Genomic DNA, 135872 nt, shown 5'->3' with positions numbered 1-135872 from the left:
TATTGTGTTGTCCGTTGAGCAGTTCAGACAGTATGCAAACTGCAGTGGGTCCATGGTGGGAGACAGACGGGTCTTGCCTCATGACAAGTACCTCATGACCTCATGACAATAGGCGTGAGTGCTGATAGTCATTGAGGCATGGCACTGATAACTTCTTTGGCACTGGCACAATGGTGGTTGCCTTGAAGCATGTTGGAATAACTGTGCTGCTCAAAGAGATGTTGAAGATGTCTGTGAGGACATCTGCCAGCTGGGCTGCACATTCTTTGAGCACTCTGCCAGGAATGTTGTCTGGTCCGGCAGCTTCCCGCGGGTTGACCCAGCGTAGCATTTTCCTCACGTCGGCTTTTGTAAAACGAAGCACTTGGTCGTAGGAGGGTGGTATTTTCTTCCTCGGTACTGTGATGTTCTGTGCTTCAAATCGAGTGTAGAAGTTGATCAGTGCATCTGGGAGGGAAGCATCACTGTCACAGGCAGGTGGAGTAATCCTGTAGTTGGTGATGGCCTGGATGCCCTGCCACATGCACTGTGTGTCACCGCTGTTCTGGAAGTGCCTATGAATGCTCTGGCCGTGTGCACGCTTTGCTTCTTGTACTGCCTGGGACAGCTTTATTCTCGCTGTTCCCAGAGCAGTATTGTCACCTGCTTTGAATGTAGAGTCTCTGGCCCTCAGGAGTGCACGCACCTCTGAAGTCCTCCACAGATTCTGGTTGGGTCATGTGGTGATTGTTCTAGTGATGTCATCAATGCGTTTGCCCTGATGTTGTGTACTCCTCTAGGTTGGTGGAATCACCAGCCTCCCTAAACATCTCCCAGTCAGCGCACTCAAAACAGTCCTGAAGAGCAGAGATGGATCCTGCTGGCCAGGTTTTCACCCGTTTCAGTTCCTGTTTGCAGCGTCTAACAAGTGGTCTGTAAGCTGGAATCAGCATTACAAAGATGTGGTCTGAGTAGCCGAAGTGGGGGTGGGGCTCTGCTATGTTAGTGTAAACATTGTCTAATGTTCATACCTTCAAAGTCGTTTTATAAAAAAAAAAAAAAAAAAGTCTAAATGTTCCCAAAGCCAGTATTCTGTTAGCAACTATCTGCCTTCCTCCATCCATCCATTCTCTTCTGTTTATTCTGTTCAAGGTCGTTGGGGGGCTGGAGTCAATCCCATGACCTATTGCCTATAGGTAATTGAGAATAACCAATTAACCTAGCCCCACTAACTGCCGATCTTTGGACTGTGGGAGGAACCTCAAGAACCCGGAGAAAATCCACACAAACACGGGAAGAACATGCAAACTCCACACAGAAAAGCCTGGGCTAAGGTGGATTCAAACCCAGACCTTCCAGCTGTTAATCACCATGCTGCCCCATATCTGATTTATTTGAATCTGAACCATTTGAATATGATCTTAAAAATAAGGATTCTAAAAACTGTATAAACACAACAAGTAATTAATGATTTGTTTTTAAACTTGGAGTGAGGTTAATCATAATGCTACCCTTAACCTTTTTGATGAGTTCCCCCATAGACCATGCCAGTTAATCAAATGCAGGCCTGGAAAGCAGATGAGTGAAATGGCGGGTGAAGGTCCCCACTCTGGTTCCAAGAGCAACCATCAGATTCTGTGAGGTCAGTTTTGAGTTCAAACAAATGTACTACACTGATGTGTTGCTGTAGCTGGGACAGCTGTATGGTGGGCACATTAACTAGGTGTCACTTTTCAGAAAAAGATAATAACTGAGCAGGCCATCTAGTCATATCTGAACATCAGTTTTTGGAGACTGAGCTGATCCTTTTATTTACATTATACATGCTTCCCTTAGGCAGTATTATTAGAAAGCACTGCATCAATTTTCATTGTTATGCAGATGATACTCAGCTTTACCTATCAATGAAGCCAGATGACACACATCAATTAGTTAAACTGCAGGAATGTCTTAAAGATATTAAGGCCTGGATGACCTCTAATTTCCTGCTTCTAAATTCAGATCAAACTGAAATTCTTGTTCTCGGCCCCACAAATCTTAGAAACATGGTGTCTAACCAAATACTTACTCTGGATGGCATTACTTTGGCCTCCAGTAACACTGTGAGAAATCTTGGAGTCATTTTTGACCAGGATATGTCCTTCAATGCACATATTAAACAAATATGTAGGACCGCTTTTTTGCATTTGTGCAATATTTCTAAAATTAGAAACATCCTTTCTCAGAGTGATGCTGAAAAGCTCATTCATGCATTTATTACTTCTAGGCTGGATTATTGTAATTCATTATTATCAGGCTGTCCTAAAAGCTTCCTGAAAAGCCTTCAGCTGATCCAAAATGCCTCAGCTAGAGTACTGACAGGGACTAGAAAGAGAGAGCAGATTTCTCCCATATTGGCTTCTCTTCATTGGCTCCCTGTTAAATCTAGAATAGAATTTAAAATTCTTCTCCTCACCTACAAGGTCTTGAATAATCAGGCCCCATCTTATCTCAAAGACCTCATAGCACCATATCACCCCAACAGAGCACTTCGCTCTCAGACTGCTGGCTTACTTGTGGTTCCTAGGATACTTAAGAGTAGAATGGGAGGCAGAGCCTTCAGCTTTCAGGCGCCTCTTCTGTGGAACCAGCTTCCAGCTTGGATTCGGGAGACAGACACCCTCTCTATTTTTAAGATTAGGCTTAAAACTTTCCTTTATGATAAAGCTTATAGTTAGGGCTGGATCAGGTGACCCTGAACCATCCCTTAGTTATGCTGCTATAGGCCTAGTCTGCTGGGGGGTTCACATAATGCACTGTTTCTCATTCACCTTATTTACTTTGTTTATACTCCACTCTGCATTTAATCATTAATTGATATTAATCTCTGGCTCTCTTCCACAGCATGTCTTTCTCTCCCCTCAGCCCAACCGGTCGCGGCAGATGACCCCCCCTCCCTGAGCCTGGTTCTGCTGGAGGTTTCTTCCTGTTAAAAGGGAGTTTTTTCCTTTCCACTGTCACCAAGTGCTGCTCATAGGGGGTCGTTTTGACTGTTGGGTTTTCTCTGTATTATTGTAGGGTCTTTACCCACAATACAAAGCACCTTGAGGCGACAGTTTGTTGTGATTTGGCGCTATATAAATAAAATTAAATTGAATTGAATTGAATTGAATTGAATTGAATCCTGTCTCAGCATAAATATGTCATAGCATCCTGAGACAGCACACAAGGACATAAATGAATCTCTCTTAAACTGTGTTGATAGTGTGTCACCAGGCACAAATACTCTTGAATACAGCCCTGGACCAACACACAACAAAATCATGCAAACACATAGAAGCTGTTTGGTGATACCTGCTGGCAGTGAAGAGGTGGAAAGCAGTTTGTCTTGATGGTAGAAATGATCGGCGTGAAGTCGAAGGTAACCTTAAGATGTTTCTACTGAAAAACAACTGCAAAAACACTAAACACGAGCTCGCTGGTCTTCAGATTCCACCTCATCTTTGTATTCAGCTTTAGAGTGTTGTATAAGGTAATATGATAACCAGGTGCCAATGAACTTTGAACAGAACAGCTGCTGTGAAACATTAACAGACAGTAAGGTGATTACAGGAGCTTACGATCCTTCTCCTGTCAAGTGATGCTGCTGTGGTGAGCAAGGCAGAGGACCCCAATGGAGGACTTGGAGGCAAGAGTTAAACTTAGACTTGATCTTTATTGATGAGCGTTAAATGTAAAGCCGGGCTGGTCTGGTGCCAGCAGTACACAACACTACACTCAGAACTGTGAACAAAACATGAACTATAAGCTACAGACATGAGATGAAGTATGAACGTGGAACACAAAGGGACAATCAGAGAACAGACAGCTGAACATAATTACACAGAGGAGACGAGGGGAAGCAAAACTAAACACAAGTGCACAGGACAAAGGACAAAAATAAAACAGGAAGTAACCAAACAAGGTCCACGCAGACTTGACACATAGAGGGACCCAAAACAGAAACCTAAACACAACATTCAGGGAAACAAAGCATGAGACAAGGGACAAAGACAAGAGAACAAAACAGACACTGAACAATGATGGAACAGGAGGAACATGGGAATGAAAACATAACACAGACACCTGAACACACTAACACAGTCACCTGAACACACTAACACAGTCACCTGAACACACTAACAGACACCTGAACACACTAACACAGTCACCTGAACACACTAACAGACACCTGAACACACTAACACAGACACCTGAACACACTAACACAGTCACCTGAACACACTAACACAGTCACCTGAACACACTAACAGACACCTGAACACACTAACACAGTCACCTGAACACACTAACAGACACCTGAACACACTAACACAGACACCTGAACACACTAACACAGACACCTGAACACACTAACAGACACCTGAACACACTAACACAGACACCTGAACACACTAACAGACACCTGAACACACTAACACAGTCACCTGAACACACTAACAGATACCTCAACACACTAACACAGTCACCTGAACACACTAACACAGACACCTGAACACACTAACAGACACCTGAACACACTAACACAGACACCTGAACACACTAACACAGTCACCTGAACACACTAACACAGACACCTGAACACACTAACACAGTCACCTGAACACAATAACAGACACCTGAACACACTAACACAGACACCTGAACACACTAACACAGACACCTGAACACACTAACACAGTCACCTGAACACACTAACAGACACCTGAACACACTAACAGACACCTGAACACACAGACACCTGAACACACTAACAGACACCTGAACACACTAACACAGACACCTGAACACACTAACACACTCACCTGAACACACTAACACAGACACCTGAACACACTAACACAGAGAACTAAACACACTAACAGTCACCTGAACACACGAACACAGACACCTGAACACACTAACACACTCACCTGAACACACTAACACAGACACCTGAACACACTAACAGTCACCTGAACACACTAACAGACACCTGAACACACAGACACCTGAACACACTAACAGACACCTGAACACACTAACACAGACACCTGAACACACTAACACACTCACCTGAACACACTAACACAGACACCTGAACACACTAACACAGAGAACTAAACACACTAACAGTCACCTGAACACACTAACACAGACACCTGAACACACTAACACACTCACCTGAACACACTAACACAGACACCTGAACACACTAACAGTCACCTGAACACACTAACACAGACACCTGAACACACTAACACAGAGAACTAAACAGAAAATAATAACAAACTACAATCCTATTTCATAACTTACAAACACAACTCAAAGAAACATAAGGCACACTGGGTGATCGTCCCAGGATCATGGCATCTGCGCCCTTTTTGAGAATTCAATTTTATTTATATAGAACCAAATCACAACAACAGTCACTTCAAGGTGTTTATATTGTAAGGTACAAACCCTACAATAATACAGAGAAAACCAAAACAATCAGACAACCCTGATGAGCAAGCACTTGGCAGCAGAGGGAAGGAAAAACTGCAGGAAGAACCAGCAGAACCAGGCTCAGGGAGGGACAGGGACCAATCAGAGCACACAGTGTGAGGGGAGCCATAGACGAGGACAGGACAAAGAACAATATAAACTCCTTGAACTGCAGTATTCAGAAAGGATATGAAGCATTACTTTCAATTACTTGTTGATTCAACAAATCAAAATGATATCAAAACTTTAAATGTATGTTCCACTTATAACATTTTCCTTTAATATAGATGACTCCTGGCTCACTTGGCTCAGTTGTTAGTTTTCCTGTATGCTGTGTATACTTGTATTTCTGAAAATGAAAAAGAACAACATATACACAAATGAGGAAATCAGGGAGATGAGACACAGGACACAGCTGAAACTAATCACTGAAGACAAGACAAAGGAAGTAAAACTAAATACAAAATACAAGAGACCAGAGACCAGAGACTATCAAAATAAGACAGGAAAAGACTGAGACATTCAAACATGACACAGACTCAGAAGATGAAGGGCTGTGGAAGAGAAGGCTGTTTATCTTTAAACTATGGGTTGATTCACTGATAACAGGCTGATTAATTGTGAGATGAAAACTCAGGAGAGGCTGAGAGACCAAGATCAACATGTCTGGACTCTCTTTATAACGCTATCACAGCAGTTATCAACTTTCTCTGCTCACACAACAGAGGTCACCTCAAACACCAGTCGATGCCTCACGATCAGAGGAGTCAGAGCTGCTGCTTGTTTCTAATGTGACGGCTGCACATCAGAGCTCTGAGACTGTAGCCCCTTAACTGGCAAGGGCCCGGTGACGGGCCCTTTGTAGTCCCTTTTATATGGCAGGCTAGACCCTCCCATTTTTATTGACACGTCATTCGGCCAATCATGTAACTGGCTGCACCAAATCACCTGACAAAGCTACGTGACGCCCTCTGAGTATTATTGGCTCTGGGAAACCCATTTCTTAACATGATTGGCCGAATGAGGTGTCAGTCAAAATGGGCGGGTCTAGCCTGCCATATAAATGCACTTCATTCGGCCCGCGGACCAGACGCAGCCGATTAATAGGCTATGAAATGGGTTGTTCAGAGCCAATAATAACCAGAGGGTGTTATGTAGTTGTTTCAGGTGATTTTATTTGCTGCCAGTTAAGGGGTTAAACTTGATATATTACAATGTTACTGGTTACTCTGTGTCCAGTTCTGACTCAGAGCTCAGTGAAGAACAATTAGAAATCACTTCAGTTTGGGAACAGATCAGTATTAAATGAATAGTATTGCCTGAATACGTATCCTTGGTAATACATAGGAACTGCTCAATGTGAATTGAATTCAGATTGAATCACATGAAACAGATTAGTGTTAGGATGAAGCATAAAAACATTTCTGCTTCACCACGTGAATGTACACCACTGTGATCAGAGTCAACTCTGAGCATGTGAGCAATGAAAAATGCCATCATTAATAATTCAATTCAATTCAATTCAATTCAATTCAATTCAGTTCAATTCAATTCAATTTTATTTATATAGTGCCAAATCACAACAAACTGTCGCCTCAAGGCGCTTTGTATTGTGGGTAAAGACCCTACAATAATACAGAGAAAACCCAACAGTCAAAACGACCCCCTATGAGCAACACTTGGTGACAGTGGGAAGGAAAAACTCCCTTTTAACAGGAAGAAACCTCCAGCAGAACCAGGATCAGGGAGGGGCAGTCATCTGCCGTGACCGGTTGGGCTGAGGGGAGAGAAAGACATGCTGTGGAAGAGAGCCAGAGATTAATATTAATTAATGATTAAATGCAGAGTGGAGTATAAACAAAGTAAATAAGGTGAATGAGAAGAAACAGTGCATTATGTGAACCCCCCAGCAGAATAGGCCTATAGCAGCATAACTAAGGGATGGTTCAGGGTCACCTGATCCAGCCCTAACTATAAGCTTGATCATAAAGGAAAGTTTTAAGCCTAATCTTAAAAACAGAGAGGGTGTCTGTCTCCTGAATCCAAGCTGGGAGCTGGTTCCACAGAAGAGGGGCCTGAAAGCTGAAGGCTCTGCCTCCCATTCTACTCTTAAGTATCCTAGGAACCACAAGTAAGCCAGCAGTCTGAGAGCGAAGTGCTCTGTTGGGGTGATATGGTACTATGAGGTCTTTGAGATAAGATGGTGCCTGATTATTCAAGACCTTGTATGTGAGGAGAAGAATTTTAAATTCTATTCTAGATTTAACAGGGAGCCAATGAAGAGAAGCCAATATGGGAGAAATCTGCTCTCTCTTTCTAGTCCCTGTCAGTACTCTAGCTGCAGCATTTTGGATCAGCTGAAGGCTTTTCAGGAAGCTTTTAGGACAGCCTGATAATAATGAATTACAATAATCCAGCCTAGAAGTAATAAATGCATGAATTAGCTTTTCAGCATCACTCAGAATTAGCTACTTCAGATACCAGGAAACAAGATCAGGACCTCCATTTTATTTCAGTGGACCGAGGAATATGAATCCATGTCAGTGAAGATGTTTATGAGCTTCAGCGTGATCATTATTCCAGAAGATGCTGCACACTGTCAGCCTGTCAGAGGCTCAACCACAACAGAGCTCAACAAATCTTTTTAAGCTTGTGGCCCAAACTCAGCATGAATGTGGTGTTGAAGGTGTGGGACAGAGTTGGGGCTGGGCAATATATCGAGTTTTTAAAAAATATCGACATATTTTCAGTATCAGTCTATCAGTCTATGTTGCATTACAATCATACTTGTAGATACAAGTTTGTCTCTGCACAGCTTCACACTGCCTCTCTCCACTTCACCCATAACTCATGCAGGAAGCAACAGCATTGCAGTGTTACCAACTTAGCGACTTTGTCACTAGATTTAGCAGCTTTTCGAACCCCACTGGCGACATTTTTTCCAAAAAGTGACTAGCGACAAATTTGGCAACTTCTTCCGGTGACGTCAACAACTTTTGGAAACCTGAAATCCTCCTCTGTCACCGTGTTTTGTGTACATACAGCCTTTGTACTGCGTCCGTAATGCAGGTAAGAGGGCGCTGCCATACCACAACTCCATAGAAGAAGTTGGGTTGTGCCATGAGTCATGTGACCTTAATGGCGGAAGTGGATCTTTTTCGTGTGCTTGCACATGCCGCATTGAGTGGGGCCATTGCTGTGATACATCAGCGCATATGTCTATGGATTTACTGAGCTGGCTAGAACCCTGCGGATGGAATTTTGTTCATTCAGTCTGTCACATAGTACTAGCTGCACACACAGGAGGAAGCTCAAGAAGACAAAGATCAGGAAGGCAGCAGGTCTGAATGGAATCCAGACTGCTCACGGACTGTTCAGACCAGCTCTGTCAGGTGGTCCTGCATATCTTCAACCTGAGCTTTTAATCTGGAGAGGTTTCCTGAACTGTGGAAGACTTCCTGCCTAATTCCAGTGCCAAAGATCGCACACCCCAGGGAGCCCAACCACTACAGACCTGTGGCCTGATGTCTTACCTGATGAAGACCATGGAGAGGCTCACCCTGCACCACCTTCGCCCACTGGTGAGCTCAGCACTGGACCCCCTGCAGTTCACCTACCAGCCTGGTATCGGGGTGGACAACGCTGTCATCTACCTCTTGCACAGATCCCTCTTTCACCTAGAACACTGTGAGGGTCATGTTCTTTGACTTCTCCAGTGCTTTCACCATCCAGCCTGCACTGTTCAGAGGGAAGCTGGAGGGAGCCGGAGTGGACAGGCAGCTGACTACATGGACCATCGACTACCTCACCAACAGACCACAGAATGTGAGGTCCCATGACTGTTTGTCTGATGTGGTAGTCTGCAGCATGGGGGCGCCACAGGGCACGGTCCTCTCACCCTTGCTGTTCAGTCTGTACACTTCAGACTTCAGGCACAACTTAGATAGCTGCCAACTACAGAAGTTCTCAGATGAACAACGAGGAATACCAGGGGGGGGTCATCAGTGACTTTGTCGGCTGGTGTGAGACCAACACCCTCCAAATCAATGCCAGCAAGACGAAAGAGATGGTCATAGACTTCAGGAGGAAGTCACCCCCCTACAGCACGGGTGAGCATCCAGGGAAAAGACATCGAGACAGTGGTCTCTTGGAAGTACCTGGGTGTTCACCTCAACAAGCTGGACTGGACTACAAACACAGACGTCCTGTATAAGAAGGGTCAGAGTCAGCTCCACCTGCTGAGGAGACTGAGGTCCTTCAGTGTCTGCAGGACTCTGTTAAAGACTTTTTACGACTCAGTGGGAGTACCTGCCCTTTTCTATGCAGTGGTCTACTGGGGGGGGGGTGGATGCACCCAAAGGGACAGGAGCAGGATCGACAAACTGGTGTGGAGGTCTAGCTCTGTGCTGGGATGTCCTCTTGAGTGTGTGATGGTGGTGGGTGAGAGAAGGAAGCATTATTGCACAAATGTACAGTACAGCATGTGACTGAACAGATACATATATCCCTCGTGCATCTGCCCGTTGATCCATTTTCTTCTGCTTTCCCAATTCAAAGTCACATGTGTGTGTGTGTGTGTGTGTGTGGGGGGGGGGGGGGGGGGGGGGGGTTCCCAGCCATCATGGGATGAAGGCAGGGTAAAACTTAGACACGTAACCTGTCCATCACTTGCTTTACAAACAGTAAACCCAGGTCAGAACCACGGTCAGCACCATGGACAGCAGTTGCATAGTTTCATAGAAACTGGTGGCAGCATTTTGGTACAAATAGCCAAGCATTTAAGTATAAGACATTTTAAATTGCTGCAGTGATTAAACCAGAATAATTACATGTGGTTGAGCGACTAGCATAGGTGTAATTTCCGGCACTCTTAAAAGCAATTAACCACAAATGGGAAAAATCAGAACAGTCGTGAACCTTCCCAGGAGTGGCCAGCCTAAATTAGTCCAAGAATATATGGATAACCTGTCCAGGAGGTCAGAAAACCCAAAAGATCTACCCCAACATTAATAAGTTAGGGCTGGATCAGGTGATCCAGAAACATCCCTTAGTCATGCTGCAACAGGCCTCGGCTGCTGGGGGGCTGCCCATCACTTTTCAATCACTTATTTTCACTCTGTTTGTACACCACTCTGCATCTAATCATTAGTTATTATTAATCTCTGGCTCTCTTCCACAGCATGTCTGTTGCTCCGTCTCCTTCCCCTCACCCCCAACCAGCTGGTTTTGCCGGAAGTTTCTTCCCGTTACAAGGAATCCATCCACCGTCACCACGTGCTTGCTCACAGGGGCCATTTTGACTGTTGGGTTTTCTCTGTAATCATTGTATGATCTTTCTCTTACAGTATAAAACACCTTGAGATGACTGTTGTGATTTGGTGCTATATAAATAAAACTGAGTTGAATAAAACAACTGCAGGCCTCACGTGGAAGGTCAGTGGTCACTATTCAACAATTAAAAAAAAAAGTCTAGACCAAAATTCAGGTCGATTCAACTCACAGTTATTTTTTTATGTCACCGGTTCACATCAAGAAGGCACTTTGTATTGTAAAGTGAAGCTTGTATTAGATAGAAATACAAACAATCCGTTGACCCCCCCCCCCCCCCCCCCCCCCCCCCCCCCCCCCCCATCCCCCATGAGCAAGTACTTGGCAAAAGTAGAAAGGAACAATTTTTACCAGGAAGAAACCTCAAGCCAGGCTGAGGGAGGGACTGACATCCACGGAGAAGAGTTGGGCTGATGGCAAAGAGAGACCGAGGGAGACGGGAAAAAAGACACACTATGGGTGAAAAAGGCAGAGTTAAACAATTCCAAGTTATTAAATAGAGTCTAAGTAAATAAACATGCTGGGAGTGAAAAGAAAGGAGTGAAGGAGAAATGTTGAGTGCATGACGGCAAGCCCCCTCCCCCAGCAGCCTATGCCTATTGCAGCATAACTACACTGTACACCCAAACAAGTTTAGAGTACTCAAAACTTATTTGGAAACCCATTACCTCACAATATTTGAGTCAACTTACTTATTTTTGTTAAGTAAGTTACAATGCAAAAATAATTAGTTATTAATACTTAAAATTATTAAAACGTGTTGTGAAATTTTTAAGTACACTCTACTTAACACTATTTTTAAAATTAATATTATTTATTAGTTTACCATACATAATAATATTGATGCAGAGGTACTTATTTTAAAAGAGCTCTAGCAACTCCAAAAATATAAACATACTTGTAACTTATTTAAGTACAGAACACTCAAAAAACATAAAAGTCCAACAGCAAAATGTAAAAATTTTTATTGTCATGAAATTCTTTAATCAAAAACATTTTTGGTCATTTTTCATATTTCTAAGTGCTCTAGCTATCTGTCTTAGATGACATGAAGAAACAAATGTATTCAGATTTTCATTTTCCAAAAACTTACAGATCAGCCCTGCCTCAGAAATCAGGGGGAAATCATTGACACAAAGGAAAACCTGCACATACACAGCACAAGAAAGCACCTCTGCACTCACAAGCAGGACTCCAGACAAAGTAAAACAACTCTTGATGGCTATGGGTAAATGTGGATGATTGTGTAGGAGTGCACGAGAGGCTGTGTGTGTGTGTGACAGAGAACATGAGGTCTGGTTGTGTCAAATACATTGAGACTGAAAAAACATAAGACTTGATTAAAAAAAAAACTTACCAAAATAAGAAATAAATTAAACACAATATCTCACAAATTGATCTCCCTTCTTTATCCGTTTCTTTTGGAAACTGTGCAAATTTGAGCCAACTACATATTTGGAGAGCAGGAAATATTAATAAACTTATGTATCAAATGTAAACCACAAACATATTTGCAGCTGTACATGCATGCAAACAACAAACAGAACAGTTGCACGAAACATTACTTACTCTGTTAGAAACAGTTCATTATTTAGACTGAGAAGTCACGGTTTCAGTTCTTTGCCATCCAGACCCATCAGGATCTTCTGAATGAAGGTCAAAGTGTGAACAGGTTCCCTCGGGCAGTCCAAATGCAACGTGTCAATCCAAACAACAATGTAAATGCATCGGTCCACATGGGGATTTCACTTTTTACATGATCATTTTCCACCACCGTTGCAGTGCTTGCAGGAGTGATGTTAACTGGACTTGTACAACACACGTTCACCGCTGGGACCTAGATCGAAGGATTAAAACCCTAAGAGAGATCACCAGCAAACTTGAGCTTAGGAAAGCTGAATTTGTCTTGGCACAGCGGATTACAGAGGACACACAGGCTGCAGAAGCGACTGGTGGAAGGGATGGAGCATCATTAACCCCGGCAGCACCTATAGTGAGGATTAAACCAACAGCCTTACCCATCTTTAGTGGAAACAAAAGAGAATATTATAGATGGAGGAAAGACTGGGAGAGTCTGCAAAGACAAGGAGAGCCATCTGGATCAGCTGAAATCCGAAAAATCCAACTCCTCAATAGCCTTGATGACAAAATATTGAAGGACCTCAGATTGTCAACCTACAGCACGGCTGCAGAGATCTTCAGAGTTTTGGAGAACAGGTATGGAAATAAATCAACCATCACAATTGAGATTCTAGAAGAACTAGATAAATTACTTCCTGTGAAGGGCAACCAGCCAAGAAAAGTTATAGATCTGATACAATCTGTAGAGAAAGCACTGGCCGACCTCACAGACCTGGGGAACTCTGGTGCAATTAAGAATCCACTGGTGATCAAAGCAATTGAAAGCAAGTTACCTGACTTTGTAAAGCGAGATTGGTTAATCTTCATGGTGGATCCGGGTAATAATGTCACATCAGATAACCACTTTGATGTCCTGTTGGAGTTCCTGAAAAAACAGGAGGAGATTCTTGAGAGGCTTGAGCAGCTCAAAGTGGGTGAGAAGACAGAAAGACCAGAGCATCATCCGGGTAAGAAATGTGAGAAGAAATATGCCTCTACAAAAACCGCTAAAAAAGTGCTGTATTTGTGGTGATGGAAGACATGCTGATAAGATCTTCTTCTGCAAAAAATTTAAGGAATTGAAGCTAAATGAGAAGAGAGCTGCATTAAAAAAGCTGGGAGCTTGTAGCCGTTGCCTTGGACGTCATGATCATGAGGGGTTTTGCAGAGACACTTTCTTATGCAAAAATAAAGACTGCAAGAAAGATGGCACCTCCAATCATCATTATTTTCTTTGCCCAAAAGGTGGCAGCAGGAGAGAAAGTGAAGAGGAGTTTGGGAGAAGTATCAGAGGAAGACTTCAGCTGACATCCGAACAGGAGGACTTTTTGTCTGAGCTTTCTCCAGAGATGGCAGAGAGATGCAAAAAAGCTTTCACAAACAAAACAGTAAGGATGACAAACACCAGTAAAAACCAAACTGACCTTTTAAGGGAAAACAGATTCTATGAGCTTCCTGTAATTATGATGCTGTTGGAGGTCACTGCTAATGCAGGTCAGAGGATTGGCACTTTGATTGACCTTGCATCTGACACAAACTACATCACACACAAGGCTGCTGATAGACTGAAGCTACGCAGTGAGAAGGTGACCTTAGTTGTGCATGGTGTGGGTGGGATGTCCCTGAAGGTCAGCACTGAAAGATACCTCCTCAAGGTCAGAATAAAGACAGCTGATGGTAAACTTGTGGCTCATGAACGTTTATGCTATGTCTGGATAAAATTGCCAAAGTGCACAGAGTTATTGAACCTGAGAAGCTGCAGAAGTTTTTCCCGGAGGTCCAACTAGAGGAACTGAGGAGGCCAGAAGAGATTGAACTCCTCATCAGCCACAGAGAAGGAAGGCTTGCCCCCCAAAGAAAGAGAGTGATTGGTGACCTCGTTTTATGGGAAAGTCCATTAGGAAAAACAGTGGGAGGAGCACACCCGGAGCTTTTTGAGGATGTGGAGGTGATGGCACATGAGTCGAAGACCCACTTTGCTCGCTCCATGAGAACAGCTGCAGTTAAATATGAAGAAATCACCAGAGACCATAGTAATGTAACCGACGGGAAGTTGACAACTGCAACAAACCACGAGTTTCTTGAATGGTGGAGGTGGGAAAGCATCGGTGCAGCCTGCGAACCGAAGTGTGGTGGGTGTCGGTGTGGAAATTGCCAACCTGGAGGAAAACAAATGACTCTGGCAGAGGAGAAAGAGCTTGAAATTATAAAAAGAGGACTGACCTATGTAAAAGAAGATGCTCACATAAGTTCTCCACACTGGGATGCAAAGTATCCGTGGACAGCAGATCCCTCCTCACTCCCCAACAATAAAAATGCAGTGGAGGCCACATTCTTGAGGACAGAGAAACAGCTGGAGAGGGAACCAGAATGGAAAGTTGCATACACAGCCCAGGTCCATGAGATGGTTGAACGAGGTGCAGCCATGGAATTAACTGAAACCATCAAGAGAAGCTGGGATGGGCCTGTGTGGTATGTGAGCCATCTGGTGGCACCCAACCCACATTCTGTAACAACACCCGTCAGACTGGTGTGGAACAGCAGCCAGAGGTTCAAAGGTCTGAGTATGAATGATCTTCTTCTAAAAGGGCCTGACGTCCTCAATCCCATAAGGGCTGTGCTGCTAAGGTTTAGAAGAGGTGTATATGCGGCCCTGGGAGACATCAAAAAGATGTATAACTCAGTATGGTTGGAAGAACGTGAGATGCATCTTCACAGATTCCTCTGGAGGGATGGACCTGACCAAGAAATTAAAGAATATGTCATCACTCGTGTCAACATGGGCGACAGACCAGCTGGATGCATCGCACAGGTAGCAATGAGGGAGACAGCTAGGCTGACCGATTTTGCTCATCTAGAAGATGAGCGCAGGGTCCTGGAAGAGGACAGTTATGTGGATGACATCCTCACTTCCAATAACAGTCTAGAGAATCTGAATGTTGTCACAGAAGGAGTAGAGGAGATTTTAAAGGCTGGTGGGTTTTTCCTGAAACCTTGGGTCCGATCAGGGCAAAGTGGGAGGCAGAAAAGTGCAAAAACCCTGGGAAGACATGAAGTTGTGCCACAAACCAGAACTGTCATCCTCCCAAACCAAATGAGGGATGAAGATAACAAAGCCCTAGGGGTTGGATACCAAGTGGAAAGTGACAGACTGCATATCATGACCTCAATCAACTTTTCCAAAAGGAAAAAGAAGATGAGAGTTGGCAAAGATCTCCTTAAAGATGAAGTGAGACTTGGAACGCCTGACCCATTGACTAGAAGAGATCTACTCAGTCAAGTAGCTGGACTTTATGACCCAATCGGCCTAGTAACACCTGCCAAGCAGAAGGGGGCAATCCTTGTGAGAAAAGCATTCCAAGAAACAGGTGGTGGAAAGCTGACACGTGGAACCTGGGACCAGCCACTATCAGAAAACCTCAGAACAGAGGCTATCAAACTTTTTGAGGAATATGTGGCATTAGGTGAAATTAAGTTCCATCGGAGTCTCACCCCAGTCGGCTGGATAGGAAAACCCTGGGGAATCACCTTCTCAGATGGGAGTGATAATACTTATGGAGCTGTGATGTACCTGAGATGGTCCACCAGGCAAGGTGTGGAAATCCGATTAGTTGAATCTAAAGCCAAGCTGACTCCACTGGATCAGAAAGGAGACACTGTTAAGGCTGAAATCTGTGGTGCAGTCTTTGCCACCAGACTCAGAAAGTATTTTGAGAAACACGGAAGATTGGAGGTTGAGCAGTGGATTCATCTAGTAGACAGCCAAACAGTGCTAGGAGCAATCCAAAGGGAGAGCTATGGATACCAGACCTTCTTTGCTAACCGGGTTGGTGAAATCCAAAAGACCGGATCAGTGAATGACTGGTGGTGGATTCCTGGGGAATTAAACATTGCTGATATCATCACAAGAGGCGGCTCTCCTGAGGAGTTAAAGGAGGATTCCACATGGCAGAACGGACCAGAATTCCTGAGGTGGCCGGTGGAAAAGTGGCCCAGAAAGTCAGCTGGTGAAGTGGCAGCGTATGCCAAAGAGAAGGTAAACAAATTGCAAAGAAAAGCTTTCTCGTCAGTGGTAACTAGAGCTCAAGTGAAGCAATGGGACAATGACCAGCATCATCGGGCCTCGCAAGTAGAGAAAGCAACTCAAGAAGAGGATGCACCTACTGGCTGGTGCAAGGACCTCATACAGGTGGAAAAATTCAGTAGCCTGTCCAGACTCATTAATGTCACAGCCTGGGTGTGGAAAGCTGCCAGGAAGTGGCTGACTTTAAGGAAAGGTGGGAGAGGTCAAATCAAAAACATCAAAACTGTGCTGTCAGTAAACGAACGTGAAGGCGCCCTCAGGATGCTCTTCCTTTCTGCCCAAGGAGGTGTCACTTTTCCAGAGACAATATTAAACAGGCTGGTGGTATACCGTGATGTGATTTCTGGACTGTTAGTCTGTGGAGGCCGAATCCAGATGTTCAATGAAGATAGAACTGCTGTTCCACTTATACCTTATGATGCCTGGTTGTCCACACTGATAGCACGTGAGGCCCACAATGCTAACCATGAAAGTGTTGCAGGAACACTCCTAAGGATGAGGAAAAGTGCTTGGGTAATAAATGGTCGAAGACTCGCAAGAAAAGTAGTGGACAGCTGTGTGGTTTGCAGAAAAGCAAGAGCCAAGCTCTGTCAGCAAGTGATGAGTGACCTTCCTCCTGAAAGAGCATGCCCAGCCAACCCTTTTGAGTTTGCAACTGTGGACCTGTTTGGACCTTACAAGGTAAAAGATGAAGTGAAAAAGAGAGTCACACTGAAGGTCTGGGGTATTGTGTTCTGCTGCATGGCCTCACGAGCCATACATACTGATGTGGTCAGTGACCAGTCATCTGAAGGGTTTCTCCTGGCCTACCAGAGGTTCACCTCCCTTAGAGGACATCCCAGAAAAATATGGTCTGACACCGGCACAAATTTTGTGGGGGCTAAACCTGCACTGGAGGAGCTTCACAGATTCCTCAGTAAGCTGAATAAGACTGAGCTAGAAGAAAAGGCTTCCAAAAATAAAACAGAGTGGTCCTGGAAATTTCACCCAGCAGACTCTCCCCATAGAAATGGAGCAGCAGAAGCAGCAGTCAAACTGGTAAAGCGAGCCCTGAACAATCTTGGTGGGGATGGTGTCTTTACATGGAATGAATTCCAGACATTTCTCTTCATGGCAGCAAATCTGGTGAATGAAAGGCCCGTAGATGCTAGAGTGCAAAGCCGGGAGGACTGTATAGAAAATCTTAGTCCCAACTCTCTTTTGTTAGGACGAACCAGCCCAAGAGGAGATTTAGGTGACTTTGCATTTGAAGGCTATCCTTATAAGAGACTTCAAACCATCCAAAGGGAAGTGAACAAGTTCTGGAGGAAATGGTGCCAGTTAGTGGGTCCTAACCTCTTCATAAGGACTAAATGGCACACAAAAGGGCGGAATGTAGCTGTGGGGGATATAGTGTGGCTGGCTGACCAAAATGCTTTGAGAAGTCAATACAAGCTGGGCAAAGTAGTCAGTGTCAACACTGACAAGAATGGAATAGTGAGAGATGTGAATGTGAAGACCTATCCCAGCTATCCTGTCCCACTCATCAAGCCAAGAAAGCCATCAGATTCACAGGAGAGGAATCTCACATTCATCCCTGCTACGATCCTCCACAGGGACGTCAGACGTCTAGTGATAATACTTCCTGTTGAAGAGCAGCAAGGAACTTAAAAGACTTCTGTGACCTCCTTGGGTAAAGTAACCAGGAGCTCAAGTGGGAGGTGTTGAGTTGTTTTTAAAAAGGAAAAAAATTCTGCTACTTATCCATATTATATTTATGTTATATTTATGGTTTGAAATTGAATGAATGGCTGGTATGAGCTTGCAGGCCTCAGGCCTAGGCAGATGAGGAAGTGATTTAACCCTCCTGAATCAGGTGTGCAGGTTTCTTTGTCTAGTCATCATGGCAGACTGTAGCAGCAGAGAGGAGAGCTGTGTGTCAGTGTTTTAGGAGACCCAGAGACGCCACTGGTAGGTGTGGATTTGTTTGATTTTCACTGCTGAATTATGGTGAATATGATTTAAAGTGTGGCATGTTTAGTTTCAGTTATACAATTTCCGTCGAATGAATAATTGCTCCACTTGATTTGACTGTGCTGAAAGCTGTTTGGGCCAGTTAAGTAACTGACACACATGCTTGCTTTGACGTGAAACCCATTAGTTTATACGTTTGAATAAATGGATTTAAGTTTGAAATCTTTAAACAGTAAGGATAAAATCATGAACATTCTTCGGTAAAAATGTTTAAATATTAATTACAAGTATGTGTTAAAAAATGATGACATTGGTTTGTTTATCAAGAGGTACTTTAATGTGAATTTGTGTTTCTCTTCTATAGGTTTTCAACCTGCCTCATTACTTTGCTTTAAAATTTGAAATGCACATGGAACAAATAAAGAAAGTATAACTGAGTGAGTTGGCCAGCGTCCTCTGTGGAATCCAAGCCGGTTCGAGTTACGGCTGACACTGAATCTAGGAACTTTGAAAATAACTCGACAGTGCCCGATATCTTTCCCGTGCGTGCTGCCTTTTTTCTGTACCGCTACAAAGCCGACAGTCTAGGTGTGCGTTTGTCATAATCAGCATAACACTGGTTACACAGGCTGACATTTGGGATACCGTGGACTTCAGCACAAACCTAAACAAAGCCAGAGACACACAAGGCAAAAGGACAACAGTGGAACAATCATCTGATTAAGAGGCATTATTGTTCATTAAAAAAAAAAAAAAGCGAGGGAGGCTGGATGAAACCAAAGAGAAACACTACAGACCGCCTAAATACTGATCCTGAACAGTCCATAAGGGCAACTGCATTATTATTGGAAATAAATATATAAATATTAAAAGATCGAGTCAGTAGAGACAAGGGAAATAGGAAACATGGGTAAAGAGGAACAAAAAAAGTTGAGTGTATGTTTCACCTGTGATTGGATCTGAAGGCCCGGCTGCAGGAAGTCTTTCACCAATGGATGTGCCTGAATGATCTGGTGATGGAGGGCAAAGGTCATCTGCATGAAGTTTTCTATTAACTTCAGGTTTCAGTCACTCTTTTGAACTTCATGTTTCATCTGCAGTCTCATTTCTTCCACACTGCTCTGGTTTTATTCTTGGGGAAAGTTGGGAAGAAAGTTCACTTCAGCTCGTCCGGCTCTTTGGATTTTGAAGCGGGGATGTGCTTTGTTAGGGTGCCTCGTGCTTCTTCTGCCTGAATTGCACAGACATTAAAGACAGGAATTTAGTTAGCCTAGATGCCAAATTTGTGTGTGCATATGAAACAATTAAAACAAACTTAAACTACAGACTAATTACTTTCAAACAAAGACTGTGTTCTTACTTGTGGATTGTCCAGTTTGAAACACTGCTTAAATTCCAGTAGAGAAGTCAGTGTTGTCTGCAATGATTTGATCCTGTGGGAACAGATTAAACAAGGAATATTAAACTAGCCAAGTACACAATTAACAGTCAACATTTATTAGGGCTACCTTTCAAGTGCTAATGCGTCTCACCAATAAGACGATGACCCTGGTGCCCTTTAGGTTTACATGTGCTCATAAATCAGACCAAAAAAAACAAAGACAAAAAGAGTTTCATTTAGTCAGTGACAGTAAACTGGCTCATTCTCTCAGACACAGCTGCACCACAGCTGTCTTGCCAACCACAGTAGTCCACAAATAATGACAATAATGTATATCTTTACCAAGACATCTTCTTGGTCAACATTAAACAACGAGGCAAATTAAGCCCATGTTGTTTTATTTAATAATTAAAAAAAAAAATCGCCTTGTTACTTATCTTAGTACAGTGTGTCATTTGTGTTTCTACAAGGTCACGTGTCACTCAAACGTAAGTACACATACGAGTGTACGCACACTTGTAAGGACACTCCCACCATCGGACAGAGAGCGAGGGTCTGCAAATATGTTGTACATAACTGTAATCAAAATATAAGGTTCTGATGTTTGTTTGCCTTTGTAGGTCGCAGGGAAACGGCGTGTTATATTATGAGACTGCAGTACAACTCTCACAATATAACACGCAGCTACGTAGCTACAGAGGCCTTGATAAACCGAGCGTGTGCGTGCACTGTCGGTAAGTGTCACTACCAAATTCAAAGGGCGGCAAACAGCGCGCTGGACCGTTTGAATCTCCCCTCAAACTCTGCTGATGTGGCAGAAAATCACAACTGTTTATCTCTTAGTGCACTGACAACAAATGCTACAAGCCCGTCACCTAACACTTAAACACCAGATAAAACTAGAAAATGAGACGAACGAGACACCGACTGTAAACAGTGGACTACAACATACTGGCAAATGTAAAAACGGTGCAATGACCAAATACTTCTATAATAATGAATTACAATAGTCCACCCTAGAAGTAATAAATGCATGAATTAGCTTTTCAGCATCACTCTGAGAAAGGATGTTTCTAATTTTAGAAATACTGCACAAATGCAAAAAAGCGGTCCTACATATTTGTTTAATATGTGCATTGAAGGACATATCCTGGTCAAAAATGACTCCAAGATTTCTCACAGTGTTACTGGAGGCCAAAGTAATGCCATCCAGAGTAAGTATCTGGTTAGACACCATGTTTCTAAGATTTGTGGGGCCGAGTACAAGAACTTCAGTTTGATCTGAATTTAGAAGCAGGAAATTAGAGGTCATCCAGGCCTTAATGTCTTTAAGACATTCCTGCAGTTTAACTAATTGATGTGTGTCATCTGGCTTCATTGATAGATAAAGCTGAGTATCATCTGCATAACAATGAAAATTGATGCAGCGCTTTCTAATAATACTGCCTAAGGGAAGCATGTATAATGTAAATAAAATTGGTCCTAGCACAGAACCCTGTGGAACTCCATAATTAACCTTAGTGTGTGAAGAAGACTCCCCATTTACATGAACAAATTGGAGTCTATGAGATAAATATGATTCAAACCACTGCAGTGCAGTACCTTTAATACCTATAGTATGCTCTAATCTCTGTCATAACATGTTATGATCAACAGTATCAAAGCTGCACTGAGGTCCAACAGGACAAGAACAGAGATGAGTCCACTGTCAGAGGCTCTAAGAAGATCATTTGTAACCTTCACTAATGCTGTTTCTGTACTGTGATGAATTCTGAAACCTGACTGAAACTCTTCAAATAAACCGTTCCTCTGCAGATGATCAGTTAGCTGTTTTACAACTACTCTTTCAAGAGTCTTTGAGAGAAAAGGAAGGTTGGAGATTGGCCTATAATTAGCTAAGACAGCTGGGTCAGTGATGGCTTTTTAAGTAGAGGTTTAATTACAGCCACCTTGAAGGTCTGTGGTACATAGCCAACTAATAAAGTCTGATTGATCATTTTTAGGATTGAAGCATCAATAATTGGAAAGACTTCTTTGAACAGTCTAGTAGGAATGGGATCTAACAAACATGTTGCTGGTTTGGAGGAAGTAACTATTGAAGTTAACTCTGAAAGATCAACTGGAGCAAAAGAGTCTAAACAAATACCAGCAGTGCTGAAAGCAGCCGAACATGAAGAATAATCTTTGAGATGGTTATGAATCATTTTTTCTCTAATGTCTAAAATTTTATTTGTAAAGAAATCCATGAAGTCACTACTAGTTAACGTGAAAGGAATACTCTGCACTACAGAGCTCTGACTCTTTGTCAGCCTGGCTACAGTGCTGAAAAGAAACCTGGGGTTGTTCTTATTTTCATTAATTAATGATGAATAGTAAGATGTCCTAGCTTTACGGAGGGCTTTTTTATAGAGCAACAAACTCTTTTTCCAGGGTGCGGAGCCGAGTCTCCAATTCAGAAAGCCTGGCCTCCAGAGCTACAAACTACGGTGACCCAGAGGTGTCAGGTCAAATACAAAAGCCACAACACAAATACAAATGCTGCAACGGATATAGAAAACCACAACGGAAGTGACGCAACATAAGTTCTGTTTTTTTGTTTTTTTCAGAACTTTAAATAAAGACAGTAATTGTAATGAACAACTCAAGGAGTCTGTGGAGACGATTTAATAGAATATAGTTGAAGTTATAGCTTTCTGAGCGATCAAGTCTCCGTTTTTTGCACCGTACTGTCGCTAAGCAACGCAAGTTATCTGAAATTGCTTCATTGTGTCGCAGAGAGACTCCCACAGCCACCTTTCATCCCGAAGCCCTGCTGGGACTTCAACCTGTACTTTTCATGAACTTGACAGATTTCCTCAAGTAGCTCATGGCACCTGTGTGATAAAGACCGTCACCAAATTCATAAACTATTTCATCCGAAACTGCCGGTGATTTAAATCTTTGCCACTTAAAAAGTTCACTGTCTGTGTTGCGGTGCTTATGACACGTTCTGTCTGCTGTGTGACGCAGTGATGCACTGTCAGCTCACCTGTGCAGGTCCTCCTCTGCTTCTTCTCCCATATCGAACATAGCAGGCGAGGAAAAGAAGCACACGGTTTACCTCCGATGTTAGCAATCAGGTCCTTTGCATTGCTCCTGTTTCGAAAGATCCATTCTCCTTTTTTTTTTTTGCGGGGGGGGGTCAGGCTAGCTTAAATGTCACTGTAAAATGTGATGATTGTTGTTTTTATCAGCTGATAACTGATCATTGTGTCACTGGCAACGGAAAATGAGTTTGTGCACAGGTCTTGGCCTGCGCGGCAGCTGTTCAGTGCATTGTGGGATATGAAATCATCCTACGGACGTATAAAATTACATTGCGACCCAGATGTGGCCCGCGGACACTGAGCCTGACACATGTGCTCTAGCTGCTGAGTCTCTCGACTATCGTCTCTGTCAGCAAGCAAAGCTTCTCTTCGTGTTGTTTCATTCAACGGGCACTGTTACTTATGTTGCAGGTTCCGTCACTTCCGTTGTGGTTTTCTATATCCGTTGTGGCTTTTGTATTTGTGTTGCGGCTTTTGTATTTGACCTGACACCTCTGGGCCACCGTAACAAACAGACTACATTTATTACAAGCAGTGATGTCAGTAACGCACTACTTAGTAACGCGTTACTCTAATCTGACTACTTTTTCTCGGTAACGAGTAATCTAACGCATTACTATTTACAGTCCAGTAATCAGATTAAAGTTACTTATCCAAGTCACTGTGCGTTACTATTTCTGTCATTTTCGTCTGTACAAAGTTATATTTTTGCTTTCTTCTTGCGTCTCGGGGAGTGACGTCTGGCCGATGCGACAGTTAAGTCCCGTTTTCGGCATGAGGACAATAACAGCACAGCGACACAAATGGAAACAATGGAGGGAGGAGAGAGCTGCGCATTTCTAGCTGAAATACAGGCACTATTGTGAGTCTGTGTCAGCTAAAGATGACAACATCAAGGTTAGTTGTGCACTCTGTGCTGGCAACAAAGTGCTATGTAGCAGTGGCGGTTCTAGCCTGTTTGGCGCCCTGGGCGAGCAAGTCGAAGGATTTTAGCAACAGAACTTTTATTCCTTTTTCCACCGCCACCGAACACACTTTTTCCCTCACGCTCGTCTCCTGCGCTAGCCCGCATACACACACACGGGGCAGAGAAAAGTGGGCGGTGTCTCTCAGCCTAATAAGGCTACATTCTTAAAGGGGAAGGCTCTGCCTGTATCCCGCAATACTGAAGAATCCTTAAAAAAATTCCTGGATCCATATCATGATTCGGATCACCGCCAAAATGTAATCACTTCTTCCTCTTGTCATTTCCAACCACTCCACAAAATTTCAGCGAAATCCGTTCATAACTTTTGGAGTAATCCTGCTGACAAACAGACAGACAGACAGACAAACAAACAAACCAACGCCACCGAAAACATAACCTTCTTGGTGGAGGTAAATATACAGAGCTTTGGGTGAGTTGCTAAAATTTTGGCTGCTTTTCACCATATTTGGTAGGTTTTTAGGAAGTTTTTATTGTAAAATTATATATATCTATATAATATTACAATTATATAGATATATCTATATAATTTTCCAGCCCAGTGTGTTCACAAGCTGCCCAATCTGGCAACACTGCGCCATCCACTAGCGGAACAAATCAGAGCCGGGCCGGGGCAAATGACCGGGCCCTTTATACCCAAATAATAAAGCTCATCATAACATCATTTTATAACATACACATGCCCAGAACAGCGGGAATGTGTATGTTATGAAGTGCCACTCATGTTAGCTTAGTCCATAAAAATGCTCCACCTAAGGCCTTTAAGGCCGTTTCACACTGGAGGCGTTGCGTAAAAACGACATGAAGTTCCGAATCTTTCAGATGCGAACCTGTCGTGTAACCTACACACACACCGGACGCGCTGCGTTTTTGCGACTAAATCCTCCTCATATAACGCACGGTGAAAAAAAATGCAGTCGACATCAAGCGATGATGTAATGAGGCCCTGATGTTTCTAAACAAGAGAAGGAAGAAAGAGAGTTTATGGGTTCATCCAGCTCAGCAGGTTTGATCCCGGAGTTGAAGCTGCATCACGGACATTTATATCAAACATATCTCTCATGAATGATATCAGGTCATTTTGAGTGAGAAACAGCATTTCTATCACAAGGTAGAAGCTGCACTCAGTTTTGGCAAAGTGACTTTTATATATTCTGTTTTTTTTATCAAGGTAAAAACTATCTGACATTAAAAATGTCTTTTTAATGTCAGACAGTTTAGCTGGGGCTATCCCAGCCACAAAAACTGTGGGTTGGAGGCGGGGTAAAACTTAGTCAAGTCACCCGTCTATCACTTGCTTACAAACATCTTTTTAAAGAATAAGTCAGCCTTTTGCTATTTTGCTCTGGATCTTTTCTCTTTACATTTTAATAGCACAGCTGTGAGTCTTTTGTTATGGAGGAAAAAAGCATTAATTTATTTTATTATTATAAAATAAATTAATGTATATGTATAAATATATGTACAAATTAATTTATATTTATTATTTAAATATGTCAATAGTTTATTTTTGAGCAATTTATACTGTACATCTACAGCTGAACATTAATAAAAGTGCCTGTGAGACATTTGGGACATGTAACTTTGACTCAGAAGTGCCTTTTTGTTGATACCTTTTGGGAAGAAAAAATATCGAGATTTACATCGTATATCGCCATTCAGCTAAAAAATATCGAGATATTTCTTTTGGTCCATATTGCCCAGCCCTAGTCCACATATACAGCTACTCTGTCAGAGACTGAGTGCCATCATGTCAGACACAGTAACCATGATGAGAACAGCTCCTTCTTCTTCCCTGTGCCGTCAGGTCGGGAACATCTCAAACCTCCCTGCCTTTCCTGAAATGTAGTTGAGCATTTTCTGGGATCTCTGTAGGATATATTATCTAATTAATGGCTAAAGATCTGGTAAGGTTTAGCACCTACAAACAGTAGTTCAGGGTGGTTGTGGTTCTGGAGGTAGAGGGGGGTCATCTACCAGCTGGAAGGTCGATGGATCAATCTTCAGCTCCTCGAGTAGATTTGATGGGTAAGCTGCAAACAAACTGCCCGTCTTTGGGATTAATCAAGTGATCTGAATCTGAATCAGTCTGCATGTCAAAGAATGATAAGTGTGCATGAATGTTAGAAGTGCTTAAAAGGAAAGAAATAAAGACCTGCATGAATGTGTGCGTGAATGGCTGAATGAGGCTCGCAGGGTTGTATGAGTGCATTTACTAAACAGAAGCATCCTCAGCTTCCTTCTTTCCTTTTCCCTTTAAAAGGTAAGTCAGGTTACAACATACAACTTATAACAGACCATGTCAAATAAAATTATCACAAACAGTCTTGGAGCTTCACCCTGGAGCTGCTAACTTAGTTAAGTTTAATCATGTGCCCTTACATCTACATCTATAAGCACATATAAAACACACCTTTCCAACATGACTTATTTACAATGTCCTCTCACCATGCAACATGTTCTCTACCTGTGGAGCCAGTGTGTCAGTTGATATTACCCACTTGCCAGTATACCAGTATCTGCTTTTATAATGACTGATAAATAACATTTTAAAACGAAAAAATAGAGACGCCCTTCAACCATGCTGTAAGTTGATGATGCACAGTTTGTCCACCAGAGTGCGCTCTGCAGAATTCCTGTTGAAAACATGTTTGTAACGCCACAAACACTTAGCTGAGATTTTATTTCTCAAACACAGGTTTACACATTTGTTTTTTCTTTGCACAGATTAATACTTTACAAACATGTGGAATGTTTCATGTATTTGTTCAGTAGTGATGGAAACACTTCAAAATCACAGCATATTTCAACATGTGTCTGCTAACAGGTGTAATAACACATATTTGCTCCCTTTGTGGAGACAAAGTCCACCTTAGGAAGCTGTACAGGTGGCTCTCTGGGTTATCAGCACAGACACTGTAGTTCACACCCTGCTGAAGCCGTTTTCACTCTTCACTATTTCTTACTTTCTCTTCACTCGCTGGTTAGTTTTAGGCTCTAGATCCACTTGGTTAGGTTTATGAAAAGATGTTCATTTGTGAACTTGCACATTAAAAAGTGACAAGTGGGGTGTGTCACAGTCCTGTCTCACTGATGCTAAAGCAGGTGATGAAGTGCCACCAAAGAACAGGTAGGCACACCAGCAGGTTTGATAAAACAGCATTAACTGAATGAGCTGCATATTAAAATTACAATCAGGAATTCAAATGTAAACCCAATTAAAGTCCTACTAAGAACCCAGAGAAAGTGAAGAACCAGATGACCAGATCCCAAATCCAAACCCAGCATACAGAGGTTCAGTGAATGTGGTGTTGAAGGTGTGGAGGTGGATCAGAGTGTCAGAGGAGACTCTGTAGAAGGACAGAGTGCCGGCAGGACAGTCCACATACACTGCTACTCTGTTAGAGACAGAGGAGGAGGAGATGAATGCTTCTCTGTTATTGTGCCACACAGAGTAGCCAGCATCAGAGCAACTCAGACTCCAGGACTGATCATTCCCTCCAAACCAACAGTTATCACTCTTTTCTTTCCTTCTGATTCCTTTGTAACTCACTGCCAGATAAACCTCTCCTTCCCACTCCACCTCCCAGTAACAGCGACCAGTCAGACCATTTCTGCACAGCAGCTGAGGCCAGCAGTCAAATCTGTCTGCATGATCAGGATACAGCTGCTCGCCTCTCACACGTGTCACCTTCCTGTTGTTGTCAGACAGTTTGAGGTTTCTGTTCACTGTGTTTGTGTCGACTGTGAGTTCACAGCAATCTGGAAAGAAAAAGACACAACACAGCTGCAGTTTATCGTCTGATACATTTGATGCTTTTAAAGTTTAATGATGATACGTTGTGATGGAATAAATACAGCTATAGACAGTAGACTGTATATAAAAGATGGCTGTGGCCACTGTGCGGTTACCCACTGTGAGGTGCTGGTTTTGAAGGCTGGAGGTGAACACTTTGAAATCAGATGCTGTGAGTTAGGGGTGGACCTGACTGTGAAACTGATGCTGCACACTGATTAAAGTGTTTACTGGGCTCAGAGTGAGCAGCAGGCTCACAGCAGCTCCCCCCCCTCCCCTGCTGGCCACTTCAAAGAATGCAGGTTTAAAGCACTTCAGCCATAGCCTTGTTTATTACACCCTGAAGTCCATGTATTAATACACAGTCTATGCTACAAATGTGTAACTTACTGTTTGTGCTGACAGTTTGCCTTTTTTTTTTGTTTGTTTATCATTTCTGAAACTTACACTTCAGTAGTCCAGCTTTTAGCCACTGCTCTGCACAATAGTCCACTCTGGAGGGAGAAAAACACAATAAGTTTGATCTATAAAACTTCGTACATCTATTCAGCATGAAGCAGCTCATTTCTGAGTGATATAGAAGCTGGCTGAAGGCAATAATAGGAGCTAAAAGTATGTTAGCAGGCTGACAGCTAACTGACCAGGAAGACCATGGAGGCCCTTCTGACTATAGCAGTTTCATATTCAAACTCAGGCATAACTAAATGCTTGCAATGCAAATTTTTGCAATATCACGGTAAGTTCACCTAAGCTGTCTATCTGTGCATTTCACAAGATGTCCTTCATTTACTAAGGCTCATATAATGATCAGTTCACAAAGATTTGGATCAAGAAGCTAATGAGTCTGGTGGTCAAATCATGATAGTTATAACAGAAATGCACAAAACAAAGGTAAGGATAATGATGGAGCTGACACTGAAATGTATGATTTAAAACACAGCCATGCCAGAGTCAGGCTACCAAACGGAGAGTGGGGCAAAGAAGACGCGTGCAGAGAGGAAGGGCATCCAATCAGCAACCTTTGAAGTTTCATATACAGAGAATAGGGATCCAAAGCTCAAGCCTCATTCTCTGACAAAAATGCACCTTTACTCAAAAGGACCAATTTTTAACTTCTTATTTTAAAAAAGAATGACTTAATATCTGATTGTATGAATCCTGCTAATGCCCAACAACCAGAAAAGTGTGTAAATATGCAGCAATATGCAAACTTTGTCAGGAAGTCATCATGCAGGGAAATATTTCACTGTTCTAAAGGACAGGGTGTCCCATGATATTTTAGACTGTTACTCTATGGAATATTATTTTTATTATTATTTATTTATTTTTGATAAACACCTAAAGTTATCCTATGGCAACGAGACATCTACCTTGAAGGATCTGAGCAAGTTTGAAGATGGCCACATTGTAATAAATAAATAAATTAACAAGCACCATGTGAACTCAATTCAATTTTATTTATATAGCGCCAAATCACAATAATCACCTCAAGGTGCTTTGTATTGTAGGTAAAGACCCTACAATAATACAGAGAAAACCCAACAGTCAAAATGACCCCCTATGAGCAGCACTTGGTGACAGTGGGAAGGAAAAACTCCCTTTTAACAGGAAGAAACCTCCAGCAGAACCAGGCTCAGGGAGGGACAGTCATCTGTGGTGACTGGTTGGGGCTGACCGGACCGTGACCGGAACTCCTGTTGTTTGGCCATACCTGAGAGAGTCCAGTCTCCATTGAGGATTCTTCAGTCCACTAGAAAGCACCTTCACATTAGAGTCTCCAGGATAATTGTATCTCAAGTCCAGATCTCTCAGATGGGAGGGGTTAGAGCTCACAGCCAAGACCAAAGAAGCACCGCCTTCCTCTGTGATCAGACAACCTGAGAGACTGAAGTTTTGGAAGAAGAAAATGTCCAGGAAGAGCATTACAAAGAACAATGTTGCATCAGTTCATTTATTGTTCTTTTCAATTTAAAGTAACGTAAACTGTCAAGTATCTCTCCCACACACACACACAGACACACACACACACAGAGACACACACACAGACACACACACACACACACACACTGAATCATTACCTGAGAGTTTCTAGTTTACAGTGTGTACTTTTTAGTCCACCAGTCAGCAGCTTCACTCCTGAGTCCTGCAGGTCATTGTTACTCAGGTCCAGCTCTCTCAGACTAGAAGACGGGGAGCTGAGAACCGAGGACAAGCTTCACAGCTTCTCTCTGAGAGGTTACAACAGCTCAGCCTGAGAAAGAATTATCAATGAAGATAACAATGAACAATGTAAAAAGTAAAATTTATTTGTTGGGTCATAAAATCACTTACAGAGCTTTGTTGGAGGCTTTGACCACTGGCAGCAGCCTCAGCAGAGCCTCCTCTGAAGCAGAGTATTTCTTCAGGTCAAACACATCCAGATCTTCTTCTGATGACAGTAAGATGAAGACCAGAGCTGACCACTGAGCAGGAGACAGTTTATCTGTGGAGAGACTTCCTGATCTCAGGGACTGTTGGATCTCCTCCACTAGAGAACGATCATTCAGTTCATTCAGACAGTGGAACAGATTGATGCTCTTCTCTGCAGACTGATTCTCACTGATCTTCTTCTTGATGTACTGAGCTGTTTCCTTATCAACATGTGAGCTACTTCCTGTCTGTGACAGCAGGCCTCGTAGGAGAGTCTGATTGGTCCGCTGTGAAAGACCCAGGAGGAAGCGGAGGAACAAGTCCAGGTGTCCATTTGGACTCTGTAAGGCCTTGTCCACAGCTGTCTGATGGAGATGTTTTAAAGATTTATGTTGTTTTACTGCAGAATCCTGAACTGTTGCATGCTGATCATCCAGCAGATTGACTCCAGAGTTGATAAAGGTCAGATGGACATGAAGAGCAGCCAGAAACTCCTGAACACTCAGATGGATGAAGCAGAACACCTTGTCCTGGTACAGCCCTCTCTCCTCTTTAAAGACCTGTGTGAACACTCCTGAGTACACTGAGGCTGCTCTGATATCGATGCCACACTCTGTCAGGTCTGATTCATAGAAGATCAGGTTTCCTTTCTGCAGCTGATCAAAAGCCAGTTTTCCCAGAGACTCAATCGTCTTCCTGCTCTCTGGACTCCAGTGTGGATCTGTCTCAGCTCCTCCATCATACTTGACCTTCTTCACTTTGGACTGAACCACCAGGAAGTGGATGTACATCTCAGTCAGGGTCTTGGGCAGCTCTCCTCCCTCTCTGGTCTTCAGCACATCCTCCAGAACTGTAGCAGTGATCCAGCAGAAGACTGGGATGTGGCACATGATGTGGAGGCTTCGTGATGTCTTGATGTGCGAGATGATCCTGCTGGCCTGCTCCTCATCTCTGAATCTCTTCCTGAAGTACTCCTCCTTCTGTGGGTCAGTGAATCCTCTGACCTCTGTCACCATGCCAACACACTGAGGAGGGATCTGATTGGCTGCTGCAGGTCGTGTGGTTATCCAGAGGCGAGCAGAGGGAAGCAGTTTCCCCCTGATGAGGTTTATCAGCAGCACATCCACTGAGGTGGGCTCTGTAACATCAGCCAGGATCTCAGTGTTGTGGAAGTCCAGAGGAAGTCGACACTCATCCAGACCATCAAAGATGAACACAACCTGGAAGTCTTCAAAGCTGCAGATTCCTGCTTCTTTGGTTTCAGTGAAGAAGTGATGAACAAGTTCCACCAAGCTGAACTTTTCCTCTTTCAGCACATTCAGCTCTCTGAAAGTGAATGCAAACATGAACTGGATGTCCTGGTTGGCTTTGTCTTCAGCCCAGTCCAGAGTGAACTTCTGTGTTAAGACTGTTTTCCCAATGCCAGCCACTCCCTTTGTCAGCACTGTTCTGATTGGTTCAGCTCTTCCAGGTGAGCCTTTAAAGATGTCTTCTTGTCTGATTGTTGTTTCTGGTCTGTCTGGTTTCCTGGATGCTGTTTCAATCTGTCTGACCTCATGTTCCTCATTGACCTCTGCAGCCGCTCCCTCTGTGATGTAGAGCTCTGTGTAGATCTGATTCAGGAGGGTTGGGTTTCCTGCTTTAGGAATCCCCTCAAACACACACTGGAACTTCTTCTTCAGGTTAGATTTAAGTTTAAATTGGCACTTTGCAGCACGAGTTCCTAAATGAATAAAAAAAAGGTTATAATTGGTTAGAACATCTATTCTGTTGTCTCTTTATTTAAAATCTGTCAGGATTATCTCAGCTCCCTGTAATTCATTTACTCTGTCTGAAACCTACAATACCTATTCCTACTCATTCAGTTTTTGGCTTCACTGTCGTCATTTCACCCTAGTTTTGTGTAGCATGCCTGACCAACTGATATATAAACACCCACCAGTAATATATATATATATATATATATATATATATATATATATATATATATATATATATATATATATATATACACACACACACACACAAGCTCAAAAAAAATATAGGAAACACTTAAACAACACGATATAACTCCAAGTAAATCAAACTTTTGTGAAATCAAACTGTCCACTTAGGAAGCAACACTGATTAACATTCAATTTCACATGCTGTTGTGCAAATGGAATAGACAACAGGTGGAAATTATTGGCAATTAGCAAGACACACTAAATAAAGGAGTGGTTCTGCAGGTGGGTACTGCAGACCACTTCTCAGTACCTATGCTTTCTGGCTGATGTTTTGGTCACTTTTGACTGTTGGTGGTGCTTTCACACTTGTGGTAGCATGAGACGGACTCTACAACCCACACAAGTGGCTCAGGTAGTGCAGCTCATCCAGGATGACACATCAATGCGAGCTGTGGCAAGAAGGTTTGCTGTGTCTTGTCAGCGTAGTGTCCAGAGGCTGGAGGCTACCAGGAGACAGGCCAGTACACCAGGAGACATGGAGGAGGCCGTAGGAGGGCAACAACCCAGCAGCAGGACCGCTACCTCCGCCTTTGTGCAAGGAGGAACAGGAGGAGCACTGCCAGAGCCCTGCAAAATGACCTCCAGCAGGCCACAAATGTGCATGTGTCTGCACAAACGGTTAGAAACCGACTCCATGAGGATGGTATGAGGGCCTGACGTCCACAGATGGGGGTTGTGCTCACAGCCCAACACCGTGCAGGATGCTTGGCATTTGCCAGAGAACACCAGGATTGGCAAATTCGCCACTGGCGCCCTGTGCTCTTCACAGATGAAAGCAGGTTCACACTGAGCACATGTGACAGACGTGACAGAGTCTGGAGATGACGTGGAGAGCGATCTGCTGCCTGCAACATCCTTCAGCATGACCAGTTTGGCAGTGGGTCAGTAATGGTGTTGGGTGGCATTTCTTTGGAGGGCTGCACAGCCCTCCATGTGCTCGCCAGAGGTAGCATGACTGCCATAGGTACCGAGATGAGATCCTCAGACTCCTTGTGAGACCATATGCTGGTGCGGTTGGCCCTGGGTTCCTTCTAATGCAGGACAATGCTAGACCTCATGTGGCTGGAATGTGTCAGCAGTTCCTGCAAGATGAAGGCATTGAAGCTATGGACTGGCCCGCCCGTTCCCCAGACCTGAATCCGATTGAGCACATCTGGGACATCATGTCTCGCTCCATCCACCAATGTTACGTTGCACCACAGACTGTCCAGGAGTTGGTGGATGCTTTAGTCCAGGTCTTGGAGGAGATCCCTCAGGAGACCATCCGCCACCTCATCAGGAGCATGCCCAGGTGTTGTAGGGAGGTCATACAGGCACGTGGAGGCAAAACACAATACTGAGCCTCATTTTGACTTGTTCTAAGGACATTACATCAAAGTTGGATCAGCCTGTAGTGTTTTTCCACTTTAATTTTTTGTGTGACTCTAAATCCAGGCCTCCATTGGTTAATAAATTTGATTTCCATTGATGCTTTTTGTGTGATTTTGTTGTCAGCACATTCAACTTTGTACAGAACAAAGTATTCAATGAGAATATTTCATTCATTCAGATCTAGGATGTGTTATTTGAGTGTTCCCTTTATTTTTTTGAGCAGTATATATATATATATATATATATATATATATATATATATACCACCTGCCCCTACGGGCCATCTTTTTGCCCTCCAAGCTCAGGTCCTCTACCAGAGGCCTGGGAGCTTGAGGTTCCTGATGTTGCCATCACTTGGTATTGCAACATCACTACGACCTTCTTCCTTTGTTTGTCCACCACTACGATGTCCGGTTGGTTAGCCATCACAAGTTTGTCTGTATCTGGAAGTTCCACAGGATCTGAGCTTGGTCATTCTCGACCACCCTTGGGGGCATGTCCCATTTCAACCTTGGGACTTTCAGGTCATACTTGGCACAGATGTTCCTGTATACTAAGTCAGCCACTTGGTTTTGGCGTTCCATGTATGCCCTGCCTGCTAGCATCTTGCACCCTGCTGTTATGTGCTGGATTGTCTCAGGGGCATCTCTGCACAGCCTGCACCTGGGGTCTTGCCTGGTGTACTAGACCCCAGCCTCTGTCGATCTTGTGCTCAGAGCTTTTTCCTGTCCTGACATGATTAGTGCCTCTGTGCTGTCTGTCAGTCAAGCTTTGTCCAGCCATTGGTAGGATTTTTCTGTTAGCCACTTCTTCGATCTGCCGGTGTTACATGCCGTACAGAGGTCTGTCCTTCCATGATGGTTCCTTTTCTTCCTCCTCTTCTTTGTCTGGTTTCTGCTGCCTGAGGTACTCACTAAGTACATGATCCTTTGTGGCCATCTTCCTGATGTATTCATGGTTCTTCGTTGTTTCGTCTAGGATAGTGGTTCTGATAGTGTCCTTGGCCACCTTCCTTTCACTTAGCGTACAGTCTCAGAGTGTTGGATTTGGGGTGAAACCCTCCATGCATGGTAAGGAGCTTTCTTGTCTTGATGTCAGTGGCTTCTAGCTTCTCCTTTGGCCAGCTTATTATCCCAGCAGAGTATCTGACAACTGGCAGGGTGTAGGTGTTGATAGCCCGGATCTTGTTCTTCAAATTCAGCTGACTCCTTATGACTTGCGTTACTCTCTGTAGGTACTTGGAGGTTGCAGTTTTCCTAGCGGCCTCTTCATGGTTCCCATTTGCCTGTGGGATTCCAAGGTACTTGTAGCTGTCCTCAATGTCTGCATTGTTGCCTTCTGGTAGTGCAATCCCCTGAGTTCTGACTGCTTTTCCTCTCTTAATTACCATCCGACTACACTTCTCCAGTCCGAATGACATTCCGAAATCATTGCTGTAGATGCTGGTGGTGTGGATCAGTGAATTAATATTTCATTCACTCGGGGTATACAGCTTGATGTCATCCATGTAGAGGAGGTGGCTGATGTTTGCTCCATTCTGTAGTCGGTATCTGTAGCCAGTCTTATCAATGATCTGGCTGAGCGGATTCAGGCCTATGCAGAACAGCAGTGGGGACAGAGCATCTCCTTGGTAAATCCTGGACTTGATGGTGACTTATGCGATGGGCTTCAAGTTGGTCTCTAGTGCTGTTCTCCACATTCCCATTGAGTTCTTGATGAAGGCTCTGAGGGTCCTGTTGATCTTGTACAGCTCTAGGCATTCCAGGACCCATGTGTGCAGTATCAAGTCATAGGCTTTCTTGTAGTCAATACAGGCGGTGCACAGGTTGGTCAGTCAGGTCTTGCAGGCTCGAGTGACTGCTCTGTCTACCAGTAGCTCGTGTTTTGCTTCCCTGGTATCTCTGCCAATTCCTTTCTGGGCTCCGCTCATGTATTGAGCCATGTGCCTACTCATCTTAGCTACTATGATGCCTGACAGGAGTTTCCATGTTGTACTGAGGCAGGTTATGGGCCGGTAGTTGGATGCGACTGGTCCCTTCTGGGGATCAGGACCGTCCGGCATTCAGTCAGCCATTCTGGGTGTGTCTTAGCCTGTAGCAGCTGGTTCATTTGTGCTGCCAGGTGCTTGTGGTGTGCAGGTAGCTTCTTAAGCCAGTAGGTGTGTATCATGTCAGGGCCTGGTGCTGTCCAGCTCTTCATGTGTGAGACTCTTTCCTGGATGTTCGCCACTGTGATGGTTACTGGATCCTGTTCAGGGAGGTCACTGTGCTCTGCTCTTAGATCCACTAGCCACTGGGCTGAGGTGTTATGTGATGCATCTTTCTCCCATATGCTCTTCCAGTATTGCTCCATCTCCAGCCTTGGTGGGGGTGCTGTTCTCATAATGTTCCTCTGCCACTGAGAGTATACCTTGGATGGTTCGGTGGATAACATCTGGTTTATTCTCCTGGCTTCTATTTCCCTCTTCCCTCTTCAGGCGGTTAGCCAAGGCCTAAGGCCTCAGGCCTCAGATATGGACAGCCTGTTGTACTTCTTAGGCACCGCTTTCTTCATTACACCTTTCTGAAACTCTGAGAGCTGGTTAACTTCTCTCCATGCTGCTTTGATCTTAGCCTCTAGTTGTCTCTTCCATGGATAGTACTGCTCCCTATTGCTGTTCATCTTATAGCCAAGTATCTACCGCGGAATATGAGTGAGAGATAAAGGACTGTATTGACTGACTACAAGAAAGCCTATGACTTGATGCCTAGAGCTATACAAAATCAACAGGATCCTAAGAGCCTTCATTAAGAACTTAGTGGGAATGTGGAGAACAGCACTAGAGGCCAACTTCAAGCCAACTGCACAAGTCACCATCAAGTGCAGGATTTACCAAGGAGATGCTCTTTCCCCTCTGCTGTTTTGCATTGGCCGGTCAGACTGGAGAAGTGTAGTCGGATGGTAACAAAGAGAGGAAAGGTAGTCAGAACTGAGGGGATTACACTACCAGAAGGCAACATTTCAGACATTGAAGACAGCTACAAGTACCTTAGAATCCCATAGGCAAATGGGAACCATGAAGAGGCCGCTAGGAAAGCTGCAACTTTCAAATACCTGCAGAGAGTAAGGCAAGTCCTGAAGAGTCAGCTGAATGGGAAGAACAAGATCTGGACAATCAACACCTACACCCTGCCAGTTGTCAAATACTCTGCTGGGATAATAAGCTGGCCAAAGGAAGAAGCTAGAAGCCACTGACATCAAGACAAGAAAGCTCCTTACCATGCATGAATTAGTGAGTGTCAGAACCACTGTCCTAGATGAAATAATGAAAAACCATGAGTACATCAGGAAGATGGCCACAAAGGATCATATGCCTCAGGCCTCAGGCAGCAAAAATCCGAAAATGAAGAGGAGCTAGAAGGAGCATCTAAGATACTGCACAGGACTCTCAAGCTCCCAGGTCTCTCTCGTAGAGGACCTGAGCTTGGAGGACAAAGACCACCCGTAGGGCAAGTGGGGAATTTCTATTTTTACATCTCTGTTCTGCACCTGGATTTTGTTTTAATCCTGGCACACACGATTTCTATTTCAGTACAGACAGATCCATAGATCTAACAGTGGTTCTTAGACTGTTGGGCATAGAAACACTGCAAGTGGGTTGTGGAGAATCATGGGAAAATACTGTGTGAAACTAAATTGAATAACTAAAAAAGGGGTCATCAACTACATTTGTCCAAGGGCCTGAATTTTTCTCTGCAGACAGTGTGAGGGCCGGATGCTCTCGTAAAGTAAAATCAAATTTGTATCCCAAGTAATCTATTGTATCCGAAGTAACATATTATCATTAGATACATCAATTTTCCTTTCAAATTTATACTATTTTTAATGTGATGTGCAAGTCTTGCACTTACATGTTCTTCTTAAGTATGTTGATGGTTGTTATGGAGACAAAGCAATTGTGTGCAGCACATATATATTAATTTACCTACTTTTTAATAAATAATATTTTTTTTGAGGCAAAACCAGCAAAATCTTCAGTCTATCCTCTGCCCAGTGTGGATGAAGGCAAAAGGCATAAATATCAGACTATGATAAAAAGATTTCAACATAGATTCACACAGTACAACCGCAATGTCACAAAATGGCAGCACATTCATTTTAACAATAACAGAATAGTAGATACTAGGCCGCAGGGTTCGTGACAACCGAGGGACAGATGCATACAAGGGGTGTTCCTCAGTGTAGCCAGAAAATACTTGAAGTCACATGGTCCAATCTTGCATTCTGATTGGTTCTGGGGACATGGAGGCATTTATGGGCAATGGGAAATGGTGTTTGATGGCTTTTGATAATCCAGACTAGTCAGAGAGGGGTATTTAATGGGTTATGACGCGACATGATTGATTGGTGTATAGTACCTGGGGCAGTACTATTCAGGGAGCTTGATGGAAAGGTCTGGCGGGCCAGATGTGGCCCATGGGCCGCCAGTTGACATTCCCTGAACTAGAATCTGATGATCTTATTATGTTGATCTTTACCTCAATAAAATTCAATTAGGATCTTTTTTGTTGTTACCAATTGATAAAACTGTGGATTGTAAAGGACAAGTTATTTCAGCTTTGGAAACATCCTACAAAAAGTTAAAGTTGTCTCCATTTCCTCTTTCATGTTAAAGCTGTTAAAATCCTCTTACTGCTGTGCAAACTCTCAGCCAGCTTCTCCTGCTTCATCCTTCTCAGGAAGTGCAGTGTGATCTTCAGAAATGACTCTCTGCTGCTCCTCTGCTCTTCATCCTCAGCCTTCATCACCTCCTTATCCTCCCTCTGACACTCTAACCATTCTGGATAATCTGAAATCACGACCTTCTGCATCTTCCTCAGCTCATTCTTTAAAAAACTGAAAAGGTTGTCCTCCAGCATCTAGAATAGGGACATATGTAGAGTTTACGTTCAGTTTAATTCAGTTTCGTGTATTAACAGTCAGGACATTATTAGAACAGTGTATTTAAAGCTGAATCAGGCCAAATATTTTGTACAACCTGCGTACAGCTTTATTTTTCACCAAATGGATCTAATAATCATCTCATTGATTCTGTTACATGTTTTATCTGATGTGATATTAAAGTGTTCTCACCGTAAATATGGAGTCCAGATCAGTTTGATGCTGAGGTGCAGACTGACTGACTGAACGTTGCTGGTTCACACTGCAAAAACGTTCAACATGTACAGTGTGTTAAAGGTTTTGCATTCTATCCTGGCAGAAACACAATGTAATAGAAATGCTGTTCTTGTTGTTGGAAGAGGAAACACAATCAACAGTTTAGATTCTCACCCTTTATCAGCAGACTGCTGTGTATCTTGGAAGGTAATTGGCTGAATCATAGATCGGTCACTCTTCAGTGACACACAGTTAGATGCAGGAGATTTTGGTCTTTGCTTATTGATGCTGACAGGAAAAAATAAAGAACAGCAGGTAAGAAATAATTCAATAGACTTCAATAGACTATTTGTTTTATAGACTGATTTTAAAATGTATTAAGTTATTCATGGCTCAGAGTGGGATTTGGTGTGTGGGAGAATTCTACCCACCAGTGCCCCAAATAGAAATGTAAACTTAACCAGATTTTTCCTCTCAGTCGCTCAGATGACCCCCCCTCCCTGAGCCTGGTTCTGATGGAGGTTTCTTCCTGTTAAAGGGAGTTTTTCCTTCCCACTGTCACCAAGTGCTGCTCAAAGGGGGTTGTCTGATTATTGAGGTTTCTCTGTATTATTGTAGGGTCTTTATGAATGAAGGCACTATAAATAAAACTGAATTGAACTGGAAAATTTTCTTTATTTATAGCAGAGCGACTGAATGGAGAGTCGTGTCATCTCTGTTCACTCTAATAGACCTTTTTTTTTTTTTTTTTACAATAATCGCAGATAACAGAATTTCACATGGTGGAGGATTCAATATGAGCAGCACAGAAGTTTGAGATTCACTGTTAAAAGTATGAAGATGTTTATAAAACTAGAATGTATGTTATCAGCACACATAAATCAAATTTAGTTTTGTATTAAAACCTGGTCGTAGATTATTCACCAACTGGCAGATTTTAGAAATGTTGACAGATGACAGGATCAGATAGCAAACACAGAATACTAACCAGGAACAACTAAATAATTGTAAATGATTTTATCTTAATGATATTTCATCTATAATTAGGAAATCAGAAAATAGACTTCCAAAACTATATTCAAAATTCAGTCTGAGACTTAACTGGCTCAGACTGAAGCAATGCTTCATGTACAGCCTATGTTCTTATCATTATTGATGCCCTACTTTCAAAGTAGGAAAAAAAAGACAACAAAAAATAAATAACAAATAAATTCACTTCAATTCAATTTCATTTATATAGCACCAGATCACAACAGACACTTCAAGGCACCTGAATTATTAAATCATTTACTAACAGGGACTTGGAAGAGAGAGACCTAATGTTTAATAATCCACATTTAATTGTTTTATTTTTTGGTGCAGTTGATGAAGCTGTATTATTTATTGTTTTTGAATTTTTATGCTTAAATAGCTTTTTGCTGATTTTAGCTTTGGTTTTTGGTGGTCTGGGAGCAGGCACCGACTCTATGGGGATGGGGTTTTGGGGGGATGGCAGGAGGAGAGAAGCGGCAGAGAGGCGTGTAAGACTGCAGCTCTGCTTCCTGGTCTCAACCCTGGGTAGTCAGGTTTTAGGAGGGTTAATAAATTTGGCCAGATTTCTAGAAATGAGAGCTGCTCCATCCAAAGTGGGATGGATGCCGTCTCTCCTAGCAAGACCAGGTTTTCTGTGACATTAAAACCAGGTCCCCTCCGGTGCCACATGTGATACAGATCCTGGTTGGTGGGGAGCAGTTGTTAATGTGGGTCACAATGATCAGGACTGTTGTTCTAGCACTCACTGACTCATCAAATTTAGCACAAAAAGTACGCTAATTTGTGTTTGGTGGATAATTTCTTTGTTGTAATAATGCTTCTTAAATCTTACACTGTTGGAAAGCCTGTTTATGTCCCTTAAATGGAGCCACATTTGTTAAGAAAATGAAGAGTACTGCATTTGACTGATCTGGATAGGGCCTGTGCCATATAGCAACTTCTAGCTGGTGTTCTGCAACACCAAGTTGCAGTATTATTTGGAGTGAGCTCTAGTACCATCTCCAAATTGAAGGCCAAGTTCCATATAACAGGCAGATGTCAGAGACAGGCGGCAAAGTGGGCATCCCAAGAAGTCCGTTTCCTCATCCTGTCAGCACCCAGGAAACACAGCCAATCTCTGGTCTCACAGGGCTGCCAGGAGCCCTGCATTATTGCCTTTCATGGTCAGGCCTGTTTGCACTGGTGTCAGCAACATGTGTACTGGAACCACAACATGTGGAGGAAAGTTATGTTCAGCGAGGAGTCCAGATTCTGCCTACACCAGTTGGATCATAGTGTGGAGAAGACACAGAGAACTCTATACTGACTGCTGCACCAATAGGGTAACAGCTTTTGGTGTAGGCAGTGTGACGGTGTGGGGTGGCATCTCCCTCAATGGAAAAACAAGGCTGATCATCATTGGAGGCAATCTCAATTCAGAGCGATATCAAGATGAGATTCTGCAACCAGCAGCAATCCATGTCTCCACAGTCTGGGACCAAACTGTCCTCCAAAATGACCACGCTCACCCCCACAGTTTATCAGAGACTACCTCCAGGATTTGGAAGTGGAGAGGATGGGACGGCCTGCCTGCAGTCCTGACCTCAACCCCACTGAACACTGTGGGATCAGCTGTTGGTGCCAGAGTGACCAACACAACCACACTGGCTGACTGATGACAGATGCTGGTTGAAGAATGTGATGCCATTCCACAGCAGTGTGTGACCGAGCTGGTGACCAGCACGAGGAGGACGGGCCAGGCTGCTGTGGCTGTGTGTGGTTCTTCCACGTGCTGCTGAGGCTCCTGCTTCTGCAGCATGTGGAAGAACCACACTCATTTATTCGAGCCATTCTGGAGAATGACCGTTCCCCTTCACAGTTCGTAATTGGCAGAGTCAAGAACAGTCGAAGTGCGATGTAAAGACTTGGAAAAGTGGACTGCAAATCCAAATTTACCACGGTCTTTAGCATTGTATTTGGGCATCTTTGTTCTTTTGGAATGAATGATTTGAATTGAACAAGTTCATCTGCCAGGCTCATGGTTAGATCAGTGGGATATGCTGCAGCAAGTGCTTCGGCCCTTGAAGTGAGCTCACTGATTGACATATTATCAGGCATGAAAAGAACATGAAAAAGATTGGTCAAGTGTGTGTATGCAGTTAACTGATGGTCAAGACAGGACACAAGCTTGTCAATTAGAACATTGAACGTTTCAATTCGAAACTTTTCTTTTCCACCTAATTTAACATCTGGCTCTGCACTTTCATCAGCCATATGTTTGCGCTTCTTTGTGCGCTGGAGATCATGTCTGTAGTCTTGGGAGACTGAATCAGTAACACTTAAGGCTGATCTTTCAAAATGGGCAAAATTGTCTCTCTGTGCTGCCACAAAATCACAAAGAGAACTGAGAAGCTGTGTTGCCGTATTTATGTTGATGTTAGGCTTCTGTAACTGCAGGCTTGTGGCTTGGAACCGCTGCAGTATTGTATCCCAAAAGTATGCCATGACAGCTATCTCTAGGGTGTCCAGCTTGCCACAAAGTGCAGAGGCCTCACTTCTAGTGTCACGTTTCTCCTGTGGATCTTTGGAAATATTGTTCAGTGAATCTCTCAGTTGTGCATAATATTTCCACAGAGCATTTGTTGATTCAGCTCTTGCACTCCAGCGAGTGCCTGACAAGGACTTCAGTGTGAGTTTCACATTTGTATTTCTGAAAACCTTTCCCCACCTGTGTGTTGAAGAGGCACAAAATGTGTACAAAGATTGCAGGAAGTCAAAGAAACGCCCAGCTTCTGGGCTACTGTCAACAGCACTGACACCAACTAAATTCAATGAATGCGCAGCACAGGGGACATAACAAATCAATGGGTTTATGCGTTTCAGATGAGATTGAACTCCATTGTACTTTCCTGACATATTACTTGCATTGTCGTAAGACTGGCCACGACAGTTACTTATGTCTAGGCCCAGGTTCTCCACCATTGCAACAACACACTCAGCCAAATTGCTCCCGCTATGATTCTCAATAGGCTCGAAACCCAGAAACCGCTCAACAACGTCTCCCCCAGCTTCAACAAATCTGAAAATAAAAGTGAGTTGGTCCACATGTGCAAGATCGGGAGTGGAGTCAACGATAACAGAAAAGTATTTGGTCTCTTTTATCTCACTGATAATCGCTTCCTTTGTTCTTTCTCCCATTAAGTGGATAAATTCCCCACAGATTGTGGATGAGAGATAGGACACAGAGCCTTTGCCCTTGCCTCCAAACCTTTGGAGATGGTCAGCTAGAAAAGGGTCAAATTTGGCCAACAGTTCGATAATGCCTAAGAAATTACCATTGTGAGGTGATCCAAACTGCTCGTCATCTCCCCTGAACGCAAGGCCCCTCTCTCCCAAAAACTGAATTACAGCAACAACTCTTCTCAAAACGTCCCGCCAGTATTGCCTTTCTGCATCAATTCTTCCTGTGTCTTTGGAACGACTGTGTAATGCTAACATGCAAGCCCTATGCTCCTCATTCCTCTCATGCTCACCGATACGCTCAGAATGTTTCCAATCAGAAAACCCATTGACAAATGCATTGCACTTACTTGAGAACAGTTTGCAAGCAAAACAATAAATGCAACCAGAGGAAGGTGAGTAAAGGAGCCACTGCCTTTCCACAGACTGACCATTAGGTAGACAGCATTTGACTAAGGAATTTGTGAAACTCCTAGTGCCACCCCCCATGGTCATATCTCTAATTGAGGCAGGGTACTTTTCACTCCGATTTTGAAAAGCAACTGCTCCTCTACTAACCAGAATCGACTTAGCCTGTTCAGTAATGGCATTTGCCCACAAAGCAGGGTCATTAACGGTTTCACACCAGGAGTTTGAGGTCCTAGCTGCTAATGGGATACTGGTCTCAGTGTACTCCTCCTGGTCTGACAGTGAGTCTGCTGTTGTAAGAGTACACGAGTCTGGAATGGCTGTGGTATTTGAGCATGAAGCAGAAGATCCATGACTGGAGATGGTGTCCCCAGCTTCTGGGTGGAAACTGAGCTCTGTGTGTGGCCCTGAAGCCTGAGCCTGAGAGGCCAGGTCTACACCGGATTGGATCTGTGTGGGCTCCGGCATGATCAAATCAGTGGTGCTCTCTACACTGCTGCAACTCGGACCACTGATGACATTATCAACATTGGTATCAACATTGGAATCCTTTGGCTTATCAAAAAACCCAGAAATCGAAGGCACATTTTTTAAGAAGTCAGCCTGTTTTGCCTCTCTGTTTTTTTTGGCTCTTCGCTTTGAAGCGCCACTTTTTTGTTTGCAATCCATAGGCCTACTATTAATGACAGTTGCAAAAAAAAACAAAAAAAAAAACAAGACAAACAAAAAACCAAGTCGCCACTGGCTCTGTGAAAAGTCACTTGATGACAACACGATATATGATTAAGGGCAGAAGCTAGATAAAGGTAATATCTCAACCGTGTAAGACTTCCTAAGACAGAACAGAATATGATGAAATGATTAAAATGGGAAAAAGTTGCTTATCAGCTTTTTAGTTATTAAAGATGGCCAAAAGTTGCAGTGTGAAGCTTAAAGGCAGAAAGTAGCTGTTGTTTACATATCAAAACTAATAGGCAATGTCGCTAAATTCACTAAATGAAGTTGCCAGAGAATGGCCAAATACAATACAACACTCCTTAACCCCTTAACTGGCAGCAAAAAAATCACCTGACAAAAACTACATAACGCCTTCTGGTCATTATTGGCTCTGAACAACCCATTTCATAGCCTATTAATCGGCTGCGTCTGGTCCGCGGGCCGAATGAAGTGCATTTATATGGCAGGCTAGACCCGCCCATTTTGACTGACACCTCATTCGGCCAATCATGTTAAGAAATGGGTTTCCCAGAGCCAATAATACTCAGAGGGCGTCACGTAGCTTTGTCAGGTGATTTGGTGCAGCCAGTTACATGATTGGCCGAATGACGTGTCAATAAAAATGGGAGGGTCTAGCCTGCCATATAAAAGGGACTACAAACGGCCCGTCACCGGGCCCTTGCCAGTTAAGGGGCTACAGTTCGGAAGGTGTTATATTTAAACACGAAATACACTAGCCTTTTAAGGTAGGCTTTTAACCTTTAAAGGTGTAATGTGATATGCGTATAACCAGAAACCATGGATGAACTGTGAGGTACGCTCCATGCTGCATGCCCGCTCATCTGCATTTGCCTCTGGTGACACGGAGGGCTACAGAAAGACCAGATATGACCTACGTAGATCCATCAGGGAAGCCAAGAGGCAGTACAGACTGAAGCTGGAGGGATATTACAAACACTCTGATTCCCGACGCATGTGGCAGGGCTTGCAACACATCACTGACTTTCAGCAGAGGAACAGCAGGATCACAGCCTGCAACAACGCCCCACCAGATGAGTTGAACCAGTTCTATGCTCGCTTTGACACCCTCCACTCCATCCAACGTAGAGAGATTCTACTACCGGAGGCAACACAGAGCTCTTCACCCACTGTAACATCGACTGAGGTGTGCAAGGCCCTGAGGAGGACCAACCCCCGAAAAGCACCTGGCCCCGACAACATCCCTGGCCGTGCTCTGAGGGTCTGCTCTTCAGAGCTGGCCGAGGTTTTTACAGATATTTTTAATTTGTCCCTCTCCCAATCATCTGTGCCCACATGCTTCAAGTCCACCACTATAGTGCCCCTCCCCAAGAAAACCAACACAACCTCTTTGAATGACTATCGTCCCATTGCACTCACTTCACTTGTAATGAAGTGCTTTGAGAGGATGGTCATGTCCCATATTAAAGGATCCATTCCGGACACATTAGATCCCCTGCAATTTGCATACCGTCAGAACCGTTCAACTGATGATGCTGTTAATGCAGCCATCCATACAGCCCTCTCACACCTTGAAAATAAGGACACTTATGTTCGAATGCTGTTTATAGACTACAGTTCAGCTTTCAACACCGTCATCCCAAGCAGGCTGGTTGAAAAGCTGTTCACCCTCGGAATACCACCCTCCCTCTGCCGCTGGGTCTTGGACTTCCTTACAGACAGACCTCAGGCAGTCAGAGTTGGTACCAGGACATCAGAAACAAAGACAGTGAGCACTGGGACCCCACAAGGCTGTGTGCTCAGTCCTCTCCTGTACACCCTCTTCACCTACGACTGCATCCCCTCCCAAAGCAACACCTCCATCGTCAAGTTTGATAAGATAAGATAGTGTTTATTTGTCACATGCACAGTTATACACAGTACAATGCACAGTGAAATGTATTTTGTACCTGCAACCTAATAAACACACACATATAAATAAGAAGAATAAAAATAAAAAAAAAAGTAATTCACACTATACACTATACTCTATATACTATACACTATACACACTTTTTAAATTATAATATTTACACTGTGCAATAATGGTCCAGTTAGGGCTCAGAGTTGAGCAGACGGATGGCTTGTGGGTAAAAACTCTTCTTCAACCTTTCAGTCTTAGCCCTCAGGCAGCGGTAACGCCGGCCTGATGGGAGCAGGGAGAAGAGAGAGTGTCCAGGGTGGCTGGGCTGTTTTAGGATCTTCATGGCCCTCAGCCTGCACTGCTTGGTGTAAATGTCCTGCAGGTTGGGGAGGGTGGTTCTGATGGTCCGTTCAGCTGAACAAACCACCCTTTTTAGGGCCATGAAGTCCTGCTTGGTGCAGTTTCCCATCCAGGTGGTGATGCTCCCACGCATGATGCTCTCGATGGTGCAGGTGTAAAAGTTCCTGAGCACCTTGAGTGGGAGCTTGAAGTCTCTCAGCCGCCTGAGGAGGTAGAGACGCTGTCTGGCCTTCTTCACAGTGATGTTAATGTGATGAGTCCAGGACAGGTCCTGTGAGATGGTCACTCCCAGGTATTTGAAGGTGTCCACTCTTTCCACCTCAGCACCACTGATGACAAGTGGGTGGTAGTCCCTCTGCTGCTTCCTGCTGAAGTCCACAATCAGTTCCTTCGTTTTGCTGACGTTGAGCAGGAGGTGGTTCTCCTGGCACCAGTTCTCCAGGCGGGAGACCTCTCTCCTGTAGGCTGTCTCCTCATTGTGAGAGATTAGTCCCACAACAGCAGTGTCGTCAGCAAACTTGATGATGACGTTGGACTCTGACGTGGCCTCGCAGTCATGGGTGTACAGTGAGTACAGCAGAGGGCTGAGCACACAGCCTTGGGGGGATCCAGTGTTGAGGGTGAGGGAGGATGAGGTGAGGTGACCCACTCGTACCACCTGTGGTCTGCTGGTCAGGAAGCTGTGAACCCACCTGCACAGGGATGGGCCCAGGCCCAGGTCCAGCAGCTTAGAGACCAGCCTGGAGGGAACTATGGTGTTGAATGCTGAGTTGTAATCTACAAACAGCACTCTCACATAGTTCCCCTTACCAGTGTCTATGTGTGAAAGGGTCTTGTGGAGGAGGAAGGATATGGCGTCGTCTGTGGATCTGTCTGGCCGGTATGCAAACTGTAGTGGGTCGAGGGTGGTGGGCAGTGAGGAGGTGATGAATGTCTTGATGAGTCTCTCAAAACACTTCATTTGCTGACGACACCACCGTCATTGGGCTGATTACTGGGGGAGAGGAAGCAGCTTACAGGGAAGAGGTGGCCCAGCTGGTGTCCTGGTGCCAGGAAAATAATCTCTCCTTAAATACAGAGAAGACTAAGGAGATGATTATTGACCCGAGGAAGAGAAGAGACCAGCATGCTCCATTATTCATCAACGGGACTCAGGTGGAGAGAGTGAAGACCTTCAAATTCCTTGGCACCCACATCAGTGAAGACCTCACTTGGACCTACAACACAGCACAGACTGTCAAGAAAGCTCAGCAGAGACTCTTCTTCTTAAGGAAACTGAGGAAATTCGGATTATCCCCCAAGCTCCTCAGCAACTTTTACAGATGCACTGTGGTAAGCATCCTGACAAACTCCATCACAGTGTGGTATGGAAACTGCACCAGTCAGGACAGGAAGGCTCTCCAGCGTGTCATCAAAACAGCACAATTCATCTGTGGAGCTGCCTTCCCATCACTACAGGACACTTATAATACCCGGGTAATAAAGAGGGCACACAACATCATCAAGGACCGTACCCACCCACAGCACACACTGTTCACACTCCTGCCGTCTGGCAGACGTTACAGGAGTGTAAAAGCAAGAACAACCAGACTAAAAAACAGTTTCTATCCACAGGCCATCAGGCTACTGAACCACTGACTGATTACCAAACTGTGATTACCTGCCTTTCTTTCATCTGTATATATCTGTATATATTGCACTTGCTTTATTATTTATTTATTTTTATTTTCTACTTTTACTTTCCTAATATACTAGTTCTTAAATTTTATTTTAACTCAGTTGCTTATTTCAATTGTTTGTAAAGCAGTCGCAAGTAAGAATTTCATTGCTCAGCATAACCACAGTGTTTTGCGGTGTACATGACAATAAACTTCTTGAATCTTGAATCTTGAATCTATAATGTGATATAGTATAATGTGATATAGTACACAATAATAAAATATAAATGTATACAAGCCTTTAAAAAGGCTGTTGAATATTAAACTACATATGATGATATAGTATGATATAATATAATACAATATAATATAAATGTATACAAGCCTTTAAAAAGGCTGTTGAATATTAAACTATACGTATAATGATATAGTATAGCTTAATATAATATGATACAAATGAATGCAAGCCTTTAAAAAGGCTGTTGATTATTACAACTAAACAAGTGATGTTGCACAGGTTGAATGCAAAGCAATTTGTCAAGCAGTAAGCCAAGGTCAAGTTCTGAGTGAACAGAAGTGATGCAGGGGGTTATATATATAGAGACAGAGCCAAAGTCTCCGCCCCTTCTTTCAGTCCACTACTTGTGGCCAATTCAGCGACTTTTGATGGTCCCTGGCGACTAAAAATGTCGTGTAGCGCCTTTGGCAACTTTTTGGTCAGCTGATGACTCAACTCATCTTTTCAGTGGCATTGTCCGTTGATTCTCGCTATCCCGACATGCCGCTATTCCGACAACTAATGTAATAAATATTTGCCTTTACTGACGGTTAGGGTTAGGAATAGTTTTAGGGTAAGGCATATGCCTTTATTGACGGTTAAGGTTAGGAATAGTTTTGGGTTAGGCACATTTAATTAAACAGTGTGTCAGTAATAAACAAAACCAAAACATACCGCTATGCCGACAATAGAAATCAATGGCAATAGCGACATGCACCCGGCATAGTCATTGTTTTTCAGCATAAATGTAACTCTGTGCTGCTATCAGAAGTGTTTCTCATGGTGAAATAGTGCTGCAAATTAGCTCTAATCTTTAAAAATTGCTAGCATTGCCCTTTTGCATTATGAACGCAGCCATGCATGCACGTTTTCTAGAGATGAGCGTTGTGTATGACGCTTTGCCGTCATATGTCACGTCATGACGTCATCTGGCGATTTTTCAGAGAGCCAATAGTGACTTTCTGTGATTTCCACAGGAAAATCCATATTGGACATCCAAATTTGTTCATATGGACATATGCAAGCGAAATCTGCAAAGTTGAGAGGTACAAAACCTTGTGTTCTTAAGGTGAATATCTACTGGTGTATTACTCTCCCCGAAGAGAACTAATAGGTTATAATGACAAGTGAATCACCATGTCATTTTGTGTGCAAACAATATTGTGCAGGAGCGAAATCACTTCCCACAGAATATAGATACAAGTTCTGCTAGCTCTCTACTGGGGCCAGCGTTAGGCCCAGGATATGCGGTGGTCACAAAGCGACAGTGTTGCTAGGTCTAGTAACTTGTGCGCATCTCTAGCGATAAAAGAAACCATCTATTGACTTTGGCGATTTTATGGCGAATCTGGCTGCTCGTCTTTAAAGTGACAAAAATCATTGTTCTCAACATAACTGTAGCTTTGCGCCGCTGTCAGAAGCATTTCTAACGGTGAATCAGTGCTGCAGATTAGCTCTGATCTGTAAAAATCCGCTAGCACTGTCTTCTTCTACTACAGACATAACCGTCCCCACACGTTTTCTAGAGATTGGCATTGCGTGCATGGTGCTGTGACATCATACGTAATGTCATGATGTCATCTGGTGACTTTAAGCGACTTTTCAGAGAGCCAATTGCGACTTTCTGTGATTTTTAGCAGGACTGAGTCCACTGGAAAATCCATATTGGTTTTTCTCTTACAATGGCTGCCGTTCCTCATGGCCCAGGGATCCTCTGGTTGTCGTCCCCCATGCCCCAGGGGCCCTCTGGTTGCCATACATCATGGCTCAGGGGCCCTCTGGTTGCCATATTCTGTGGCCCAGGGGCCCTCTGGTTTACGTACTGCATGGCCCAGGGACCATCTTGTTGCCATATCCTGTAGCCCAGGGGCCCTTTGATTGCTGTCCCCCTAGGCGCTCTAGTCGCCGTACCGCATAGCCCAGGGGCCCTTTGATTGCCGTTTCCTGTGGCCCAGGGGCCCTATGGTTGCCATATCCCGTGGCTCAGGGGCCCTTTGATAGCCGTCCCCCGTGGCCCAGGGGCCCTCTGATTGCCGTCCCCCGTGGCCCAGGGGCCCTCTGGTTGCCATATCCCGTGGTTCAGGGGCCCTTTGCCATCCCCCGTGGCCCAGGGGCCCTCTGATTGCCATCCTCCGTGGCCTAGGGGCCCTCTGGTTGCTGTCACTCCCCCCAGCCCATTTCAGTTAACCCTTATAGACTAAAGAAGTACAACTAAAGAAGATCCTAGAATAGAGGGCTCTATCGCAATCAGCATCGACATCGGTATCTGGATTGTTGTTGGGCCCCCCCTGGGCCCCCTGGATCCATGGGCCCCGGGGCGCCAGCCCCACTCGCCCGGTCGGTAATACGGCCCTGTGTCCACATCAAATGTCAAATACAGGTGCACCATTCGGTTTAGTCATTGGAACCTTAGTCAGATTAGAGAACGTGAGTATCAGAGTGTTTTTTGTTAAGTCTATATTGATTAGGTGAACCAAAGTGATCTTTTGGACTTCCTTATTCTTTTCGTATGGATTTGGACGCCAGGGTCCTGTATAGGCCCAGACCTCAGACCACTCTGAACAAAAACTGGGACACCCAAACTGCTTACAGGGTCATATGTCCCTTGCGCACCGATTATCCACAGAGGGGATCCCACACAGGTAGGCATCGTATCCTCTCCAGCCAGACGGGTTTCCCTGGCAATCAATGACTGAGCACAAATCAAACACCCAAGCGACTTCAGTATTGTACGTGTAATTTAGCTCTATTCCTCCAAAATGGAGCAGACAAACATCCTTTGGTGTCTTTGGTGAGTGGGAGTCCCTGATTGGTTGGCTATTTCGGGTACTTTTCTGCAAAATTTCACAGAGTAGAATGGGTAATACAAATATTACAGTTATACAGGCAGTTACAACAATACTTTTCCACTGTAGCGCATGAATGATTATTCTCACAAAATAACTAAATGCAAAGCAACCTATCTAGCTTGTAATGCTTAAATGTTGATTAAATCTGGGATTAGATGAAATGAAAATAAAAAGGAAAATATAAAAAATAACTCCCCTCTCCTTTTTTCTCAGTCTAGATGGTTGGCAATTCTCTCCCCGTGTCAGTAAGAAACCTTCCATACCAGTCCATACCATCAGTCCTCCTGTTGAGATGCTGCTCCTTTTACCTGACTCTGGACGTCTCCTAGAGTCCTGTTTGGTTCTGCAGCAGGAGCACAACTACTCCAGTAGAACCAAGTGTCCCCTTTACCTTTCAGTCTTAAGGCACACGTAGTTTGTTCAATCACCTGGAACGGTCCTCTCCACCTTGGCTCCTATCACTTTCGCTTGAAGGCTCTCACCCACTCTGCAGTGTGTGGTGTGGCCTCCTCCGTTGAATCTGCTGGATGGATCTGTTTGGAGAAACCTGAGGTAAGACTCATTAGTTGATCATAGTAGGGTTTGTGTTTTAGAGACAGCGCCATTTCTGATGAGACTGCTCCAGCACTCGGCCCTGGAAATTGCAAACCATGAGTTAGTTCATAGGGAGTGAATCCGGTACCTCAAGTCACCTCACTTCTGTTTGTGCACATACTTTTGCCAATTTGTCTTTTAAAGTGCGATTCATTCTCTCCACTTTGCCTTGAGACTGAGGATGGTAAACACTCCCAAAAGCATGTTTCAAGCCTAAAGCTTTTTCCACTTGCTGCAAGTCTTTATTTTTGAAATGTGTGCCATTATCAGACTTAATTCTTTTTGGAAACCCATGTCTTGGGATGTACTCATTGATTAGAAATTTAACTACTGATGCAGCGTCTTCTCTCTTAGTGGGGAAGGCTTCTGGCCACCCAGTGTATACATCAACTGCTACTAGCAGGTATCTCACTCCTGTCACTCGGTCTCCCATGTCAGTAAAATCAATCACTATCTCTTGCCCTGGCATTGGAGACAGGGGAAACTTTCCCTGGTGGGGTTTAACTGTACTTTTTACATTATATACACTATAGACTGTACATTCTTTTCCAAAGTTCTCAACCATGGCTGGTAGGTGGGGATGCCACCAATGAGTTAACTTTCTCTGCATTTGATTCTTCCCAAAATGTGTGAGTCCATGAGCTTCTTGGAATAATCCTACTGAGAGCATAGCAGGCAACACTGGTCTCCCATCTGGGGCTCTCCAAACTCCATCCGTTTCTCTGGCCCCCCTTTCCACCCATATTGACTTCTCCTGTTCTATATTCAGATTCTCTAAATCACATTTTGGGAAGAGGTCATAGACTGTAACCTCTGATTGTGTCACTTCGGGCCTTAACTAGAACTGTGCCTGTGGTCTAAGTTCAAAGTTGTTCAGTGGACAGCCTCTCCTTTGCAAACAATTTAAATCAATTTTATGCTTGTTTTGATACTGAAGACCTTAAGGAAAGTACCAGTACCATAATGGCTGATGTAGCTCAAAGCCCGACAATTCAGCTATCTGAAGAAGTGGTGGGTAATTGTTTGGAAAGGATTAAGCCATATAAAGCACCCGGGCCGGATTCTTTGCAGGGATGCATTTTAAATAATAATGCATTAGTCTTATATAGCGCTTTTCTAGACACTCAAAGTCGCTTTACAATTTCATGCACTATTCATTCACACCTCAATCATACCTGGTGGTGGTAAGCTACTGATGTAGCCACAGCTGCCCTGGGGCAGTCTGACAGAGGCGTGGCTGCCAATTTGCGCCTATGGCCTGTCCGACCACCACCAAACACACAACCACATTCACACTTAGGCAATGAGGGTTAAGTGTCTTGCCCAGGGACACAATGACAGTATGCGCTGAGATGAGGACTCGAACCAGCAACCCTCCAGTTGCAAGGTGAGCACCTGCCACCTTTGGGTGGCAGTGGCGCAGTGGGCAGTTAAAGGTGGGCAGTTAAAGGTGTACTGAGCACACCTTTAACTGCCCACCTTTAACTGCCCACTGCGCCACTGCCACCCAAAGGTGGCAGGTGAGCCACCTTTGGGTGGCAGTGGCGCAGTGGGCAGTTAAAGGTGGGCAGTTAAAGGTGTGCTCAGTACAGCTGAAGGGTGTCCTGACTAGACTGTTTCAATTTTTATTGAATACGTGTACAGTTCCAAATATATGGAAGACGTCTATAATTAAACCACTTCCCAAAAAGCCAGGTTCCAAAGCTCTTAATGATTTTCGCCCAGTGGCTTTGACCTCTGTACTTGGCTAAATGTATGGAGCGAGTGGTTAGTAGATATCTTACCTTAGACATTGTGGATCATTTGGATCCTATGCAGTTTGCATATAAGCCGCAAAGGGGCACAGAAGATGCAACATTGTGTTTGGTTAATGTCGTTGCACGTCATTTACAGCAAACAGATGCTCAGGCAAGAATTTTATTTGTTGATTTGACTTCAGCTTTTAATACAATGAGGATACATATTCTATTGCAACAGCTAACTAACATGGGGGTAACTCCAGGATTGATTCACTGGATTAGAGATTTTTTAACTGATCGTCCGCAGAGGGTCTGCATTAATCATGTTTTATCTGATGAAATTATTGTTAATGTGGGGGCTCCACAAGGGTGTGTTTTATCACCATTGCTATTTTCTGTTTATATAAATGACATGCAGCTCCAGGATGGGAATGTGAAGATGTTTAAATATGCTGATGATATGGCTGTTGTTGGTCTCTTTTTTAAGAATTTTAATCCCGATTATTTTGCTCAGGTGCACAGGTTGGAGGAGTGGTGTAAGTCTCGTTATTTGTTGATTAATGTTGACAAGAAAAAAGAGCTTGTCTTGAATTACACAGCCCCTGTTACAGGGCTTTCACTTTCTGGTCAGTCTGTGGAAGTTGTTAACTGTTTTAGGTACCTGGGAACATACACTGATGATAAGATGAGCTTTATGGAGAATGTTGATTACATCTGTAAGAAAGCCAGTCAGAGATTATTTCTTATTAGGATGTTAAATGGCTTTGGTGTTAGCCAAAACATTCTGGAAAGACTGTACATAAGCTTGATTGAAAGCATCCTGACATTCAATATCTCAGTTTGGTATGGTAACCTGACTGTGGCAAATAGAAAGAAATTAGACAGCATTGTTAGTACTGGAGGAAAAATCATTGGCCGACAACAAAGCTCTTTGGATGTGCTGTATTGGTGTGCTGTTTTAAGGAAAGCCTGGTCTATTGTTGCTAACAGAGAGCACCCTCTTCATTCTGACTTTGAATTGATGCCCTCTGGACGACGTTATAGGATGCCCCTAGCCAGTTGATTCTTGATTCTTCCATTTCCTCACTATGTTCCTCACAGTGGAAACTGACAGCTGAAATCTCTGAGAGAGCTTTTTGGATCCTTCTCCTAAACCATGATGTTGAACAATCTTTGTTTTCAGCTCATTTGAGAGTTGTTTTACGGCTCCCATGTTGCCACTCTTCGGAGAAAATGCAAAGAGGAGAAACACTTGCAATTGGCCACCTGAACCCTTTCTCATAATTGGATTCACCTGTGTATGTAGGTCAAGGGTCAATGAACTTACAAAACGAATTTTGAGTTCCAATAATTAGAGCTAAAGGTATTCAAATCAATAAAATGACAAGGGTGCCCGAACTTTTGCACCTGCCTAATTTTGTTTAAATAATTATTGCACACTTTCTGTAAATCCTATAAACTTCATTTCACTTCTCAAATAGCACTGTGTTCATCTGCTATATGACATATTTAACTGAAATTGCTGATCTGAAACACCAAGGATTTATAAAGGAAAATCATGAAAATTATCAGAGGTGCCCAAACTTTTTCATACCACTGTAAGACTATTTCATGTTACCTGTTGCATGCAAAATGTTTAAACTTACTTCATGAGATGCTGGCCTTTTTTATTTTTTTATTTTTTCCTCCAATAGAAAAGTCCAAACTCCCGAAAACCTTTATTTTCGCTGTGCTTACAGAAATGTACCAAAAATTAGCAAATAGTCTGCGTGTGTTCTCTGAGCCTGGAAGCTACATTTATAGTCTGTGAAGCTAGGAAGACATAAGGGCATAACGCCCTGTGGCCACCAGAGGGCACCCTATAGAGAGAAAGGATGGGGTGTGGGTGCGTTCAGTCAAAAACATATCGAATAACAAAATAATTAAATAAAATGAAGAAAGACTATAGCTACAGTTATAAGCATCCACATAAGCACCACAATAATTAAATGAGCTGCCTTGGATTGAGATGTTGTGCTAATCGTTATTAATTAAGCATAACCAAAGTCATTTCTTTATTATTGATCATTATCAATCGGTGTTAATAGCAGCAGTAAGTTAAGAATTCAATACTGATGTAATGAGTGGACAGAATGAGTAATATAATATTATGTTTTACTGACAAAAAGAAATTATCCCATTTCACGTGAACTGCAAATCTGACTATGAAGAAGACAGAAATATGATCATTCATGAGTGATGATGACGACACTCCTCACTCACTGCAGACAGTCCGGTTCTGTTCTTGCAACACAAGCTGCTCATACAGGAGCTTTGCTGATCGTTCTTGAGGTACACATGAAGTAATTCATGCTTTTCATGAATAAATTCACATATTAATTCATGTTAATTCTTTTTTTTTTAAATTCAACCTTTATTTATACAGGTAATCCCGTTGAGACTCAGTGTCTCATTTGCAAGAGAGACCTGATTCCAAAGCATAATAAATTTACAATAATAAAATAATACAATAAATAGTAAGTAAAATTCATGCTAATTCTTGTAGCCTTGCTGTGACGTCTTTTAGTTTGTTTTTCCCTGAAATGAAGATGCCGATGCTTTGAGGTTTTTACCACCAGATGGGGCGATTTACCTTCTCTTAATGGAAGCAAGGATTACAACTGCAAACGTTTTGAATGGCCTAATAAATAGTACTGGTTTCACTAATTCTAGAAAGTTTTTAAAGAAACTAAAAGCAAAATGATTAAATGTACATTTATTTAAGTACTGCTTTTATTTCGTGGTACTTTTTACTTTGTCTCCATTAGATTTCAAGAGAATAGAGTACTTTTACACTCCACTCCACATCAGGATTTCTCACTAAAAGCTTATTAACTCATTCAACAACATCATTAAAATTCTGCTTGAAAATCTAACTATAAATAAGTAAAGGGTAACCCTGCTGCCTAATGAGAATGTTATTTCCAGGGAACATTTTCAGACTAATGCTTAAAACCTTTTTATTGGCCAAGTGACGATTTTTGGTCATTTCTACACACTTTATATATGATGCCCACCTCACACCTCAGTGAGGTTAGGAATCAGAATCAGAATCAGAAGGTTTTATTGCCATATGGGTGAACAGGTTCACAGCATTAGGAAATTGCTGCGGTACTTCGTGCTTACAGAAAAAAAACAAATAAGTATAAAAACTATAAGACAATATACAAGTATACAAATTGCAAATATACAGAGATATTAGAGCTATAACTATAGCACAATATTACAAAATTACAAAATAGGAATAGGAAGCATGTGGTCTTAAAGAAATCATAATGCGTATGTTGCAATGTTCTAATGAATCTGTTATGATGTTGTAAAATACACATTTCTTTCACCATATATGTGTTTTTCTTGTACACTTCTTAGAAATTTTTTTTTTTATCACTTACAGTCAAGGAACCAAATATGGTAACTTCATTGAACTTGTCACAACAGTAATTAAAGTCTTATGTCCTCCAATAACACTCTGAGGTTGAAATTTTAAATTTCAGTGAGTGTCCTATAAAGGGTTAGGAGGTTGGAGAATATTTCATTAGCAATGGTGGAGGTTCTAACATGAATATGCTGCTTCCAGATTCAGTCCTGTGCTTTTCCCGATCTGTGATTCTGATCCACTCCGGATCCGTCCCGATGTGCGAATTGACTCCGAGCCGGACCCGGTTTGCGAATCCGTTCCAGAGTCTGTGATACATCGGGGCGGATCCGGTCCAGAGTCACTTTACTATCTGGGGTGGTATATGATGGACGTGTTTGAAACAAGAGCAAAAGAATTAAATGAGGTTTGCAGTGTTAAAAAATGCAATTTCAAAGCAGTTTTTGTGGGGACACTTGATAGGATCAGTAAATACTGTGATAAACAACTGTGAATAAAATGAGTTGCACACCATCAATGGAGCCACGAGGACCTACACACAAAAACATGAGTTAGTGCTTCCTCTCGTCCTGTTGTACATACTGACAGAAACCTCTTTAGTTTAGTTTGCTTTTATTTACAACATGAAGAGAAAAAAAGACAAAACAGTTTTTAAAAAGGAAACTTAACAACTACAAAAAGATGAAATATGAAACAATATGAAAAAAAGGAAACCTAATAAGTAAATAAAATTGGAACTTTAACAGACAAAAAAGGAAACCTATCAACTAAAAAACTGGAACTTTGACAACCAAAAAAAGGAAACTTATCAACTAAAAAATTGGAACTTAATAAGGAGAAGGAGGAAGGTGAATTCACATCTTGTTAGTTTTTTTCTTCTTCTGTTCCTTCTTTAGCTCTTTAAGTCTGTTAATTATTTTCTGCTCTCCCTCTTTGACTTTTGCTTTCAGCTTCCTTTTTGCCACTTTCGTTTTCTGTTTTAAATTCTTTTTGGCATCCTTGTGCTGCTGTTTCAGCTGTTTCAAAGCTGCTTTATATCCTTTCTCTGTGTCTTCAGTCTCCTCCAGGGTTGTGTCTATAAAAATGTCTAGTTTCTCGTCCATTAGTTCCTGTTGTGTTGCCAATAAATCTTGTTTCAGGTCTTCTAGTTCTGTTCTTGCTAGTTGAATTTGTCGTCTCTTTTCTTCCAGTGCTTCTTGGAATCCCAACAAGTCCTTATTTAGATTTTCCAGTTCTTTTTTGGCCATTAGTTTTCCCTCTTTTTCCGGTTTTAACATATGCTGCATTTCCAACGGTTTATTTTTTATAGTTTGTGTTTCCTCCTCTGCCTGCTCTCGTCTTCTTCTCTCCTCTTCTAAAATGCTCACCTCTGAAAGTTCCTTACTAACAAGTTCTACTTTGTTTTTTGCATTTTCATAGTCAATTTTTGATACATAACTCTCCTTTTCCACATCTTCCAGTACTTCTTCCAGGGCTTCTTGTACCTCCAGCAGTTTTGTTTTTATATCCTCTGCATTTTTCTCTGCACGCTGTTTTTCCTTCCTCTCTACTTCTAATTCTTTCTTTACTTATTTCAGTTCCATTTGTGCCTCCATTTTGGGGTGGCTGTAGCTCAGTAGGTAGAGCAGGTCACCTGCTGATCGGAAGGTCAGCGGTTCAAATCCTGGCTACTCCAGGCTACATGCCAATGTATCCTTGGGCAAGATACTTAACCCCAAGTTGCTCTCCGACCGTTCTGTCGGAGTATGAATGCGTGTGAGTGTTAGTTAATTAAAAAAGCACTTATCTTCGTAACAATGGAAGTGCTTGTATGAATGGGAGTGCATGGGTGAATGCAAACAGGCTGTATAAGCGCTTTGAGTGCTCATACTGAGTAGAAAAGCGCTATATAAGAATTAGTCCATTTACCATTTTTACTTTTGTTTCTTCTTCCCGGAGTTGCTGCAGTCGATTAGCATCCTCCTTGAGCTTGTTATTTTCGATCTGCAAGGATTTAAAGCCCCAGCACAGGGCAATAAGCTCAGTGGTTGTGGTGTAAGGCGGGCCGGTCACCAGTCCTGCTCCAGAATTTTGCCTGTTCATTGTGGCTTCTTCACCAAGAAATGAAGCAACAGATAAAGACAGAATTATTAGCCTCCCATGAAAATGTTTTTTTTTTTTTAAATGCTGTTACAGTTTCTTCTCAATCAATTTGGAACAGTTCTCACAGCAGAGATAATCATGGTGATCAGGAAGGCGTGTCCTCGCCCACATTAACATTTCTCATTGTTTTTATACACACTACTGTTGTTCATACACATGCTTCACTGCTGAGCATATTTGTTACTGTGTTGATGCACTTCTCACTCTAATCCTAAAACTCATTTAAACAGTTTGCACTTTTCTCACTCACAACTCTCCATCTCTCATTTTCCTGAATACTGCCCAGCATTGTGTTAGTGTTTTAACCCTTGTGCTCCCACTGCATTTGAATTCACGAGAATGTGTCCGGGGCACCTCTGCAATGGGGACTCGCAAACGCGTGATACATACGTGGGTCTCAGGTGGGGTCGAACAGACCCCCTGACAGAGTGAATCCCCATAGTGCTGCTTAGACCCTGTGTGTGTGTGTGTGTGTGTGTGTGTGTGTGTGTGTGTGTGTGTGTGTGTGTGTGTGTGTGTGCGTGTTTATCACTAACACGGGGCCGAGGCGTATTGGGCAGTGGCGCACTGGCCACGTGTGTGTGTGTGTGTGTGTGCGCGTGTGCGTATATCACTGACACGGGGCTGAGGCGCAGTTTGGACAGTAGACCACGGTGCACTTGCTGCACACGTGCACGCGACAGCCGCGACACAGAGTCTTGGTCTTGGCGTCCCTGCTCCTGTGGCACACGCGACACCTCTTCCTCCTCGCCTCGGACTCGCCGCCGCGCCTGCCGTCGCACGACGACCCTGTCGCGTTGTTGCTTTTGCCGTCGCCGTTACCCCTCGCCCTCTCCTTCGTCCCCTCTCTGGTGGCGGCTGCATCAGCCTCCAGCTCTTTGCCCAGCCGTTCCAGGAACAGCCTGTGTTTGTTGCGGTTGCCCGGCATCCAGGCGGGATTCAGCTCCCTCCACAGCACGAAGGCATTGTACGCGGACACGTCCACCATGTTGTAAAATAGGGCCAGGGGCCAGCGAGTCATCCTTCTCCTGTAACTGTACATGCCCAACACCTTGTCCAGGTTGTCCACGCCTTCCTTGGTGCGATTGTAGTGGAGCACCGCCAGGGGCTTCCCGTCCGCTCGCCCGCTCAGCCCCGGGGCGCGCATGTGCTGCTCGTGCGTGGTGAGGAGCAGCACGTTCTTGTTGCGCTTGGCCAGGTATGACCACGGCCGCGTCGGGAGGCTCAGCGGTCAACGAGAACGCGAATCGCGACGACGGCACCGGTCTGCCCTCGACTTCGAGCAGTCGCCTGGGGATCTCGGCCCTGTTCGCGCGCAAGGTCCCCAGCGAGGTGAGGCCCCTTTGGACGAACAGCCTCCTGACCAGCTCGTACGACGTGAAGAAGTTGTCGAAGGTGACGTTGCGGTCCGGTCCCAGTCCCTCGGTGAGCTCGAGCACCACTCTGGATGCCAGGTTTTTCTCGGGAGGACCTCGCTTGTCGCGTTTCCCGGTGTACACCAGCATCTTCCACGCGTAGCTGGACTTGGCGTCGCACGCCACCCACAGCTTGATCCCGTAGCTGGCCGGCTTGCTGGGCATGTATTGCTTGAAGGGACATCGACCTGGGGTGAGGGGGTGGGGGTGGGGTGTAGAATAGGAGTTTTTGTTTTTCTTCTTTTTTTTTTTTTCTTTTTTTTCTTACACCTCCGTCGTACACGCACACCGCACACGCACGCACCCACACACACACACACACACACACACACGCACCTTTGAAGGGAACCAGCGTCTCGTCCACCGTGACCTCGGGTCCGGGCTCGTACAGGAGAGGCAGCCTCTCGCACCACGCGTCCCACACTTCCCTGTTGGGCGCCAGATTGTCGTGCCCGGCGGCCAGGTGCCTGGCCTCTCTGGTGTCGCGATCGTCAAATCGCAGGGCCGCGGAGTACGCGCGGAACGCCTTGAGGGGCATGGTCGCGCGAAATATCGAGCGACCGGTCTCTGCATGCCACAGGCTCTCGCATGCCTCGCCCCTCGACCTGTACACGCCGGCGAGGATCAGCAGTCCCACGTACGCGCGAAACTCCGCTCAACCCATGGGTCGCCAGCCGTCGATCCCCCTCCCCGCCCCAGCCCTCCTGCCGGCCTCCAGGTTCGTCATCGCGATCACCCGGTCCTCGAGTTGGGGTTCAAAGTACGCCAGGAACGCCGAAGCCGTCGAGTTTTGCGACACGGCGTCGCGGGCGCGCTCCGTGGGACCCGGGTTCGACGAAGACGAAGAGACGCACCGCTGCCGTCGCGAGAAACGATGCCGGCGATCGGAGGAGAACGGAGTCGATCTCCACGTAACCGTCCCTCGATTCGACACCATCATCGATTCCTCCTCCTCATCCTCCTCCTCCTCCATGTCGCGATCTCTCTCCTCATCATGCCCTCCGGCACCTTCCTCTTCTTCTTCTTCTTCTGTATCGTAATCTCCTTCATCATCATCATCATCATCATCATCATCATCATCATCATCATCCTCATCCTCCCTGTCGCAATCTCCCTCCGTGTCACGATATTTTTCCTCATCCTGCCCTCTGGCACCCTCTGGGGTCTCCTTGACCCCCACCCCACCGCCGCCGCCGCCGCCACCGCCATTGGGAGACCTGGGGTCTCCTTGACCCCAACCCCACTGCCGCCACCGCCATTGACGTCTAGTCTGCGTCTCTGTCCCGTGTCTGTGTCTCTCTTTGTCTGACAGCCACAGCAGTTACTATTAATACAAGCCCACTTCACTCTTCAACACTGAGTAAAAACAGCTGAGTTTCTCCAGCTGTCAGTGTGCCAGTTGCTCTGGAGGAGGCTGGAAAACTTTGTAAAAGGAGTTCAATACAAGTCAGTAAAGCTCTGCTGAGGAGTGTCAGTGATACTCCTGAGGACATCCTGACCTCAGTCAGTGAGCCCTGGTGTTTATACTAGGGATGGCACGATACCACTTTTTTATGTCCAGTACCGATATTTTACATTTGGATATCGGCCGATACCGATATAAATCTGATATTTAAAATTGATCCAGGCATTTAAAAACATTTTTAAAAAAAAGAAGTCAACAGTCTCTCACACAACAAAATCAAAGTCTTTTAGTTGTCCCACATACAAGACTAAGGACCAGGGCGGGCAGAGCTTTTTAGGCAGTGGCACCAAAGCTCTGGAACTGTTTACCACTGCAGCTCCATTTAGCTGACTCTGTGGCGTCATTTAAAAAATATTTGAAAACTTTTCTGTTTAACCAGGCTTTCTGGTTTCTGACTTTATTTTTATTCTTTTTTCTTTTAATATGGTAATGTTATTATGTTTTTAACATAGTGTTTTCTGGGAGTGGGGGGTGGTATTGTGTTTTAATTATTGTACAGTGCTTTTCTGTCTGTGAAAAACGCTATATAAATAAACTTTACTTACTTACCACAATAACTATCACCTGAATCCTGTTGCTTCTGTGTGAGAAGGTGATGCTTATGGCATGTTGCAAATTTCATTAGGGCTGCAACTATTGATTATTTTAGCAATTGTGTATTCTATTTATATTGATTACCCAAGTAACTGGATAAGAAATACTTTTTTTCATATTAACAGTTCATCTGCATATTTTAACTTCCGTACTGCAGTTTTTCCCTGTGTGAAACAAACAGGGTGGATGGAGCAGCTACAAAGTTCTCTTTTCTTCACTTACTGATCAGGTGGTTGATGAAGGACCTCCAGCTGTTTCCCAGTAAAGGTTTAATGGAGGTTACAGGGACGAAAAGGCTTCTTTTGGACACTAGAAAAACATTTCCTTCTGCTCCATCTGAGCTCACCGGCTCCGCCTCTTTCCGCTTGTGGAGACAGACTGCACGTAAATCAGCTGATTGCTGCTGTTGCGTCATCAGTGTACACGTGAAAAACTAGGGGCTGCGTGAGCGCAATCTTGTAATGCTTTATATTCACAAGCATTCTCCTAAATACGTTTCTACTGCAGGTCTATATTTAGTCACAAATCAGGGATTAAAGTATCAAAAATATTTTGACGGCGAAGGGGTTCTTCCGGTACCGGATGGTCACCAGTGCTAATAGCTCCGTTCGCTAGCAGTATGTCCGGGAGCTGAAGTAGACAAAAAAATAACAGCTGATTCTCAGCATAGCGAGCACAACACACAAACAAGGCAGAGAGCGGTGGAGGCGGAAAAACATGTCAGCGATGATCGCTCAGTGTCAAAGGGAATCTGTCGCGACGAGAACTGAGGGGGGTTGTTTTCTAACTTCTGATCCCCCACTCCATTCCAGTAGGTGGCGGTAATGCAGCTCTAAGCTGGTTTGGTCAACCGCAAACCCACAAGAAGAAGAAGACGACAACTGAGCCCTTTAATACATCCTGAATTGGAAAACAGGATGATCAACAAGATGGCGGCGCGCATAGTCGCAGCGGCTCAGTGCTCTCCTTTTCGGTGCTCTGTGAAATTGTGTATGTTGTTATGTGTGCTTCAACTGTGGCTCAACACATCACCATTATGTCGGGCGGACATTATAACATACAGACGGCACGAACTCCTACATATAGGAGCACAAAGTGAGCAGGCGGTTATGGCTGACTTCCTCCACTCTCACAACATCCCGGTGGACATCGCCAGACCACCTGGCTCTTTGTGGTTCATCATCCCTGTGAGGGGGGGGTCGCAGACGGAGACGGCGCAGAGAAAGGAGGCAGAAAAGAGGCGGCAGAGCTGGCGTTTTGGAGAGGCTACGTAAACGGCCTCATAGACCTCCATTACCCAGTGTTTTCCTCGCCAATGTAAGATCACTCCCGAATAAAATGGATGAGTTGAGACTGCTGGTGGCTACAAACAGGACCGTGAAGGACTGCTGCGTTTTGCTCTTCACTGAGACCTGGCTTCATTCATCCATTCCTGATGCAGCCATCGAGCTAGCCGGCAGGACAACGCACCGGCATGACAGAATGCGGACCTCCGGTAAGAGCAGAGGAGGGGGTGTGTGCTTGTATGTAAACAACAGCTGGTGTACAGACAGTATGACTGTGAACAGCCACTGCTCTCCGGACCTGGAGTACATGACTGTTAAATGCAGGCCCATCTATCTGCCCCGTGAGTTTACAGCTGTTTTGATCACTGTTGTTTATCTTCCCCCTGATGCTAATGCTAACTCGGCTGTTAGTCTCTTACATGACACGGTTTGCAGTCAACAGAGCAGATATCCTGAGGCTGTACACATCATTGCAGGAGACTTTAACCATGTCGATTTAAAGACTGTTCTACCCAAGTTCCATCAGCATGTTAAATGCCCTACAAGAGGGAACAACACACTGGATAAAGTCTACTCTAACATCAAGCTGGGTTTCAGGGCTGTGCCACTGCCACATCTGGGCCAGTCAGACCATCTGTCCCTGCTTATGATTCCAGCATACACCCCCCTCAGCAAAACTGCTCTTTCTACATCTAAGACTGTTCAGACCTGGCCTGAAGGTGCCTCTCAACAGCTGCAGGACTGCTTTGAAACAACTGACTGGGACGTATTCAAGCACCAGGACCTGGAGCAGTACACCTCGGCTGTTCTGGACTACATCAAGTTCTGCACCGACACTGTAACTGTGGACAAGAATATCCGGGTTTTTCCAAATAGAAAGCCATGGATGAATGGAAAGGTGCAGAGCTTACTCAGAGAAAGGAACATCGCCTTCAGAGCTGGTGATGGGGCGCTTTACAGCGCTGCCAGAGCCAACCTGAAGAGGGGCATCAGGGAGGCCAAGGCTGTGTATAAGAGGAGGATTGAGGACTGTTTCCAGAGCCACGACTTCAGGCAGGTGTGGCAAGGGGTTCGGCATATTTTGAACTACAAACCCAGCCTGTTAGTTGATCAGCGTAACATCAATCTGGCAGAGGAGCTGAACAGCTTCTTTGCACACTTTGAGGTACAGCAACCAGAGACAGCCATCCAACATCCCTCAGCAGGCAGCAGCAGCATCCTCAGGCTGCAAGAGCAAGAGGTGAGGCGTATGCTGGAAACTGTGAACCCCAGGAAAGCTGTGGGGCCCGATGGTGTCTCTGGACGGATACTGAAGGTCTGTGCGGCTCAGCTGGCTGGTATTTTTACCAGCATTTTTAACCAGTCCCTGAGCCAGGCTGCTGTCCCTTCCTGCCTGAAGTCCTCCATTATCGTCCCCATCCCCAAGAAGAACACTATCAGAGGTTTGAATGACTACAGGCCAGTAGCACTCACACCAATTGTTATGAAGTGCTTTGAAAAGCTTGTCCGGGCTCACGTCATCTCCAGTCTCTCCCCCAGACTAGACCCCCACCAGTTTGCCTACAGAGCCAACCGGTCCACAGAGGACGCCATTGCCACGGCCCTCCACTCTGCCTTCTCTCACCTGGAGCAGGGGGGGAACTACGCTCGGCTGCTCTTTGTGGACTTCAGCTCGGCGTTTAACACCATCCTTCCTGGCAGACTGGTGACTAAACTGTCAGATCTGGGGATACCACGCTCCACCTGTCTTTGGATCAAGGACGTCCTGACAGACCGTTCCCAGAGGGTAAGAGTAGGTCCCCACATCTCTTCAGCCATCAGCCTCAGCACCGGCTCTCCACAGGGCTGTGTGCTGAGTCCCCTACTCTTCACCCTCTACACACATGACTGCACCTCCATACATGCCAGTAACTGCATCATTAAGTTTGCGGATGACACCACTGTGGTGGGGCTCATATCAGGCGGGGATGAGTCAGCATACCGGGACGAGGTGCAGCGGCTGTCAAGGTGGTGCAGTGAGAATAACTTGATCCTGAACACCACTAAGACAAAGGAGATGGTAGTAGACTTTAGGAGGACAACGCATGTCATTCAACCTCTGTTCATCGAGGGGGATGAAGTGGAGCTGGTTTCAGATTTTAGGTTCCTGGGAGTACATCTGCAGGATGATTTGACCTGGAGTATCAATACGACCAGCATTGTCAGGAAGGCCCAACAGAGACTGCATTTCCTGAGGGTTCTTAGGAGCAACTATCTGACCCAGAATCTGCTGGTGTCCTTCTACCGTTGCTGTGTAGAGAGCATCCTGACCTACTGTCTGTGCGTGTGGTTCAACAGCTGCACAGCAGCAGACAGGAAAACACTCCAGCGAATCATCAACACGGCTCAAAAGATCATAGGCTGTCCCCTGCCCTTCCTCCAGGAACTGTTCAATGCCCGCTGCCAGAGGAGGGCACAGAACATCCTCCAGGATCCCTCACACCCTGGACACTCCTTGTTTCAGCTACTGCCATCAGGCAGATGTTTCAGGACAATGAAGGCCAGAACAAACAGACTGAGGAACAGCTTTTATGCCAGGGCTATCATTGAACTGAACTCTGTGTGGTTTGGACAGTGATGGGGGGTGGTAGTGCTGACTGTGTGCGTGCGTTGGTGTGTGTATTGGGGCTAGATTCGTCTGTTAATTTACTATTGTGCACTGTATTTTAGTAATCATTTTTATCACTCATATTTTTATTATTTTATTATTTATTGTCTGAGGCACCTAGAAAGGAATGCATTTTAAATTTCGTTGTGCAACTTCTGTGTACAATGACAGTAAAGATTCTGATTCTGATTCTGATTCTGATTCTAATGTGAGCGAAACGTTATTTAATGTATCGGATTACATTTTTATATTTCTTTCCGATATCCGATCCAGTAATTTAGGCCAGTATCGGACCGATGCTGAATATCGGATCGGCGCATCCCTAGTTTATACTGCTGTTAGCCTCTGTTAGTGAACCTGTCTTTGAAGTGGATCCATCATCACTGACCTGCAACATTAGAATAAACTCATACGAAGTGATAATGTCATCAGAAAGGTCGGAGAGGAAGTGGGATTTCAGGACACTCGAGTCTAAAGTTAGCTGGCATAATGTTAGCTTATAACAGCTGTTGTTGCTAGCTGTCTGGACAGATGACAAGCCACAGAGAGTGATCCGGGCTGCATTTGTTTAACGAATCCAAAGCAGCTCCGGGCCGGATGAGCTGGGAAATGAGCGGAGCCGTTTTGGGTCTGCTCCTGTGATCCTGATCCATGCTGGATCCGTACAAGTGGACTCTGATCTGGACCAGTTTTACGGATATATTATGGAGTCCATGATCCATCCGGGGCAGATCCGTTCAGGAATCATTTTGCTATCTGTGTGTGTGTGTGTGATTGTGGTATGTAAAGAAGAATATCGTTTGCATGAAGAGATATTTAGCTAACGTTTTATTTTTGTATTGTATCCATAAATCTCTCTCTGTGTGTTTGTATTCTCTTAGCTGGGACTTTATTGCCAGTGCGAACAACAATGGAATTAAAGGACAGCCCTGCCTCGTTCCCCAGCGCAACTTGAAGCTGGGAGAGGGAGTATGGTTAGTTAGTATTTTAGAATATGGACTATTATATAATAGATTCATTTCATGGTTAAAGCTATTGCCAATTTCAAATTTGTGAGGGACTGCAATTAAATAAGCCCATTACACCTGGTCGGATGTCTTTTCAGCATCCAATGACAGTATCAAAAGGTCCTCCTTGGGGTGCCATGGGGAATACATAATGTTAAATAAATGCCAAAAATTAAAGTATGAGTGTTTCTGAGGGATAAACCCAGTCTGGTCTGGACTACTAAATGAAATGGTTCTCATATAGTGCTTTTCTACTCTACTTGAGCGCTCAAAATGCTATTTTTCTGTAAGCACGAAGTACCGCAGCAATTTCCTAATGCTGTGAACCTGTTCACCCATATGGCAATAAAACCTTCTGATTCTGATTCTGATTCTGATTTTCAAAGATTGTATGGATTCTGTAATTTCCTTGTTTGTAATCACAGCTCCTACATAGTTACGGTCAGTTTGGTTTTAAGTTGGGAGCTGGCAGTCATCCAGGAAAGCCTGAATATCTTCTGTTGCTTTTGGTTGTGACTTGTATAACCTTTCATAAAACTGTTCAAACTGTTCATTAATCTTAAGTTAGGAGTACCCAGCTCTCTGATTTAGTCTTGTGACTTGAGCACTCATTCTCTAGCTTACACAGCTGTCTGGCCAGAGTTTGCGTGGTTTATCCCCAAACTGTGTTTGTATTTAAGCGCTACTTGAGTGTTAAGATCTGATTAACTTTATCTTTAGAAGGGTGTTGCTCATTTTCTGCATTGAGCTTGTGTATCTGATCTTCCTGTTTTAACTGTTCCTCCTTGCTATGTCTCCACCTAGAAGTTTGAAATGAAATCGGAATGATGATCCGAATGCACTGATGTACCAAACATATTTGCTTTGACAAGAACAGCTCTATATGTTTCCTATAGGCTCTTCTTGTTAATGTTTGCAATTTTATTTTTATTTATTTATCTTTTTATTTAGTTATTCATGCCAGGTCTGACAGGCAACAAGGAAGGGGCAAGAACAAGAGGTGGGGGGGAGAAAAAGGGGGGGGGGGGGGGGGATAAAAGGAAGAAAGGAGATAGAAAAAAATAAATAAATAAAAAAATAAAAGGGGTTGATGTACTCACACACACACACACACACACACACACACACACACACACACACACACACACACACACACCCATATGCACATACATACACACACACACACACACACACACAAGTTTATTGTTTGTAGTAATGTGTGTGTATGCGCCTTTGTCATGCAATGTATTCGATAATGAGGGCGAGAAACTGCAACCATGCCCCCGCGATCCAGAGGCAAATAGGGAAGGACCCAGGGGACCCAGGCCATCCACAGCCCAGGAGCTCAGAAGACTTGGGGCCACACATCCCGATGGTAACCGCGTACACTCCCCAGAAGAGGAAGGAGGGAGGCCACAGACGGAACCCCCACAATCCAGGGGCTAGAGTCCAGAGAGCCAGAGACGACGGGCAGCCCACCCCCCCCCCCCGGCAGGCCGGCACCCCCAGCACGAGCCAGGCATGCGGCCCCCGAGGCCCCAAGCGCCCGAGAGCAGCCCGAGACCCGGCAGGGGCCCCCCACGCGCCAAAGAGGCCCAAGCCACCCCCAGGCCACGGCCGCCAAGGGAGCAGGCCAAAAACCATGCCGAGACATCCGGCCACACATCCCAGGACCCACGGGCACCCACACCCCAGGGGCGGCAGTGACGACCAGTGGGGAGCAGCGTGGAGTGGTAGGGAGGGGTAACTCCCGCCCTCCGTGTCCCACAGGTGCCAAGGCTTGGCAAGCCACCAACCCAGGCCCAGCTGTCCACACACACACACTCTCACAAGCACGCACGTACACACACACACACACGTACCAGTCGTTCCCTCATGTACACACACGCACATACACACGCACGCACATTCGCATGCACCAGTCACACACTCATGCATACACACTCACACTCACACGCACACACACACACACACACACACGTACCAGTCGTTCCCTCATGTACACACACGCACATACACACGCACGCACATTCGCATGCACCAGTCACACACTCATGCATACGCACATGTAACATACATGGACACCTAATGTGGGAGAGCGGGTACCAGCACTGAGCCAGCGGCAACCCAGGGAAGCAGCCAACCCAGCCCCGAACAATGAGCCAGTCCCCATCCCAGGCGGGGTGCATGGAACTGGGGTGTGAGAAGGCCCGCCCGCCCCCTCCTCCCATTCAGCGTGTTAGGGGGGGTGATGTGAGTGTATGTGCTGAGAAGAATGTGTATGGCTGTGTGAAAACTACAGTGCTTTTAAAATTGGAGGGACAGATGTAATATGAGCACTGAATAACAGCGCCCATCCACACTGCCCCCCCAAGGCCCTCAATGTCTAAGATGTAAATAAAATTGAGGTGCAGGCAGCAGTGAACAGACAAGTGGGGCCACCTCAGCAGTGCCACCCACTAACCACTGTGTGACACACCTGCCCCCCAAGGCCCTATATGTACTATGATGTGTTGTGAGCTGTATAATGCAATTAAAAAAGGTGGAGTGGGACATCACGCAGCACAGCGAGCAGAGCCAAGGTGATGGCCCCACTCACTGCAGCACGAGCCCCCCTCCCCCGAGAACCTACGTGTGCATAATGTGATGTTTAACTGAGTGGGAGGAGGGGAGGGGCCAGGATAAATATGACCGGGAGGCAGAGGACTACCCCCCGGAGGAAGAGAGCCAGCTAGCTACTGGCTCACTAGGCACCCCAGTTCCCTACACCCCCCCGCAGCCCAGGGAAGGCAGGTCCAGGGCCTGAGGTGACCGCACCCCCAGGACACCACCGTACTCCAGGCCGGCACCCACTGCCCCCACTGCGAACAGGACACAACACACACCCCCATATGCATACAAAGTTTGCATCAAATGTTTCTTGGAAAAATAATGTGTACACCTATATGATTGCATGTATAATTATGTTTTATAATCGTAAGACGTGGGCAAACCACCAAACAAAATGACTTGAGTCTTTTATCAAATATAATGACCATGTCATTCCAGGGCTGTACTCTTACTTTATCAGGGGGCCGCACTGGTACTAGCAAGATAAATATTTCAGTAGCACAAAACTAATTTAGTAGCACACACAAGTGCAAATTCTGATATGTTTTATTGGTCGAAAACATTTAATAATGGTAAAAAATGCATTTATGTAGGTTGACTGGCAGTAGAACTGGTTCTTTAATTAAACAACATTCTGACATGAAAGAACCCTCACAGATAATGTAATGAACAAATTCTTCACCTTTTAATATCAATCTTAAGTAAAAAAACAAACAAAAAAAACTGCTATTAAAATATGCCTAAAGTTTGAAATTCTGTTTGGCCAACAAAAACAAAATCTAATAAATATCAATAAAAATAATAAGTTATATATATATGAAAGTAAACTGACAACAAGACGTTATAAACAATTTATATTCCCGACAGACCGTTTCACTTCATTCAAAGAGTTCCTGACTCCTGCCGCTGGCTCCGCCTCCCGAACACTCAGAGCTGTTCAGAGGGGGGCGGGGGGAGCGCAGTGACATGCCGCTATGTTGCGACAGCAAAATAAAAGCACGAGAGTTAAAGATTTAAAAATCAAGTATTTTTCTCTTCCGCGGCAGTGGCGGTCCTAGCCTGTTTGGCGCCCTGGGCGAGCATCCCCGCCGGCGCTCCCCCCCCAACCCCCCATAGCGATCGCTGCAGCAGCGCCAGTGACGTGCAGTCAGGGGAGGCAGGTGAGGCACGGCCTCACCTGTCATCGTGGAAATATAAAATTAAAAAATAAATTAAATGGTTATATTCATTCAGTGATTTGTATTTTAAAGTTATTTTCCATTTAACTACACCATTTTTAGATTAGTTTTTTTCAAAATCGTTGAATTTTCGCATTTGCCGGTCAAATACTAAGAGACGAACGGTGAGGCACCAGCCCGGCGAGCCGCACCACGGATTGCGCAATCCGTGGTGCGGCTCAGTATAGTCATTGCCAATGACTACTAACTGTGCTGGCATGCTATGCAGTGAGACCGGATTACTTTCCCTTTGCATGTGGCTATTAAAATGTTCTAACACTTTTACTATATGAACTAAATTTCTATATTTTAGCTGGTGTATATAATGCACAGTTTTTTTTTGTTTTTTCATTAACAACTGTATGTGTGTGTAATGCATTCTTGTGTTGAGCGATCATGAAACTGCTGCGAAGAGACACTAGGTGAGGCACGCAGTTCTCGTGCCTCATGGTAGGGGGCGCTGGTGATCCCAGGGACTCTACGACTCCTCGGTGGCAAGCTACCATAAACAGTTAGCAAGGCCAGTTAGTTTTTCCTGTTGCTTGGCCTTATGTTCAACATGGAAGATTACATAACTCAACTGAAAGAATTTTCTAAACTGGACTTTCAATCGAAGCAGAAGATAATAATTAAAGGAAGACCAACACCGGAGCTAAAAGGTTTGCTTCAGACTATGTTAATGTTAAACAAAACAACTGTTGCCAATCAAATGGTGAATAAGCTATATGTTTGTAAATCTGATGTGATGACGTCAGTGCCTCACCAGTCACGACCCTCACCGCACGTCACTGAGCAGCGCCTACCGCACTACTCCACTTGGGGGGTAATGAGCACGTGCTGTGTGGTGCATGTAGCTTTCTGCATGGTCTGACAGACAGGTTTTAACAGAAGGTCTCCCCACCCAGGGCCATATTACCGACCGGGCGAGTGGGGCTGGCGCCCCGGGGCCCATGGATCCAGGGGGCCCAGGGAGGGCCCAACAACAATCCAGATACCGATGTCGATGCTGATTGCGATAGAGCCCTCTATTCTAGGATCTTCTTTAGTTGTACTTCTTTAGTCTATAAGGGTTAACTGAAATGGGCTGGGGGGAGTGACAGCAGTCAGAGGGCCCTCGGCCACAGGACATAGGAACCAGAGGGCCCCTGGGCCATGTCGTACAGCAACCAGAGGGCCCCTAGGCCACGGAGGACGGCAATCAGAGGGCCCCTGGGCCACGGGGCAAGGCAAAGGGCCCCTGAACCACGGGATATGGCAACCAGAGGGCCCCTGGGCCACGGGGGACGGCAATCAGAGGGCCCCTGGGCCACGGGGACGGCTATCAAAGGGCCCCTGAGCCACGGGATATGGCAACCATAGGGCCCCTGGGCCACAGGAAACGGCAATCAAAGGGCCCCTGGGCTATGCGGTACGGCGACTAGAGCGCCTAGGGGGACAGCAATCAAAGGGCCCCTGGGCTACAGGATATGGCAACCAGATGGTCCCTGGGCCATGCAGTACGAAAACCAGAGGGCCCCTGGGCCACAGAATATGGCAACCAGAGGGCCCCTGAGCCATGATGTATGGCAACCAGAGGGCCCCTGGGGCATGGGGGACGACAACCAGAGGATCCCTGGGCCATGAGGAAAGGCAGCCATTGTAAGAGAAAAACCAATATGGATTTTCCAGTGGACTCAGTCCTGCTAAAAATCACAGAAAGTCGCAATTGGCTCTCTGAAAAGTCGCTTAAAGTCACCAGATGACATCATGACATTACGTATGATGTCACAGCACCATGCACGCAATGCCAATCTCTAGAAAACGTGTGGGGACGGTTATGTCTGTAGTAGAAGAAGACAGTGCTAGCGGATTTTTACAGATCAGAGCTAATCTGCAGCACTGATTCACCGTTAGAAATGCTTCTGACAGCGGCGCAAAGCTACAGTTATGTTGAGAACAATGATTTTTGTCACTTTAAAGACGAGCAGCCAGATTCGCCATAAAATCGCCAAAGTCAATAGATGGTTTCTTTTATCGCTAGAGATGCGCACAAGTTACTAGACCTAGCAACACTGTCGCTTTGTGACCACCGCATATCCTGGGCCTAACGCTGGCCCCAGTAGAGAGCTAGCAGAACTTGTATCTATATTCTGTGGGAAGTGATTTTGCTCCTGCACAATATTGTTTGCACACAAAATGACATGGTGATTCACTTGTCATTATAACCTATTAGTTCTCTTCGGGGAGAGTAATACACCAGTAGATATTCACCTTAAGAACACAAGATTTTGTACCTCTCAACTTTGCAGGTTTGAACAAATTTGGATGTCCAATATGGATTTTCCTGTGGAAATCACAGAAAGTCACTATTGGCTCTCTGAAAAATCGCCAGATGACGTCATGACGTGACATATGACGGCAAAGCGTCATACACAACGCTCATCTCTAGAAAACGTGCATGCATGGCTGCGTTCATAATGCAAAAGGGCAATGCTAGCAATTTTTAAAGATTAGAGCTAATTTGCAGCACTATTTCACCATGAGAAACACTTCTGATAGCAGCACAGAGTTACATTTATGCTGAAAAACAATGACTATGCCGGGTGCATGTCGCTATTGCCATTGATTTCTATTGTCGGCATAGCGGTATGTTTTGGTTTTGTTTATTACTGACACACTGTTTAATTAAATGTGCCTAACCCAAAACTATTCCTAACCTTAACCGTCAATAAAGGCATATGCCTTACCCTAAAACTATTCCTAACCCTAACCGTCAGTAAAGGCAAATATTTATTACATTAGTTGTCGGAATAGCGGCATGTCGGGATAGCGAGAATCAACGGACAATGCCACTGAAAAGATGAGTTGAGTCATCAGCTGACCAAAAAGTTGCCAAAGGCGCTACACGACATTTTTAGTCGCCAGGGACCATCAAAAGTCGCTGAATTGGCCACAAGTAGTGGACTGAAAGAAGGGGCGGAGACTTTGGCTCTGTCTCTATATATATAACCCCCTGCATCACTTCTGTTCACTCAGAACTTGACCTTGGCTTACTGCTTGACAAATTGCTTTGCATTCAACCTGTGCAACATCACTTGTTTAGTTGTAATAATCAACAGCCTTTTTAAAGGCTTGCATTCATTTGTATCATATTATATTAAGCTATACTATATCATTATACGTATAGTTTAATATTCAACAGCCTTTTTAAAGGCTTGTATACATTTATATTATATTGTATTATATTATATCATACTATATCATCATATGTAGTTTAATATTCAACAGCCTTTTAAAGGCTTGTATACATTTATATTTTATTATTGTGTACTATATCACATTATACTATATCACATTATACGCATATCACATTACACCTTTAAAGGTTAAAAGCCTACCTTAAAAGGCTAGTGTATTTCGTGTTTAAATATAACACCTTCCGAACTTTAAGGAGTGTTGTATTGTATTTGGCCATTCTCTGGCAACTTCATTTAGTGAATTTAGCGACATTGCCTATTAGTTTTGATATGTAAACAACAGCTACTTTCTGCCTTTAAGCTTCACACTGCAACTTTTGGCCATCTTTAATAACTAAAAAGCTGATAAGCAACTTTTTCCCATTTTAATCATTTCATCATATTCTGTTCTGTCTTAGGAAGTCTTACACGGTTGAGATATTACCTTTATCTAGCTTCTGCCCTTAATCATATATCGTGTTGTCATCAAGTGACTTTCACAGAGCCAGTGGCGACTTGGTTTTTTGTTTGTCTTGTTTTTTTTTTTGTTTTTTTTTGCAACTGTCATTAATAGTAGGCCTATGGATTGCAAACAAAAAAGTGGCGCTTCAAAGCGAAGAGCCAAAAAAAACAGAGAGGCAAAACAGGCTGACTTCTTAAAAAATGTGCCTTCGATTTCTGGGTTTTTTGATAAGCCAAAGGATTCCAATGTTGATACCAATGTTGATAATGTCATCAGTGGTCCGAGTTGCAGCAGTGTAGAGAGCACCACTGATTTGATCATGCCGGAGCCCACACAGATCCAATCCGGTGTAGACCTGGCCTCTCAGGCTCAGGCTTCAGGGCCACACACAGAGCTCAGTTTCCACCCAGAAGCTGGGGACACCATCTCCAGTCATGGATCTTCTGCTTCATGCTCAAATACCACAGCCATTCCAGACTCGTGTACTCTTACAACAGCAGACTCACTGTCAGACCAGGAGGAGTACACTGAGACCAGTATCCCATTAGCAGCTAGGACCTCAAACTCCTGGTGTGAAACTGTTAATGACCCTGCTTTGTGGGCAAATGCCATTACTGAACAGGCTAAGTCGATTCTGGTTAGTAGAGGAGCAGTTGCTTTTCAAAATCGGAGTGAAAAGTACCCTGCCTCAATTAGAGATATGACCATGGGGGGTGGCACTAGGAGTTTCACAAATTCCTTAGTCAAATGCTGTCTACCTAATGGTCAGTCTGTGGAAAGGCAGTGGCTCCTTTACTCACCTTCCTCTGGTTGCATTTATTGTTTTGCTTGCAAACTGTTCTCAAGTAAGTGCAATGCATTTGTCAATGGGTTTTCTGATTGGAAACATTCTGAGCGTATCGGTGAGCATGAGAGGAATGAGGAGCATAGGGCTTGCATGTTAGCATTACACAGTCGTTCCAAAGACACAGGAAGAATTGATTCTGATCTTATGAAACAAATTGATGCAGAAAGGCAATACTGGCGGGACGTTTTGAGAAGAGTTGTTGCTGTAATTCAGTTTTTGGGAGAGAGGGGCCTTGCGTTCAGGGGAGATGACGAGCAGTTTGGATCACCTCACAATGGTAATTTCTTAGGCATTATCGAACTGTTGGCCAAATTTGACCCTTTTCTAGCTGACCATCTCCAAAGGTTTGGAGGCAAGGGCAAAGGCTCTGTGTCCTATCTCTCATCCACAATCTGTGGGGAATTTATCCACTTAATGGGAGAAAGAACAAAGGAAGCGATTATCAGTGAGATAAAAGAGACCAAATACTTTTCTGTTATCGTTGACTCCACTCCCGATCTTGCACATGTGGACCAACTCACTTTTATTTTCAGATTTGTTGAAGCTGGGGGAGACGTTGTTGAGCGGTTTCTGGGTTTCGAGCCTATTGAGAATCATAGCGGGAGCAATTTGGCTGAGTGTGTTGTTGCAATGGTGGAGAACCTGGGCCTAGACATAAGTAACTGTCGTGGCCAGTCTTACGACAATGCAAGTAATATGTCAGGAAAGTACAATGGAGTTCAATCTCATCTGAAACGCATAAACCCATTGATTTGTTATGTCCCCTGTGCTGCGCATTCATTGAATTTAGTTGGTGTCAATGCTGTTGACAGTAGCCCAGAAGCTGGGCGTTTCTTTGACTTCCTGCAATCTTTGTACACATTTTGTGCCTCTTCAACACACAGGTGGGGAAAGGTTTTCAGAAATACAAATGTGAAACTCACACTGAAGTCCTTGTCAGGCACTCGCTGGAGTGCAAGAGCTGAATCAACAAATGCTCTGTGGAAATATTATGCACAACTGAGAGATTCACTGAACAATATTTCCAAAGATCCACAGGAGAAACGTGACACTAGAAGTGAGGCCTCTGCACTTTGTGGCAAGCTGGACACCCTAGAGATAGCTGTCATGGCATACTTTTGGGATACAATACTGCAGCGGTTCCAAGCCACAAGCCTGCAGTTACAGAAGCCTAACATCAACATAAATACGGCAACACAGCTTCTCGGTTCTCTTTGTGATTTTGTGGCAGCACAGAGAGACAATTTTGCCCATTTTGAAAGATCAGCCTTAAGTGTTACTGATTCAGTCTCCCAAGACTACAGACATGATCTCCAGCGCACAAAGAAGCGCAAACATATGGCTGATGAAAGTGCAGAGCCAGATGTTAAATTAGGTGGAAAAGAAAAGTTTCGAATTGAAACGTTCAATGTTCTAATTGACAAGCTTGTGTCCTGTCTTGACCATCAGTTAACTGCATACACACACTTGACCAATCTTTTTCATGTTCTTTTCATGCCTGATAATATGTCAATCAGTGAGCTCACTTCAAGGGCCGAAGCACTTGCTGCAGCATATCCCACTGATCTAACCATGAGCCTGGCAGATGAACTTGTTCAATTCAAATCATTCATTCCAAAAGAACAAAGATGCCCAAATACAATGCTAAAGACCGTGGTAAATTTGGATTTGCAGTCCACTTTTCCAAGTCTTTACATCGCACTTCGACTGTTCTTGACTCTGCCAATTACGAACTGTGAAGGGGAACGGTCATTCTCCAGAATGGCTCGAATAAAAAATGAGCTCAGGATGAAAATGACCCAAAATCGTCTGAACTCCCTCTCACTTCTTGCAATTGAATCACAGTTTGTGCAACAGCTGAACTTTGATGAGTTGGTAGATGATTTTGCACGAAGGAAGAGCAGAAAGAGACTTTTGTAGGGGAGTGTGTGTCGGGGGGGGGGGGGGGGGGGGGGGGGGGGGTTGGGTTGGTATGGGCTCGGAGCGGGAGGGGGGGAGGGGGGGGCCCTTGCAATCTCCTTGCCCCGGGGCCCAGACCCACCTTAATCCGGGCCTGTTTTGGTTACTGTGCTTTCAATTGGGTTTATGCTGTAAGAGCAGCAGGCTGGAGTCTCCTTCAGCTCCAGTGCAGAGCTGAGATGGTCCACACATGTTTGGACAGTAGCACTAAATTTACAGTGTCCAACGGCAAGGAGAACTGGGGCCCTCTCCTTAGTGTATCCAGATGAGCATGGTGTATGGGCAAAGGCACAGCCTACTTTACATCACCCATCCTTCATGTTTTACATGGGGGTTCTAAAGGCAGGACTGAGTCATGGTTGCTAAAAACACACATTGCACCCGACCCCTACGACGCCACCTGTGGGTGGTGGTTAAGGACCACGAGGGGCCGTCTCCACCTCCTAGCCAGCAAAAAGCTTGTTATCATCGTTCTAATCGAGGATTACTGTTCCGGTGTGATGTGGACTGGAGTGGATGTCTGGAGTGGATCTGGATTCCGCCCTAATTAGTGATAACAGCCTACTGAGATGGCTAGCAGGTGCAGGAGGGCCAGTCTGAACTACACTGATGGGACTGATAACTGTTAAAGTGCATTTAAGGACTGATAACATTCAAATCGGCTGAATTAGAGCGGTAGCTGACTGCTGGGAGGGACTACCATGAATCCAGATGCACTCCAGTCCACATCACACCGGAACAGTGATCTTCGATTAGAACGATAACAACCTTTTTGACCGGCTAGGAGGTGGAGACGGCCCCTCCTGGCCCTTAACTATGGGTCTGATAACTGTTGATAACGTGCATTTAATAAACTGATTACATTCGAAGCGGGTGCTACAAATACCCTCACATCCTAAAAGAAATCAGTCTTATGATATTAAACTGCATGAATCCAGACATTTACATTTAAAGCTACATGAGGCTATTTCCACCTATCAGGCTAACCAGCGTGATGCGGCTCTCATCGTAGCCGGGGACTTTAACAGTGCAAACTTGAAAAAGCTGATACCGGAGTTTATTCAACACATCGACTGCCCCACCAGAGGAAAGAGGACCCTAGACCACTGCTATTCTCCATTCAAAGATGGCTACAAAGCAAAGCCTCTTCCGCCTTTTGGGAAGTCTGACCACACCGCTGTCCTTCTAATGCCGAAATACAAACAACGGCTCAGGCAGGAACCCCCCGCTGTGAGAGAAGTGACACGGTGGTCTGATCAAACAGAGGCCGCTCTGCAGGGTGCGTTGGATTCAACCGACTGGGACATGTTTCGCAGCAGCGCGGGCGGAGACATCGAGGAGTTTACGGAAACTGTTGTGGGATTTATTGGGAAAGTTGTTGAAGACACTTCACTTAGGAGGACCATCAGGACTTTTTCCAACCAGAAGCCGTGGGTGGATAAATCTGTCCGCGACGCCCTGAGGTTCCGCACCGTTGCCTACAACTCCGGCCTCGCCTCTGGGAACATGGAGGACTACAAGGTTGCATCATACAACGTCCGCAGAGCGGTGAAAGAGGCTAAACATCGCTACGGCCGCAGACTGGAACAGCAACTACAACAGTCTGACTCCAGGGGACTGTGGCAGGGACTACGCACCATCACGGACTACAAAGCACCACACACACACCCGGTGAGTGCCGACGCTTCTCTGGCTGATGAACTCAACATCTTCTTTGCGCGCTTTGAGTCGGGAAGCCTACAGCCCGCTGCGCTCCCGGCCGGAGGGGCGGAGACACTCACTGTGACAGAGCGTGACGTGAGGAGGGCGTTTAGACGTGTAAACACCAGGAAAGCGGCTGGACCAGACGGTATTAGTGGACGTGTCCTTAAGACCTGCGCTGACCAACTGGCACCTGTGTTTACACTGATATTCAACCTCTCACTGAAACTGTGTGTGATTCCCACCTGCTTTAAAAAGTCCATCATAGTCCCTGTCCCAAAGAAACCACACCCCAGCAGCCCCAATGACTTCAGGCCCATAGCACTCACCTCTGTGGTGATGAAGTGTTTTGAGAGACTCATCAAGACATTCATCACCTCCTCACTGCCCACCACCCTCGACCCACTACAGTTTGCATACCGGCCAGACAGATCCACAGATGACGCCATATCCTTCCTCCTCCACAAGACCCTTTCACACATAGACACTGGTAAGGGGAACTATGTGAGAGTGCTGTTTGTAGATTACAACTCAGCATTCAACACCATAGTTCCCTCCAGGCTGGTCTCTAAGCTGCTGGACCTGGGCCTGGGCCCATCCCTGTGCAGGTGGGTTCACAGCTTCCTGACCAGCAGACCACAGGTGGTACGAGTGGGTCACCTCACCTCATCCTCCCTCACCCTCAACACTGGATCCCCCCAAGGCTGTGTGCTCAGCCCTCTGCTGTACTCACTGTACACCCATGACTGCGAGGCCACGTCAGAGTCCAACGTCATCATCAAGTTTGCTGACGACACTGCTGTTGTGGGACTAATCTCTCACAATGAGGAGACAGCCTACAGGAGAGAGGTCTCCCGCCTGGAGAACTGGTGCCAGGCGAACCACCTCCTGCTCAACATCAGCAAAACGAAGGAACTGATTGTGGACTTCAGCAGGAAGCAGCAGAGGGACTACCATCCACTTGTCATCAGTGGTGCTGAGGTGGAAAGAGTGGACACTTTCAAATACCTGGGAGTGACCATCTCACAGGACCTGTCCTGGACTCATCACATAAACATCACTGTGAAGAAGGCCAGACAGCGTCTCTACCTCCTCAGGCGGCTGAGAGACTTCAAGCTCCCACTCAAGGTGCTCAGGAACTTTTACACCTGCACCATCGAGAGCATCATGCGTGGGAGCATCACCACCTGGATGGGAAACTGCACCAAGCAGGACTTCATGGCCCTAAAAAGGGTGGTTCGTTCAGCTGAACGGACCATCAGAACCACCCTCCCCAACCTGCAGGACATTTACACCAAGCAGTGCAGGCTGAGGGCCATGAAGATCCTAAAACAGCCCAGCCACCCCGGACACTCTCTCTTCTCCCTGCTCCCATCAGGCCGGCGTTACCGCTGCCTGAGGGCTAAGACTGAAAGGTTGAAGAAGAGTTTTTACCCACAAGCCATCCGTCTGCTCAACTCTGAGCCCTAACTGGACCATTATTGCACAATGTAAATATTATAATTTAAAAAGTGTGTATAGTGTATAGTATATAGAGTATAGTGTATAGTGTGAATTACTTTTTTTATTTTTATTCTTCTTATTTATATGTGTGTGTATATATGGTTGCAGGTACAAAATACATTTCACTGTGCATTGTACTGTGTATAACTGTGCATGTGACAAATAAACACTATCTTATCTTATCTTATCTTATCTTTAAACATGTGGACAGATGAGTCTCCTGTTTGGATTAAATCAGCATTTGAGCTGATCATTGTTGTTAGTTTATATAAAATCTGTTTCAGAATCAGAATCAGAATCAGAAGGTTTTATTGCCATATGGGTGAACAGGTTCACAGCATTAGGAAATTGCTGCGGTACTTCGTGCTTACAGAAAAAAAACAAATAAGTATAAAAACTATAAGACAATATACAAGTATACAAATTGCAAATATACAGAGATATTAGAGCTATAACTATAGCACAATATTACAAAATTACAAAATATACAGTGCAGAGACTAATTAAAAGATAAAAGAATGTAGACTATATTCCACTAATATGTACATCAGTGCAATCAGACAGGTGCATAGACATAGGGTCATCAGCGTTTGTGGAGGGTGGTGGTAACAGTCTTAGGGTAATTGTTCATGAGTCCAACAGCAGAGGGGAAGAAACTGTTCTTATGGCGGGAGGTTCTGGTCCGTATGGACCGTAGCCTCCTGCCTGAGGGGAGAGGGGCAAAAAGTCTGTGCCCAGGGTGAGAGTGGTCGGCTGTGATCCGACCTGCACGCCCCAGTGTCCTGGAGGTGTACAGGTCCTGGAGAGATGGGAGGTTACAGCCAATCACCTTCTCAGCAGAGTGCACAACGCGCTGTAGTCTCTGTTTGTCCCTAGTGGTGGCTCCAGCGTACCACACAGTGATGGAGGAGGTGAGGATGGACTCAATGATGGCAGTATAGAACTGCACCATGGTCCTTGCTGGCAAGTTGAATTTCTTCAACTGCCGCAGGAAGTACATCCTCTGCTGGGCCTTTTTGATGACAGAGGTGATGGTGGGCTCCCACTTGAGGTCCTGGGTGATGGTAGTTCCCAGGAAGCGAAAAGAGTCCACTGTGGTGATGGGGGTGTCAGTCAGGATGATGGAGGGTAGAGGGGCTGTGTGCTTCCTAAAGTCCACTATAATCTCCACTGTCTTCTGGGCGTTCAGTACCAGGTTATTGTGGCTGCACCAGGACACCAGACGTTTGACCTCCATCCTGTAGGCCGACTCGTCCCCGTCTGAGATGAGTCCGATGAGAGTCATGTCGTCTGCAAACTTAATAAGCTTGACAGACTGGTGGTCAGAGGTGCAGCAGTTGGTATACAGGGAGAAGAGCAGAGGAGAGAGGACACAGCCCTGAGGAGTGCCAGTGCTGATGGTCCGGGAGTCCGAGACATTCTTCCCCAGCCTCACGTGCTGCTTCCTGTTCATCAGGAAGTCAATGATCCACCTGCAGATGGGATCTGGCACGTTCATCTGGGACAGCTTGTCTTGGAGGAGATCAGGGATGATGGTGTTGAAGGCAGAGCTGAAGTCCACAAACAGGATCCTGGCGTAGGTTCCCTGGGAGTCCAGATGCTGTAGGATGAAGTGCAGAGTCAGGTTGATGGCGTCGTCCACAGACCTGTTGGCTCTGTAGGCAAACTGCAGGGGGTCCAGAAGGGGGGCTGTGAGGGACTTGAGGTGGGACAGCACCAGACGCTCAAATGACTTCATGACCACAGAAGTCAGTGCCACAGGTCTGTAGTCATTTAGTCCAGTGATCCTTGGCTTCTTGGGGACAGGAACAATGGTAGCGGTTTTAAAGCAGACAGGCACGTGGCAAGCCTCCAGTGAGGAGTTGAAGATGTTCGTGAACAATGGGGCAAGCTCGTTAGCACAGTGTCTCAGTGTGGCAGGTGAGACACCATCTGGACCTGGAGCTTTGCGAGCTTTGACACTCCTGAACTGCTTTAGCACCTGGTCCTCCTGAATACAAAAGACTGTGGGGGTGGGGGAGGAGGGGGACTCTGGGGTGGGAGTCCTTGATGATGTGGGCTTCTCTGAGGTGTGGGGAGTGGGGGAGGTTGGGGGGTGAATATTTGTGTTGGCTGTATTGTAGTTGGGACTGGTGGAGGTGTGAAGGCTGCTGAACTGACCATCAAAACGACAATAGAACTCGTTCAGTCTATTTGCAGTTTGTAGGTTGTCTGTGGAGTGGGGGGTTTTAGGCTTGTAGTTGGTAATCTGCCTAAAACCTTTCCATACAGAGGCCGCGTCGTTCTCTGAGATCTGCTGCTGTATATTCTCAGAGTGATGTGATCTAGCAGTGGCCACTTCCTTGCTAAACCTGTACTTGGCCTCTTTGTAGCAGTCTTTGTCCCCACTTTTAAAAGCCTCCCTCTTCTCTATCCACAGCTGCTTCAGTTTGGGAGTAAACCAGGGTTTGTCACTGTTATAACTCACCCTGGTGCGTGATGGCACAATGCTGTCCTCGCAGAAGTGGATATACGAGGTTACAGTGTCCGTGTAGTCATCCAGACTGTCACAGGCAGCCCTCATTGAGTCCCAGTCTGTAGTTTCGAAGCATGTGCGGAGCTCCTCCACAGCCTCACGGGTCCACTGCTTTGTTGTCCTCACCACAGGTTTTGAGAGCTTCAGCCTCTGTCTGTACGCGGGGATCAGGTGGATCATGTCGTGGTCAGAGAGGCCGAGTGCAGCGCGGGGCACTGCGTGATAAGCCCCGCTTATCGTGCTGTAGCAGTGGTCTAATGTCTTCTCCTCTCTGGTCGGACATGTGATATATTGTTTATATTTGGGAAGTTCCTGTCTCAGGCTGGCTTTATTAAAGTCCCCAAGTACGATGATAAGAGAGTCCGGGTATGTCCGCTCCATGCACAGAATCTGCTCTGTGAGCGCGCACTGGGCCTCGTGCACGTCCGCGTCCGGCGGGATGTAAACAGCAGCCAGTATGAATGAAGCGAACTCCCGCGGAGAGTAAAACGGTTTACAGTGAATGAAAAGATATTCCAGTGAGGGAGAGCAGTGCTTACCAATCTCTGTCACATCCGTACACCAGCCACTGTTTATGTAGAAGCAGACTCCTCCACCTGTAGCCTTGCCGGAAAGCGCAGCTTGCCGGTCTGCGCGGAGGAGATGAAATCCCTCCAACTGGAGCGCGCAGTCCGGTATCTCCTCACACAGCCATGACTCCGTGAAGCATAACACACATGATTTGGAAAAGTCTCTATTCATGCTCCTCATCAGTGTCAGTTCGTCCATTTTGTTCCTAAGTGAACGCACGTTGGAGAGGAAAATCCCAGGTAAGGCTGTGCGTAATCCACGTCTCCTTAGCCTCACAAGGACGCCAGCGCGCTTCCCTCTCTTTCGGCGTCTCACTTTCTGGGCCAGAGTGTGTAATAAATCCGCCGCAGATGCGACAAAAACAGGAAATAAATCCGAAGGTGTTGTGGACCTAATGTTGAAAAGCTCTTCTCTGGTGTAAGAATACCCAGAAGAGTGTCCAGACACAGAAATAACGCACAAAAACAAACAAAACAGAGCGCACTGAAGTACCAGGGCATCCATTCGCGGCGCCATCTTGGTATTAGGAACTTTACTTGAACTCACACAATTTAACTGATTTGCCATAACCACAAACAGTTAATCCAGCATAGAGCGGCTCAGTGAATGTGGTCTGGACTCTGTGGAGGAGACTCATGGTTTCACTGGTTTCAGAGTCGCTGTAGAAGGACAGAATCCCTGCTCTGTGATCCAGATACACTCTGATTCTGGAAGACCAAGGAACTGAGATGGAAGTGCTGATGTTGTGAATGAATAGCTTTTCTGTTTCCTTCTAATAATAACAGCCGTGTGTGTGCAGTGTTTGGATCCAGTGTGAGTTGGCGTGAATACTGTAAGAATTCAGCTCTGGTTGTGGGTTGTGGTTGTAACAGTAGAACATCAGCCTCAGTCACTCTCAGTGAGATCTTGGTCCATCCTTCTTTAAGAATATCCTGTAGTTCCTCTCTGACCTCTGACAGAACCACTGTTACATCATCAAAGTACCTCAAAGTGTGAGTATCAGTGCTGAGTGTGTTTGTAGGTTCACTGACAGACGACAGCAGAGGGTAACTCTAGGAACTGGATGTGATCTGGTGTGTGTGAGAGCTGACCAAGCTCAGTGTGTGTAACAGCCAGAACAAAAGGTATGGGATATTTTGTAAGGCTGAATGATGCCACAAGGTGGTGCTTCTTCCTTGTTGTGTGTGTTGGACTGAGAACCACTGCAGAACGCCGCTGATGCCCACCCAGCCGACATCTTGGAGCGCGAGCTCTACGTTGTGACAAGCTGCTCTCTGTTTCCATTGTCATGTATGACCTGGCTATGTAGAGCCATGGAGACCTGGCGTTTGATGGTCGTAAGTCCTGCCAAATAAAGGCACTGTATTCTGAATCTTGTCGGCTATGTCTATGAGTTACCCGGGCATGGCTAGTGCTAGCCCTAGCTAACTTCACTTGTCTCTCCACCCGCACCAGCCTCCTGTTACAAATTGGTGCCCGAACATTGTTTCTTGGACCTCTTCTTGAGCACACTGACCGAGGTTCAGACTGGATTCAGGCGATTTCCCGATCGCCAGCCACGGATGTGTAAGTGGATAATTGGCTTTTTGTCCGGCTCGTCCATTAAGGCAAAACTAACCTCCCCTGGCGTGACTGTGACGGGGTGTGATGGATTATAGGACCGCGGCACGCTGGATATTCACAAAGTAACTTTTTTTTTATGCTGGAGAAAACGGAAGTGTATTTCAAGAAGTGCACCTGAAGTTTTCTTTTGCCGTGTTGGATTTAAGGACTATTCTGGAACTTTCCCCTGCAGCATTAACTGACTGTTTGTGAAGTGTACAGACTTGGCGTATAGCTAGAAAGACTTTTTAAAAAAAAAAAAAAATTTTCTATTACCTACATCGTTATTGTTTTTTATTATTTTGCTGTGATTATTTGATGTTTTGGTGAACCTTGCTTCTTTCATTCATTGTTAATTATTGTTCTTTGCAGGGCAGTGTATTTTTGGGTGTTTTTGCTATGTGAATCTGATGTTTGATTGTCTGACTTTAAGTCACTAAGATTTGAGATTTCAGTGATTATAATGACAGCTACAGACTTCTAGCCTCTAATAACACTGTATTGCTAATTTAAGGTGCAAATTCTAAAAACTCAATGCAGAATGGCATGCCACCTGGATATAATGGATGATGAGGCTGACTGTCACGCTGACATGGACATTGTTAGCCTAACAGAGTACTTGGTTCCCCAACCTATAACTTCTGAGCTTAACCAATAGGTTCAAAATTTACAACCAGAGATTGAAAGATTACGAGAATGTCTACAAGACTCCCTCAGCCTGCAGAGGAGTATATTGAAATGCTGGGATCAGTGTGACAAGAAAGACTGTGACACACATGCAGCACAACAACCAACCTCTAACCCTGTAGCCTCGTCAACTCCATACTCACCAGCTGTGACCAAGACAGTGTCCCCATCCCAGGACACAAAATCCTATTCTTTCCTGCAACAACATTCCCTGGAACTCAACAACACATCCAGGATGATTGCTGATGCTTTGCACCGTGCTAAGCTGGAGCCTCCAGTATTTGCAGGCGATACTAAGGTCCATCCAGAAGACTGGTTGCAGGCTGTCGACACCTACAGATCCTCTTTGAATTTAACTGATGCACAGATTTTGAATGAACTGCCTCATTTTCTAGCAAAAGAACCCAGCAAATGGTTTAAGGCACTTAGCTCACATGTTGTGTCTTCGCCACAATTCTGCCAGCTTTTCAGGACAGTGTTTCTACCATCTGACAACCAGGAACGGGTGCTAAGAGGCATACTTGACCTTGTCCAGTCACCAGAGGAGCCTCTCCCTACATTTGTGGCTCACATGCTGAGTGAGTTTAACAAATTAAGGTGTCCCCCACCAGAGCAAGAGCAGATTGAAGTGATATGTAAACATTCTATGGAACAGTACAGGGTTGCACTGTATGGCACACCTGTCCCTTCAGCTATGGACTTGCTGCTGCGGGCTCATGAGTGCCATGCAGTCCTTGGGCCTAGTGGTCATTAGTCCTCTCCTGCAGGCTTCAGAGGCAAGCAGGACAACAAGCTTCACTGCTTTAAGTGCTCTCAGCCTGGGTTCACGTCCCGCACATGCCCAAGCTGCACCAACGTGACCCACACTGAATCTAAAATGTCCCACTCCTGACCTAGACTTGTCAGAGCCTCCTCAGTAACTCCGTCTGCAGATGTGGACCAGCATCAAGCTGAAACACACAGGCTCACAGCTGTTGACCAATTACCCACCAGGCAGGCGGGAAACCCAAAGGGGGGGAGGATGTTTTACCGAGGCAACCCTCCCCCCAGGTGTTGATCGAGCCTCACCCAAATGCCACGACCCCACAAGAGCAAATTGTTCTGGGTCATATGGAGGATACAGCTTCTCAGGCACCCTGGAACACACCACTGAGGACCAAAGTAAACTTTAACTCTGTGTCCACAGATGCCACTCTAGACACAGGGGCATCTCTTTCTGCTGTACGAGCTGACCTTGTCAAAGTGAACAATTCCTACCCTTGCAAAACTCAGCAGTGGACAGGCCCACCTGTGAGCCTTGCAGACAATGCTTGCTGTTCCCCTAATGGTGTTGCTTGGCTAACCATCGGCTTCATTTTTACCACTGTTTTGCCATAATTCATAACCTGTCATCTCCTTTCATTTTGGGGATGGATTTCATGATCAGAGCTTCATTAACCATCCATATCCCCTCCAGAACTGTATACATGGACAACATCCCTTGTCCTGTGGTAAGCAAGGAGGAGGATGAAGCAGCTGACTTATTCATTGAAGGAGGGATGATCATGTCCCTTGACTCACTGGAAACAGTGCTTGTCTCTAAAGTTGTGGAGGCAAACCTTGAGGACGGCCAAAAGTCAGCTTTGGTCAGCCTCCTCACCCAGTTTGGTGAGATGTCTGATGGTCATCTAGGCCACACCTCCCTCACTGAACACATGATCGACACTGGGGATGCAAAACCTATAAACCTCCCCCCTTATTGCACCTCCCCAGCAAAAAAAACAGTTTATTGAGGAGCAGGTGCATAAGATGTTGCAGGATGGCATCATTAAGCCCTCCACCAGCCCATGGGCTGCCCCAGTTGTGATTGTGAACAGGCCTGGGGCTGATCTGAGATTCTGTGTGGATTTTAGGGGCGTAAACCAAGTCACACAGAAAGACATGTACCCCTTGCCACGTGTTGATGAGTCACTTGACTTCCTGGCAAGAGGGCGGCTTATCACAACACTGGATTTGGCCCGTGGATACTGGCAGGTGTCGGTTGTGGAGGAGTCCTGACCGAAAACTGCTTTTATATCCCACTGTGGTCCCTTCCAGTTCCATGTGCTCCCCTTTGGTCTCTGCAGTGCACCAGCCACCTTTCAGAGGCTAATGAATACTGTCCTCGCACTTGTGTTGTGTACCTGGATGACATTCTGGTTGTTTCCCCCACTTTTGAACAACACCTGGCTGATCTAGTGGAAGTGCTCAAAAGGCTCAAATCTGTAGGTCTTTCTTTGAAACTTAAGAAATGTCAGTTCTGTTTGAGTAAGCTCATCTTCCTCGGCTACCGCATCACTCCTTATGGCATAAAGCCTGATGAGGACAAAGTCAAAGCCGTGTTGGAGTTTGATATCCCATCCAGCGTCAAACATGTCAGGCAGTTTCTTGGCCTGACAGGGTACTATCGCAGGTTCGATGAGAACTATGCATGCCATGCTGAGCCACTTCACGCGCTCACCCGGAAAGACACAGCTTTTGACTGGGATGATAAGTGCCAGAAATCCATGGACCTCTTAGAAAAAGAGTGTCACTTCGGCACCTGTCCTCAGATTTCCTGACTTTGGACGTCCTTTCTTCATTCACACTGATACTTGTGACATTGGCCTGGGAGCAGTCTTCAGTCGCTCTCTGCACAAAGCAGAAAAGCCATACTCCACCCCCGAGAAGGAGTGTTTGGCTGTTATTTGGGCTCTTGAACATTCCAGACCTTGGTAAATGGTAAATGGACTAGTTCTTATATAGCGCTTTTCTACTCAGTATGAGTACTCAAAGCGCTTAGGCCTTCATGTGACTGTTTTTACTGATCACAGCAGCCTCAAGTGGCTAATATCCCAGCCTAGCCCTTCTGGCTGACTAGCCTGATGGTCCTTACGACTCCAAGACTTTGACTTCAGCATAGTGCACAAGTCCGGTGTGAACAACAGAGTGCAGGACGCACTATCTCACAACCCTCTCTCCCTTTCCTGCAGCACTCCTACAGATCGTTTGCCCGAGTGCGCTGTCATTGGCAGTTTGGGTCTCTGTACTCTGCCTCCAGTGTTACTGGCAGATCTTGAAAATGTTAAGCGATTGCAGTTGGATGACCCAGTCACTGGCCAGTGGACCTCGATAACATGAATGAGAGCGACTCCTCATAATACCCTGTGTATGATGGTCTACTCTATGATAAAGACCCAAAACATAAGTGTGGGTTGCATCCATTGAAGGAGCTTAAATTGTATGCTCCTACGTCACTCTCTGGTACTTTGCTCAGCTACTACCACGATCACCCCACCGCAGGTCACCTTGGTATTTCTAAAACACTGGTGAGACTGCAGTCCAGGTTGTCAAGCGTTATGTTGCTTCCTGCTCAGTCCGTCAGCTCACTAAACCAAGCCAAAGGGAACTAGCTGGTTTCATGGTTCCTATCATGCCCCAAAAACCCTGAGAGTACACAGGGGTGAATTTTGTCGGGCCACTGCCTTGCACTGCTTCGGGGAATGCTGGTCTTCGTTGACTATTTTTCCAAGTGGGTCGAGGTGTGTGCTGTTAGAGAGGCTAGAGCACAGGTGGCAGCCAGTAAGTTTGTCAGTGAAGTTTTTGCCAGACACGGTACCCCCACATATCTTATCTCAGATAGGGGCTCGCTGTTTGTAAGCAAGTTGATTGGGCATGTCCTCTCTGCACTTGGGTCCATGCATCGCCTTACCACGGCCTGCCATCCTCAGACTAATACCACGAAGAGGGTGAACAGGACACTCAAAACTGCCATACGTGCTTATGTTGGAGACAAACACACATCATGGGATAAGTTTCTTTCCCAGATCTGTTTTGCATTGCATACAGCCCCCCATGACAACACCGGACTAAGCCCTGCCATGATGCTGTATGATCAGGAGCTGGAAACCCCACTTGACCTCATTACACAACCTTTCCCCTCTGAGGTGGATGAATCCACTGTGCCATACCCAGAGACTCTTAGAGCCTCCCTGCAAGAGGCCCACAACCTGGAATAGAAAACAATTTTGTTGTGTTTTGAGTGTTCTGATTGCCGAAGTGTCTCACCTGTGGTGTGCCAGCCCATGAAAACATGAGTAATTCAAGGGAAGATTTTGTTTGATGCTTCTTTTATTTTATTTTGTTTTCTGATCCAGTGGTCATAGTTTCCACTGCTTGATTTTGCCTCCCACATTTGTTTTGATTTCCTGTTCTCTTTTTTATAATGTGGTTTGGATTTGTATTGAGAAGCACACTCATTTGCCTTACTCTGTTATGTGCTTGTTATGGGGCTGTATGGTAGTACAACAAACTCAAGATGATTTTGTGAGATTGTTTGCTCTCTTTATTGATACAGTGTATCACAAAAGTGAGTACACCCCCTCCCATTTCTGCATATACACTGCTCAAAAAAATAAAGGGAACACTCAAATAACACATCCTAGATCTGAATGAATGAAATATTCTCATTGAATACTTTGTTCTGTACAAATTTGAATGTGCTGACAACAAAATCACACAGAAAATCATCAATGGAAATCAAATTTATTAACCAATAGAGGCCTGGATTTGGAGTCACACACAAAATTAAAGTGGAAAAACACACTACAGGCTGATCCAACTTTGATGTAACGTCCTTAAAACAAGTCAAAATGAGGCTCAGTATTGTGTGTGTCCTCCACGTGCCTGTATGACCTCCCTACAATGCCTGGGCATGCTCCTGATGAGGTGGCGGATGGTCTACTGAGGGATCTCCTCCGAGACCTGGATTAAAGCATCCGCCAACTCCTGGACAGTCTGTGGTGCAACGTGACGTTGGTGGATGGAGCGGGACATGATGTCCCAGATGTGCTCAATCGGATTCAGGTGTAGGGAACGGGCGGGCCAGTCCATAGCTTCAATGCCTTCATCTTGCAGGAACTGCTGACACACTCCAGCCACATGAGGTCTAGCATTGTCCTGCATTAGGAGGAACCCAGGGCCAACCACACCAGCATATGGTCTCACAAGGGGTCTGAGGATCTCATCTCGGTACCTAATGGCAGTCATGCTACCTCTGGCGAGCACATGGAGGGCTGTGCGGCCCTCCAAAGAAATGCCACCCCACACCATTACTGACCCACTGCCAAACCGGTCATGCTGAAGGATGTTGCAGGCAGCAGATCGCTCTCCACACCGTCTGCAGACTCTGCAGTCACGTCTGTCACATGTGCTCAGTGTCAGTCCAGTCCAGCTGAGCAGCACTTAATATTTTTTTTGGGGGGGAGGGAGGTCCAACAGCAGTATATTTCACAAAAAAAAACAAGATCAAATTGAGATAAATTTGATAATACGACAGAATTGGAAAGTGAAAACTATGCCATGAAAAAATACATTATGAGTTAAATGAGTTCACACTGAGTTTTGTGCATTGCCAAAGTGAACTGTGGGATCGTTGCTTCACTTTGTGCTGCTTCACTGAGAAACTGAGAAAAGTTCATCTTTCCAAGCATGAGCACCATCCAGGCAGATCAGACCTATCCATATACTCCGGTGCTGCCACGAGTCATAAAATCACACTATGAAAAGGTGAGGGTGAGGTGGTAGCTGGTGCAGCTTTTAGTTGAACATCAGAATGAAGGCGGAGGTTGATCATTGCAGAGTAATCACCCTGCTGTGAATGAACAGTTCGTGGAGTAAAGCTGCTCCTCTCTGTGACCTCTCTGCAGCATCATGCTGGATGGCATCCAAGATGTTTGAGCTTCGTCTCCCCTGCAGTCAGCTCCAGAGAAGTGCTCAGCACAGAACCAGCCTTCCTCATTATTCACTTTCATAATGTCACCAGCTGCAGCATGTGTTTACATATGTGAGATAGTATATCGATAAAACGTTCATTATCAGTCAGCAGTCTGATTCTGTCACTGAACAAAGAGTCACTGAACCTTCCCAGACTCTAAACCCAGGATAGAGGAGTTGAGTGAATGTGATGCTGAAGGTGTGGAGGTGGATCAGAGTGTCAGAGGAGACTCTGTAGAAGGACAGCGTGCCGGCAGGACAGTCCACATACACTGCTACTCTGTTAGAGATGGAGGAGGAGCAGATGGGTGTTTCTCTGTCATCGTGCCACGCAGAGTAACCTTCATCAGAGCAGTTCAGACTCCAGGACTGATCATTCCCTCCAAACCTGGCAGCACTGCTGTAGCCTTTCCTCAGGATCCCTCTGTGAGTCACTGCCACATCAACTTTTCCTTCCCACTCGACTTCCCAGTAACAGTGACCGGCCAGGCCATTTTTACACAGCAGCTGGCAAAACATATCAAATCTCTCCGGGTGATTGAGATAAGGCTGCTGCTGGTTCTGTACTTCCACCCTCCTGTTGCTGTCAGACAGTTTCAGGTTTCTGTGTGCAGTGTTCAGGTCCAGGATTAGTTTACAGGCCGCTGATGGAGGAAAGAGAAGAAAATGAAGAAGCAGTGAATCATTTTATATAACTGGTGACTTTAGCAGTAGTTGATCTGTTAGCAGAGTAGCTACTTAAAAGTTTCCAGAAGACACAAGCAGGACATTCCGCAATTACAGATCATGTCCACTGTTAAACCTGCTTCCTGTTCCTGTTTAAACCACCATCCTACTGTTTTAGATCTGACTTCTGTTCCTACACTTAAGAATCAACTCATCGTGGATCCCAAACTGCAGCTCAACCTGCTGCATCCAGTCATCTTTTAAAAATAATTCCTCTCTGGCTGTGCCATCCCTGTTGCAGTCAGACTATAGGCAGCCCTCTCAGCAGTGCTGCGTTCCCAGTGTAAGGCACATGTCATGACATGTAATCTGAAACTCCACATCTATGTAGGATACATAGGATAGGACCTTTCTCTAATCCCTTGAAGGGAAAGACACAAAGGAAAAGCTGGATTTTGTCAGTACTTGAGGAACTCAAGGATTTATGGACCTGTTGTTGCAACTAGTTTTGACAATAAGCGTCACTCAGTTTTCCAGAGAAAATCTTTAGATTCTTACCAATCAGTAGGACCGATCAGCTCATTGAAATCCACATAATTTAAGTGGATCTACAGTCTTGGTGGCACATCAGTGTTAACAGACTATGCTTTGAAACTCTGTGAAGGCTGAAGTTAAGTTAGCTTATAAATAAAGAAATTATTCAATGGAGGAAAAGTAATGTGTGACCCAGTGCAGCACTGACAGGAGTGGCCCTCCAATCTCATTGTACATCCTGTATAATGACAATAAAAGCATTCTGTTCTGTGTGGCCTCAGTCAAAAATCCAGAAGAGACAATCCAAAACCTTTGAGTGTGTATCACTTACACTTCCTCAGACCAAGAGTTACTCTCTTCTCTGCGCTGCTGTCCACCCTGGAGGATAAACACAATTCTTTCTTTATTACGAATGAAACATAGAGCTGTCTGGGCCTCATCATTTTTGTGCCATTGTCATTTTCTCTCCAGATTTCACTTGAAAAAGGTTTTACTTATACACCACTTTCTGGTTAAAGAAAAGTCTAATTTAGAAAAGAAAATATACCTGAGAATATCAAGTCTCCAATATGGATCCTCCAATCCTGCAAATAGCAGATTGACCCCTGAATCCTGCAGGTTGTTGTTACGCAGGTCCAGCTCTCTCAGATGGGAGGGGTTTGAGCTCAGAGCTGAAGCTAGAAAGGCACAACCTTCATCTGTGATCAGACAACCTGACAGCCTGCAGACACACACGCAAACAGAGGCGTGCGCGCGCACACACACACACACACACACACACACACACACACACACACACACACACACACACACACACAGAGGCACACACACAGAGGCACACACACACACACACACACACACACACACAGAGGCACACACACACACACACACACACACAGAGGCACACACACACACACACACACACACACACACACACACAGAGGCACACACACACACACACAAAGTTTTTTTCAGCAGTGTTCCTGCATACTAATGCAAATAGTGAAATCATGTCAAAGCCATATGCATATACTGTACATATCTAGACACAATAAAGGGGTTTAAATGTTGTTGAGACAAAACATTCAAATGGGGGTTGGAGTGGAGGGAATTAACTTTCTTTGCAAACTGTTGGTTGGTTGGTTTCCACATACAGCTCGACACACTACAGACCACAGAGAGGTCAGAAGAGGCTGGCGAGTGGCCCGTGGTTCAAGCTGAGATATATGGCAACAACAGACAACCAAATAACCATCAGTTACAACAAGCAGAGACATATTATGCATTTTTAATGCACACTATATTAAGTTTTTAGGTCAGGATGTGTCATGGTCCTGGGTCTATGACCCCTTGTTTCTTAGGTCATGGTCTTTGGTAGTTGTTTTTTGTTATTGTTTTGTTTTGTTATATTGTTGCATGTGTTCCTCTTTTGCATTCTTAGTTAGTTCCCGTTGCTTTACATCTTAGTTCTCCCTGTATTTCATCCCAGTGTGGAGTTTCTTTTGTTTAATTTTCAGTGTCTGTCTCCCTGTGTTGTGTGCTCTGTCCTGTGCTTTTGTATTTTTGCTCCTGCCTTGACTTTGGGATTTTGATATTACTGTCAAGTCAAGTAACTTCACTGGGCCCAACCCTGCCTGCTACACAGCCAACAAAGAACAGAAAGACTGTTAAAACATATAAGATAGCTGCTAATGTGCTAAACTGGATGCTCACTGACGAAAAAGCAGCATTAATGCTAGCTTGCTGTTTAATGTTAAAGACAGTTGTATGCTGACCTGAGTATTTCCAGCTTACAGTCTGGACTCTTTAGTCCACCAGACAGCAGCTTCACCCCTGAATCCTTCAGCTTGTTGTTACTCAGGTCCAGCTCTCTCAGACCAGCAGACTGAGAACTGAGAGCTGAGGACAGGGCTTCACAACTTTTCTCTGACAGGTTACAGTCACAAAGCCTGCAAGACAATCGGTTGTTTTCAATATCCATTTATTAGTAAATGAAGCACTTATTTTTCTGAATACAAAGTTATTTATTAACTCACAGAGCTTTGTTGGAGGCTTTGACCACTGGCAGCAGCCTCAGCAGAGCCTCCTCTGAAGCAGAGTATTTCTTCAGGTCAAACACATCCAGATCTTCTTCTGATGACAGTAAGATGAAGACCAGAGCTGACCACTGAGCAGGAGACAGTTTATCTGTGGAGAGACTTCCAGATCTCAGGGACTGTTGGATCTCCTCCACTACAGAATGATCATTCAGTTCATTCAGACAGTGGAACAGATTGATGCTCTTCTCTGCAGACTGATTCTCACTGATCTTCTCCTTGATGTACTGAGCTGTTTTCTGATTGGTCTGTGAGCTACTTCCTGTCTGTGACAGCAGGCCTTGGAGGAGAGTCTGATTGGTCTGCAGTGAAAGACCCAGGAGGAAGCGGAGGAACAAGTCCAGGTGTCCATTTGGACTCTGTAAGGCCTTGTCCACAGCACTCTGGTGGAGATGTTTTAGTTTAGATATCTCTTTAAATACTTTAGGCTTCTTGGAGATTGCTTGTTGTTCTTCCAGCAGACTGACTTTAGAGTTGATGAAGGTCAGATGGACATGAAGAGCAGCCAGAAACTCCTGAACACTCAGATGGATGAAGCAGAAAACCTTGTCCTGGTACAGCCCTCTCTCCACTTTAAAGACCTGTGTGAACACTCCTGAGTACACTGAGGCTGCTCTGATATCGATGCCACACTCTGTCAGGTCTGATTCATAGAAGATCAGGTTTCCTTTCTGCAGCTGATCAAAAGCCAGTTTTCCCAGAGACTCAATCATCTTCCTGCTCTTCTTAGTCCAGATTGAGTCTGTCTCAGGTCTTCCATCATATTTTACATTTGTCAGTTTGGTCTGAACCACCAGGAAGTGGATGTACATCTCAGTCAGGGTCTTGGGCAGCTCTCCTCTCTTTCTGGTTTTCAGCACATCCTCCAGAACTGTAGCTGTGATCCAGCAGAAGACTGGGATGTGGCACATGATGTGGAGGCTTCGTGATGTCTTGATGTGGGAGATGATTCTGCTGGCCTGCTCCTCATATCTGAATCTCTTCCTGAAGTACTCCTTCTTCTGTGGCTCAGTGAACCCTCTGACCTCTGTCACCATGCCAACACACTGAGGAGGGATCTGATTGGCTGCTGCAGGTCGTGTGGTTATCCAGAGGCGAGCAGAGGGAAGCAGGTTCCCCCTGATGAGGTTTATCAGCAGCACATCCACTGAGGTGGGCTCTGTAACATCAGTCAGGATCTCAGTGTTGTGGAAGTCCAGAGGAAGTCGACACTCATCCAGACCATCAAAGATGAACACAACCTGGAAGTCTTCAAAGCTGCAGATTCCTGCTTCTTTGGTTTCAGTGAAGAAGTGATGAACAAGTTCCACCAAGCTGAACTTTTTCTCTTTCAGCACATTCAGCTCTCTGAAAGTCAATGGAAACATGAACTGGATGTCCTGGTTGGCTTTGTCTTCAGCCCAGTCCAGAGTGAACTTCTGTGTTAAGACTGTTTTCCCAATGCCAGCCACTCCCTTTGTCAGCACTGTTCTGATTGGTTCAGCTCTTTCAGGTGAGCCTTTAAAGATGTCTTCTTGTCTGATTGTTTCCAATCTGTCTGGTTTTGTGGATGCTGTTTCAATCTGTCTGACCTCATGTTCATCACTGACCTCTGCAGCCCCTCCCTCTGTGATGTAGAGCTCTGTGTAGATCTGATTCAGGAGGGTTGGGTTTCCTGCTTTAGGAATCCCTTCAAAAACACTCTGGAACTTTTTCTTCAGAGCAGATTTGAGTTTTTGTTTGCCCACTTCAGCACGAGTTCCTGCATGAAGAACAATGGTGAAATCAAAGAACAACCAGTCTAATAAATCCAAACAGGTGTAGCTGTTGGAGAGTCATCAGTCTGTTGTATTCTCATGTGGTTCCAATCTTGATATCCAAACATTTCTGACTGGAGATCAATCTTTCTGTCAATTAAAAAATCATAATGAAAATGCAGATAGACTCTAAGCTACACAGTAACAACAAAAAATCTCACTGCTCTGCAGACGGTCAGCGAGCTCCTCCTCCTTCATTCTCCTCAGGAAGTGAAGCGTGATCTTCAGAAACGACTCTCTGCTGCTCCTCTGCTGTTCATCCTCATCCACCAATATCTCATCACTTTCCCTCTGACTCAGAAACCTCTGGAACTCCTTTAGCTCATTCTTCATAAATGTGATGATTTTTTTCTCAAGGACCTGGAACATAGAGATAGAAACTTTATGCTGAATACAAACTCGCAGATTTCTGTGACCAATCAAAATGGTACCGTATTTTCCGGAGTATAAGTCGCACTTTTTTTCATAGTTTGGCTGGGGGTGCGACCTATACTCCGGAGGGACTTATATGTGAAATTTATAACACATGAACCAAAATACTCCAGCCACTTGACATCTCTGTGAACCAGAACTTTAAGGCAGTCTTGCGTAACCTGTGGGCGCAGTGGATGATGGATGGAGAGCACAGCTTAACGGCAACTGGGAGAATGCGCCACCCAACTTTCCTGGAAGTCATTGGATGGATCAAGAAAACATGGGCTTCAGTGACAACCAAACCATCCTGTTGGGATTCAGAAAGGCTGGAATAATTGGAACTGCAGCTGACGACGAGTCTGATGAAAGGGACACAGAAGAGGAAGCGGCGCTTCGTCTACCTGGAGTGTGCGGAGTTGTTTAGAAGTGACACCGAGGATGAAGAATTCAATGGATTGATGGTTTGGTAAACTTGTTAGCATGTTCTTTATGCTATGGTTATCTGAATAACTGTTAATGTTACGTTAACATACCAAACACGTACTCTGTTTGTTGTGCGTCATGTAGCTGAATGTGTTACGTTAGGCGTAACCGTGTTCGTCCTGTTCTTTAATCCATTATTATTTTAAATTGCCTTTCAAGATGGAATTTCTGCTCTGGGTCTCGGATTCTATCAAATAACCCCCCCCCAAAAAAAGTGCGACTTATAGTCCAGTGCGACTTATATATGTTTTTTTCTTCTTTATTATGCATATTTTGGCTGGTGCGACCTATACTCCGGAGCGACTTATAGTCCGAAAAATACGGTACTTGTCTACCAGGCACAGCATGGACACTGCTAGGACTATGATAGTTTATTATGAGATTCATAGCTGTGTGTCTGCATTTACGCACCATAAACACAGAGTCTAGGTCACATTTGTACTTCTGCTCAGATTGATCCCTGAAACCATCGGAGGTCTCCTGGGTAATTCTGCAGCCCAAACATACACACAGAAGAGCGTCAACTGTCATGAATTCTGGTAATAACTATTTCTTCATGAATTGTTATTACACCTTTTTCAACACCTACAATATTACAGTCCCATTAAAATGTTTACCTTTGATGAGCTGGGTGGTGTCTAGAAAATGCAGGTTTATGCACTGAATGCTTCAAAGGTATAACAGGAGAGTCTTTGGTCTGTGGATGAATCCTAAAATAAAACGGGATTTAAGTCAAAACTTATCTCTGTTATATTTTCTGACAACATAAAACCATAATTATGAGTTAAATAAAACCACAAACCCTGGTAGGGATGATTTTCTGCTATTAACATTATGACGGCTAAAATATCATATTAGGAATAGCAGTGATTGTTGACCAGCGAATAGATGCAACACTACAGACAGTGTAGTCCCAGCAAAACGGTTTGATGTAACAGCTGGACTAAGAATAATTAACAGGCCTAGAAGAAAACAGCAGGTGGTGCTTTGCCTTTAACAAAAAGACTGTGAGAGCCTCTGAAGTCAGACTTTACTGTAACTGCTGGCAAAAATCAGGTGGCCACAGATTCAAAGTGAGAGGTACATGAAACCATCACTGTAGGGATTTGGGTTAAATGCACTGTCAATGAGACAGCACACAGGAGCAGCAGTATGTGCAGATCTCTTTAAACTGATATCAGAGCCATGCAGCTTTGAGACTAATGTCTCCTAGTGTGGAGAAAGAGCCCATTTAGGAGCTCTCAGAACAAACATGTAGTCTGTAGAGATGACTGTTACTGTGCCTGTATCTCTGGCTGATGTCCCTTATATGGATACAGTAGTCCTTTTATACACTGTCTGCCACAGTCCCAAGAGGTCAACTGTCAGTGTTGCTCCATAGTGTCACCACCAACCAGTTATTTCTTTAAGGACCCACACTCTGTTTGGCCCGCAGGTACCTGTCAGGTGCCTCCTGAACCTCACAAGACTAGAATATTTGATAGGACTCCTTCTACAGTTTGAGTCCTGCCCTTATCCTTTTCGAGCTGAGGGGGGGGTCACCAGCTCAATATGCACCAACTATATAGCAGTTGCAGCACTAGCTGTCTTAGCAATAGATGAGCAGAAACTCAGGGACATCCATACATTAGCAACATCAAGATGTTTAGGAAATGAATGCATGTGTCTGAGTGTTGTGATCTCACCAGTCCCCCTTTAGATGGGGTCCAATGTTCATGTAAATGGGTTCATAAATGAACTGATCACTCTCCATGGGATCAGAGCTCGGTTCAACACAGTCTGGTCTCTGCTGCTGGATCCTAATAGAAATGGAACAATAATTCATTATTAACGATGTTGTTTTTGCTCGCTTTAACTGTCTGTATGTTTTTACTGATAGTAACAGTTTAGTGCAGTGGTAACATGCATTTCCTTTCATCTTACCTTTGATCAGCCTTTAAATCTTCAGATGTCTTTAAGTGTCCAACATTGATATAATCAGGTTCATTCCTGGACTGCTGAATCTTCATGGGAACACAGCCAGTGCCAAAAGAGCCTGATCTCTGCTGACGCCTGATAGAATAATTCCCTCATTGACACATAAATTGTGGAGACCACATATTTATGATATTACTCTGAGTCCACTGCAAACTCTCGCACTCATTGCTGTCTTGTATCAGACTAGAACAGGGATCCTCAAGTCCAGGCCTTGAGGCCCGGTGCAGGTTTTAGATGTGACACATTCATAGTGACTCTTAGAGACTCATAGAGAGTCATTATGAATGTATTAAAAGTCCAGGTCAAAGTTGTTTCTATTTGGGTTTTACTCAGAAAAACACAGAAAATTCAGGTTTAAATAAAAAATAAACCATATTTTTTTTTTTTTTTTTTTTTTTTATGTTGCTGTAAATATTTTGCTTGTGTCGTGACCCCTGAATGGATTTTTGGTTTCTTTGCTCCCAGACGGTTAACTCTGCATTTTCATCTGTTCTTTCTGTTTTAGTCTTCAGTGGAGGCTCCACAGGTCTTCCTTCTATGTTTCCACCTGTGTGGAGTTCATTTATGTTCATTTATGTTCAGTTATCTCAGCCTCAGGTGCTGATGTTCATTTCTTTGGTATTAGTGTCTGTGGAGCCTGTACTACTAAACACGCTCAGCACACCCTGGGTGTTACTTGGATTTACTTACCCTGATATTGGCACTCAGGATAAGTGTTCAATATAAGCTGGTTATCAACTTCTGAGTTAACCCAGGGTTTCCCCTGCAGCTTCACATAAAAGCAAAACTGTCACTGGTCACATGGATGAGTGTATCAGCAGCAGAGCAGCTGATACACTCAGCTGCTCTGCTGAAGACAAAGTATGAGTACTTATGAGAGGAAACTGCTCTGCAGTAGTTTAGCATTAAAAGCTCAGGTGTGTGCTTTGACCCTTAAACACTAATGTCAGGCGAAATCAAGGAATAAAGTTGCATCTGATAATAAATGTTTATTGCTGATGCTCATCAGACTGTAAACCCTCCTGCTGTCGGCCTGCAGAGGTCTTGTGGTGATGCTGTTTTTTAGGGAGCTGATTGGTTGGTATGCAGTGATCTCATACCTGTTGCTCTCTAATCTCAACCATAACTCAAACATAACATCCACAAACTGCAGCGTGATGAAGTGATAGAGGCCAAGACAAACACGCAGTGGTTGCTAACGTGAATCATCCACCATCAGCGTTTCACATCCATGAAAGTGAGCAGTCTGCGAATCCATCCAGCTCAGAGGGATGCACTGAAATCACCGACCAATCACATTCCCAGAATTTAAACATGAACTTTAGTGTTTCTAAGTAAAATGTTTTTAATGGCAATCGGTTCAATAAACATAACTTCCAAATTGGTACCAAGGTTAATAAACTTACATTTTTATAAAGTTTAAGTTTAAAGTTTGAAGGAAGCTATTTGAAAATCTCACCTCTCCACAGCCGCTGACTGCTGCACACATTTTCTTTCAAACATCATTTGGAGCTTCTTAAAGGACACAGAGCTGTTAAAATTAAATTAAATTAAACCATGACATTCACCAAAAAACAGACTTTCTGTTTGAATCTGTTTCAAAAATATGCATATGGTATTTTTCTAAAAATAAACCAGTCTCTGAAGTTCAGCCAAAACACATAAACTCATATAAAACCAGTAATCAGGTCAGTAATCAGGCAGCTGTCAGCCAGCTGTGGCACCTCTGCTTCTCAGGTGCCTCCAGTTTACGGAGGCAGCTGCAAGGGTGGAGGGTGGAGCCATGATATCTTGGCCCAGCAGCTGCTGCTGTTTGGGGGTCAGTTGGTGTAATGTCAGGGTGATGCCACAGCCTGACGCACTCCATACAAGGTGCTGCATTTATGTAGTTTATATAAAAACTGCAGTCCTTTGTTTTGTGAGGTATGGCACATTATTCACATGGACCTTCTGTGTAAAAACTGCTGCTGTGTGCCTTATTGTGTAGCTGTCACTGCTGAGCCTCCTTCAGCTCTTTATGATTCTGGAATAATATGAAGGAATATGATAACTAGAAAGGACTGAGTGGACTTGAACTAATCTATGAAGACACTGCAGTTAATGCTGAGGCTGTTTTGCCAGACTGACGATGTGGAGATACAAAAAGAAGATGTTTGGATTGGCAGGAAATCCAACTTTGTTACTGCGCTGAAGCAGCTCGTTTATACTTTTCTTATCCTGATGCTGGAACCCTGTTAAAATGCACACGTCTCTGGGGTATGTAATGCATACATTATAATGGTTACCTGTGTTTATATTGTTGTCTGTTGGGTTTGCTGCGATGCTAATCATAGTTTTGGTGGTTTGTCGGTGAGATTATTGCAATTTTCACAGAAAAAGCATGAATGATTTTCCCTGAGGGGGGAGGACCAATGATGCTTCATTTAGACATTACTGCCAGCTCTGCTGAATCTTCACAGAGATGTGCAGCCAGCTTGAAAGACAAATTTTTCTGTTTGAAGAGTCAAAATTGGAACTTTCTGCACACCAGCTTTTTTTAATGCAGCCTAAAGCTAGCACTGTAAGAGCATCACATCAAATATGATAGTGGTAGTGTAATCAGCATCATTAGTAACACTGCAAAAGAAGCTGGGACGTTAAGGCTGAGGTCAGTCTGTGATGTGACAAAGCGAATGGCCAGTGTAGTGTGAAGTATTTGCACGGCTTTGTGCAGGAAAATAAGTCATGGAGGAGAATGGTGCTGATGCTCCAGCTTCAAAATCTCAGCATGCACTTTTTAGCCATCACTTTGAGGCAGGAAGTGCAGGAAGCAGGTTGATGCTAGTGATGTGGTGAAGACACTGCACAGTGAAAAGCAGCATGCAGGAGGTGTCGTGGTCCCGGGCCTCATGCCCAGCATTTTGTGTTTTTCCTTTAGGTTCTAGGTTTGTTCATTGTTTGGAGTCTTGGTTGTTGTGTCAGTTTTCTTATGGTTTTGGTTCATTTTAGGTTATGGTCTTATTAGTTACAGATATTTGTATGGATTCCTGCTCCTTCTGTTGTCTTTCCCATGTGTCTGTTTGTCTCTTTGTCGTTGTCTTTTGTCTCTTGTGTATTCTGTTCCTCATGTTCTGTCTGCGTGTGCGTCATGGTCGGTCACTTCCTGTTTTATTTTGACAGTCCTGTGTTCCCTGTGCTGTGTTTGGTTTTGCTTTCTTTGTGTGATTTGTTTCATTTGGTTCACCTGTTGTTCTCTGCTGTCTCCACTCTTCCAGTTACCTTGTGTGTATTTAAGCCCTGAGTTTTCTCCTGTTCATTGTTGTGTTGTTGTGTAGCCTCCCTGCTGGGGTGTGTGTGTGTGGGGGGGGAGTCCTTTTTAGCATAACTGTGACAGGAGGTCATTCTAAAGTGTAATAACTTCCTGTTTGGTAACACTGTAACACCACAAAGCAACTTTTATTGTTTTCTTTTGCTTTCTAACAGTTTTATGTTAAAGTCTCAGATTGAACCTGTTTGTTAAACTCTTCTTTTATTCTCTAATGTTGCTCATTTTACTTTAGCAGCTTTTATAATTCAGTTCTTACCTTTGACCTTCAGACGGCTCTCCATCCTTGATGTCGACAGGTCGATCCATAGACCAATCACTGCACACACACACACACACACACACACACACACACACACACACACACACACACACACACACAGAGCTTTGATGATGGAGCAGTGATGTGAGTGCTGAGCTGCAGAAGAATGATGGACAGTTAGAGATGGTCATCTCACCTCCGACCTCTGGTCTTAGAGGGAGGGGCTCCAATGTCTATGTCCTCACACTGATCCATAGCAGAGCGCACACCTGCACACAAACAGTCACAAACAACTTTATTTGTTCAGAAGTAAGAGAGTTTGTAAGCTGATCACGTGACACTTTGAATTTTTTGTTGCAGTTCCCAAAAATGAAAAATGAATGTAACAATATTCAGATCAGCAGGTGAAGTCCAAAATGTGTGTTTGAATCTTGTAAGAAGAAACAACAGAAGATGATAAAATGTGATTACAGTTGGTAACTAATCCCACTCCACCTCAGCATCGAGCCTCAGCTCCACTGACGATACGTCCAAAAGTCCGAGGTTTAAAAACTCATGTTTACAGTAGACAATGACCTAAACGTACTGTTGCCTGTAAATTTTGGCCTATATGAAAGTGAGGACAGTTTTAAACCTGATGGAGAGAAACGACTCACCAGGTGAGTTCACCTGCACATTCATTTGCACCTTCACCTGTACAGGAAGCTGCTCGTTCTCCTTCGTAATCGGTCTGAGGAAACTCTTCAACGCGATCTTCACAGCGAAGTCTGAAAACATTAAAAGCAAAGTTCAGTTATCACACAGTGGACGCGTTTCACTGCGTTTCCTTCTAGCTGCATCACTTTCTAACACTCCTGAAGGAAGAAGCACTAACACACATCCATCATCTTTAAGTTTCTGTGACCTCCCAGAACAGAGCCAACTAAATCCACATGTGACTTTTCAATAAATGCAAGTTCAGAGCCTTTTTTAAAAAATGTTTATCCATTTTTTTGCACTTATATTAATTAACATGAGCACTTAAATTCATCATGTAAATATTCTATATTAGCCCTACAGGCTCATTTTCATCTGCTGTCCCTGACAAGCTCAAAGCATTTACAGATAATCAGACAGAGCCATCTGAAACTATACTCACATGACACATTAAAATCATGAAACATCACAAACATTAACACATTAGCACTCACTGACAGGTACAGGGACACTCCGTCTGCCCAGCATTTTGTGTTAAGTTTTATTTTTTCCTGAGATTCAGTCCCCAGTTTGTTTTGATGTTCTTGTTCCCTTTGTCCTTGTCTCCCCTGCATCTATGGTCTTGTGTCTGCTTTGTTGTCTTGTATGTATTCTGACCTCCTGTGTTTCTTATGGAGTTTTGTTCCCAGTATTGTGACAAGTCTGCGTCTTTGTCTCCCTCTTCTGTCTTCCTGTTTTACTTTGATAGTTGTCTGGTCCGTGTCTGTTGTCTTCAGTTTTGCTTCCCCCAGTCTAGGTAATCAGTGTCACCTGTGTTCCCACCTGTTTCCTCTTCCCTCATCAGCCCATCTGTGTTCAGTCCTGTGTTTTCTCTGCCTGTGGTCACGTTGTCTTTGTATGTTCCCTGGCTGTGGCTCTTGCGTCTCCTTGGATTTAAGTTTTGTATATTTTTTGGTGCCTCAGGTTTTTGCTACTAGCTCTGCCTAGTCTGGCTTATGTTGAACTCCTGTGAATAAAAATAGTATTACCTTTTACCTCCGCCTGATGAGTCCTGCTCTGGGGTCCTCTTTCTGCCTGCTGCACAACCGGGACGTGACACCTTCAGATGTTTGATTGTCCAAGAACTGTTTCATAGATTTGGAGAAAGAAACAAATGATGTTCTGTTCCTTCAGCTTCCCTCAAACATATTTTACAGTTCCAGAAATGCTCTGTTAGACGCTCCCGTGTTTATCAGTCTGGATTTAAGTGGTTTTGGAATATGAACATAGGTCATCTCTATACAAATCGTTCTCTCATTCCTCTTATCATAAACAGCTGTTAAAGAGCCCTCAGCTGATTTCCTGCAGCACCTACAGTAGGTGTGGTACACACCTGTGAAGGTTTGCTGTCAGCATCATTGCATACAAGGAAACTGGAACCACTGCATACAGACAAGCAGTCATACTATTAATAAGCTGTAAATTCCAAAGCAGTTTTTTACTGTTTTATAGACCCTGCGGGCGGGGGGGATTACACTGATTACACACCTAAATCTGACCTCCATGTGAGCTCACGGGTTCTTACTGTGACTGACAGAATAAACTGAGGAACGGGAACGTTCTCGCAGGAGTTCAATCCGCAGGACTCAAATGTACCTGTTAGATGGACTCAAATCTTGGTTCTTTAAACTGATGCTGATATTTTGTGATGTTTTGTGCGTGTTTATTTATTTTTGGTGTTGTGTATTCATCTTTATGTTCCAAGGGAACAAATAAATCTTCATTCTGTGTAGCTCTTTTAAAGTCTTCATTCCTCTGTCTTTAAGCTCAAACGTAATCATGCAAATCCATGAAAACAGGACACAAAGGCTACAACGTTGAGAGCACACAGCAGCTAAACACTGGCTATTGTTGCTGTTTGCCATCTTTTAACAAAGCCAGTGTGATGATGTTTGATGTTTTGATGAAAAATAGATCACTGCGTCAAACTGGTGTAAAGCAGCTCGGGGTCACCACCTCCCACTGAAAACCCAGGTTGGATTTGAAGTGCCTCCACAGGTACAGGAGTTCAGGTCGACAGGAAAATGTTATTAAAATGTGACGTGAACAGGAGTCCAGCTGTAGTGGATTTAAAAACTTTTAGATTTAAAATCCAAGAAATCTGAACCACAAACAAACATCTGAGGAAGTGCAGCATAATTAGATCAGCAGGAAAACCAGAGAAGAATTCATTCATGATTTACAGATGCTTCTGTCTTCCTGGACTCCATCATCTGTTTTCTCTGAAATTCAAAGTGAATTTTAAAGGTCTTCCTCTGACTGAGATTCTACTGCAGCATCTCAATGAATTCCAACAACACAACACATTTCTGCCAGCTCGACTGCACTGAAAGTGGTTTAACAGCAACACCCACTGATCACTGATTTAAAAAATTAGGTTTACCTTTTGATGGTGGGAATTTTCAGATACGAGAGTGAAATTATTCATCCAACCACGAGACCGACCAAAGAGGGAAAACATGTAACTGACATCCTTCCATTTTCAGGTCTCTTAGAGCTTAATTCTTCCAGTTCAAGAGCTGTCTCAAGGAAATGTGATAACAGAGGTGCTCTAGCAGTCACGGGATGAACCTTGAACTCCTTAAACTCATTAAACATTAACTTTATAAATCTTTGTGTGTCAGACCATAAAGCTCTGATCATATAAACAAATCTGAATCATTTTCTCTCAGGGTGAGAAATCGAGGGATGGGACGCTTGCTGTTGACATTTCAACGCTGTGTGGAGCTTCCAAAGTTCGGGTGTTTTAACTCTGGACTTCTACTTCTTCTTTCACCTCATTTTACTCGCTTTTTTTCAATCATTACTTTCTTCCACTCTTTTGTACTTTACTTCTCCCTTCTTACTTTTTAACTTCACTCACTTACGGTCCTTTCCTCTTTCTACTCTTTTTGTTCCTGCATCTTTCTCTGTGTATTTCTCAGGCTCAACTATGTTACTGTGTTTTGATCTTTGTCTGTGTTTTGTGTAACTAAGATGACTAATAAACAGCCTGCACTGGAACCTGTTCATCTCAGTGATTTATTGGAAACTTTGGATTTAATGGGGTTGGAATTTTCGGCCAAAAGGAGCATGAAGACCCTTAAAAATGTTACCAACAGAAACCGCTTTTCACGATCCCATTTCATATCTCACTGTAAATAAACTAATACCTTTTCACCTCAGCGACTGCCTGTGTCCACTCCTTTCCCCCACGCCTTGACAGAAAGCATCTAGTCTGGAGGGACTGTCAGCCTCAAGTGGCCATTAAACTGCTGCTGTGGTCATCCTGTGGTCCTCTTGTTGACATGTTGTCATGGTTAGTTTAAGAGCCGTTAACTGGGAAGCTAAAGGATATCCACTTCAATTCAATTTTATTTATATAACACCAAATCACTAAAAACAGTCACTTCAAGGAGCTTTTAATTGTAAAGACAATAATTACAAGTAAGCACATTCACATTCCAGGCAAAAAGTTTCAAAACATGAAAAAAAAAAGTGAAAAATTGTGAAATGTGTGTTTTGTTGTAACTAACTTCTGGTCTTTAGTGGTCATTAAAATGTATTCAGATTTAGCTGTCCCTCACTAACACTACCTTTATAAGTTTAACATGTTTAACGTGCCAGTCGATCCATGTGAAGTGGCTGTCTGCAGAGTCTTTCACATCCACTCCGCTAACAGCTCTTCAACATCAGTATTCCACAATATGACCGTTCCCTCTGCCGAGGGAGGGGAGTCTCATCCAAGAGGCTTCTTCAGTTCTAAATCAAACTCCAGTGCTCCTTGGCCTCCAAAGCTTCCTATCTGATGGGACTCCTAAGAAGTAAAGCTTTAACTTGGCCCTTTGGGGAGTTTAATGAGAAATTTAAGAAAACTTTTGATCACCCACTTTGAGATGATGCTACGATCTTAAGTTCAATCTAAAACCGGCAACAGGAGAGTAGCAGAGTTCAGTTTCTGTCATAAACTCAAGTTCTGGTTGGACTCAAACATGGAACTGAAAAAAGTTCATTTATTTATTTACAGCAAAGAATGACACGGTGGGGCAAAAGGTCAACAGTGAGAAAGAGGGAGAGCCACAAATCCTTTTCTCCATAGGATTCTCCCACAGTCCGATGGAAGCTTCGTTTCTGCCACTAAAAAAAAAAATCACCATCTGTAATTCGAAATTTCGAGTTTTCTCAAAATTTTGAGTTACTGAGTCAAAATTTAGACTCAAATTTTCATGTTAATAACTCGAAATTATGCTGCCAATCATGAAGCTGCGATAAAGACGTCATTTCTTTGTTACCCAGAAGCAGGTGACACCAACACATGTGCACTCTAAATGGGGTAGCAACATTATCAGCTAGCAGTTTCTAGCAAAACCTGAACAAATTGTCAGCATCTTTTTGACCATCAACGGTCAAAATGTCTTCTAGCAAAAAACAGCTACATTAAAGTAACGAATGAATGTTGGACAGTTGATACTTTCAGCTTCCTGATTCCACTTAACAAGGAAATGATGTATGGATCACAGAGTTTCCTGATTGGCAGGGCTAAATCAAAATTTCCTGTTCTTAACGCAAAAATTTGAGATACGTAACTCAAAATTTCAACTTATTAACCCAAAATTTTGACTTGTTAACTCAAAATTTCAAGAAAATAACCCAAAATTTTGAGTTAATAAAACTAAAGTTCGAGTTATGGATGGCGATCTTTCTTTTTTGGAAACAAGCTTCCATACAATCCCACTCAGGCTTTGACTGAAGGCATCCCTCAACCTCAAGTAGTACCTGCGGATAGGAACATTGCAAATAGGTGACCTTGTAACCTCCAAGTGCCCAGAGCCAGAGGCCAGGACCCCAGGAAAGATCCTGCCCCTGAAACACAAGGGTGAGATTGACTCACTCACACAAACACACACTCACAGAGACAGGAAGGAGAGACAGATAGAAAAGGAGGACTGGGAGATTCTCCCACTAGCTGCTGAATCAAGGTGGAATTCAAAAGCAATACAAAGGGCATCCCTTCATTCATTAAATGACCAAATGAAGGTTGAGTTAGCTTCCCAAGATGAGACAACCTCTTTGAAGCTTTAGTTTCTTTGGCCACAGGAACTGATAACAGGCTTTGGGCAACAATTGGGAAAAGACTGCCTTTGCTGTGGCCTTACTTCCCATTTTATTACAGCTTGTGCAGTGCATCCAAAAGGTCCCTCACTCCAGCAGAAGCAGAGATACTGCTCGGTGGTTCAGGTGTGTTTCATCTTGTCTGCTGTTGCAGAGACGTCTCAACCAAGACAATTCCACAACATCCAAAGCCTTGAGAAAATTGTTTAGTTCAGTTCAATTTTATTTATATAGCGCCAAATCACAACAAACAAACACATAACACAAACACCTCAAGGCGCTTTGAATTGTGGGTAAACACCCTACAATAAAAGAGAACGATAAGTCTAAAATTGGAAAAATAAAATTGGAGCATCAACCCCCGGGGACTGGCCAACAAATAGTTTTCTAACTACCTTGGTGATCTCAGTCACAGCGACGGACAAGCTAACCCCATTATCCTCGGACTCTGCTTCCTTAAGAGACAGGATCAACGAGATCCTCAAAGTATGTGTGCACAATTAACATTCAGCATTCAAATAGAAACAGATCTGTAAACATGTTTGCTGAACTCACTGTTTACTTAAATAACCCCTCAAAAAAATCTGAACGTGTGATATTTACATCACAGACTTGAAGGTGCTGTCCAAATGACCAAAAGATTTTTGTCTTCATTCTACAAAGAACACAAAGACAATATGGAGCCATAAGACCAGAATCCAAAGCCAGCATACAGAGGTTCAGTGAATGTTGTGTTGACCGTGTGGAGGTGGATCAGAGTGTCAGAGCAGACTCTGTAGAAGGACAGAGTGCCAGCAGGACAGTCCACATACACTGCTACTCTGTTAGAAACAGAGGAGGAGGAGGGTGAAGAGAAGGAGATGGTTGTAACTCTGTTATTGTGCCACACAGAGTAACCGACAGTATCAGAGCAGCTCAGACTCCAAGACTTATCGTTCTCTCCAAACCTGCAGTCAGTTCTGTGTCCCCTCCTTCTGATTCCTCTGTAACTCACAGATATATGAACTCTTCCTCTCCACTCGACCTCCCAGTAGCAACAACCAGTCAGACCATTTCGACACAGCAGCTGCCACCAGCCAAATCTCTCTGGATGATCAGGATATGGCTGCTCCTCCTCTACAACTGTCACCTTCCTGTTGTTGTTGGACAGTTTGAGGTTTGTGTTTATTGTGTTCGTGTCCAGTTCAAGTTCACAGAAATCTGAAGGAGAGGGGAAAATAGTTTGTTAAACAGGGTGTATTTTATCATCTTACACATCTAATGGTTTAATTCTGCAATTACTGATATGCTGATAGAAAGTTTAATGATGGGACTTTGGTGTTAAAGACAAAGTTTCACATCATTAGTCAGACTTACACTTCTTCAGACCAGGTTTGAGCCACTGCTCGCCGCCATGGTCCACCCTGGAGAAAGAAACAATGATTTTCTATCTAACACTTCTCAAATATAGAATTACTCTGGTTTCCAGAGACTAGCAATCATTTTGAGGAACCTATGAAGTATTTATTTTGAGTGCAGAGAATTTGAAATGGTAAATGTAATTATAGCAATTTGAAAATATTGCTTTGATTTTGGCCTTTTGTCAGAGAAATGGACTGCTTCTATACTCAGGAAGTTTTACAGGAAGAAAACAGAAGACATCAGAAGGCTTCACCGGCTGGTTTTAAGGCTTCAGTGAGCACTATCAAAAAGATTAATTAAACAGAACCCAACGGGAAAGGATCCAAACGATGAAAAAGAAACACATTTTATCCCAAATAAAAATGAAAACTAGACATGAGACAGTTTACCTCTATCAGTGACGAGTACTAAGACATTCCAGCTTTACAGAGATCTTTTGTATAAAGTAACAGACCAAACAAATGTCTGCTTAATTAGTGGGAGGCCATTCCTCTTCCATCTTCGTGGCACACATTTGGGAACCAGGGAGTAACACCTCTCTGATTTGTTGCTTTCTTTTACAGATGAGCCACAGTAGTTGTATAATGAACCTCTGGGGGAGTAAAGTTTGGGTAGCTACTTTGCATTGTGTTGGCACGTGACATTGGAGAAAATAAGAGTGGAGTAATTACAGCACTTTCACTTTCAGACAGATTAGTGCTGTTTATTGTAAAGCAAAGTGTGATTAAAATGGTGAACAGGCTCATTTACATTTTACAAGAAGCCACTAAATGCAGTGCTGAGGCTGATGGTTTAACATCATCAGGAATGTTAAAGTCACCCCCTATAATTATGTTTTCTACACTGCACTATACACTAAATCAGATTCAATCAGACACTCAGAGTAAGGGATCAGCGCCAGGCCCGGTTCTAGCCCACTGTAGTTGGGTGGGCAGACTGAAAATGTAGGTGGGCAAGTATATATATAATATGACACAAAATATTAGGCTATATTTGTTTGTTTTTTGGGAGTTGAATACAGCCCTAGTAGGCACAAAGATATACATATACCTTCTCCATTTATCTGGGTTTGGGACATCACAAAAAGTACACAGATTTGTGACCTTCTGTGGCTGGAATATACATTTTTTTTTTATTCTTTTTGTTTTTTTTTTTTATTATACAACAGTACAACAGAAAGAGAATGGCAACTGCAAAAAATGCAAAATGTGAAAAACTACAGAATCATTCTTCTGGTTTTTTTTGGGCAAACTTTGTGACAAATTCATTCGGGAAGCAGAAACGTGTCCTGAGCCACAGAGTATTGCAGCCGAGGTCTAGTGCGGTACCACACCGGGTTGAATGAGCGGAGTATTGGCGAAGGCACGATAGTTAGCTAGTACTGGCTGTGTGGGCCAGGGTTATAATAGTTTTGGATTTTTACATTATTGTTTAGTTTTAGTTAGTTTTTACTTTTGTTTCTCTAATTCAGTTAGTTTTAATTAGTTTTCAGAGTGGTTTTGCTTGTTTTTTATTAGTTTTTATTTTAGGTTTAATGCTTAGTTTTAGTTTAGTTTCATTAGTTTCAGTATTAGTTTTAGTTTTTCATACTTTGTCAGGTGCAAGATTCAATGCACAAAAGTGACTATTGTGTAATAAAAACTCAACAAAAGATACCATAAAGAAATATATTCAACAACGGTTCACAAGACAGAAGCACTACATGCTAAATGTGTAATAATTAGGACACACATGAACATCAACAGGGAGAAACAAAGAAAAACATGAACTCCCAAACTCAATAAATTCTACAATAAACTCCACAATAAAGTTCAGCATCAGTGCAGTAGATTAACAACACCTCCATGTGGTGTTTGACAAAAACAAACTCTTTGAAGGAGTCAAAGGTCAAATCCAGCTGCATCCTGATGTTCTCACCACCCGAAGCTGCTTCTGTTTTGGAGCTAGCTTGGTTAGATGCTCGCTGATTAGACTCGCAGGGTCTTTGCCCTCTGTACACAACCTACAGAAGTGTCCGACCTCATGTCCGCATTTATGCTTGTGTGTGTTGTGTGTGTTAATTACCTTGTGGTCGTGTGCTGCAGTGCCAGGTGGGACTTTTTTTGGTCCTCACTCTTTGTGCTCAGTTTTTTGGCTGCAAACATATTTGTCCCTGTTTTTCCACTTCCTTCATTTCCTCACGTCCATCCTAATAGTTTCAGCAGTCTCCCTCCAGGAATTTGCTGACATTTGTGAGTTCTTATACTGATGCTTTGATTATTATTTCTGATCGTTATTCTCTCACTGATAAAGTAGACGGAAACGCACACGCACGCACACAGCTGCCCGAGGGCGCGTCCAGCTTAAACTCGGAGAGCGGAAAAATGATCAATCCACAATAATTTAGTTAGTTTTTTAACTCACAATACAGTTTTAGTTAGTTATCGTTTTTTCCTTTTAATTGTAGCCTTTATTTATTTCAGTTAACGACAATGTTTTTTCAATTTCAGTTTTCGTTATTTGGTTCGTTTTCGTTAACTATAATAACCCTGGTGTGGGCACAGTGCTATTCAGGTCCGCAACAGTAGGACCTGGCGCTGAAACGGCCAGAGGAAGGACCTGCTTTGGGTCTGGGGATGTGGCTAGAGTAGGACTAGCATCAGGGGTGCTTGTGCTGTTACATGCAGAGAAACTAGTCAGCAGATTGTCTGCTGATCGGACAGAGGAGGAGACGGAGCAGGTAACCCGCTCAGGGGGAGATATTTCAGCACGGGCAGCAGCGGGACGGGAGCTGTTGGGGATACCCCAGTGCTAGATTTACTGATAGACGCGATACATGCTCATGGTAAAAAGAAGTAAAAATATTAACATGGAAATTAGAGTGTGACCCAGATTAAGGGAAAGGACGAAACGAGAGGGTGCAGCCCTGAATCAGGCCTCTTTCCCACCAACAGGGTTCCAGAGCCCGTGCCATAATTTGAACCATGAGGCGGGTTTTTCCGCCGAAACACTCGGTGCTCGGCCGAAAAACGGGTTCAGTTCTGGCCCCGCAAACTAGCAGGTCTCGAACCACGAACGCGTGATGAAAGCGTGTGAGAAAGTCAAAGTGTGGAAAATAAAAACTATTGTAGGCGTAGCTTGATGGGAGTACCATTCGCTGCCCGCAGGCGGTATGGGAGATTTTGATTGGGTGGGCAAGAATCAGATTTGGGTGGGCTGAGCCCACCCTTGTCCTATGCTACCCCCGGCCCCGATCAGCGCTTACTGTTTTTTGTGTTTTCCTGTTAGGGTGCACAAAGCTGATAACACTGTCTACGTCTAGAAATGAAGAGTGCTGCCACTCGTCTTCCTCAGCCTGTGCTTCAAGGATTCTGACAGTGTGACTCAGGGGTGTTGATTCATTTAAACTTAACAACATATTCTTCCTGGTGCCACCAGGTTTCTGTGAGGCCAAATATGTTGATGTATTATTAAAGAAGTGTTTTGTTAACAGTGGCAGTCCATCAATCAATAGATGTTTTTATTTTCACTGCAAACAACACAGGTAAACTGGTACTACTGACTGATTCATCCACTGTGGATATTTGTGATTCAAGAGAAAAGAACCTACATTGTCTGAGTTGCTGCTGTCTGTCCTTACCTGAGTGTCCAGAGCCAGTCCTGCAGTCCGACCGACAGCAGTTTCACTCCTGAATCTCCAAGGTGGTTGTAGCTCAGATCCAGTTCTGTCAGATGAGAGGGGCTGCACTTCAGAGCTGAAGCCAAAGCAGAGCAGCCTTGCCCTGTGATCATACAACCTGAGAGCCTGGTTCAGAATACATTAATACAAGACGTAATATTATAGCTAATTGTTGATCAGTTAAAGCCTGTTTTCTTTTCATATTAGTTAATCCGACCTGAGTATTTCCAGTTTACAGTGTGGGTTTTCTAGTCCAGCAGAAAGCTGCTTCACTCCTGAATCCCGCAGGATGTTGTTACTCAGGTCCAGCTCTGTCAGATGACAGGACTTGGAGCTGAGAATGGTGGACAGCACTTCACAGCTTTTCTCTGAGAGATTACAGCAGCTAAGCCTGAGAAAGAATTAACAATGAAAGCAAAAAATGAACTGGTTGTTGCTCAGATGACAGAGTGGGATGTTCACTAATCACAGGCTGTCATTCAAAACCTCTTCGCGTGTCTTGGGCCTGGCACTGAAGCCTAAGGTGCTCCCATTGGCAGATGAAGGAGAAACTTATTTCAAATCCATTCATAGGACATAGCCAAAGATAAAAGGGTGAAACATTTGCCATTTGTTTATCATATAAAAAACTGAAAATACTTGAAATTGTCCATGAATCTACACCCTTAGCACAATTTTGAAATTGCAAAGGAAGACAAAATGCAAAGGTTTGCAAATAATTAAACCCCTATTTTTAACTGAAAACAGAATAAAGATAATCATGAAGTGTTTATACTGAGAAAAATTGAGTGTTACACCATCTGCTCATGTAAATTTACATTTTGCATCTTGTCTTATTTTACCTATATTCTTTGTGATCTGAGTTCAATTTCTGTAATTTTGAAAGAAAGGAGATTTATAGGACAGTTTAAATTTGTATTTATGGATAATGACAGTGGTTTCAAAGTGTTTTTTTTAATCCATCCATCCATCCATTTTCTTCCACTTCTCTGGGGCAAGGTCACAGGGGCAGCAGCCTAATTAGAAAAGCCCTCCCCAGAACACCTCACCCAAGAGGAGGAATCCTAGTCAGATGCCCGAACCACCTCAACTGGCTCCTTTCAATATGAAGGAGCAGCGGCTCTACTCTGAGCCCCTCCCAAATGGCTGCACTCCTCACCCTATCTCTAAGGGAGAGGCCAGCCACCCTTCGGAGGAAACTCATTTCTGACGCTTGTATTCGCAATTTCATTCTTTCAGCCACTACCCAAATCTCATGACCATAGGTGAGTGTAGGGATGTAGACTGGCCGGAAAATCGACAACTTTGCTTTCACACTCAGCTCCCTCTTTACCACGACAGACCGGTGCAGCATTAATACGGGTACGCTAACCCTTTTCCGTCTGAAGACCATGGCCTCAGACTTAGAGGTGCTCATTCTCATGCCAGCTGCTTCACACTAGGTTGCGAACCGTTCCGCTGCGAGCTGGAGGCCACCCCCTGATGAAGCCAACAGGACCTCATCATCTGCAAAGAGCAGAGATGAGACTCTGAGGCCACCAAGGAAGAAGCCTTCCGCCACCTGACTATGCCTAGAAATTCTGTCCAGAAAAATTATGAACAGAATTGGTGACAAAGGGCAGTCCTGACGGAGTCCAGCACCCACAAGAAACGAATCCAACTTATTACCAGCTATACGTACCAAGCTCTCACTGCGGTTTTACAGAGACTGAATGGCCCGCAACAATGGCCCAGACACCCCATACTCCTGCAGGACCTCCTACAGGATACCCCGAGGGACACGGTCGAATGCCTTCTCCAAGTCCACAAAGCACATGTAGACTGGTTGGGCAAACTCCCACACACATTTGAATATCCTTGAGAGGATAAAGAGCTGGTCCAGCATTCCATGACCAGAACGAAAACTGCATTGTTCCTCCGGGATCCGAGGTTCGACTAACAGGCGGACCCTCCTTTCCAGCACCCTGGCATAGACCTTACCGGGGAGGCTGAGCAGTGTGATCCCTGAAAGTTGGAACACACCCTCCGGTCTCCCTTCTTAAAGATGGGGACCACCACCCCAATCTGCCAATCCAATGGCACTGCCCCAGACCGCCACATGATGTTGCAGAGATGTCTCAACCAAGACAGCCCTACAAAATCCAGAGCCTGGGCGAATCTCATCCACCCCAGGGGCCCTGCCACCAAGGAGTTGTTTAGCCACCTCAGTGACCTCACCCCCGGTAATGGGCAAGTAATCCCCCTCGTCCCCAGACTCTGCTTCCACTACAGAAGGCGTGTCAGTGGGATTCAGGAGGTCCTCGAAGTATTCCTTCCACCGTCCGACTATAGCCTCGGTTGAAGTCAGTAGCACCCCACTCGCACTATAGAGTCGTTTATCTAGGATTTTTGTGGTTAAATTTACCACTCTCGGACCAACCGACCCCCACTATAAACCGTGTGAGTGGAGCACTGCTTTCCTCTCCTGAGTCGCCTGACGGTTTGCCAGAATCACTTCAAGTCTTTTTCCATAGCCTCACTGAACTCCTCCCACACCTCAGTTTTTGCTTCAACTACTGCCCGACCTGCGTTTCTCTTGGCCTGCCGATACCCATCAGCTGCCTCCGAGTCCCACAGGCTAACCAAGCCCGATAGGACTCCTTCTTCAGCTTGATGGCTCCCTTCACCTCCGGTGCCCACCATCTTGTTTGGGGGTTACAAACACGACAGGCACCAACCGCCTTGCAGCCACAGCTCTGAGCAGCAGCCTCAACAATGGAGGTGCGGAACATGGTCCATTCGGATTCAATGTCCTCAGCCACCCTCAGAATGCTGTCGAAGTTCTACCGGAGGTGGAAGTTGAAGATCTCCCGGTGTGCCAGGTCTGTCCAGTATCTTCGCCCGCCACCTGATGCGACTCACCACCAGGTGGTGATCAGTTGACAGCTCAGCTCCTCTCTTCTCCTGAGTGTCCAGAACAAATGGCCACAGATGTGGTGATACGATTACAAAATCGATAATCAAAATGTGACCTAGGGTGTCCTGGTGCCATGTGCACTTATGGACATCCTTATGTTTGAACATGGCGTTCGTTATGGACAAACTGTGGTTTGCACAGAAGTCCAATAACAAAACACCATTCAGGTTCAGATCTGGCAGGCCGTTCCTCCCAATCACGCCCCTCCAAGTCTCACTGTCATTGCCCACGTGAGCGTTGAAGTCTCCCAGCAAGACTATGGAGTCACTGGATGGAGCTCTCTCCAGCACCCCGCCCAGCGACTCCAAAAAGGGTGGGTACTCTGAACTGTCATTTGGCACATAAGCATAAACAACAGTCAGGACCCGTTCCCCGGCCCGAAGGTGCAGGGAAACAACCCTCTCGTCCACCGGTGAAAACTCCCGACATACAGGCAGCAAGCCGGGGGGATACAAGAATACCCACCCCAGCTCGCTGTCTCTCACCGAGGGCAACTCGAGACTGGAACAGAGTCCAGCCCTTCTCCAGAAGACTGGTTCCAGAGCCCAGGCCATGCGTTGAGGTGAGCCCAACTATATCTATCTGGTATCTCTCAACCTCATGCACTAGCTCAGGCCCCTTCCCCACCAGAAAGGTGACATTCCATGTCCCAATACCAAGTCTCGATAGCCGGTGATCGGTCCACCAGGGCCTCCACCCTTGGCCACCGCCTGACACACACTGCAACCGACCCCTACGACGCTTACCGCGGGTGGTGGGCCTACAGGAGGGCGGGCCCAGTTTGCCATGGGAGAACCTAGAAGGGGGACAAGCCCCTAGGCAACATAGCTCCTGGGATCACTGGGACACACAAACCCCTCCACCACGATAAGGTGGCTATTCATGGAATTAATATAGCATTATTGCACAAGTCTTTACATTCTGTATTATTTATGTTATACGGTCTGCACTTTTTCATAAATGGGTTTGTAGATCCCCGTATGTGTATGTGTGTGTGGATGGATGATGTCTTCTACTCACAGAGCTTTGTTGGAGGCTTTGACCACTGGCAGCAGCCTCAGCAGAGCCTCCTCTGAAGCAGAGTATTTCTTCAGGTCAAACACATCCAGATCTTCTTCTGATGACAGTAAGATGAAGACCACAGCTGACCACTGAGCAGGAGACAGTTTATCTGTGGAGAGACTTCCTGATCTCAGGGACTGTTGGATCTCCTCCACTAGAGAACCATCATTCAGTTCATTAAGACAGTGGAACAGATTGATGCTCTTCTCTGCAGACTGATTCTCACTGATCTTCTTCTTGATGTACTGAGCTGTTTCCTGATTGGTCTGTGAGCTACTTCCTGTCTGTGTCAGCAGGCCTCGTAGGAGAGTCTGATTGGTCTGCAGTGAAAGACCCAGGAGGAAGCGGAGGAACAAGTCCAGGTGTCCATTTGGACTCTGTAGGGCCTTGTCCACAGCTGTCTGATGGAGATTTTTTAAAGATTTTTGCTGTTTTGTTGTTGATGATGATGATGATGATGATGATGATGTTTTGTCCTCTAGGAGATTGACTCCAGACTTGATGAAGGTCAGATGGACATGAAGAGCAGCCAGAAATTCCTGAACACTCAGATGGATGAAGCAGAACACCTTGTCCTGGTACAGCCCTCTCTCCTCTTTAAAGACCTGTGCGAACACTCCTGAGTACACCGAGGCTGCTCTGATATCGATGCCACACTCTGTCAGGTCTGATTCATAGAAGATCAGGTTTCCTTTCTGCAGCTGATCAAAAGCCAGTTTTCCCAGAGACTCAATCATCTTCCTGCTCTCTGGACTCCAGTGTGGATCTGTCTCAGCTCCTCCATCATACTTGACCTTCTTCACTTTGGCCTGAACCACCAGGAAGTGGATGTACATCTCAGTCAGGGTCTTGGGCAGCTCTCCTCCCTCTCTGGTCTTCAGCACATCCTCCAGAACTGTAGCCGTGATCCAGCAGAAGACTGGGATGTGGCACATGATGTGGAGGCTTCGTGATGTCTTGATGTGGGAGATGATTCTTCTGGCCTGCTTCTTATCTCTGAATCTCTTCCTGAAGTACTCCTCCTTCTGTGGGTCAGTGAACCCTCTGATCTCTGTTACCATGCCAACACACTGAGGAGGGATCTGATTGGCTGCTGCAGGTCGTGTGGTTATCCAGAGGCGAGCAGAGGGAAGCAGTTTCCCCCTGATGAGATTTATCAGCAGCACATCCACTGAGGTGGGCTCTGTAACATCAGTCAGGATCTCAGTGTTGTGGAAGTCCAGAGGAAGTCGACACTCATCCAGACCATCAAAGATGAACACAACCTGGAAGTCTTCAAAGCTGCAGATTCCTGCTTCTTTGATTTCAGTGAAGAAGTGATGAACAAGTTCCACCAAGCTGAACTTTTCCTCTTTCAGCACATTCAGCTCTCTGAAAGTCAATGGAAACATGAACTGGATGTCCTGGTTGGCTTTGCCTTCAGCCCAGTCCAGAGTGAACTTCTGTGTTAGGACTGTTTTCCCAATGCCAGCCACTCCCTTTGTCAGCACTGTTCTGATTGGTTCAGCTCTTCCAGGTGAGCCTTTAAAGATGTCTTCTTGTCTGATTGTTGTTTCTGGTCTGTCTGGTTTCCTGGATGCTGTTTCAATCTGTCTGACCTCATGTTCCTCATTGACCTCTGCAGCCCCTCCCTCTGTGATGTAGAGCTCTGTGTAGATCTCATTCAGGAGGGTTGGGTTTCCTGCTTTAGCGATGCCCTCAAACACACACTGGAACTTCTTCTTCAGAGCAGATTTGAGTATTTGGCTAAACTCTGTAGCATCACAATTTCCTGAATAAATGACATTAAACAACAAACATATTGGCTTCTCTTCATTGGCTCCCTGTTAAATCCAGAATAGAATTTAAAATCCTTCTCCTCGCCTACAAGGTCTTGAGTAATCAGGCCCATCTTATCTTAAAGACCTCATAGTCCCATTTCACCTCAATAGAGCACTTCACTCTCAGACTGCTGGCTTACTTGTGGTTCCTAGGATACTTAAGAGTAGGATGGGAGGCAGAGCCTTCAGCTTTCAGGCCCCTCTTCTGTGGAACCAGCTCCCAGCTTGGATTCAGAAGACAGACACCCTCTCTATTCTTAAGATTAGGCTTAAAACTTTCCTTTATGATCAAGCTTATAGTTAAGGCTGGATCAGGTGACCCTGAACCCTGCTATAGGCCTAGGATGCTGTGGGGGTTTCCCATGATGCGTTGAGTGTTTCTTTTCATTCACCTCTTTTAATTGTTTATACTTCACGCTGCATTTAGTTATTATTAATCTCTGTCTCTCTCCCCTCAGCCCCCTCACAGCAGATGACCCCCCCTCCCTGAGCCTGGTTCTGCTGGAGGTTTCTTCCTGTTAAAGGGAGTTTTTCCTTCCCACTGTCACCAAGTGCTGCTCATAGGGGGTCGTTTTGACAGTTGGGTTTTCTCTGTATTATTGTAGGGTCTTTACCCACAATACAAAGCGCCTTGAGGCGACTGTTTGTTGTGATTTGGTGCTATATAAATAAAATTAAATTGAATTGAATTAAAACCCAGGATCTACGGGACTCAGTTGCATAGGGTCTTGAAAGCACCTAAATAAGGCAGGGCATGTTAATCATGCCTTGTTAAAGGCTGTGATAGGAGCAGATCTACCATCAGAAAGGTCAACTTTGAGCAGTAGTCCGAATCACCTGGAAAGATCACCATCAGAACATGACTTGTCAGGTGATGCATTGGTATGCAAAAGTTTTATTTTATTATTGCACACTTTCTGTAAATCCTATAAACTTCATTTCACTTCTCAAATATCACTGAGTTCATCTGCTTTATGATATATTTAACTGAAACTGCTGATCCAAACAACCAATGATTTATAAAGGAAAATCATGAAAATTATCAGGGGTGCCCAAACTTCTGCATACCACTGTAGTGATTTGTTGTTCTTCAGATCAGCACTTCCTCAAGTAGCTGCTCCAATATCTACTAGACCAGCAGCCATGGCTCAGCCCACCCTGCAGTCCCTGTTTTCTCAGGCAAATATGCCCCTTGTTGTGCCAGCCACTACTATAGCTGACCCCATTGCAATAGCAACACCATCTATCTCTGTCCCTTCAGTTGTTCAGATACAAGTAACATAGCACTCTAATGTTTATCATCTTCCAAGGCCAGGGGGGGAAGTTATACAGGGGCCGGTGAGTTCTTCCTGTTCTAGTGCTATTTATCCATTTCTTAGGCCTTGGAATAACTTGGGTGTTCATCATTGGGGCGACGATACGAGAAGGAGGGGTAGATTGTGTTGTATTGTTAATTGCCCGTTTGATGGCCAGTGGTGTTATGAGGTCACAGTATAAAGGATAGCAGCCATCTGAGCATTGCCCTCTTCCTGTGATATGTGCATCTGGGTTTCCATTCACATGTCTTCCATAGGTGTTACAGAACATGCTGGTGGATTTTTTTTTTTTTTCAGAAGCCTTCGTGTCATAGAGTTCTGGTTGTAGTTGGAAAGCCCCGTCCTGGCCATTCCTTCCTTCGAATCAGGCAATGACTGGGAGTTCGGGTGGATGGCTTTATCATGGCACCACCACAGCTACTCCGGACTACATTACAGAAGTGCTGCTGCTTTGCCTTCCCTTTTAATTGTTTTATTCACTTTTTTGTTTGTTTTGTTTTGTTTTGTTTTTGCCAAGCTGGGCTTTTTATCGCCCTTGTGGTAACTTTCTGCATCGCCTCTGAAGGAAGAAAAGAGAATGTGTGCCCATTTCAATAACTGGCTGGACATCAGAATTACAGTCAGTCCTCTGTTTTATGCATAACCAACTTAGATTTAGTGGCGACCCAAAACATTTTTCTCTCATTAGCATAATCAGTTGGGTTTTTGTACCCCTCTTTTTAATAGTGTATGGTTCATGTGCCTGTGTGATATATGAACAGTGGTTAATGGGTTTTTAATACATCTAATTGATTGTTTTAGAAGCTGTTTGCGTGTGGCGAACCACCCTACACTGACAGATAAGTTATTTGTTTCAATTGGAAAATTATTTTATTCTGTTCTGGGTTTTTGGTCTGACTGATTTGTTTGAAGTTATTTATTTTATATATTTATATTTATTTTATTTTTTGGTGTGTGACCCCACTGGCAGGAGGCCCTTGTTTCTAGTTTCAGATCACCGGTGTATTCTGTGTCAGGGTCAACCACACAGTGGGTGTTGTGTTTTGGATATAACAATAATTAGGTGTTTGGTTTTGTTCAGGAGCTACATGCCTTTGGTGAGGGGGTCTGCTCCTGTGTACGGTGGCCATTTATGTATTTTTATGGTTTGAGCTGCACTTTAGTGTTTGCGTAGGTGTGTGTAGGTGTAGGGGATGAGATGCATGTGTGAGTTGGTGATTCTTTTGGCATTTCCTCCGGCATCCCCTTTGCCCACTGGTAAGCTGCAGCTCTGAGCTTATTTAAAAACAAATGTGTGATTGGTTTGATTTTTTTTTTTTTTAATTGATTGTCAAACAACTTTTTTTATGACTTGAACTACGTCTCTGTCTGAAGTACAATGCACCTGAGTGCCTTTTTGGTAATTGGTACAATTTTTGAATTAGATCCCCAGGGTCAGGCTCATCTACCCCTCCCTCCATGCTGCCACACTAACACATCTTTTTGTGATTGTGAACAACATAAGCTAATCTGATGGGTTTTGTGTTTGCTCATTTTCATCCATTTCCTCATGTGTCATGCTTGCCTGCTGCTGACTGCAGGTCAAACATGGACATTGTCCTTCACATTTCTGAGTTTGCAGTTTTATTTAAACTCTCATCGGTTCCATAAATTTGATAACTGTTTAAGATTTTCATCGAGATAGTAGATGAAATGAAACTGTAGGCAACCACGGATATGATGCAGATGTTTGCATAATATTAATAGCGCAGAAACTGAACCTCTGCCATTTTGCCTCATGTCCTCTTTCCATCACGTTAAAGCTGTAAAATCCTCTTACTACTCTGCAGACGCTCAGCCAGCTCCTCCTGCTTCATTCTCCTCAGGAAGTGCAGTGTGATCTTCACAAATGCCTCTCTCCTCCTCCTCTGCTCTGCATCCTCAGTCTTCAACACCTCCCCATCCTCCTGACTCGCTGAGCTTTGTGGGTAATCTGGACTCAGGACTTCCTTGATCTTCTTCAGCTCATGCTTCACAAAGCAGACAATATTTTCCTCCAGCAGCTGGAACAGAGAAGTTTAGAGTTTGGGTTCAATTTCTCTGAAGATCCACATATGAGAGCAGTGTGAACAACATTTTCATTAAACCTGAATCAGCTCAAATATTTTCAACAATAAATGAGCATTACAAGCTTCAGGAAATAGAGCCATCCTGCACAACAGCTCTATTAGACTGTATCATTTTACTTAAACAGATGTAACAAGCTGCTCACTGAGTCGGTTTGTTTTTATTAGGAATTCAAAAAAAGGCTTATTTTAATATGAAGTAACAATGAAGTGTTGAATCTAGAACGTTCTCACCATAAATATGGAGTCCAGATCCGTTTGCTGCTGAGGGACAGACTGACCACTGAGGACCTCTGAGCTCTGCTGGCTGACACTGCAGGAACATTCAGCACATGCACAGCTTGTTAAAGGTTGTGTTCTGTGTCTGTGTTCACCAGTCTGTAAACTTAGCCAAGGGACATGAATGTTCCTCTCTGAAGCCTCGGTGTTCCTGTGCCATAATCTTCTATGTCTGCATCATCAATAACATTCATCCTTCCACAGCAAGATGAAAAGGAAAGTGCATTTAGGATCAAATGAGAATGATTCTGTATTTTTGCTCAGTTATTTGTTATTTTCATCAAAGCTAGTGCCTGTGGCTCAAGAGCTAGAGCAGGTCAAGGTTGGTGGTTCAATCCCTGACTGCTCCAGTCTGCATGCCAGCGTATCCTTGGCCACGATACTGAACCCTGAGTTGATCCTGATGCATCCATTGAATATTAGCAGGAAAGCAGATGTAGAAAGTGCTTGGAGTGCTCATTGAAACAAAGCCCTGTATAAGTGCCAGTCCATTTATATTGGATTCCCCTTAGCCACATTTCTAATCACTTCAATTCAATTGTATTTATGTCACCAAAACATAGTTCATAGTGAAAGCTAAAGACCTACAATGCAGTCAGTAAGCATCTGATTCACACAATCACAGTGATTTAAAAATGCTGTTCTTATTAGTGGATGTGATATTTACAAAGTGGAAACATATGATTACACTCTTACCCTTCACAGGCACAGCGTATACAGGCGAGGCAGATAGAAACAAAACCACTAATGTGCAATTTAAAGGGATACTCCAGTGAACAAAAGAATCTGGTTCCTTCAGAGGACAGCAGCTGCGGACAGTTTGGATTTGCAGAAGATAAAACATTTACAGAAAACATCCAGAGTCATTAAAACACATCCACTGGAGTTGCCATTGAAACACTGTCACTCTTAAAATGAAAATATTTGATCCAAACTCAAAAATCCCACTGTAATCTTTTTATCCATCCATCCATCTGTTATCTTCTACTTATTCAGTTCAGGGCTAGAGTGGATCAGGAGCCTTTCCCAGCTGCCAGAGGGTGAGAAGAGGGACACCTGGACCCCAGTAACTGCATTTGGACTGTGGGGAAGCCAGAGAACCCGAGAGAACCCATACAGACACAGGGAGAACATGCAAACTCCACACAGAAAGAACCCAGCCAGCCAGTGGTTTCACCCCACACCATCCCCTACCACTCCCTAAGTTGTAATTTATTTCTCAATTCATTCTCACTATATATTTATCACATTAACATGTATGTCTGCTGCTACCCTGTTTCTATGCTATAATCAACTAAATATTTTCAGTGTAATTAAAACAAGATGAAGAAAATAACACTGACACTCAGACTAACTTACTTTTCTTCCAAAGAAAGACGTCTTTTAAAAGCAAGAGGAGGTTCCTTAGAATGATCACTTCTCATGGAGACGCAGCTGGGTCCAGGTCCAGGTCCAGGTCCAGGTCCAGGTCCAGGTCCAGGTCCAGGTCCAGCAGAGTCTGACCTGTGCCACTCCTTTGCTCTTAAACAACACACAGAGAGCTTTGAATATGAATCATGATGGTGATCTGACTCTGACCTGGAGAAGCGTGATGGACAGTAAGAGATGGTCTTCTCACCTTTGACCTCTGGTTTGGCTCTCATGTTCCCCACACCGAGCGGTCTTAGAGGGAGAGGCTCCCTCCTCTCTGTCCTCACACTGATCCATAGCAGAGCCCACACCTTCACACACACTCAGTCAGCACAGCAACATTCACAGTACACATTAGTTCTCACTGCTACCCTGAACATTTCACAGATATTCAGGACTGACAGAAACCTTTGAGCTCCCAACTGTTCAAACAGCGTCCAGAGTGCCCACATTCACCAGCTTCATGTGTGGAGGAAACATTTGGAGAGAAGACGCTGCTCGTTCGTCCTCGTCAGGCCTGGTGTCTGAGCACTGATCTGATGTCAAAACCAGTCTAACCTGTAGAGCAAATTCAGTGTCAGCATACATCGGGTGATGGAGGTCTACTGTCAGTCCACTGGGTGGAGCTAAATGACTAAACATGAACATGAGATGGAGGCGCTGCAGTTTGGATCACACAAGGTCAGTTTTCCAGCACCCTGATTAATGAGTGATGAATCTGATCTTAGGTGCTGCAGCCTGGAGGACCTTCCAGCTGAGGCCATAGAGATCCTCAGTAATTCAAAAAGTGCTTTCACCCCCTGCCTGAGAGAAAGAAACTTTTACCAAAAATGTTCAAATTTTTGGCCGTTGGACTGAAGAGAGCCTTAATGACTTAATGAGACTTGTAACTCAAACACAATGAGACTAGCAAAGCTTTACTTTTTCTGCTCCCACTGAGGTCGATTATCTCGTCAATAGTTTTACATCCTCACTGCGTATAACTTTGGATACTGTGGCTCCTCTGAAAAGGAAAGCTTCAAATCAGAAGTGCCTGACTCCGTGGTATAATTCACAAATGCACAGCTTAAAGCAGATAACCCAAAAGCTGGAGAGGGAATGGTGTCTCACTAAATTAGAAGATGCTCATTTAGCCTGGAAAAAGAGTTTGTTGCTCTATAAAAAAGCCCTCCGTAAAGCTAGGACATCTTACTATTCATCATTAATTAAAGAAAATAAGAACAACCCCAGGTTTGTTTTCAGCACTGTAGCCAGGCTGACAAAGAGTCAGAGCTCTGTAGAGCCGAGTATTCCTTTCACATTAACTAGTAGTGACTTCATGGATTTCTTTACAAATAAAATTTATTCATAACCATCTCAGAGATTATTCTTCATGTTCGGCTGCTTTCAGCACTGCTGGTATTTGTTTAGACTCTTTTGCTCCAGTTGATCTTTCAGAGTTAACTTCAATAGTTACTTCCTCCAAACCAGCAACATGTTTGTTAGATCCCATTCCTACTAGACTGTTCAAAGAAGTCTTTCCAATTATTGATGCTTCAATCTTAAAAATGATCAATCAGTCTTTATTAGTTGGCTATGTACCACAGACCTTCAAGGTGGCTGTAATTAAACCTCTACTTAAAAAGCCATCACTTGACCCAGCTGTCTTAGCTAATTATAGGCCAATCTCCAACCTTCCTTTTCTCTCAAAGACTCTTGAAAGAGTAGTTGTAAAACAGCTAACTGATCATCTGCAGAGGAACGGTTTATTTGAAGAGTTTCAGTCAGGTTTCAGAATTCATCACAGTACAGAAACAGCATTAGTGAAGGTTACAAAGGATCTTCTTACAGCCTCTGACAGTGGACTCATCTCTGTTCTTGTCCTGTTGGACCTCAGTGCAGCTTTGATACTGTTGACCATAACATTTTATTACAGAGATTAGAGCTTGCTATAGGTATTAAAGGTACTGCACTGCAGTGGTTTGAATCATATTTATCTAATAGACTCCAATTTGTTCATGTTAATGGAGAGTCTTCTTCAGACACTAAGGTTAATTATGCAGTTCCACAGGGTTCTGTGCTAGGACCAATTTTATTTACATTATACATGCTTCCCTTAGGCAGTATTATTAGAAAGCATTGCATCAATTTTCATTGTTATGCAGATGATACTCAGCTTTACCTATCAATGAAGCCAGATGACACACATCAATTAGTTAAACTGCAGGAATGTCTTAAAGACATTAAGGCCTGGATGACCTCTAATTTCCTGCTTCTAAATTCAGATCAAACTGAAATTCTTGTTCTCGGCCCCACAAATCTTAGAAACATGGTGTCTAACCAGATACTTACTCTGGATGGCATTACTTTGGCCTCCATTAACACTGTGAGAAATCTTGGAGTCATTTTTGACCAGGATATGTCCTTCAATGCACATATTAAACAAATATGTAGGACCGCTTTTTTGCATTTGTACAATATTTCTAAAATTAGAAACATCCTTTCTCAGAGTGATGCTGAAAAGCTAATTCATGCATTTATTACTTCTAGGCTGGACTATTGTAATTCATTATTATCAGGCTGTCCTAAAAGCTCCCTGAAAAGCCTTCAGCTGATCCAAAATGCTGCAGCTAGAGTACTGACAGGGACTAGAAAGAGAGAGCAGATTTCTCCCATATTGGCTTCTCTTCATTGGCTCCCTGTTAAATCTAGAATAGAATTTAAATCCTTCTCCTCACATACAAGGTCTTGAATAATCAGGCACCATCTTATCTCAAAGACCTCATAGTACCATATCACCCCAACAGAGCACTTCGCTCTCAGACTGCTGGCTTACTTGTGGTTCCTAGGATACTTAAGAGTAGAATGGGAGGCAGAGCCTTCAGCTTTCAGGCCCCTCTTCTGTGGAACCAGCTTCCAGCTTGGATTCAGGAGACAGACACCCTCTCTATTTTTAAGATTAGGCTTAAAACTTTCCGTTTTGATCAAGCTTATAGTTAGGGCTGGATCAGGTGACCCTGAACCATCCCTTAGTTATGCTGCTATAGGCCTAGTCTGCTGAAGGGTTCCCATGATGCACTGTTTCTTTTCATTCACTTTATTTACTTTGTTTACACTCCACTCTGCATTTAATCATTAATTGATATTAATCTCTGGCTCTCTTCCACAGCATGTCTTTCTCTCCCCTCAGCCCAACTGGTCACAGCAGATGACCCCCCCTCCCTGAGCCTGGTTCTGCTGGAGGTTTCTTCCTGTTAAAGGGAGTTTTTCCTTTCCACTGTCACCAAGTGCTGCTCATAGGGGGTCGTTTTGACTGTTGGGTTTTCTCTGTATTATTGTAGGGTCTTTACCCACAATACAAAGCGCCTTGAGGCGACTGTTTGTTGTGATTTGGTGCTATATAAATAAAATTGAATTGAATTGAATTTACTTTAACTGCAGGTGATTAACTTTATTTAATGCTGAGGATCAGTAAGTACTGTACTGACTGAACAGACTGCAGTAATTCAATAATCAATCTATTCTTTATCTATTCTACTCACCATCCTCGAGGCTTCTGTGCTGAGTGGCTGAATGTCCTCAAATAGGTGTGTTGAGCTTGGTCGCGCAGCCTTCTTTCTTGCGTGTGGATGGACAAGCGAGACGTGACTCCGTTTCCTTTTAGCCTTTAGGCATATTTCTTGAACATAGCAGGCTCCGTCCGTACAGCCTCTAAACAACATATATACAGCGCCAGATTTCTCCGTCCGATCCCCTTTGTTGACGGTTGCCATGGTGAGAACAAAACACATGAACGTAATGACGTCACACTCCGACGTACCGTAAAGCGTCAACCAACATTTCCCATCTAATGAGTAAGGGCGCTATCAAAAAAAAGTAGTCACACTTAACAAGGTGTTATTAGTTATTTCAGATGTTTCATGAAATCTAGAATTTTTAAGCACTCCAGCAGCCTCACTGCCAAATCGCGGCCCAGCCGGGCTGCCTCCCTCTCTAGTTGGTGTTCAGATCTTCTTTAGATTGTGTTTAGCTCTGATACTGTTCAGAATCTTTGTTCAGAGTGATGCTGTGTCCCCAGGCATTTAGAAAACACGCACTTAACTATCAAAATCCAGGCTTTTATACCACCGTTTGTCCTGCATTAGCTCAAACTTTAGCCACCAGTCAGGCTTGTTGGAAAGCCTTTGCACACAGTGAGCTTATGATCAGCTACGTGATAGTGACCATGCTTGGGGGATTTTCCACACCATTTTCACTTCCTTTTTCCACAGTTTTACATATTACATCAGATAATAATGATCAACATTTTATCAGCAACAATTTCTTATTCCTGATTTACTGCAACTTTCAATCCTCAGTCAAGACTTCAACACATAGTAGAACTTTCAGATATCTCAATATCCACACATTAACCATGCTCTTCAAAGTTGAATACTGATTTAATATAATCTATTTCTAGCTTTTCAAAATCACCTGTGAGGTATAAATTAGCAGCTGACAGAGTAACTGATTACCATTTTCAGGCTCCAAGTGTAGCATGTCTGGAGACCAGCTGGGTCTGCTTCTAATTAATTCCAGGAGTCTGGTTCAGATTCTGGAGTTGGGTCTGGATTCTCAGGATTCTGGATTTAACACAGAGGTTGTTGTACATCATTCATCATCAGGCAGCTGATGACAACTACCCGATCCATACAGAAAACTCAATTCATTCCACTGTGTTCAAAGGGCCTCTTCCTTTTCCGTCCTTCCACAGTAAAAGTCCTTGACACATAACCTGCATTACTACTACTACTACTACTAATAATAATAATAATAATAATACAATTTATTTGTAAGCACCTTTCAAACACCCAAGGACATTTTACAGAATTTAAAAAAAATCAAATACATAAATACATGTATATAAAATAGCTTACAGAAGTGCACCAAAGCAATTTACTACAGATTCTGTCCCTCTGTAAGTCTCCCCTGAGGTCTCCCCTGCATTAAATCAGATAATTAGAAAAATCAGACAGAAACACTGGGTAAGGACCAGGTGTATGACAGATAATAACAAATAAAAAAAGTTTTTGAATTTCCCAGTTAGGGTGGATAAGACTAAGAGTCAGGCTTTCAAAAGAATTAAAACTCTTTGATTAATTAATAAGTTGGAAATGAAGATTGCTGCTACTCCTCCTCCTCGACCTGTGTTTCAAGCATTCTGGCAGTTACTGTGACTCGGGGGTGTTGATTCAATTACACTAACATATTCATCCTGCTGTAACCAGGTTTGTGAAAGGCAAAATAAATCACTATGTTAATCAATTATTAAATAATTTACTAACAGGTACTTGGAAGATAGAGACCTAATGTCTGTCTTTTGTTCTGTCTCTCTCCCCTCAGCCCCAACCGGTCACAGCAGATGACTGCCCCTCCCTGAGCCTGGTTCTGCTGGAGGTTTCTTCCTGTTAAAGGGAGTTTTTCCTTCCCACTGTCACCAAGTGCTGCTCATAGAGGGTCATTTTGACTGTTGGGTTTTCTCGGTAAATATTGTAGGGTCTACCCACAATACAAAGTGCCTTGAGGCGATTTGGCATTATATAAATAAAACCTGAATGGAATTGAATTGAATTGAAATTAATGTTTAATAATCCACATTTGACTGTTTTACTCTTTAGTGTGGTTGACAATGCTGTATTATTTTTTTACCTTTTTAATTTTTAATGGAAATGCAAACAAGAGAACTGTTTACACTGCCCAGGATAGGGTTACCAGTGCTCAACCCTGGAGCAAGGCTTGGGTAGAGAGCTCGAGGGAATGTCTGGTGGCATTAGCCCGTGGTGCCCAGCCAGGTGCAGTCTGAAGAGACAACATGGGCCCGCCCTCGTGTAAGCCCACCCCCCCAGGAGGCGTTGTAGGGATCAGGTGCAGTGTGTGTCGGGCAGTGGCCAAAGGTGCAGGCCCTGGCGGACCGATCCCCGAGTATCGAGACTGGCTATTGGGACATGGAACATCACCTCTCTGGTGGGGAAGGAGCCTCAACGTAAGGTTGAGAGATACCGGCTAGATATAGTCGGGCTCACCTCAATGCGTGGCCTGGGCTCTGGAACCAGTCTCCTGGAGAGGGGATGGATTCTGTTCCATTCTGAAGTTGCCCTCAGTGAGAGGTGGGGGCTGGGATAGGTATTCTCATATCACATATTCTCATATGAAGAGAGGAGCTGAGCTGTTAACTGATCACCACCTGGTGGTGGGTTGGATCAAATGGTGGGGGAAGATGCTGGACAGACCTGGCACACCTAAACGCATTGTAAGGGTATGCTGGGAATGCCTGGCAGAAGACCCAGTCTGTGAGATCTGAAACTTCCACCTCCGGCAGAACTTCGACAGCATTCCGAGGGAGGCTGAGGACATTGAGTCTGAATGGACCATGTTCCGCACCTCCATTGTTGAGGCTGCTGCTCAGAGCTGTGGCTGCAAGGTGGTTGGTGCCTGTCGTGGTGGTAACCCCTGAACCAGATGGTGGTCACTGCAGGTGAAGGGGGCCATCAAGCTGAAGAAGGAGTCTTATCAGGCTTGGTTAGCCTGTGGGACTCCGGAGTCAACTGATGTGTACCGGCAGGCCAGGCGGAACACAACTTGGGTGATGACCAAAGCAAAAACTGAGGTGTGGGAGGAGTTTGGTGAGGCCATAGAAAAAGACTTTCGGATGGCATCAAAGGGCCCCTGGGGTGGACAAGATTTGTCCCAAGTTCCTGAAGGCTCTGGATGTTCTAAGGCTGTCTTGGTCGACATACCACTGCAACATCACTTGATAATCTGGGGCGGTGCCACTGCACTGGCAGACTGGGGTGGTGGAGGTTGGAGCACACCGGAGGGTGTGCTCCATCTTTCAGGGGATCGCATTCCTCAGTCTCCCAGTAAGGTCTATGCCAGGGTGCTGGAAAGGAGGGTCCTTTTGTTAGTCAAAACCCAGACCCAAGAGGAACAATGCGGTTTTCGTCCTGGTCGTGGAACACTGGACCAGCTTTATCCTCTCGAGTGTGTGTGGGAATTTGCCAATCCAGTCTACATGTGCTTTATGGACTTGGAGAAGGAATTCAACCATGTCCCTTGGGGTATCCTGTCCTGAGGAAGTACTGAGAGTACATCTTGGATGGTTCAGTGGTGAAGATGTGTCTTTTTCTCCTGACTTACCTCTTCAAGCACTTATCAAAGTCTGTGAGTCTTTGTTTGGCAGGCTCTAAGGTCTCAGGTATGGACAGCCTGTTGTTCTTCTTAGGCACCCCTTTCACCCCTTAGGCACAGCTATCAGAGCAGCAGAAAGGTGTGATAAACACCTTTCTGCTGCTCTGATAGCTGTCTAACTTCCCTCCGTGTTGCTTTGATCTTAGCCTCTAGTCTTCTTTTCCATGGTGGTTACTGCTCCTTGTTGCTGTTCATCTTATAGGCAAGCATCTCAAAGATCACTGTTGCTGTGGGATACATCAACTGGTTGGTTTCACTGATGGTTGCAGTAGGGATTGTCCAGAGTGCTGCATTCACAATTCAGGTGGATAGTGTAGTGGCAACACTACTATCTGTGGAACAATAGGCCCTGGTTGCAGACTCCAATTTGTTCATGTAAATGGGGAGTCTTCTTTTTAATGGAGCTCCACAGGGTTCTGTGCTGGGACCAATTCTATTTACATTATACATGCTTCCCTTAGGCAGTATTATTAGAAAGCACTGCATACATTTTCACTGAAATGCAGTGAAACCCAGCTTTATCTATCCATGAAGCCAGATGACACACACCAATTAGTTAAACTGCAGGAATGTCTTAAAGACATTGTTGGGGTTTATTTTTTACCCAATGAATAAAATGACAAATGTTTAAAAACAAACTTCAGTAAATTAATTAATAAATAGTGGCTGAACCAAATAATAGACAATTAAACATACATTAGACAGAGAGTGACAGGTAGATAGTCCCAGACCAACTTCACAGCCTTTGGGCGATATGTTTATCTTATTTATGACCTTCTCTGTCTCGGAGAAGAATATGTTAATTTTATCCTTAAAGGTTTTGCCAAAACATGTGCATCTGTGTCTAAGGAGGGAAGGGTGTGTGTAGGTCATAATACTCTGTTCCTAAGAAGAGTAAAACTGCCAAGTCATGATTAGGAATATGTGAGAGGGGAAGGTGTGTGTTTCTTTTACAGAGCTTTTATGGCTGATTGGAGAACTTTGTGCCATGATGTTGGAACCAACCACTGGATGAACCAGTCTGAGAAGGCCAAGTCTAAACCAACCATAGACTTGGCCTTCTCCAGCTGTTTTTTAATTGATAGTGCTTGTAGTATAAAATTGTTATGTTTAGTTTAGAGCGGTGCTCTTTCTGGGGAAGGGAGCACAGGCAGGTGGCTGGGAAGGCCTGTGTTTCTATGAACAAGACTGGCCCGTGTACATGTGATATCTTCTGATTGTTTGATAGATTAAATGTCTTAATTCTTTAATTAAAGCTGTCTTCTTTCACAAATTAAAAAACACGCCCTAACAACATAAAGGCCTGGATGACCTCCAATCTCATTGTACATCCTGTATAATGACAATAAAGGCATTCTATTCTATTCTATTCTATTCTATAATTTCCTGCTTCTAAATTCAGATAAAACTGAAGTTATTGTACTCTGACCCACAAATCTTAGAAACATGGTGTCAAACTAGATACTGTAACCACATGAAATCATTTCCTCATGTCATTGTGACATTCAGCTTTTAGAGAAAAATTTGATTAACAACACATTGTCAAAATTATAACAACTTAAAAAACAAACAAAAAAATTATCTTTGAAAAAGATAATTACCTTTGAGACCTATAATAGAACAAGTCTGCCAGACCATATCATTACAGTTATACATGCTGTAGTACCATCGTGTGGAATATTACAACTCAATATACACCAGTAGAACCTTCAGAACCCTAATTATAATAATATGTATGAAGGTAATCCATAGTAACTGCATAAGGAGCTAAAGAGTGCACTAACCCACAGAGAAATTGAAACCATTTTCTGTATCTACATATTATATTAGATACAGAAATGCCATAGCTGTACATGCTAATGCACATGATAAAGCGCATGGAGTACATGTTGTTAGCACTTTCTACATGATTTTTGCGAACCTGTTAGAGGAAGGATACAGCGCTCTGGAACATGTTGAATGCATGTAAGTGTAAATCCTCTTTTATTGCAAAAAGACTTATTGCTCTATCATAAGTGGTTTCAGTTTTACTGGCATTTAAAAGCAGTCGGCAGTCGAGACTGCCGGCGATCTGGCAGGTCACATGGAGTTAAGGAAGTTTATGTTCAACCATGACTGAACTGCAAGACAGTTTGCTAGTAGCTGGATAGAAGCATGGCTGTTAGACTGCAATGATAAATATACACTCCCGATCAAAATCTTAAGACCAGTTAAAAAAATTGCAAGAATTTGTATTTTGCACTATTGGATCTTAAGAAGGTTCCAAGTAGAGCTTCACAATGCTAAAAGAAGAAATTGGCGCAAGAGACAAAAACTTTTGAGCAGGGAATTTACTGAAAACTGCATTTACACTCAAACATGATTTTTTCAGCTGATCAAAAGTTTAAGACCACAGCCTTTAAAAGCCAAAAGCTGTGCAAAAATTTGGATTCCATGTCATTTTCTGTCAATTCTTTACACTGTCAAGACCTCCTGATGGCAAAAGCAAAAAAGCTCACTGACTTTGAACGTGGGAGGATTGTTGATTGTTGAGGTGTGTTGATCCAACACACCTAAATCAAATGGCTGAATTACCTCCTCAGTATGCAGTCAAGTTCTCCAGAGTACTGCTAATGCCTTCTAAATGTGATTCAAGTGTGTTGGATCAGGAACACATCTAAACCTGCAGGACACCGGCCCTTGAGGCCTGGAGTTGCCGACCCCTGATCTACAGTGTGAAAAGACTAGTCTAGAATAGTTCTCACCATAAAAATGGAGTCCAGATGTGTTTGATGCTGACAGGCTGACCCCTGAGGACCCCTGAGCTCTGCTAAAACTGTGAAAGAAAAAGTTCAACTTTAGCCCATGTACATGTTTGTACATGTTTTGTTAAAGGTGTTGTGTTCTATAAAGTCGAATCACCGCTTTGACTGGAATGCACTGCGAAAGGGAAGCAGAAATGGCTGTTTATTTAGGAGCATTTGGACCCGGAAATGACATCAGACTTAAAGACTGGATAGGCCATCAACTCCTCCCCCAGCCTTCACCAGCACCAGATGAATGTGAACTCAGGTCAGTAAACCCACAGAAAGCTGCTAGTCCACAATACCTGGAAAGGTACTGGTGCCACTGCAGACATGTTCACCAGATTATTGAACCTGTTCCTGACCCGAGCCCCCATCCCCATCAGCCTTACATCAGCCTCTATCATCCCCATTCCCAAAACACCCGCAAACAGCAGTGGCTAGTCTCACGCCACATCAAAGACTGCCTCCCCACAGCATTTGATCCCCATCAGTTTGCCGACAGGGCAAAC

At 44.3% G+C, this 135872-nt stretch overlaps 1 protein-coding gene and 1 long non-coding RNA gene across 2 annotated transcripts; both read right to left on the bottom strand.

Moving 5' to 3' along the window:
• Nucleotides 1-18993: 18993 nt before the first annotated feature.
• On the bottom strand, nt 18994-19851 carry LOC115774895 (uncharacterized). Its single transcript, XR_004019219.1, has 3 exons — nt 19830-19851; nt 19417-19700; nt 18994-19133 (listed from the first exon to the last, which is right to left on the bottom strand). It is a non-coding gene; the product is annotated as an uncharacterized LOC115774895 (long non-coding RNA).
• Nucleotides 19852-26620: 6769 nt separating this feature from the next.
• On the bottom strand, nt 26621-125668 carry LOC115774843 (NLR family CARD domain-containing protein 3-like). Its single transcript, XM_030722289.1, has 13 exons — nt 125580-125668; nt 125321-125464; nt 123917-123995; nt 123397-123619; nt 118400-120212; nt 114641-114814; nt 94982-95155; nt 67673-67700; nt 37901-37911; nt 29796-29930; nt 29429-29602; nt 28165-28211; nt 26621-27683 (listed from the first exon to the last, which is right to left on the bottom strand). The coding sequence occupies exons 1-13, from the start codon at nt 125666-125668 to the stop codon at nt 27151-27153; spliced, it is 3624 nt and encodes a 1207-aa protein (XP_030578149.1). The 3' UTR covers nt 26621-27150.
• Nucleotides 125669-135872: the final 10204 nt, after the last annotated feature.

The sequence above is a fragment of the Archocentrus centrarchus genome, chromosome 24 (genome assembly GCF_007364275.1).
Source record: "Archocentrus centrarchus isolate MPI-CPG fArcCen1 chromosome 24, fArcCen1, whole genome shotgun sequence".
In the NCBI taxonomy this organism is placed as follows: Eukaryota; Metazoa; Chordata; class Actinopteri; order Cichliformes; family Cichlidae; genus Archocentrus; species Archocentrus centrarchus.
The sequence above is the reverse complement of the archived record's forward strand: the minus strand, read 5'-3'. Positions and strand labels throughout refer to the sequence as shown.

Bases quoted from the DNA above. Each gene is read 5' to 3' on its own strand.
- LOC115774843 (XM_030722289.1), bottom strand. From the start codon at position 125,668: ATGGATCAGTGTGAGGACAGAGAGGAGGGAGCCTCTCCCTCTAAGACC. The intron at 95,156-114,640 runs GTCGGATTAACT...ATTGTCTTGCAG, and splicing joins TGTAAACTGGAAATACTCAG to GCTTTGTGACTGTAACCTGT. The intron at 27,684-28,164 runs GTAAGTTTCAGA...TTTTCTTTCCAG, and splicing joins AAAAGCTGGACTACTGAAGT to ATTGCTGTGAACTCACAGTC.